The 129,419-nt window shown below is 43.0% G+C and overlaps 6 protein-coding genes and 1 pseudogene across 21 annotated transcripts in view; 2 read left to right on the top strand and 5 right to left on the bottom strand.

Annotated features, from left to right (window-relative positions):
• plg (plasminogen) overlaps window positions 1-6,788 on the bottom strand; it is a 13,245-nt gene extending 6,457 nt beyond the window's left edge. The window contains exons 1-10 of the mRNA XM_020455205.2: window positions 6,586-6,788; window positions 5,286-5,421; window positions 5,087-5,193; window positions 4,523-4,637; window positions 4,249-4,388; window positions 3,692-3,812; window positions 3,191-3,309; window positions 1,731-1,893; window positions 1,465-1,589; window positions 1,125-1,284 (exon numbers count right to left, since the gene is read on the bottom strand). Coding sequence (XP_020310794.1) covers window positions 1,125-1,284; window positions 1,465-1,589; window positions 1,731-1,893; window positions 3,191-3,309; window positions 3,692-3,812; window positions 4,249-4,388; window positions 4,523-4,637; window positions 5,087-5,193; window positions 5,286-5,421; window positions 6,586-6,631 — 1,232 coding nt within the window. The 5' untranslated portion in view covers window positions 6,632-6,788. The remainder of the gene's footprint in view (window positions 1-1,124; window positions 1,285-1,464; window positions 1,590-1,730; window positions 1,894-3,190; window positions 3,310-3,691; window positions 3,813-4,248; window positions 4,389-4,522; window positions 4,638-5,086; window positions 5,194-5,285; window positions 5,422-6,585) is intronic.
• A 991-nt stretch (window positions 6,789-7,779) lies between these two features.
• Window positions 7,780-30,776, top strand: si:ch211-140l13.3 (centromere protein J). 2 transcript variants are annotated; one of them, XM_020455547.2, is made up of 20 exons: window positions 7,780-8,019; window positions 8,500-8,880; window positions 10,031-10,127; window positions 15,135-15,326; window positions 19,616-19,763; window positions 19,952-20,051; window positions 20,199-21,483; window positions 21,652-21,757; window positions 22,013-22,148; window positions 22,947-23,162; window positions 23,412-23,546; window positions 24,067-24,198; window positions 24,864-24,924; window positions 25,005-25,090; window positions 25,201-25,305; window positions 25,977-26,081; window positions 26,261-26,401; window positions 26,696-26,780; window positions 29,612-29,732; window positions 29,858-30,776. In XM_020455547.2, the coding sequence occupies exons 2-20, from the start codon at window positions 8,584-8,586 to the stop codon at window positions 30,045-30,047; spliced, it is 3,738 nt and encodes a 1,245-aa protein (XP_020311136.1). In that variant the 5' UTR covers window positions 7,780-8,019; window positions 8,500-8,583; the 3' UTR covers window positions 30,048-30,776. The 2 variants fall into 2 exon arrangements, 1 of the variants encoding a protein (XP_020311136.1); XR_004204732.1 differs by lacking the exons at window positions 29,612-29,732; window positions 29,858-30,776 and having other exon boundaries at window positions 25,977-26,076.
• An 8-nt stretch (window positions 30,777-30,784) lies between these two features.
• ttll2 (tubulin tyrosine ligase-like family, member 2) lies at window positions 30,785-32,603 on the bottom strand. The gene has a single exon (XM_020454754.2). The coding sequence runs from the start codon at window positions 32,599-32,601 to the stop codon at window positions 30,790-30,792; it is 1,812 nt and encodes a 603-aa protein (XP_020310343.1). The 5' UTR covers window positions 32,602-32,603; the 3' UTR covers window positions 30,785-30,789.
• Window positions 32,604-33,941: 1,338 nt separating this feature from the next.
• On the bottom strand, window positions 33,942-37,484 carry LOC109866198 (protein unc-93 homolog A-like; annotated as a pseudogene).
• A 130-nt stretch (window positions 37,485-37,614) lies between these two features.
• LOC109866197 (protein unc-93 homolog A-like) lies at window positions 37,615-43,280 on the bottom strand. The gene is made up of 9 exons (XM_031800157.1): window positions 43,266-43,280; window positions 42,646-42,792; window positions 42,177-42,358; window positions 39,210-39,439; window positions 38,875-39,000; window positions 38,549-38,760; window positions 38,334-38,469; window positions 38,100-38,231; window positions 37,615-37,983 (listed from the first exon to the last, which is right to left on the bottom strand). The coding sequence occupies exons 1-9, from the start codon at window positions 43,278-43,280 to the stop codon at window positions 37,688-37,690; spliced, it is 1,476 nt and encodes a 491-aa protein (XP_031656017.1). The 3' UTR covers window positions 37,615-37,687.
• LOC109866608 (protein unc-93 homolog A) lies at window positions 43,194-51,427 on the bottom strand. Its single transcript, XM_020455361.2, has 8 exons — window positions 51,231-51,427; window positions 50,926-51,107; window positions 45,390-45,619; window positions 45,060-45,182; window positions 44,753-44,964; window positions 44,489-44,624; window positions 44,165-44,296; window positions 43,194-44,079 (listed from the first exon to the last, which is right to left on the bottom strand). Exons 1-8 carry the CDS (start codon window positions 51,318-51,320, stop codon window positions 43,802-43,804), a joined length of 1,383 nt encoding a protein of 460 aa, XP_020310950.1. The 5' UTR covers window positions 51,321-51,427; the 3' UTR covers window positions 43,194-43,801.
• Window positions 51,428-77,664: 26,237 nt separating this feature from the next.
• The window catches only part of LOC109885485 (afadin), a 125,738-nt gene continuing 73,983 nt past the window's right edge, over window positions 77,665-129,419 (top strand). For 7 of the 15 annotated variants that reach the window (XM_031800976.1, XM_031800982.1, XM_031800975.1 and 4 more), the window contains exon 1: window positions 77,666-78,040. In XM_031800976.1, the coding sequence (XP_031656836.1) occupies window positions 77,939-78,040 (102 nt within the window). In that variant the 5' untranslated portion in view covers window positions 77,666-77,938. Of the gene's footprint in view, window positions 78,041-129,419 lie in introns of all 15 variants that reach the window. The other 8 variants (XM_031800985.1, XM_031800981.1, XM_031800983.1 and 5 more) reach the window with 2 other exon arrangements.

Raw genomic sequence — 129,419 nt, 5'->3', positions numbered from 1 at the left:
GCAATGGACCTTGTGAAGATGCTGTAGGAAACAGGTACAAAAGTATCTATATCCACAGCAATATACTGTATATAGTCCTATATCGACATAACCTGAAAGGCCGCTCAGCAAGGAAGAAGCCACTGCTGCAAAACCACAATAAAAATCAGCACATCGGGACAAAGATCGTACTTTTTGGAGAAATGTCCTCTGGTCTGATAAAACAAAAATAGAACTGTTTTGCCATAATGACCTTTGTTATGTTTGGAGGAAAAAGGGGGAGGCTTGCAAGCCGAAGAACACCATCCCAACCGTGAAGCTCAAGGGTGACAGCATCTTGTTGTGGGGGTGCTTTGCTGCAGGAGGGACTGGTGCACTGCACAAAATCGATGGCATCATGAGGATAGAAAATTATGTGGATATATTGAAGCAACATCTCAAGACATCAGGAACTTAAAGCTTGGTCGCAAATGGGTCTTCCAAATAGACAATGACCCCAAGCATACTTCCAAAGTTATGGCTTAAGGACAACAAAGTCAAGGTATTGGAGTGGCCATCACAAAGCCCTGACCTCAACTCTACAGAAAATGTGTGGACAGAGCTGAAAAAGTGTATGCGAGCAAGGAGGCCTACAAACCTGACTCAGTTACACCAGCTCTGTCAGGAGGAATGTTGTGGGAAGCTTGTGGAAGGCTACCCGAAACGTTTGACCCATGTTAAACCATTTAAAGGCAATGCTACCAAATACTAATTGAGTGTATGTAAACTTCTGACCCACTGGGAATGTGATGAAATAAATAAAATCTGAAATAAATCATTCTCTACTATTATTCTGACATTTCACATTCTTGAAATAAATTGATGATCCTAACTGATCTAAGACAGGGAATTTTTAACAGGATTAAATGTCAGGAATTGTGAAAAACTGAGTTTAAATGTATTTGGCTAAGGTGTATGTAAACTTCCGACTTCAACTGTATGCACTGTGTATATATATAAATACACACTTGATACTTGGAGTCATAGAATCAATTTCATTGATCCCCCCCCACATTTCTACTTTAAATGACCAGATAGTAGAATACAGAAATAAAGTTACAGATGATCTAGATAGAGATTATATTTGACTATGCTCTAGGCCTCACGCTTTAGGGAAGTCCTGAGGTGTCTTCTTGTGACTGTGAGGTGTCATCGAGCTCCAGGACTGGCATTTCTTCCCACTGATGGTCTCTGTCACCATGCCACGATATCCACTCCCGCTGCCCACATAACAGTCTTCCTCAGCTGGAGTGGGAGCTGCGTCATCTGAACATCAAAAATATTATGAACCCTGTTAACCAAATATTAATTTTGGTGAAAAATGTAGGATGTATGGATTGATAGTGGATGATATGAGTTTCATTATGTAGTTAGTGTATAGCAATTTTAGCACCCTATATAAATCCAATGTATTATCATCATCATCACACGACAGTGTAAAGTGACCTGGTCCAGGAACGTCTCCACAGCTAGGCACCTTGCAGTACTCCCAACGTGTCTCTGGGTCTGTAGTGTAGCACCAGGGCATCCTCTCATTGTCTGGGTTCCTGCAGTAGTTCAGGTCCAGGCCTCTGACAGGAACACAAACAACCACTCATATTGGTTAAGTCACAGTCAGTCTGCATCTTCAAGACATTAAAACACTGACAAATGCAATGCTCTGCTCTTGTTTAAGTAAAAACAAGTTGCCCAATCCCGTGGGTTGATCTTACTTGCATGGGTAGTTGTCTGGAGTTCTGTTGTGCTTTTGGGGCGTCTGAGCTGCCCAGACCTGACAGGCTTTCCCAGACGTTGTCACGGCAACAGTTCCCCTGTAGGCACCGCCGTCGCCTGTGCTACAGGTGAGCTCCTCCACCACTGTGGGAGGCTCAGAAGCTAGGGGAGAGGGAGAGAGAAGGGAGAGAGAAGGGAGAGTGAAAAACTCATGTTTGAATAATTTTTATGTGAAAGAGCAGGGGTCATGGGGAGGGTCCTGCTTTTTGCTTCATAAATGAGGCACTGTGCTTTTACTGGTATTTCCAGCATTATCATGCAAGTGTTGCTGCAGGTAGAAAATCCTAGGAAATATTCTGTAATTGTCTTCAAACAATCAATCAACGTCTGGTTGTGATTGTGTGTTCGGGCGAGGTATCACCTGAGCCAGGAAAAACGTAGCTTTGCGAATCTTGATCGCACAAAACCTATTATTTGGCAAGGGAATACTATTTGTAGATCAGTCGTTCTACACCTCACTTTGCTCAAGCTGATCTTCTCCAACAGACTCGGAAGTTGTAGCTACAAATTGGTCAATTAGGTGCAGTTAAAGGGGAGAGTCAATGAAACCAAACATGGAAGTGCAGTCTATATAAAAGTACAGTACATGGAAAGACCAGAATATAGTGTGTAAAAATTCTGCTGGGACATTTGCTGCATATGACAATAATATACACTGAGTATAACAAACATTAGGAACACCTTCCTAATATTGAGACAGGGCATGGACTCTACAAGGTGTCAAAAGTATTCCACAGGGATGTTGGCCCATGTTGACTCCAATACTTCCCACAGTTATGTCAAGTTGGCTGGATGTCCTTTGGGTGGTGGACCATTCTTGATACACACGGGAAACTGTTGAGAGTGAAAAACACAGCAGCGTTGCAGCTCTTGACACAAACCGGTGCGCCTGGCACCTAATACCCTGTTCAAAGACATTTAAATATTTAGTCTTGCCAATTCACCCTCTGAATGGCACATATACACGATTCATGTCTCAAAAAGTCTACTATACTACAAACAAAAATGTGCAAAAGACCGTGTTTGAAATCAAGAAATAGAAAAGCCTCTCGATAATAACGGAGAAATTCACTGACACAAACAACCAATATGTGAACAAGTATGGTCAAATGAAATAGTGAATTTTGCTGAAAAATATTTTGGACTAATCGGATAATTAAGTGGTACACACACAACAATTTATTTACGCGTGGTGTGAGAAGGTGCTATATTGGCCTCTTGTGGTGAGATGATGAAAATGCAGAGTAGAAAAACAACTTGACCAAAAGGTAGTTGAGAGACCAATGAGAGAAAAGACTAAAAGACATTAATGGGATGACAGTCACTAGTAGGGTCATGGTAGGGTCATGGTGGGCAGAGGGGACAGGGGAGAGATAGAAAAGATAGGGTGAAAGCTCACTGCAGCGAGGGATGGAGCAGAAGTCCCAGCGTTTGGAGGGGCTGGTGGTGAAGCACCAGGGTTTGGGGTCCCCATCTGGGTTCCTACAGTAGTCCTCCTCCAGGTACTTCTCAGGAAGACTAGAGAGACAGGGAAAGGGACACAGGAAGAGGTCAAGAGGGGCAGATGAAGGAGCACATGGTAAACATATAAACTGTAGGTAGCCTAGTGGTTAGAGCGTTGGGCCAGTAACTGAAATGTCGCTGGATCAAATCCTCAAGTTGACCAGGTAAAAATCTGTCATTCTGCATCTGAGCAAGGCAGTTAACCCACTGTTCTCCAGGTGCCGAAGACTGGATGTCAATTATGGCAGCCTACCTGCACCTCTCTGATTCAGAGGGGTTGGGTTAAATGCAGAAGACACATTTCAGTTGAAGGCATTCAGTAGTACAACTGACTAGGTATCCCCCTTTCCCTATTTATCTAATATTACATAGAGAGAGAGACAGTAAAGTCTCTTACGCGCTGGGACTGTAGCCGTGGTTGTGAGGTTTCTGGGCGTCCCAGCGCTGACAGGTGTAACCATTCTCAGTGGTAGAGATCTTTCCCCTGTAGTCCTCACCACTGCAGTGCATACATTCCTCTGTGGGACAAACAACAGCACTTTAGAAATAAAACACTTCCAAATTACACCTACTGTATTAACAAAGTGATGTTGTGATGAGGAAAAGTGACTAAGAAAGCGAGTCAACTATTTGTTTAAAGATGTATACACTGCATTGTCTCTATAGCAGAGCCCTTTTTGTTTCTTGGTAGGACTCTTTTGGGTTCCATGTATAACCCTCTGTGGAAAGGGTTCTACATGGAACCTAAAAGGGATCTACCTGGAACCAAAAAAAAGGGGGTTCTTCAAAGGGTTCTCCTATGGGGACAGCCGAAGAACCCTTTTAGGTTCTAGATAGCACTTTTGTTTCTAAGAGTGTAATCTGCTTTTGGGATTTTAACTTTTTATACCAACATGACATCAGCTATATGATCATCTTATTGGCAGTGGGGAAATAACAAGATATTAAGGGTACCGCTGCAGTCCTGGACGTTGCAGGTCTCCCACCTGGTCTCAGGGTCTCTGGTGTAGCACCAAGGTCCTTTGCTGTCGCCATCTGGGTTTCTACAGAAGTCGGACTCCAGGTCGGCATTGGGGTGTGTTGCAGGGGTCATGCTGTGGGAATGATTCTGTGAATTTACTTCTGCTGCAAAGAAATCTAACCACACAAGTTGCTTGTAGTCAATAATATGTCAATAAAATACTTTATAGGAATATGAGAAATATTGTAGGTGTGTGTGTGAGCATACTTGGGGTTATGGGGGTATTTTGATGCCCATCTCTGGCATTTCTTCCCTGATTTTGTTTTGGACTTCGTTCCTCTGTAGTCCATACCGATTCCATTCACACACTCCATCAAATACACTATAAAGACATAGAATAGCATATCTCAACAGTAGTAGGTGGGTTTGATTGGTTAATAATCTTTGAGATTTTATTAGGCAAGTTCAGCAATGTACTAAACACCCCTCTTGGGTAATCAAAAAGCATCATCAGGCCTTTACTATCTGAGACGTTGTCATATATGGTCAGTATGTATTTGATATACCGTATGTACCTCCCACTGAAAGACTGATTGGACTGGGTTGTTTAGATAATCTGCATCACCTCTTCTGTTTGCTTACAGACACAGTCCAAACCTCTTACTGGACTCTCCACAGAGGTTAGCTAAATATTAACCGAAAATAATGTGGACTAATGCAATCACATGAAACTCACAGTCCTACATTTAGATCATTATGCATTAATGATGATAGGAAGCCCTTTCAGGCCTAGCTACTTATCGAGAGAATCTGAAAGGCTTTAGGACTTGCCTTTCTTTTCGTAGAGAGCTGTGCTGGTTCTTCTCAGAACTTGCTCTGTTTTGGTGTTTGCAGGTATTGTCAAACATTCTTGATCCTTTTCAATGTATATAAAGGACCTGCCAAGAAACATTCAGAATGAAATCTGACTATGTAACTCATGTGTAAATCATTATCGCTGTTCATGTAATGGCCATATGCCTTAAGTTACCTGCAAGTGAAAGCTCTTTCAGCATTACACTTGATGGCACATTCTATGACCGTGCCTACTGAGTACTCCCTCTTCAGTATAGACATAATCCGGGCGCCCTCTGTTTTTGCATATTCATCCAGGATACCCGCACTGACTGAATAGACAAACAGATAAGAAATAATTAGTAATTAGTAGAATTTGCTTACAATTGCTCTGTGATGCAAAGCTAAAGCTCAATGGTTTCAGGGCTAAAGTGCTGTTAAAGACCACTATATACCAGATTAGCCAATTGTGGAGTGGACATACACCACAGACAAAAAAAACAAGTTATTTCAAAACCATTTACAACTAAGAGAAATACATAGAAATGTTTGTGTAATGAACAGTGTTTTAACACAACATTGTTCCTATTACTCTTAAATACAGTGCAAAACTTATTGGATTTACTCATTCTTCCACAGTAGCCTACTTATTATACAGCAGTAAATCTAGCCCAATAAGGCACGAGGGGTTGTGGTATATGGCCAATATGCCACAGCTAAGGGCTGTTCTTAGGCACGACGCATCAAGGAGTGCCTGGACACAGCCCTTAGCCGTGGTATATTTGCCATAACCCACAAACCCCAGAGGTGCCTTATTGCTATTATGAACTGGTTACCAACGTAATTAGAGCAGTAAAAATAAATGTTTTGTCATACCCGTGGTATACGTCTGATATACCACGGCTGTCAGCCAATCAGCATTCAGGGGTCGAACCACCTAGTTTATGAATAGTAATTAAACTGGTTGTGGTAGAATATGGACACATAGGATATACAGTATAAATGATGAGGGTGGCAGGTAGCCTAGCGTTCACGAGGGTTGGACCAGTAATTGAAAAGCTGCTGGTTCGAATCCCTGAGCGGACGAGGTGAAAACTCTGTCGATGGGCACTTGAGCAAGGCACTTAACCTTAATTGCTCCTGTAAATCTCTCCGTATAGCCAATTAGTATTCAGGACTCGAACCCCCCAGTTTATAAAGGCTAATAATGAGTTAAAATACACTGTACAGTAGGCCTATCTGCAAGATGAATTACACAGTAAGAAGAAGAATACAGTTTTAAGGTTTGACAGAAGATAATCTTACAAAATTATTAGATTAAAGAACTAAGCACACCTGAAGTAAATTCATGAACACAGGAACCTAGCAAAACACTTCAGTGTACAGATAGGACTCATTTGTGAATAAATGCTCAATTTGCAAGTATAAACACTGTGTGGGAGTCCTTCAGTTCACTTCAATTTAAAATGTGTCAAATGATGCCAGCTGTATCTTACCTGCAGAGAAAAGGAAGCCTAGCAACACTGCTTTGTACAGGTCCATGATGCAGCACTGTCAAGCAGTGCGTACAAACTCACCAGTGGGATACGTTTTGTGTCGTTTAAACCATGTCAGTGAGACAAAATAGATAGATTTCAGTCATCAGTCAATCATTGGCCTAACAAGGACATGGAGCAGAGGTCAGGCTCTGTTTGTCAATGGCCTTTTATTCCTTTCACATACATAGTACTGTCATGATGTACAGTAGGCTACAGCTCCTTTCAGCCTAACTGATTGTGAAATCTTTCATCCATAACTAATTTTTATACTGTATGAGGGATTTGTATTCTAATCAATAATGTTGTGTCACTGTATGTACAGCCACACCTCAAACCCCCTATTAGAAATCAAAGACAGAGGTAGTGTTTAGTGACATGTTTTAGTGCAAAAATCACTAGGTTAATGCAATAAATGAAAGTAGATTTAAATGTTTCAGATGTTTTGTTTCAGAACATTTCATTTTGATAACAAATTATCTGTGTATACTAGTTTTGTGTAAAATCGATATTGGTGGTTAATTATCAGCTAATAGAGACCAATGTCCTCTTTTACAAACAGAACTTTACCAAACAACCTACTTATGTAATTGAGTAATTCACTGAATCGCCTCATTTCAGGTACTTGATACTATTTTTGCAAGAATTACTGAAACGGCTTCCCTCTCATTCATTCATTATGCCTCAGGTATGAGAGACAGGGAAGGTGAACCGAGAGGGGTAATTATAGGTATATAATGATACCATACTATTAGTTGTAGGAATTGTATTTCACATTCGGCCTACTCTCCCTCTCTCTCTCTGGCAAACCTGTTCTTCCTCGATGAGGCTTCATTTTGGGTACACGTCACCTCGGCGGGAAGTGGGAACGACATTACATGGCTGGATGACAGATAGATACATCAATATTTTTGACTGCATCTGCATGTTTAAAAAAAAAACTATTGTTGTTGGCCAATAGCCAATGTCAGATAGCCTACCTTATTTGGCCATCTTAGAAGAATTCATATCAGAAAAAAACTTCTGAAACTTTTACCGCCGAAAGTGCCATTGTTTGGCGCCATACTACACGATTCATTCAACCGCTACTCCTTAAATGTGCAATACAGTTCTTGACTATATACTTCTAGAGACAATGTATGCCTAGCCCTCCATAGCCATCAGCCTACATTTCTCACTCTACATTACTATTGTATACGACCTTTTCAACGAATGAGTAATTTGTTCATTTAATGGTAGGCTAAACAAAACAACTCATATTTTCTCTCCTTGGAGGTTGATGTTTACAGTAACAGTAACCACTGGCGACGAATAAAACATGAGTGTAGCTTACTCTTGGGAGAGACACGCCAAAGCGAAGGGAACTATGTCTTGTTATTTGATTTAAAGAAAAAGGTACGTTTTTACCTTACTATAATAAAAATGAATTGCTGTTTCATGGAATGTATACTTTTCTACTAATAATCTCTTCAAGACAACTCAACAATTTTTTTTAAAGTTAGAAACGTACTTTGCTTTTTTGTTGTTGATAAAGGTCTATCTATAATGCACATATAATGTAGGATATTGTGCAAAACCTCACATGTGAGCTATTCAAGTAAAACATTTCGGGTAATGTGGGGTAAATATCCCCCTGAATTCACCTGATCAGTCTGGGTCATGGAAAGAGCAGGTGTTCCTAATATTTAGTTCACTCTTGTAAAAAAAAGTTTGTAGCTGTAACTTAATTTGATTTATATCACGTTTTCTAAATGAAAAAACATTAGCTCAACTTAAATCAGAATCCTTTTGTTAGAATGACTTAAAAAATGTAGAGTAAGTTATCCCACATTACCCTATTACAACCTTCCCTACATTTCTCTTTCCAACTTGCAGAGACCAGACATTACTCAAAAACATGCCATTGTTAACAGAAGGTGATAATCAAGAGTATTTCATGAAGCATCTCTGAATGTAATAATGTCAGCTGAAATCCCCATGGACAACAATAGCCTGAGAACATGGTCATCAGGTGGATCGTTTGAGCCAGAGGCAGACCTGGGCCAGGTACAACGACAGGAGCCACATAACACTGGAACACATGACATGGATAACCAGAGGACCCACCTGAACCCTCATGCAGCTGAGCTAGGCTCTAGTCCCCTGTCTCCATCCCATTCACTGAGCCATGATGCTGTTCTTATAGAAACCCCACAGGAGGATGCCTCATCATTACAAACTACACGACAGCTAATGATACAGAGAGCTCTCCAGCAGGTTAGTAGTGTATTTATACCATACAGCGTAGCCTACTATTGTAGACATATTTGTTTCAAGTTTCAGTCTGAATTGCTTTTACTCACTGATTTGATGCATGCACTCTTGCTTACCAGTAGGTGGCAGTAACATACCAATTTGCAGTTGTGTTCAAAACTAATTTAATTGAGGGTATTTTACCCACTTAAACCCATTTTACTTGCTGCACTCTAGTTGAAGCAGCATTATTGATCAATGTGTACATGTAGCACAGCAAGCTTCATTCACATTGGCACTCTCATGTAAAACTGCTTCCCTGCGCTGACGGCTATCAATTTAATATAGCACTAATCATACAAATAATCACACACATACACTGTCAATGCTGCTGTACTATTCAACTGTTCAACCAAGATCACTATTTACTTTATTAACCTACTTTTAAATAACAGTCATATTTAGCAGATGCTCTTATACAGAGCGACTTACAGGAGCAAATAAGGTTAAGTGCCTTGCTCAAGTGCACATCGACAGAGTTTTCACCTCTTCGGCTCAGGGATTCAAACCAGCAACTTTTCAGTTACTGGTCCAACCCTCTTAAACGCTAGGCTACCTGACACCCTCATCATTTATACTGTATATCCTATGTGTACATATTCTACCACAACCAGTTGTATTACTATTTATAAACTGGGTGGTTCGAGCCCTGAATGCTGATTGGCTGACAGCCGCGGTATATCAGACGTATACCACGGGTATGACAAAACATTTATTTTTACTGCTCTAATTACGTTGGTAACCAGTTTATAATAGCAATAAGGCACCTCGGAGGTTTGTGGTAGGCTTCCTGACACCCTCATAATTTATACTGTATATCCTATCTGTCCATATTCTAACCACAACCAGTTGTATTACCATTTATAAACAGGGTGGTTCGAGCCCTGAATGCTGATTGGCTGACAGCCACGGTATATCAGACGTATACCACGGGTATTTTTACTGCTCTAATTACATTGGTAATGAGTTTTTAATAGCAATAAGGCACCTCGTGCTGTATCCTGTGCATGTGATGATTAAACATTAATTTATGTTGTGGTATAACATAGTGATGGTGAAGCTGTCAACAGACCCTGCTGTGTGTTGAGTGTTGTCTATGTCTGCATCGGTGCAGGGCCCAAGGCAACAGGACCAGCTAGTTCAACAGCAGGTGGACCAGCTACACAGAATTGTACAGGAGCAGAGCAGACTCCTCTCCCTCATGGGGCCAGGTGGGTACTGACTGACTGAGCTCAACGTAAAACAACCACCATCAAATAGAAAACACAAATTCATTCAGTGGAGAGGCATGAAATATGTTTACAAAGTAGTATTTTGTTAGAAAGTGCAAAGTTTTTGATGTTCTTGAAAATAGATTTAGTCCAAAGGGACATTCCGAAGTGTTGATAGTTTAGAGATTATCATTTGTTTTTGAGGTTACTAAGAAGATCATGTCAGCTCCAAGGCAGTGATTACTTAATATTTGTCCAATACACAGAGGCAATAACACAATGCTCTGTTGGGTAATTTAAGAAACTACATGGAATTTCATCTTGTAGCAGCACTAATCTTTTCAGGCTAAACAGGTTTTTCTGAACTAATGAACAGCCACAGGTGTGTATAAGGACTGTGGCATAACATGTATAAAGCACATAAAGCTGCTATCCATTCATGTCCACTTACATTTACTTTCTTCAAAAAGCTCTTTACACAAAAGACCCAATGAGGTTAAAGTGCAATGTACCATGACATTTAGCTGCGTTTTCACTTTACCTTTGTTTTCACCCTGAAAAAGCCAGTGGGAAATCTTATAGGCCTAGTGCAGTCAAAAACAGGATTTTCCTGTGTTTTATATATATTTCCACACTATGAGGTTGGGATAGTACTGTGAAATTGTGCAAATTATGATATAATGCCCTTTTAGGGAGTTTTGGCCTGCCTGGTAACAAACCTCTCTACCAATAACAGCTAGTTTTCAATTTTCCACTCCCCTCTATACGCTTCAATATGAGGTCCTAAACCTAGCATGAACGTGCATCCTTGTAGCTGTGTGGGCTAATATTGTCAGAATGTTTGTCATGGGGTAAGTTGAGTGTGTTTTCATCCCAGGTAATATAAGGCATTATCACTGGGATATGAGGTAACAACAGGGCCTGGCCTATGTTAAAAGTGTCAATAAAGGTACAAAGTGTTGAGGGCATAGCGTTAGTTGTTAAGCCTGTGTTAAAAGATGCTTAAAATATTTAAAAGACAAAAAAAAGCGATTGTGATTGTGTTAAATTGTGTTTGGGGAAATAAAGATAGACATGGTTTTAAAAAAGGTAGTGGTAACATTTCATTCAGTACAGATGTTTGTAGGTGGTTTAACTTATCCCAAAATACCACTTTGTACCACAGCAATGTTTTCAAAACGAATGTTTACATGAATTCTGATTATTTTCAGGGATACACAACATCCTGAAATATACAGTGGGGCAAAAAAGTATTTAGTCAGCCACCAATTGTGCAAGTTCTCCCACTTAAAAAGATGAGAGGCCTGTAATTTTCATCATAGGTACACTTCAACTATGACAGACAAAATGAGAAAAAAAATCCAGAAAATCACATTGTAGGATTTTTAATGAATTTATTTGCAAATGATGGTGGAAAATAAGTATTTGGTCAATAACAAAAGTTTATCTCAATACTTTGTTATATACCCTTTGTTGACAATGACAGAGGTCAAACGTTTTCTGTCTTCACAAGGTTTTCACACACTGTGTCACGCCCTGGTCTTAGTATTTTGTGTTTTCTTTATTATTTTGGTCAGGCCAGGGTGTGACATGGGTTTATTGTGGTGTGTTTTGTCTTGGGGTTTTGTTGGTATTGGGTTTGTGGCTTAGTGGGGGTATCTAGCATAGTCTATGGCTGTCTGGAGTGGTTCTCAATCAGAGGCAGGTGTTTATCGTTGTCTCTGATTGGGAACCATATTTAGGCAGCCATATTCTTTGAGTGTTTTGTGGGTGATTGTTCCTGTTGCTGTGTTACTTTGCACCAGTATAGGCTGTTTTGGTTTTACATTTCTTGTTTTTGTATTGTTTTTGTTTATTCGTTATTAAACATGTATGAAAATTACCACGCTGCATTTAGGTCCGATCCTTGCCACACCTCTTCGTCAGAGGAGGAGATGGAAGAAAACCTTGACACACTGTTGCTGGTATTTCGGCCCATTCCTCCATGCAGATCTCCTCTAGAGCAGTGATGTTTTGGGGCTGTTGCTGGGCAACACGGACTTTCAACTCCCTCCAAAGATGTTCTATGGGGTTGAGATCTGGAGACTGTCTAGGCCACTCCAGGACCTTGAAATGCTTCTTACGAAGCCACTCCTTCGTTGCCCGGGCGGTGTGTTTGGGATCATTGTCATGCTGAAAGACCCAGCTACGTTTCATCTTCAATGCTCTTGCTGATGGAAGGAGGTTTTCACTCAAAATCTCACGATACATGGCCCCATTCATTCTTTCCTTTACACGGATCAGTCGTCCTGGTCCCTTTGCAGAAAAACAGCCCCAAAGCGTGATGTTTCCACCCCCATGCTTCACAGTAGGTATGGTGTTCTTTGGATGCAACTCAGCATTCTTTGTCCTCCAAACAGGACAAGTTTAGTTTTTACCAAAAAGTTCTATTTCATCTGACCATATGACATTCTCCCAATCTTCTTCTGGATCATCCAAATGCTCTCTAGCAAACTTCAGACGGGCCTGGACATGTACTGGCTTAAGCAGGGGGACACGTCTGGCACTGCAGGATTTGAGTCCCTGGCGGCGTAGTGTGTTACTGATGTTAGGCTTTGTTACTTTGGTCCCAGCTCTCTGCAGGTCATTCACTAGGTCCCCCCGTGTGGTTCTGGGATTTTTGCTCACCGTTCTCTGATCATTTTGACCCCACGGGGTGAGATCTTGCGTGGAGCCCCAGATCGAGGGAGATTATCAGTGGTCTTGTATGTCTTCCATTTCCTAATAATTGCTCCCACAGTTGATTTCTTCAAACCAAGCTGCTTACCTATTACAGATTCAGTCTTCCCAGCCTGGTGCAGGTCTACAATTTTGTTTCTGGTGTCCTTGGTCTTGGCCATAGTGGAGTTTGGAGTGTGACTGTTTGAGGTTGTGGACAGGTGTCTTTTATACTGATAACAAGTTCAAACAGGTGCCCAAAATAGTGGAGGACAGAGGAGCCAGTTACAGGTCTGTGAGAGCCAGAAATCTTGCTTGTTTGTAGGTGACCAAATACTTATTTTCCACCATAATTTGCAAATAAATTCATAAAAAATCCTACAATGTGATTTTCTGGATTTTTTTCTCATTTTGTCTGTCATAGTTGAAGTTTACCTATGAAAATTACAGGCCTCTCATCTTTTTAAGTGGGAGAACTTGCACAATTGGTGGCTGACTAAATACTTTTTTACCCCACTGTATTTATAAAACCCTGTTCTAGCTGTGTGTGCAATTTGGTGACTCTATCACCAAAATTTACAATCCAAAAACATACTGTTACATATTACACAGAAAGCTACCATTAGTCCACTGCTATCACACATTTTACAACTCTAGGGACATAGACCTTCTAAAAAATCATTATTAAACATCAGCCCAAGTAAGTCCGACCGACCAGGAATACGACTTTCCCGAAGCGGGTCCTTTGTCTGAACCACCCAGGGCATTTGAACTGATTCCAGAGGCTGACCCAAAACAACGCCACCGGAGAAGAGGAAGACGGAGTGGTCTTCTGGTCAGACTTCGGAGGTGCGCACACCAACCATTGCTGCTATAACTTCCGCGAGGCATACAAGGCATATCTGACCACGGCTCCATTTTGCTCCTCACTTCCTATAGGCAGAGTCTCAAAGACGATGTACCCATGCTAAGGGCTATTCAACGCTGGTCTGACCAATCGGAATCCATGCTTCAAGATTGTTTTGATCACGCGGACTGGGACATGTTCCTGGTAGCCTCAGAGGGTAATATCGACGTATACGCTGATTCTGTGAGTGAGTTTATAAGGAAGTGTAAGACAAACTAAACACCTTTGCCCGCTTTGAGCATAATACAGTGCCACCAACGCAGCCCGCTACCAAGGACTGTGGGCTCTCCTTCTCCGTGGCCGACGTGAGTAAGACATTTAAATGTGTTAACTCTCGCAAGGCTGCCCGTCCAGACGGCATCCCTAGCCGCATCCTCAGAGCATGCGCAGACCAGCTGGCTGGTGTGTTTACGGACATATTCAATCTCTCCCATATCCCAGTCTGCTGTTCCCACATGCTTCAAGATGGCCACCATTGTTTCTGTACCCAAGAAGGCATAGGTATCTGAACTAAATGACTAAATGACTCACTTCTGTCATCGTTAAGTGCTTTGAGAGACTAGTCAAGGATCAACACACATGGCTGGTGGCTAAGACAAATGTCTCTTCCACACAGTCAGGAAACACACCTTATTAAGAAAATACAGGAGCTGATTACACTTTGAAGGCCGCCGTGCTGATAAACCCCTCCCACCAAATTAGGCAATACAATGAGCAATGCACTACAACAGGACATGTTTGGAGATGATAGAAGCACAGGTTATGGATTAAATAAATCAATGCAGAAAAAAAACACTGCATCACAATAATTTATAGTTTAAAATGGCAATAAATACTTTGAATACATATATTTAACAATAGTCATTTAGTCCATAGTGAAGGCTCTCCTTCACACATAGTTTCTAAGGAAACGTGATTATCCGATGAAATGACCAATGTAGATATTAAATAAAAATAGCAGATGTCAATGCCCTGCCTTAAACTGTCAAGGAACGTAACCTAAAGATTTAATTTAAGTGCATTTACTTAGAGTTAAAGGCACCGGGCCAAGTTACTAAAAATACAATTTTGTTGTGTTGTGAGATAAGTTACCTATTTCATTTCAAAGTCAAAAGCAATACAAGCAAGAATCTATTTTTATTCATAATTGTTTATTAAATTATCTTTATTTACATTATTGAAGTATTGTTTTGTAACATGTTTTCCAGTTATATTTAGTGAAAGGCCTTGACAATGAATGTTTTTTAATTATATTTTACATAAAGAAAAATTGTTGTGTTGACTAGAGGAGCGCTTGGGCAATGCTTCCTTGTAACAACAAGACCTAGTATTTTCCTCGGTCTCTTAGGAATTGAACCTTTTAAATCCTCCACCTAAAGTCCCTCTCTGTTTCTCATCGGCAGGACTGCTGTTATCCCCCTCTCTCTCTGCCCAGTGGCTGGGCCTGATGCCTGCTCTGGCTGCTGGAGTGGATACCTCTGGTCTCTCTGCCAATCCACAGAGGTCCAATCCGAGATCAAACGTTTACGCTTCACCTCCCTCAGGAGATGGATGGCTGCCTAAGACGGGTCCTGTTCTGACACATTCCCTCCATGGTAAGAAGTATGGATGACCACGTCGTGGTCTGTTTTTGTTGTAACTACTGCAGTATATGGTATGATAACAGAAGCTCATCAAATATTTTGATCAACTTCCAATAATAAAATCATAAAGGAGGGAAGAAATAATACTCTCACACTATATAAAAAAGTATAAGCATTGGCCTCATCAAGAGTAGTAGTAGTACTGTAGTAACAAATAAATAAACATAACTTAAGAGGAATATTTATTTGATCCAGACAATTAGCAACAACAGAGTCATTATGAGTGGTTTAACTTGATGACATCACTGGTTAAAGAAACCAGATGACGACATATGACGATAACAGAAGCAAGTAGTGAATCATAGTCTGGTTTAGCAAACTAACATGAATGTTTCATGATGAGAACAAACAGTCTTAATGCAGTCTTAAAACAGTCATTCATTTCCTATTTTTTATATTTTTATAAGTATTTAACCTACTATGCTGCGTTACATTGTTGCTGCGTTTTGGATTTGAGTTGTTTCCTGCCGAGTTTGTGCTTTCACCTATTTTTTAGACAGGGGCAATAAGTTGTCAGGTCGAGGCTTTTGAACTTAGTGCTGCTTAAGCAGTACACAATTGGGTCCACTAGACAATCCATGTAGGATCAAACCATGAGACCGTCAAAGACGGCTATATCTTCTGCTCTGGGTAAATTCTCAACTCTCACAATCAACAGAACCATTGTAGCTATGGTACAAGGCAGGGACCACGCAGCCGTCATACTGCTCAGGAGGGAGACGCGTTCTGTCTCCTAGAGATGAACGTACTTTGGTGCGAATACTGCGAATCAATCCCTGAACAACAGCAAAGGACCTTGTTAAGATGTTGGAGGAACAGGTACAAAAGTATCTATATCCACAGTAAAATGATTCCTACATCGACATAACCTGAAAGGCTGCTCAGCAAGTAAGAAGCCACTGCTCCAAAACCGCCATAAAACAATGCCAGACTACGGTTTGCAACTGCACATGGGGACAAAGATCATACTTTTTGGAGAAATGTCCTCTGGTCTGATGAAACAAAAATATAACTATTTGGCCATAATGATTGGAGGAAAAAGGGGGAGGCTTGCAAGCTGAAGAACACCATCCCAACTGTGATGCACGGGGGTGGCAGCATCATGTTGTGGGGGTGCTTTGCTGCAGGAGGGACTGGTGCACTTCAGAAAATAGATGGCATCATGAAGAGGAACATTATGTGGGTATATTGATGGGTCTTCCAGTGGACAATGACCCCAAGCATACTTCGAAAGTTGTGGAAAAATGGCTTAAGGATAGCAAAGTCAAGGTATTGGAGTGGCCATCACAAAGTCCTGACCTCAATCCTATAGAAAATGTGTTGGCAAAACTGAAAAAGCGTGTGCGAGCAAGGCGGCCTACAAACCTGACTCAGTTCCACCAGCTCTGTCAGGAGAAATGGGCCAAAATTCACCCAATTTATTGTGAGAAGCTTGTGGAGGCTACCTGAAACTTTTGACCCAAGTTAAACAATTTAACGACAATGCTACCAAATACTAATTGATGTATGTAAACTTCTGACCCACTGGGAATGTGATGAAAGAAATAAAAACGGAAATAATTCTCTGTCACAACCGGCTTTCTAGCCATCGCCGCTCCATTTTTCATGTATCCATTTGTTTTGTCTTGTTCCCTTCACACCTGGTTTTCATTCCCCAATCAATCCATATGTATTTATTCCTCTGTTCCCCATCATGTCTTTGTGTAAGATTGTTTGTGTTACGTGTATTTTGGAATAGTGGATATTGTTACGCGCATTACTTTTTGTCTATGTTCCGTGTTTGGGCACATTTCATGTTACTTTGTGCTGTCATTTTGGACCGGAATAAATAGTGTGCCTGTTCACTACACTCTGCTCTCCTGCACCTGACTTCGCCTCCAATACACACTCCTAACATTCTCTCTACTATTATTCTGACATTTCACATTGTTAAAATAAAGTGGTGATCCTAATTGACCTAAGACGGGGAAATTTTACTAGGATTAAATGTCAGGAATTGTGAAAAACTGAGTTTAAATGTATTTGGCTAAGGTGTATGTAAACTTCCGACTTTAACTGTATCTGTGTATGAGAAGTGGCCTTTTTTCTATGCTACATACTGTATATCCTTTTAACTCCCTGTGGAATTCCTATATGGAGTAAGTACATTAAGTGCAGGGACATGCTTCGGGTTGCAAAACACCTCCAATGTAGTTGAGGTTGTCATAAATAACATGTTTGATTGATTAAACACACAGAGAGCTGAAATGTAAAGCTACAGGCAAATTTTAGCTGGAAGTCATAGAATATCTCAGAGAAGCTGGGAATGATAAAAATGCTACAAAAGAGCTGTGATATTTTCAAGAAGCAGATTGTATTCTAGGGAGTTGGATATATTTACTAGCAGAAAAAAACAGTGCATGTTGTTTTTACCACATTTCCCCCATAAAAATATACACTACCGGTCAAAGTTAGAGTTTAGAAATGTCCTTGTTTTTGAAAGAAAATCACATTTTCTGTCCATTAAAATAACATCAAATTGATCAGAAATACAGTGTAGACATTGTTAATGTTGTAAATGACTATTGTAGCTGGAAATGGCAGATATTTTATGGATTATCTACATAGGCGTACAGAGGCCCATTATCAGCAATCATCAATCCTGTATTCCAATGGCACGTAACAAAACCCTTTTGCAATTATGTTAGTACAGCTGAAAACTGTTGTTCTGATTAAGGAAGCAATAAAACTGGCCTTCTTTAGACTAGTTGAGTATCTAGAGCATCAGCATTTGTGGGTTCGATTACAGGCTCAAAATGGCCAGAAACAAATGAATTTCTTCAGGCACAAAGAACTTTCTTCTGAAACTCGTCAGTCTATTCTTATTCTGAGAAATTAAGGCTATTCCATGTGAGAAATTGCCAAGACACTGAAGATTTCGTACAACGCTGTGTACTACTCCCTTCACAGAACGGCGCAAACGGGCTCTAACCAGAATAGAAAGAGGAGTGGGAGGCCCCGGTGCACAACTGAGCAAGAGTACAAGTACATTAGAGTGTCTAGTTTGAGAAACAGACGCCTCACAAGTCCTCAACTGGCAGCTTCATTAAATAGTACCCGCAAAACACCAGTCTCAATGTCAACAGTGAAGAGGCGACTCCGGGATGCTGGCCTTCTATGCAGAGTTCCTCTGTCCAGTGTTCGTTTACCCATCTTAATCATTTATTTTTATTGGCCAGTCTGAGATATGTATTTTTCTTTGCAACTCTGCCTAGGAGGCCAGCATCCCGGAGGCGCCTCTTCACTGTTGACGTTGAGACTGGGGTTTGCGGGTACTATTTAATGAAGCTGCCAGTTGAGAACTTGTGAGGCGTATTAATTTAATGGACAAAAAATTTGCTTTTCTTTCAAAAACAAGGACATTTCTAAGTGACCCCAAACTTTTGAGCTGTGAGCTGGAGTTTGGCATGCTATTTTTGGCGTGTTATTTTTTTATCCTCCTACACATCTGAACAGCCATTACATCTCTGTTGCTAGACAGAACCTTAGTGATATCTGTTCTTCCTCACTTGATCTGACCTGACCTCTACCCCAAAGTGCTCACTAGTCCCCAACTCACGGCTATCATGGTGACTGGTACCAGACTGTGTCTGTCCTCCTCCCATAGGATCCCTGATGGCTAATGATAACATATCCTGACAGAATGTAAATGTTATACATTCCCCTCTCTCCCTCAGTGGCATGAATAAGTACATTTCAAGAAATCAGAACCCAACAGTATCCCGTTCAGATAAGTCTGAGATGACAGACTGATTTTCCAGGGTATTTTTTTAAAAGCCAAATGAAGGACATGACCTATTTCAACCTATTCTAAGTGTTTCCGATCATATTGCAAATACATTATCAGTTGCTTTTCGATAGATCGTCATGATTATAGAACAACAGGAGTAAATTATTAACTTATTTAAATATCCAGGAGGGTTTTGTCAAAACTGGATCCAGAGATGGTTAACAGCAACTAGTCACAGAACTCCAGTATAATTATCACAACCCTTTAAAGTACGCAGGCATTTAGAATTGTTTCTTGGTTCTGTTGCTCTTCATTTTACACTGTAAAATGTATTCTGTTGAGTACATGAATCCTCATTTACGTAACAATTTTACCCAGAAGTCAGTACTGAACTTTGTCCATCTTTTCTTTTTTATTAATACAGAATATAAATTGTGTTGATATGTGATTCATCTTATCATGTGAATTATAGAGAGCATTCTTCCAAATAAAGATGGAAGAGAGCAGAGGAACCTCTCTCCTATCAAAGAGGAAGCTGCAGAGCAGGGGGAAGACAAAGAAGTCTGTACTGTCAGCCCATTTGGGACACGTAGACAGCCACCCAGAAGCCCAGAGGACAGGTACTGTAATGATATTTCTATTCAACATGTATCACCTTTCAAATCAAATCAAAAATCACATTTTATTGGTCACATACACATATTTTACTGTCAGCTAATGATAGTGAAGAATCCACAAGTGAGTTGTGGTCATTTGATATTCCATACAATTTTTTCTATATGTTATCTGACCTGTCAAACTATTGAAGACCCATTAGGCCTGCTGTCAAAGAGAGAGAGAAAACATTTCAGGAATTTGTGGAGGAACAGCTGAAAGTTGATGAATATGCACAGCAAAACAACAAGCAGGTATGGAGTGCAAAGAGGATTTGCATATGGCCTACTTTCAGAGTAGTTCATGCCCTGACCATTATACATAATCTATTCATTACACTTTGTAATCATGTCATCTAAAATAAGTTATCTACTGTATCTAAGCAGCTGGTCCCTTTTCAGGACAGCAGGGAGGCCAGGAGAGTCACAGAGAGAAGATACTTCCTGAAGAAAGGGAAGGGCGTGTCCAGGATAGAGAGGGGTAAGGACAGTGTGCAGCAGAAGACCTGGCGCAGGGCCTCCCTCTCACTCAGCCAGCAGCCCAGGAAGGTGAGTTGTGGCAGCCAGCAGAGACGCTCATCAGCCCCCTCCCTGCAGCTCAGTGACAGGACCAGACTTAGGGTCAAGCCTTTACTGATCTCCCAGAGGAGCTGCCCTGCTCTTTCTGAGTCCTGGGAAAAGACAACAGGACCTGCCACACGAGAGAGAGACAACAGAGTTAATCAAACGGCCAGACAGGAGAGGACACCAAAGCCCACAGAAAATACTCAAAGCAAGGCCACTGAAAACACTGCATCTAGTGTTGATACTAGAGACAGGAGAGATCTGTTGGGCGTTACAACATCCCATAAACGACTTGTGAGATCGCCGAGTTTAACCTCCGTGGAGCTAAGTGATGAGGTGGTGTCACAGAATCATGTGTATGCTGCTATGAGGGACCTTGTCCATAAACAACTTGAGGTGAAGGAGCCACATTTGGCATTGCAGCCTTTTGATAGTACTGCACAACCAAACAACATGGGCCAACCTAAGGTCAAAGCTCAGGCAGTAAATGTTGGCTTCAAGACAGTCAACGACCACATAGTTAGAGTCACTGACAATGGGCCGGTCTCATCAGAGACTGCGGACGGGAAAAATGTCACACACTCCAATTTCACCAATATTTCAAAATCTCTAAGCGGGTCTACAGCAGTGATGTCTCTCCTATCTCTGAGTAGTTCTAACAGTGACGAGGACAACCCTAACTCTCAGTGCCACCAGCAGCCCACCCTCCCGTCTCCCCCACGGCTCGGACACAAGGACCAGAACCTGGACCTGTCCGATGGGGACTACGCCAGCGATGCCCCCAGCGAGGCTGGGGATAGCCTGCCCTCCAGACCTTTTCCCACCCATGGACCCACTCTCCACCACCACCACCACCCATCTAGCTCCTGCTCCAGCAGTGACAGTGAAACAGAGCTCCGGGACATAAACTGGCACAAGACAGAACCACGTCCATTATACCCACAATCTGCAAGGAAAACAAGCACAGAGAGAGCCCTGCCACTGGGGAGCAGCAGCAGCAGGGGAACAGACATAAAGGCAAAACGTCCCTCCTCTGCAGAGCTCAAACCCAGCATGGTCCCTAAAGTAACACCTAGAACTAAAGAGACCGTAAAGAGCAGACATCACCAGGGGTTCAAGCTGGGTGAGTGTACTGTTTATTTTGGCTAGACTCACCTATGTAATTGAACTGCTATAATGAAGAACACAGACATGAATCATGTAATAATGTGTACCAGTTTACATGCTACATGACATATTATTCTTTGAAGAGGTCTTCTCTCTACTAACAGTCACTTTAACCTCCTTCAAGCAAATCAGACCGTGTCAAAGCCACACAGCGGAATAAAAGCAGAAGAGAATCATGATTTGTTGGACAAGATGAAAACGGAACAAGAGAGAGCAATGGAACTCCTCAGGTAAAATGTACAGGGACAGTTTGGTTAGTTTTCATAATGTGATGCCCCGGAAAATGTGTCTGTGCCGTATCTGATTGTGATGACGTGCTAGAGACATAAAACACAAACTATGTAAAAAACCACTGATGATATATGATCCACGAGATTATAAAGAATTTGAGCACTTCTGGAATTGCAATATCAGAAACCTATCATGTTCTTCATCAGAAATGTCGTTTTTTCTTTCATTTCCACTGAAATGTGGGTTTTACACAGAAAGAGAATGGACCAAATAGAGTGCTGTGACAGAGATGGCCACCACAGCAGTTATGGATCCCCATTCACCCATACAGAAGGCCAGGTGTTGAAGAATCAACCGTTTTCTGCTAAACTAGACGTTGGTGATGGTCAGGTAAAGTCATTATGTGACTGATCTTAATAGACCTTAGTAAAACAAATTTGTTCATCAGAATCTCATAAAGCCTTGAGGCTTAAAACAACCTACTGTATGTGGTATCGATATAACGTCATTTGTGAGGGAGTAATGAATGTCCGTGAGGTGCACATAAGTCGTGGAGCGTCATAGGAGTCAGGTGCATTCTGTCTCAGCGCCTATCAGTTTCCTACTGACCAACATTAACATGGAACGGAGCGATGCATTTCCTGTCTCATAAGGTGTGAATAAGTCAGTGTTACCTTTTTATGACAGAATCAAACGCATCCCCTTTGCTTGTCCTGACCTGATGATACCGTTGAAGGATCTTAATTTGATCACTCTTTCGTTGCTGCGAATTTTCCTGCGCCGCAGGAAATGCAGATGAGCTTCGTGATTTCCATAAATTCACTGAAAACCCACTCCAACGCGGGTTATATTGACAGTATTGCACTTTCATGTAGCCTACTTTTGTCCAGCTAATAGCCTAACTACCGATCAAGCAACATTATGGACTAAACATACAAAAAAAATGTAGGATTATTTTTGCTACAACAATACTGGTCAAATTAAGATCCCACATCTGTAACAGTTTATAACGTACAGCTTTATAAACAAACACCCAACAAACACCCAACATCCAAACTGTGAACATGAGTCCAATATCCACCACATTGGTTGGTTTGTCTCACTCTCATCCAGGGTGTGTGTGTGTTCATGCGTGGGTGTCTTCATGTCTGTGTGTGTCCGTGTGTGCGTGCCTGCGTGTGAACTCAGGATCTCAGGCAGCAGATTCTAGCTCTTCAGGAGCAGTTCTCTAGTCGGGAGTCCCACTGGTCCCAGGCTCATCATCTGCTGCAGAACCAGGTGGAAGCCCTGACCAGAGAGAATGTGGAGCTGCGTGACAAGCTCAGTGCTCCTGAACACAGCCACCAAGTGGCAGGGAGTAGTCCTGACACAGCCACTGCATCTCACATAGGGGCAGAGAGCGCTGTAAGAAGATATACTCTACCTAAGTAATAACCCATGAGTAACCCATGAACCCTGAGTAATAACCCATTACTAACCCATTCCATACTTTAAGTCAGTTTATACAATAACTTGTAACACTTCTCTTATCTACTAATGACGTCAATACTTTCTGACCTCATCAGTGTTCTGTGTCCAAAAAGGATCAGTCATCAGTGGTATCAAGGTGTCAGTAGAGCTCATTATCTATCAGTATATAATCCATATGTCCAGGTGTCTGAGGATATTCATAGAGCTACTAGTCAGAGGATAAGGGAGAGGAGATCTTCAAGTTGTTCCAGTCACAGTGGAAACCCAGCCAGAAGGTCAACAGTTGGCAGTTTTCCAGCTGCAAAGTCCAAGGTGCAGGTACGGTATACAGTATAGCTACAGACCATATGAAAGCCATGAGGCTCGCAGCTTTATCCTAACAGGAAATAGCTTTGGGGCTGTATTTCTAAGAGATCTAACTATATTTGGGCAGAAATCATTTGAGTTTACAGAAACCAACCGACAGCTCCCCTCTGTGCTCATAATTTTCCATTGATCAAACAGAGCTGGTTTACTTCCTGCTCAACTGATCTAAGATCAGCCCTTTCTACCTCACTCAGATCTAACTAGGATTGCACAATTCTGGGAACTTTCAATAAATGGCCTAGTTTTCCAGAAGTCCTGGTTGGATGATTCCTGATTTCATCCAACCGGGATTTCAGGGAAAACCATGGAATTTATTGAAAGTTCACAGAATTTTGCAACACTTGTCCTAACCTTTTCAATTATGAAAGAACAGCATTCCCTGAAGTAACAACACTAATACAGTAGATAGAGGGGCATCAACCAGAATAGAGGATGTTATAATATGTCTATAATATGGATATTTGTTCCTCAGATTCCTGATCAAAGAAAATTGTCACATATGGTTTCTGAACCAGCTCCTTCAGTCGTCCACAGCAGAAGTGCGACTCCTGCATTCAACAAACCACCTGTCCAGAAGAGTGCAGCTTACAGTAAAATGGACACAGTCAGTATGAATCTTATAATCAGTACTATATATTCCATGTGATTCAGATCAACTTGACATTGTATTTTCAGCTCATTTACCATTTTAGAGGTATATGTTGTATTTTATCTCAAGTTTTGTCAGAGATAGACTGCAGTCTGACTGCAGTCAACTTGTTAGGCTAAATGTAATAAGTATCAAGTATAAAATGTGTTCTGAAGTGGTCTTTAAGCACCCCACTAATAATTTATAGCGATTTACAATGGGCCGTGTCAGATTAGTGACTCTGCCCATTATTCATTATTTATACTGTGTAATGAATATACTCATTGCCAATTCTAAGAAACTTAAGTGTTAAAACCTGATTTTACTTTTCAATAGTTTTTCCTTCTTCATAATGTATGAACACTTTTGAACCAAGGTTCAATAATAGATGGAACAAACACAGTTAAAATGCAATTTAATCTAAACTGGACAAAAGGTTGTCTTTAAAACTGCATGTGACACGTTCAGGGGTCATCAAGGCCAGCTAAACATATTATATATTGCAAATGAAAATGTACAGTAGCCTAATGTCCTTTATTAACAATTTAGACTAACGGATGTTCTTTGTATCTTCCTCATAAGAAGCATGAAATGAGAAGGCTAGTGTTTATAATTATCATGTGACTTGATTCTTTCCTTAGCCTTATCACAACTATCCTACCAATGCTCAAAGCACAAGGGATTGGGGACCTGCCTCCTTAAGTAAGTACTCTAGTCTGTTCTGTATTTACTATACATTCAATCAATTGATTTGGCAATGATGTTAATTTCATTCACAACAGGCCTTTCATCAAATTCAGTCAGTTTTGAGGACACCCATCACACAAATGGCTGTCTCTTAAAGCAGCGTGAGAGCAACAGAGATCAGGTACATATGTCTGTAACATGGTACTCAGACAGCATCAGTCGATTATAATACACTGCTACATGTAACAAACAACCACTATGAAATACCCCACTAATTCTCGCTGTCCTCAGGGTTTGGGTCGGTCAGTGGAAAAGGAGACGGAGGCGAAAGGTCGACAGAACAGGAGCGCCACACCATCGGTCAGCAAATACTCCAGCTCAGAGTCAGAACACAGGGTAATGAAGCCTAGCAGAGGTTCTGATGTGTATAGTAATCAACTAAAGTTACTGAAATAACCAGTTCTACATAGGTAGATTATTATTTTGCTCACTTCAAACATTTGAGTAATTTAGCAGACGCTTTTATCCAGAGCATCTTACAGGAGCAATTGGGGTTAAGCGCCTTGCTCAAGGGCACTCTTACTACATTTGCACACACTGTACAGTACATAGATTTTTCTGCTGTGTTATTGACTGTACGTTTGTTTATCCCATGTGTAACTCTGTGTTGTAGTTTTTGTCGCATTGCTTTGCTTTATCTTGGCCAGGTAGCAGTTGTACACGAGAACTTGTTCTCAACTGGCCTACCTGGTTAAATAAAGGTGTTCTCAACTGGCCTACCTGGTTAAATAAAGGTGTTCTCAACTGGCCTACCTGGTTAAATAAAGGTGTTCTCAACTGGCCTACCTGGTTAAATAAAGGTGACATAAAAAATATAAAAATCGTAAGATTTTTCACCTTTTGTAGCCGGCTCGGGATTCGAACCAGCAACCTTTCGGTTACTATCCCAAAACTCTTAACTGCTAAGCTACCTTTTTGGATGTCTGTGTTTCTGAGATACTATAGTTCCTTGCCAAGGTCTTGGACCATCTTGGACAGCTTTAACAATCCCTCATTTGTTATTACAGGAACCACGTTTGAATCCAGTAGCGATGAGTGGTAACTCCACCCACACAACACACAAGGGCATAAACAATGACGTGTGTGAAGAAATACACTATCCAGATGGTAAGGTAGGAAAATTCCCCTATGTTGTTATTTCTTTGAAGTACTTGTATGAAGTATATAATTTTCTGCCCTTTCATTGAAGTTTCATTTCAATTCCAAAGTATCCCACTAACAGAGTTACCACTCATAGTGAAACAATAATAATAATGCGCCCTACATGCCATGATATTGCTCTGATACACAGATAGAACAACTTCTCACCAATGGCTGGCGTGTATTTACATTCCGCAATGGAACTAGAAAAGAGATCACTGCTGACCAGAAGTCCGTAACTGTCACATTCTTCAACGGAGATGTCAAACACATACTGGCAGATGGGAAAGTGGTGAGTAATATGTCGTACTGGGGACTATGCCAGTATTTAAACTGTAACTAATGCCTTAAAGCTGGAATCCTTCATTGGTGAAACTGCCATGTGCATTTGGGATATTACAACAAAAAAGAAATGACTGCAAACAACAACAAAACCCCTGGGACATCGCTGCACACGTAATAGAACAGCAGAATATGTCATGCATTGTTTTTTACTGCTTTGCCGGACGCCCGTCTTCATTTCATTAACAAAATGTAAAAAATAACAATGTTTTTTTTTTATAACTCCATTGTTTCTCTTTGATAGGTGTACTACTATGCTGATGCACAGACAACTCACACCACATACCCAACTGGTTTGGAGGTCCTGCAGTTTCCAAACAAGCAGATGGGTAATATTGTCATCAAAGCTCTAATCTGATATACACTACATGGCCAAAGGTATGTGGACAACGCTTCAAATTAGTGTATTCGGCTATTTCAGCCACACCCGTTGCTGACAGGTGTATAAAATCGAGCATGCAACCATGCAATCTCCATAGACAAACATTGACAGTAGAATGGCCCCTACTGAAGACCTCATTGATTTTCAATGTGGCACCATCATAGGATGCCACCTTTCCAGCAAGTCAGTTCGTCAAATTTCTGCCCTGCTAGAGCTGCCCAATTAACTCAGTGGTGAAGCTGTAGGTCACACAAGCTCACAGTCTAGAAGAAAAAGAAGCGCACACCTATTTAGACGAGGTGCTGGCTAGCGGAGTGGAAAACTTGAAAATAAAAGAGAGCCGCACACAGAACAGGACCGCCGAATGTTGAGGCAAGTAGCGCGCAAAAATCATCTGCCTCAGAGCAACATCAGCACGAGAACTGTTCATTGGGAGCTTCATGAAATGGGTTTCCATGGCCAAGCAGAACGCACACAAGCCTAAGATAGCCATGCGCAATGCCAAGTGTGGGCTGGAATGGTGTAAAGCTGGCCGCCATTGGACTCTGGAGGAGTGGAAACACTTTCTCTGGAGTGATGAATCACGCTTCACCATCGGGCAGTCCGATGGACGAATCTGGGTTTGGCGGATGCTAGGAAAACATTACCAGCCAGAATGCATAGTGCCAACTGTAAAGTTTGGTGGAGGAGGAATAATAGTGGCGCTGTAGGAAAATCTTAACGCTACACCATACAATGACATTCTAGACCAGGTATTCCCGAACCAGGGGTACGCGCAATGCCGTCGAGGCTACGCCACATAAAAATGTGATTCACATATTATTTATTTTAATGTTTTTATGATTTTTTATGATTTTTTTTTTCTTCAGATTTTCAAACAGTTCATTTATATTTTCCAACGGTGCTATACATTTGGGTGAGTTTTTCCTCTCGTCTGAGTAGTCTCGTTTCACTGCCAAAAATAAAATGAAACCATCTAGTGTTCAGCGAAATAACAACACAATGTCAAATACAGGTAGCCTAGTCAAATAATTAACATCCAATCACATTAACCGTTAATCTCTCGTGGGAATTCCACTAACGGTCCGTAGGTAGCCAAATGTAGCTGCTGCTCATGTTGGTATCTGTACTGATGGCGCAAAAGCCATGACAGGGAGACATTGTGGAATGGTAACGCATGTGCAAGCAGTTGCTCCCGATGCCACTTGGGTACACTGCAGCTTCACCCGAGAGGGTCTTGCTGCAAAGGGAATGCCTGACAGCTTGAAAGACATTTTGGACACTACAGTGAAAATGGTTAACTTTGTTAAAGCAAGGCCCCTGAACTCTCGTGTATTTTCTGCACTATGCAATGATATGGGCAGCGGCCATGTAACACTTTTACAACATACAGAAGTGCTGTGGTTATCAAGGGGCAAAGTGTTAACACGTTTTTTTAAATTGAGAGACGACCTTAAAGTTTTTTTTACTGCCTGGAGCATTATATTATTATTTGTGCCCTGGTCCTATAAGAGCTCTTTGTCACTTCCCACGAGCCGAGTTTTGACAAAACCTCACACTCATTCTTATGTTTAATAAATGTATTGTATAGTGTGTGTGTGGCAGGCTTACAATGATAGCAAAAAAACTACATTTGAGAGTGCGCTGACCCTGCTGCTAGAGGGGGTACGCAGCTGGAGGTTGAATGTTTAAAGATGTATGGCACTATAAAAAGTTTGGGAACCACTTTTCTAGACGATTCTGTGCTTCCAACTTTGTGGCAACTGTTTGAGGAAGGCCCTTTCCTGTTTCAGCATGACATTGCCCCCGTGCACAAAGTGAGGTCCATACAGAAATGGTTTGCCGAGATCAGTGTGGAAGAACTTGACTGGCCTGCACAGAGCCCTGACCTCAACCCCGTCGAACACCTTTGGCATTAATTGGAACACCGACTGCCAGCCAGGCCTAATAGCCCAACATCAGTGTCAGACCTCACTAATGCTTGTGTGGCTGAATGGAAGCAAGTCCCTGCAACAATTTTTTTATATTTAAAAAAATATATTTATTTAACCTTTATTTAACCAGGTAGGCAAGTTGAGAACACCTTTATTTAACCAGGTAGGCAAGTTGAGAACACCTTTATTTAACCAGGTAGGCAAGTTGAGAACACCTTTATTTAACCAGGTAGGCAAGTTGAGAACACCTTTATTTAACCAGGTAGGCAAGTTGAGAAGTTGGCCAAGATAAAGCAAAGCAGTTTGACACATACAACGACACAGAGTTACACATGGAGTAAAACAAACATACAGTCAATAATACAGTAGAAACAAGTCTATATACGATGTGAGCAAATGAGGTGAGATAAGGGAGGTAAAGGCAACAAAAAAAAGGCCATGGTTGCGAAGTAAATACAATATAGCAAGTAAAACACTGGAATGGTAGATTTGCAGTGGAAGAATGTATAAAGTAGAAATAAAAATAATGGGGTGCAGAGGAGCAAAATAAATAAAATAAATAAATACAGTAGGGAAAGAGGTAGTTGTTTGGGCTAAATTATAGGTGGACTATGTACAGGTGCAGTAATCTGTGAGCTGCTCCAACATCTAGTGGAAAGCCTTCCCAGAAGAGTGGAGGCTGTTATAGGAGCAAAGGGGGGACCAACTCCATATTAATGCCCATGATTTTGGAATGAGATGTTCAACAAGCAGGTGTCCACATACATTTGACCATGTAGTGTATATTTTCAGTGTGACCAGGCATAGACACAAATAACAAAAAATGTATTCATGTTGTCTGTAGAGAAACACCACCCTGATGGAAGGAGGGAGATCGTTTTCCCAGATCAGACGATAAAGTACCTCTATCCTGACGGCAGAGAGGAGAGCATCTTCCCAGATGGAACAGTGGTCAAGCTCTCAGAGTAAGATACACATACAGTACTTAGCTCTATTTTATGTACGGTAAAAGTCTTAACAACCGCTGCATTCTTATATTTTGTGTGTGTTTGTGTGTGTTTGTGTGTGTGTGTGTGTTCTGAAACTGTAGAAGTGGGGAGAAAACAGTGGAGTTCATCAATGGCCAAAGAGAGATCCATACGTCCCAGTACAAGCGGAGGGAATACCCTGATGGAACATCGAAGACGGTGTATTCTAATGGAAGGCAAGAGACCAAGTTCCCCTCGGGCAGAGTACGCATTAAAGACAAGGATGGCATTATCATAATAGACAAGAAATGAAGAACATATGTTTTATGTTTTTCAAGCCTTCATACCAAATTAGCAAAGCTCCATTGTGTATGTTTATTATTCATAAATCATTGTACACTAAATAAGTAATACTAATCAATACAATTTGTGTTGAAACTATTTTGTAGAGATCTTTGAATGTCTATACTGCTCTCTTGAAGGAATATATTTATTATTTTTGCATGGCAATGTCATAACCTTCTTGACCTCTTCATTTGTGTCAGCAGGATTCTTATGTTGCACAGAATTACAGATTATTCATGAGGTCCCCACATATCCCTTGCCTCTCAAACAACAAGACTGACATGTAGGGTAGGGCATGTAACTTACTGACATGTAACTTACTGACCTGGGCCCGGTTTCCTGCTGAGGAGTATTTCTGTCTGTAATAAAGCCCTTTTGTGGGGAAAAACTCATTCTGATTGGCGACTGGCTCTTCAGTGGGTGGAACCCCTGCCCAGGCATGTGAAATCCATAGATTAGGGCCTAAAGAATTCATTTAAACTGACTGATTTCCTTATATGTATGTAACTCAGTAAAATCTTTGAAATTGTTACATGATGCTTTTCTATTTTTGTATAGTATAGATACAAAATAGGTTATTTTGAAATTGTGGACAAATGAGTTGCTTTTCCATATAATGTGTGTTTGTACTGTATACTTTCGTGTTTTCACACATTAATATTTAGGCTGTGCTAATAATAAATGATTCCAAAAGTGTTCAGTTGATCAGTTAGTTTGACAAGTGGCACTCACTAAGTAGAGGAGGGTTAGTAGGTCCCCAAAACAAAGACCCAAAATCCTTTTTCTCTTTGCATCTATCCAACTCATCTTCCATCCCTCTCTTCTGTTTGTGGCTACATCCTGATGCTAGCTGGCCGATGAGCTTGTGAACCTCGTGGACTGCAGTCTTAATGTTGAGCTTGTCCCACGACGCCTTCAGTGTGACCTCATTAAAAGGAAACGTCAGTATGAAGTCTCCCACACGGAGTGGTGGGGTGCTCTTATCTTGGCTTTTAGGGTCCCATGGGAATTTAGGAGTCTTGTACTTTTGAATGTGAATGGCAGGTAGCTTACAGCAGCCCCCGGCTGGTTGCCTTGAGGCCTGCCACGGGCTAACACGTGTGGACAGGTTTCTGTCATCAAACTCTGGCTCTATGTCTGAAGCCTCAGACCACTGGATGGCCTCTGTCATCTGTGAGAGCACTGGATGTGTCTTTCTGTTTCCAGTTACAGCTGCAGTCTTTGAATGTGGGATGAGTATTGGATTCAGAGCCGAGTGCTTGGTGTTGCTTATGGAATTCCTTGTGGTGCGGATACGGTTCATCTCAACTGATGGAAAGTATCTCATACTGTCAGAAAACGTAGAATGGATGCTGTGACTTTTCTTGTTTCCTGGGTGGTGCTCACACATAGACTTGGGGAGCACTGGGGACCGCAGAGACTGGCTGCCTAGATAGCAGGGGCGTTTGTACTTCTGTTTGAGATATCCTCTCTGTCTAACGCTGTCCATGGACTTGTAGTTCATCAGATCAACCAGATCATTGAGAAGTACTTTCTTGACTGTCACGTCTACTTGGCAGTCGATGGTGAGAGCAGGGCTGTAGTTAACCTCTAGTAGCCATGGCTTATATTTGGCATCAATTAGGATGTCAAACCCAAAGAGCTCAACACTGTTGGGACTGGAAGGTACGGAAGGGGCTATGGTGAGCAAAGTTAGTGTGACAATGCTGTTGATCTTTTGCCAGAGGAACAGTTCATTGATACCTTGGCTATGAAGAAAGCAGCGGAATTTACTCATAGTCCACTTACATCCTTGTCCCACTCTCTCTTTGTCTGTTGTGTAGAAGGGGCCAAACTTATTAATGCTTGTGTTGGTCAGGTGAGAATAAAGGTTGTCCAAAGATGTCAAATTGTATTTCTCAGTCGCAAAGCGTACCATTCCCTCCTGATGCATGTAGATGATGAGGGGCTTAAAACTTTTCACACAAACATAGATCCGAAGGTCAAATTTGTACCCTGAGATGAGGAGAGGATTGCTGATGTATCTCTGAACGATCACTGAGGAGTCATACACCAAGTCTCTGATGTCCTCAAAGATAAAGATGCCCCTGCCTCTTGATAGATCCACTGGCTTGCAGATCCAATACCCCGACCTGCCTCCATTCTTCAAACGATGCTTGGTGTACTCTGCCAGAAACCTGGTGTAATCATTGGGGAGGATGAAAGTTGTCGGACTGAAGTTGTAAAGACCCGAGCCGAACGTCCCTCTCATTCTCTTCAGGTTTCTGGCCAGGCAATCCTTGCGGGTGATGCCCACAGTCTTGGGGTGATGGTTGAGTCTCTGCCATGGCAGTATGTTCTCATAGTCTGAGTTGTGGAAGGCTGAGGTGCGCCAGTAGAGGTTCCAGCCTCCCTCCTCCTGCCCCTGCTCATCATACTCCTCCCAGCCTCTCTCCAGCAGCACCTCTCTCACCAGCTCTGGGGCTCCCTCGTGTAGCCGGAACACCAGGGGTGTGGGGCCACACACACCTGCGGCGGCCATACCAGGAAAACAACCGTCTGATCCTTCAATAAAAAACAACAGTACCATTATATTGATGAGGGTACAAAATGAGTCACAGTTTATTCCTAACTTGGAAGGTAAACTGTTGTTATCAGACCACTCCCTTACAGTCCTTGCAAAATTATTTATTAGAAATTGCTCTTTGCTTATAAATTTTTAATTGAAACAATCATGGCAATTCAAATCATTTTGTTCCTATGCAATCAAACCTAGGCTGTAGGCTTCTAGTCTGGGGGCCAGTGTCTGTAACATACAACTCTTTGTAATCTGTGCTAAATACCAGTCTCTGTAACATTACACTCCTTGTACTCCGTGCTGGGTACCAGCCTCTGTAACATTACACTTCTTGTACTCTGTGCTAAATACCAGTCTCTGTAACATTACACTCCTTGTACTTCGTGCTGGGTACCAGTCTTTGTAACATTACACTCCTTGTACTCCGTGCTGGGTACCAGTCTCTGTAACATTACACTCCTTGTACTCTGTGCTGGGTACCAGTCTCTGTAACATTACACTCCTTGTACTCCGTGCTGGTTACCAGTCTCTGTAACATTACACTCCTTGTACTCCGTGCTGGTTACCAGTCTCTGTAACATTACACTCCTTGTACTCTGTGCTGGGTACCAGTCTCTATAACATTACACTCCTACTCCGTGTCATGCACCAATAGGCGACAATAGCTAAACAGAGACTGGCAGGGTCAACCAACCAGGCTAGCAGGCTTCACACATGGGCTTTAGAATTCAACATATGATTAATGAACCTCGAGTACCGTCACACATCTCACTGAAATGGTCCAATATCGTATTTACATTCTACCTACCTTGATGAGAGAGCTCTTCTTTTTAAACACAGGCACCTCTCGCCCGGTCCCGAGCTTTCTTCAGTTCTGCGAGTGTTATTAAGACCTCCGCACCGCTGCCGGTCATCCGTGTTGCTAGGAGAACCCACTGCCGCGCGAAAGATAGTGTAGCCTAGTCATGTGGTTCGAGCAGGACAGGTGGAGGTCAGTTTATTTTTATGTTTAAACCATGTAAAAATAACCATGTTGACCCCGCTAGCAACATAAGGGACCGCTATACATATAACCTATACTTGACATACTAAAAATTGCATGTATATTTCTCACAGCGTACATATCTATTTACATGAGAGTTGTATTCCACATGGTCTATTTAATACAGTCAAGATTTGTCGACTTCTACTACAGTCTTGTAGTTTCTGTGGTCAGGTCAATGTTATATCCCTCTGGGGTTTGGACTTAATCCCCCCCCCCCCCCCTGTGTAGAATTTTTTTCCTCTGTTTGAATTCCACCCCATCATGGAGTACAACTGCCACAAGTAGAACTCCAGACAGGATGAAGAGCTTGATTTCCAGAGATTACGTTTCTGAGCGCATACAACACTACAAATCCAACTGACTCCCATTGTCGATAGTTAGCAAATGCTACCTCCTTCTGGTCATAAAAAAGAACTCCATAGAATGCTGAAAAATGGAAAGAAATCTTACATTTTTTGTTCCATCTGAACAGCCGGTAAAGGTTATAACATCGGTGGCTCAGTGAACTATTGACAGGTCAGTAACCTTGTCTGAAAACTGTTAGCTTCCAGAATAAATGCACAGCACATTTGTTTGGTTTTTTTAGCTCAGAGGGCTAACAGTCTTGAGGCATGTGGGTGACCTGGATTCAATACCTAGTTGGTCACACACTAAAGGTCAGGCAATCATGACTACAGGAAAAGGGTAACTCACCCTTGATTTGTGTCTGCCATACAGCATCTGCATTGCCCCAGAGAGCAGGAAACACAAATAAAACAGGCAGCTGGTCTGGGTGAGGCCTCCAGAACAACAGACCCAGGATAAGGGCTGCGTGTCACTGAAGCTGGAAGAGAGTTACACAAATACCGTAAGTAGAAGTGGATCATCAAAGTGATTGTTGATATGTTCCAATGTATCATCTGGTGTTTACATTGTCCCCCCTTACCAAATGAAATAATGCTTCTCTTCCAATGTATTGTGACAGCTTCCCAAAAAGTATAGAGAATAGGGAAGCTGTGGCACCAAAGCAAATCATTACATAGCCAACAAAACGTATCCCCAAAGCACATGTGGCATAACTCTAAAAAACATTTTTTTTTAAAGGTACATAATGTGGTCAGATACAGGGTTTTTCTGAACAAAACAAATGTCTTAGTTTTAGTGATTTTAAAATATGTTTTAATTACTATTGTCAGCGTTAAGGAATGTGTTTCAGAAATGTGCGTAGTAACTTACACTGGTGTAGTCCCCAGTAAGGAAACCCACCTACAGATCAATGTATGAGGTCAAAAGGAGGAGAAGAACTTGTCTCTTATCTCGAAGTTGTTTGAATGTGTCAAGAAAAACAGTACATAAGGGCGCTTTGTTGCCCTTATAGTCCAGTTTATGTTTGCTGTTTATGTTTATCCAGGAATGTAGCCACCAGAATAGCTGCCAGAGGATTAACACCAGCAGAATATACAGTAGATATTTCTGCTGTGATGTTTGTATAGCGCGAGAGGAGGGGATTGTTTCAGTGATTGACATATGATTGATACGGTTACAATGGGGTGAACATAAGGTATGTCCTCCTATGATGTAATGTCTGTATGTACGGTTTACATATTTACAGGGCATCTCACATAGGCAGCAGCCTGACAGAGTGTTCACAGACTTGTCATCAGGTCTGGTGGAGTTTACAATTACTGCACTAGAGCTTCCCAGTACTGGACAGTCCACAGAGCTGAGCTTCACCTTGAGTTACATTCACTGTAAGGAGAGAGAGAGACAGGTCACGTGTCTGTGAGACACAATAAGAAAGGATATGAAGCTGAATCTCTGTTACGTTCCCTGGTTTCTGTGTTGTTGTGAGTTTGTATGTATGTGTATGTATTTCAGGAAATGGCTTCCTGGATTCCCCCAAGCAGTTGATTGGTCGGCCCCAATCCAGATTGGAACTGACCCTGACCTCTCGTCAGGGGATACAGCTGTCTGCAATTACAGACTCCTTATAAAAGCCAGTGTTCCTTTGCTCAGAAAATGAGCTTCTGGGTATGCCCCACTATTGTTTGTTGCTCGCTCAGAGAGAGCTTATTGGCAAGTTCTGTGTTGGTTGTTGCTCAGGGATAGCTTATTGGCATGTTCTGTGTTGGTTGTTGCTCAGGGATAGCTTATTGACAATGTTCTGTGTTGGTGGTTGCTCAGAGATAGCTTATTGACAATGTTCTGTGTTGGTGGTTGCTCAGAGATGGCTTAGATAGCTTAGGCACCTTGGGAGTGCTTAGGCAAGAGGCATGCGGGCATACATATACCCATAGTATGTACTCTCTCTTTGCACACTAGGTAAGACCTGGGTGGACCATCCCCCTGTATTTTGGTAAGTGCACCAGCTGGTGCTAGTTAGGTAAGTTGTGGGTAGGTAAGGTAGAATACTTTTTTTTCTTTTCTTTTTTTCTTTTTTTTTTGGTTCCGTCCAGGCCCTTTTTCCCAACATTACCGTGTGAAGGAATAAATTCCCTGTTAATGGTCAAATTCTGTCTGTCATCCTTACCTGCACCTACTGTCACATACCTCTTTCACTCCACGGGGAGTTAAGCGTAACAGGATGTTGCGTTCCCCCCTCCAAGAGGCGTGCGTAACAATCTCGTTATGGGAAGTTGATCACTTATCTATTTGAACATCTTGGCCATGTTCTGTTATAATCTCCACCCGGCACTGCCAGAAGAGGACTGGCCACCCCACATAGCCTGGTTCCTCTCTAGGTTTCTTCCTAGGTTTTGGCCTTTCTAGGGAGTTTTTCCTAGCCACCGTGCTTCTACACCTGCATTGCTTGCTGTTTGGGGTTTTAGGCTGGGTTTCTGTACAGCACTTTGAGATATCAGCTGATGTACGAAGGGCTATATAAATAAATTTGATTTGATATGTCTTCCGTTTTTAGGGTAAGCCATATAACATTTATGAACACTGCACAGGTAGTTAAAATGTTTAGATATCTGATATCTTGCCCAAATATAAGGGATGACATCAGATTTCCCCATACAGAAGACAACTGGTACAAGAGGAAAAATATCCCAAAGTAGTGATTGACTACATCCTGACTTTATGTTTTGTCTTCTGCCTACAGGTTGCCTGTAGTGGTGAGATATGTACTGGCAGCAGACCACCGTGGAGATCCTCCCAAACAAATTATCACAGACTGAGATCAGGCTCGCCCTGAAAGTAAACCTCTCAGTAAGCAGCTGCTCTTTGCAAAACAAAGCTCTTTACAGTCTTTATTAGATTTAATTGACATACTGTATGCCTGGGCTCACTGAGGGCAAGATCATCATCATACCATTCTGGAAAGAAGCTTCCAACTGTGTAGATCACATAGCTGCAACAATAGTCCATTTGCAGCCCAGGGATCGTATAAGGCTTGGTGTGAGAAACCTAGAGGACAGGATAATGCATGAATAGGCTATGCTGACTGATGCAACTCCCATTCCCTCCTTAGAGTTCAAACTATTCTGAAAAATATAACATTTGGGATTTACTAACAGAATATATGTACTTTAAATGCAATCCTATGAATAAAAAAAACAACCTATTTAGTATAGGTTTGTCTCAGTAGTTCCAGATGTACTACTGACTGACCACCTTCAAAGACTCTGACATATGATATAATTGATTATGGGATATTTACCTGCAGGCTCTAGAGACTTCCAGTTGTTGTGAACATCAGCAGTAATCCACAAGAAACACATTTTTCATATTTCTGCCCATTTTCCTCAAACGGTGGCTCAGTTAATGATAAAAACACTAGGAATCTATGAAATCCTCTATATCCAGACACATTTGCAGACATTTGAAGATTGATCCTTTGGACTGGAACAGACATATACTTAAATATCTTCTCAGTAATAAATCATGGATTTAATGAGTTACCTCAGTACAGTAAGTTCCTTATTAAACTTCATGGATGTTATGAATGGGGTTTCACATTTTTATTGTAAAAAGAATCTCACACATGCTGATAGCCATAGTGTGGCTAAGTACATTTGACAATGTTTACAACACTTTATCAGATTCTGTATCAGTATCCTCATTGAGTTCTGTGCTCTTTATCTCCAGTTTCGTATCGATAGTGTTGTCCTCACTTGGTGTAGGGCTAATGTATTCACCATATTCCACTGAAAAACAAAGTGTCACTGAGAGCAGAAGAACTCCCATAAGGATGTATAGCTTGGTATTCACACAGAGAAACCGGCTACAAGCAAATGCTATTACATATCCCACAGCCTCCCATAGGCGATAGTTGGCAAATGCTGCCTCCTTCTGGCCATGGAAGAGAACACCATAGAGTGCTGAAAAATATATAAAGAGAATTTAATCAAGCTCAAATAATTCATTGTGCTTTGCTTGTAAATGTATTATGTTTCTATGGAAGGATCTGAATGCAAAAATATAGTAACTAATTCACCATTGGTTTGTGTCTGCCACACAGCGTCTGCCAGGCCCCAGAGGGCAGGAAACACAAAGAACACTGGCAGCTGGTCTGGGTGAGGCCTCCAGAACAACAGACCCAGGATACAGGTAAACTGGGTGGTTGTGGCTGCCAGAGGAAAATTACAGTATTTATATGGCCAGTGATGAGTCTTATAGTATTGATATTGTTCGAGAGAGCTCTCACTAAAATATATAGCTTGAGTCTTACCCAAAGCGAAAAGAGCTACCCGTCCAGAATATTGTGACAGACGCCCAAATGCGTAGGAAAACAGGGAACTTGTGGCACCAAAGCAAATCATCACATATCCAACAAAATGTAGTCCCAAAGCGCAGGTCACATATTCCTACGAGAAGTCAACAGAATCACTTAGGTACCCTACAGTATCTATAAGGAATATCGGATTGTTATTAGACATACTGTACCTTGGTGTACTCCCCATTGAGAAAACCCAACTCCAGACCAATGTAGGCAGTGACTGGGATCAAAAACACCTGACGCCTATCATTTAGCTGTTTAAACGTGGCCAAGAAAGTGCTGCAGAATGGCTCCTTGTTGCTTCTAAACTCCAGTGTCATATCTCGGTCAATGTTATCCAGAAACACAGCCACTAAGAGCATGGCCAGCACACCTACACCTGCAAAAACCAAGACACAACTTGATTAAAACTGCATTATGAAACATTGTATGTTGCCTTGGCTATCGTAAGTTGTTTAGCTGATGTACTGCTGTCATTGGGAAGTAGGCTCACCAACATAGCAGCCCATCAGAGTGTGCACTAATCTCTCCGGTGGTCTGGTGGAATTGCTTGGGGCCTCGCTGATGTTGCCACAGCTACCCACTCCACAGAACTGTAGATCACTCTCACTGATGTTGACTGGAGAGAAATACAGTAGTAAACACAATGAAACACAATTTCTAGGCACAACTCATTGACACAGCATTTCAATGCAACATAGAATGTGTGAGTCAATAGTGTAAATGAGTCAATATTGTGAATTACACACAAGATGTAGCTTTGTAGATAAGGTATGCCATGCCACGTTTTGCCTCTTTACAGTGGAAATCCATTATTGTCACACTGACCTGAGGTTGAGTCTTGCCCAAAGACAATGGAGGACATTAGATTTCCCCAGACTGCTGAAGACTGGTACAGCAGAAACAAGATCCCGAAGTACTGGTTTATCACATCTTGGTTCTTCTTTTTGTCCTTCTCTGCTTGTTTTCTACCATTTATGGTAAGATAGGTGCTTGTAGCTGACCATAAAGGAGATTCCCCAAATCCAAGGATTATTGAAGTAGGGAGCAGGGTTTCCCTAAGAGAGACAAGGCAGCACAGTATAATACAGTACAGTGAGCAATCAGTACACTAGATAGAGGGGTTGTGTGTCCTATTGGGGTGCATGGGAATTTCAGTTTAGGGTCACGCAATGGACACTAAGGCATTTCAGATGAACCTTTACATGATTTCCTATGTTAGTGATATTTATTTGTAAGTACAGTACCAGTTAAAAGTTTGGACACACCTACTCATTCAAGGGTTTTTCTTTATTTTTACTATTTTCTACATTGTAGAATAATAGTGAATACTTAAAAACTATGAAATAACACACATGGAATCATGTAGTAACCAAAAATGTGATAAACAAATCAAAATGTATTTTAGATTCTTCAAAGTAGCCACCCTTTGCCTTGACAGCTGTTGGCATTCTCTCAACCAGCTTTGTGAGATAGTCACCTGGAATCCATTTCAATTAACAAGTGTGCCTTGTTAATTTGTGAAATGTATTTCCTTAATGCGTTTGAGTCAATCAGTTGTGTTATAACAAGGTAGGGGTGGTATACAGAAGATAGCCCTATTTGGTAAAAGACCAAGTCCATATTATGGCAAAAACAGCTCAAATAAGCAAAGAGAAACAACAGTTCATCATTACTTTAGGACATGAAGGCCAGTCAATCCAGAAAATGTCAAGAAGTTTGAAAGTTTCTTCAAGTGCAGATGCAAAAACCATCCAGCGCTATGATGAAACTGGCTCTCATGAGGACCTCCACAGGAAAGGAAGACCCAGAATTACCTCTGCTGCAGAGGATAAGTTCATTAGATTTACCAGCCTCAGAAATTGCAGCCCAAATAAAGGCTTCACAGAATTCAAGTCACAGACACATCTCAATAACAACTGTTCAGAGGAGACTGTGAATCAGGCTTTTATGGTCGAATTGTTGCAAAGAAACCACTAGTAAAGGACCCCAATAATAAGAGACTTGCTTGGGCCAAGAAACAAAAGCAATGGACATTAGACCGGTGGAAATCTGTTGTTTGGTCTGATGAGTCCAAATTTGAGATTTTTGGTTCCAACCGGTGTGTCTTTGTGAGGCACAGTAGGTGAACGGATGATCTCCGCATGTGTGATTCCCACCTTGATGCATGGAGGAGAAGGTGTAATGGTGTGGGGGTGCTCTCCTGGTGACACTGTCTGTGATTTATTTAGAATTCAAGGCACACTGAACCAGCATGGCTACCACAGCGATACACCATCCCATCTGGTTTGTGCTTAGTGGGACTATCATTTGTTTTTCAACAGGACAATGACCCAACACACCTCCAGGCTGTGTAAGGGCTATTTGACCAAGAAGGAGAGTGATGGAGTGCTGTATCAGATGACTGGCCTACACAATCACCTGACCTCAACCCAATTGAGATGGTTTGGGATGAGTTGGACCGCAAAGTGAAGGAAAAGCACCCAACAAGTGCTCAGCATAGGAGGCAGCTCCTTCAAGACTGTTGGAAAAGCATTCCAGATGAAGCTGCTTGAGAGAATGCCAAGAGTGTGCAAAGCTGTCAACCACGCAAAGGGTGGCTACTTTGAAGAATCTCAAATATATTTTGATTTGTTTAACACTTTTTGCTTACTACATGATTCCATATGTGTTTTATATTTTTGATGTATTCACTTTTATTCTACAATGTAGAAAATAGTAAAAATAAAGAAAAACCTTTGAATGAGTAGGTGTTCTAAAACTTTTGACAATGTACTATATGTTTTGTCTGTCACGGCCTTCGAAAGAAGTAGACCAAAGCGCAGCGTTGTGAGCGTACATATTCCTCTTTATTAGGATGACGCCGACAAAAACAATAAACCATACAAAAACAACCGTGAAGCTTAAGGGCTAAGTGCCACAATCAAAGTTAACTTCCCACACAGAAAGGAGGGAAAAGGGCCTCCCGGGTGGCACAGTGGTCTAAGGCACTGCTTCGCAGTGCATCGCAGAGTCTCTGGTGGCACAGCTAGCACTGCGATGCAGTGCCTTAGACCACTGTGCCACCAGAGACTCTGGGTTCACGCCCAGGCTCTGTCGCAGTCGGCCGCGACTGGGAGGTCCGTGAGGCGACACACAATTGGCATAGCGTTGTCCGGGTTAGGGGGGGCTTGGCCGGTAGGGATACCCTTGCCTCATCGCGCACTGGCAACTCCTGTGGCGGGCCAGCAAGCTAGCGACTCCTGTGGCGGGCCAGCACTTCCGGGTTGGATGCGCTCTGTGTTAAGAAGCAGTGCGGCTTGGTTGGGTTGTGTTTCGGAGGACGCGTGGCTTTCGACCTTCATCTCTCCCTAGCCCGTACGGGAGTTGTAGCGATGAGACAAGATAGTGACTACAAACAATTGGGGAGAAAAGGGGGTAAAATTCAAAAAATAAATAAATATTAAAATGTAAAAACATTTTAAAAAGGAGGGAATGGTTCGGGTATGGTTCTCAATCAGGGACAGCACACCCTGACCAAACCAAATAGAGGGTTAGGGCGTGACATTGTCAGTAACCATTTCTCTGTTTAATAAATCTCAGCACTGTCTTTCTAAAGATGACTGCTGAGCTCAGTTGTGTTGTGTTGTGTTGTCATGTAACTCTAGTAACATATCTTGTTATCAGGTTTTATTACAAGCCAAGAGCCTATAATTTTGTAACAAGCTAGGAATGTGTAGGTGTGGACATTTTGTCACAAAGCAAAGCCACGTCATACATAACATAGTATTACATATCTTTCAGTAATAGCTTTACCATCCTGGATAGAAGTTTCCAACTGTGTACACAACATTGCATCCCATCGCAGCAACAATGGTCCACTTGCAGCCCAGGTATTTTATAACCAAGGGGGCAACAAACATGGAGGACAGAATGATGGAGGCAAACTGCACACTTGCTGAGGCCACACCTACTCCTTCTTCAGTGTTCAAACTGCTCTGTAACGTAGTAGTAAAATACAAGGAACAAAGTCTATTCAGACAGCTTTTATGAACAACAGTCCTGGAAACCCCAGTAATAGTTCTGGCATTGACTGGGATAGACCTATTTGTTTAAACGTCTAAAGCTTTACGATGCATTTGAAGACCTTGTCTACATAAGTGAATGTCATAAGCAAGAACAAATGAGAGATTCCAACCATTACTAATAAAATAACAGATGTTGCTCAAATAATGATCTGGTTTAGCGTATATGCATGCCTCAGTGTAATTCTACCAATACTTACCTGTAGATTCAGAAGGCTTCCAGTCGCAGTAAACAACAGCAAGAATCCAAAGGACACAACCAGGACATTTTTCATACTTCGGCCCACTTTCTCTGTGGTTATGCTTGTCGAGTCAGGGGGAAAATACAGCAGTTCATGGTGTGCAATCTAATATAAGCTCAGAGTTGCTACACTTTGGCCCCGAAGTACGTCAATTAGTCATTTATGAACTTAATTGTTCTGTAATGCGCAACTAATTGAATCGTGTAGTTGATGCAATGTTTTAATTGGGTGGTTTTGTAAAACCACTTTTAAATCAGCTCTATGCCCTAATAAAGCAATGTGGTAAGTCAGACATACGATTAAAATGAGTGCCTTGTCACAGTTTGATGTTCCAAGTGGGGCTTTCATTGGAGTTGTATTAAAAAAATACCCCTACAATGAATACAGTGATAAATACAGGAGCATGTATCACTGTAAAAATAGCAGTAGTGAGAGATTCGAGAAATAATTGTACATTCATTCCCTTTTTGTATTTCCAGACACCATTATAAGCAAAGCACACCATAAGTCTTTCACTGAAAGGTAAATCAGTTGTTTTTATTCAACATTTGCTTGTGGTTGAAGAAGCACAGAGCCACCCTGAGTAGCCTCATCGTAAGCCAAAAACAATTATGTAAGAGGAAGTAGTTTCATTATTAGTGATGACCCTGCTGTGCTCTACCACTCGTATTGTTGGCACAAAGACTTGGGACTACAGAACAATTTGTTATTAAATAGTTTTAACTCCATGGTAGATTAAAGTTTGATCTGCTTTATTAGTGACTCAGTACTGTATTCCACTCTCAGTTACAGTTTAGCATAACACAATGTATTTGAATTCAACATAGCAGCCATGACCTAAAAATAACATTAAAATGTTGACGTTTAAATCTGAATTGTACAGGAATTCTGCATAAAAAGTGCAACCAGAGAAAATGAATACACATAATTCAGGGTCAAGATGGTGTGAGAATAATACATTTTATAGAGATTCACAAAACCTCTCATTTTGTCACACTAGAAAAGTCTCCCATTGGGGTTGGCAATGACAGTGGCAGAATGGTGATCTCCAGATCTCTCTCACTGGGTGTCATTCCCTTATGTACATACTGTACATAACAAATCCACGTCTTGTCTACAAGCTGGTCTGATTGAGGATGTGATTTTCCTTTGAGAAGTCTGTGTTGTATACTCCCTCCTCCACTGGAAGAGTAGGATTCTTGCGTTCTTGGTACTCCACCCACAAATAGGTTACCATGGAGAGGATCAGAACTCCCAGGAGGATGTAGAGCTTGATTTCCAAACAGATGAAGGTACTGTAGGCGAAGGCTATAACGAATCCCAGTGATTCCCACATACGGTAGTTAGCGAATGCTGCCTCTTTTTGTCTGGGGAAGAGAACCCCGTACAGTGCTGCAGACAAGAACAAAACCCTTGTTACCTCAGTCCTGGACTAAATGTACCTAACATGTAATACATAAATGATAGCTCAACTCACAGTTGGTTTGTGTCTGCCACACAGCATCTGCCAGGCCCCAGAGGGCAGGGAACACAAAGAACACTGGCAGCTGGTCTGGGTGAGGCTTCCAGAACAACAGAGCCAGGATACAGGAAAAGTTGGTCACCGCAGCTGTAAGAGAGGTGAGTAGTGAGTGAATCTGACTTTACATATGTGTTCTGCAGATGTAGGATCGAAATTATAATCCACATGTCCTGTTGCTGCAGGATTATGTTCCTGCTGTAGCAAACTGGCAGACAAAATAAGATCCACATCTGTGTACCAATGAAAATGTTAATGTCTCTATTGGAAAGCTCTTCTTACCCAAGCAAAACAGTGGGGCTCTTCCAGTGTATTCTGCCAACCTCCCAAACATAAAGGAACATAACGAATTTGCGGCTCCAAAACATATCATCGCATAGCCAACAAAATGGATTCCTAATGCACAGGTCACATAGTTCTGCAATGGAAACACACCACAGGAAGGTCACACGCATTACTCTTAGCCACTCTTACGTTGATTAAGAATTCTTCCATGTTGGATTCCTAGCGGCAGAGTATGAACCATATGTCTTGTCGTCACCTCACCTTTGTGTATTCACCAGAGAGGAAACTCTGCTCAAAGCCACTGTACATGGTCAAAGGGATGAGAATGACGAGTCTCTTGTCCTTCAGGAGTGTAAACGTGGCCAGGAAGGTGCTCCAGAATGGTTCCCTCTTTTCCCTGAACTCCCGGGCCTGATCTCTGTCTATGTTATCCAGAAATACTGCCACTATGATCATGGCCAGCACACCCACCCCTGAAACACAACAGTTACACACACTGAACATAGTCGCAGCAGAACATTTCACTAGCATCAACCTACAACACTGAGAAACAATAATACATTCTTACCAATATAGCAGCCGACTAGCGTCCAAACCAATTGTTGTGCTGGTTTTTTGGTCGTGGAGTTTGAATTGATATCAGCACACACACCTGCACCACAATATTGTAGATCTTCCATGGTGATGTTAGCTAGGAGGACATAAAGATATTATGACAGATGGTACCATAGAGGATGGTCGGGCAAGAACAAGTGTCATAAATGTAGACTACACATGATTGACTTTAGCCTACAGTTAGCCTTTAACTTATAAATGTTACTGCTTTCACAAACAAGTTGCATTTGTTCTTGTTGCGCATGTGTACGTAAGTGTGTGTATGTGTGCACTTCCTTCTTACTTCCATTTGTATCTGAACCGAATATCAACGACGACATGAGGTTTCCCCATACAGCCGAAGACTGGAATATCAGGAAGAATATGCCAAAGTACTTATTGATAACATCCGCTGCCGCCTTGTTTTCGTTAGGGGCCTGCAGGTTGCCGCTGATGGTGAGAAGGGTACACTTGGCAGACCAGAGTGGAGACCCTCCCATACCCAGGATCACAGAGGTGGGGATCAGAGTATACCTGGACGAGGACAGATTGATATGGTTAGCATCAGACTGTTTGTAAGCTTAAGTCTCTACTGACAGGCCAGGCCAGGAAGCATAGCAGACCAGGATAGGATTCATACAATGTGTGTAAACAATTTTGCCAATGGACACCACTCTCATATGATTTGTTTTATTAACTTGCATTTAAATAATAATCCCAACTCTACTTGGTAATAACAAGTTAATACACAGTCACATTCACCCTCACTCACACACACATTACTGACGCCACACACTTATACCCACATGCACACACACCCTCACTCCTACGCTGCTTCTAAAATCGATATATTACGACCATTATGCTGCTGTTCATTGATTATTCATTGTCATTACTCATTACCATTAGTATCTATCTATTTATCTTGCTACTGGTCACTATAACTCCCGTTTACATGTATATATTACCATTAGTATACTACCATAAGTATATAAATACTGAACAAAAATATAAACGCAACATGTAAAGTGTTAGTCCTATGTTTAATGAGTTGAAATAAAAGATTCCATTTGAAATTCATAGATTAGGGCCTAATTTATTTATTTCAATTGACTGATTTGCTTATATGAACTGTAACTCAGTAAAAATCATTGGAAATGTTGCTTTTAAGTTTTTGCTCAGTACTAAGAGAAAATTGTAAAACAGCTTCTATCTTAAGGCCATCAGACTGTTAAATAACCGGCCTCCACCCATTACCCTGCCCATAACATAGTCAATGTCACTAGCCAGCTACCACCCAGTTACTCATCCCTGCATCTTAGAGGCTGCTGCCCTATGTACATACAGTTGAAGTCGGAAGTTTACATACACTTAGGTTGGAGTCATTAAAAATTGTTTTTAAACCACTCCACAAATTTCTTGTTAGCAAACTATAGTTCTGGCAAGTCGGTTAGGACATGACACAAGTAATTTTTCCAACAATTGTTTACAGACAGATTATTTCACATATAATTCACTGTATCACAATTCCAGTGGGTCAGCAGTTTACATACACTAAGTTGACTGTGACTTTAAATAGCTTGGAAAATTCCAGAAAATGATGTCATGGCTTTAGAAGCTTCTGATAGGCTAATTGATATCATTTGAGTCAATTGGAGGTGTACCTGTGGATGTATTTCAAGGCCTACCTTCAAACTCAGTGCCTCATGGGAAAATCAAAATAAATCAGCCAAGAAAATGGTAGACCTCCACAAGTATGGTTCATCCTTGGGAGCAATTTCCAAATGCCTGAAGGTACCACGTTCATCTGTACAGATAATAGTACACAAGAATGAACACCATGGGACTATGTAGCCGGTATACCTCTCAGGAGGGAGACGCGTTCTGTCTCCTAGAGATGAACGTACTTTGGTGTAAAAAGTGCAAATCACCACTATAGATGCTGGAGGAAACCGGTACAAAGTATCTATATCCACAGTAAAACGAGGCCTAAATCGACATAACCTGAAAGAACGCTCAGCAAGGAAGAAGCCACTGCCCCAAAACCGCCATATAAAAGCCAGACTACGTTTTGCAACTGCACATGGGGACAAAGATCATACTTTTTGGAGAAATGTCCTCTGGTCTGATGAAAATAGTTATGTTTGGCCATAATGACCATTGTTATGTTTGGAGGAAAAAGGGGGAGGCTTGCAAGCCGAAGAACACCATCCCAACCATGAAGCACGGGGGTGGCAGCATCATGTTGTGGGGGTGCTTTGCTGCAGGAGGGACTGGTGCACTTCACAAAATAGATGGCATCATGAGGATGGAAAATTATGTGGATGAAAAATTGTGGATATATATATTGAACTAACATCTCAAGACATCAGTCAGGAAGTTAAAGCTTGGTCGCAAATGGGTCTTCCAAATGGACAATGACCCCAAGCATACTTCCAAAGTTATGGCTTAAGGACAACAAAGTCAAGGTATTGGAGTGGCCATCCCAAAGCCCTGACCTCAATCCCATAGAACATTTGTGGGAAGAACTGAAAAATTGTGTGCGAGCAAGGAGGCCTACAAACCTGACTCAGTTACACCAGCTCTGTCAGGAGGAATAGGCAAAAATTCACCCAATTTATTGTGGGAAGCTTGTGGAAGGCTGGGGAAAAAAAGAAGCTGAAATAAATCATTCTCTCTACTATTATTCTGACATTTCACATTCTTAAAATATAGTGGTGATCCTAACTGACCTAAAACAGGGAATTTTTATGAGGATTAAATGTCAGGAATTGTGAAACTGAGTTTTTAAATGTATTTGGCTAAGGTGTATGTAAACGTCCGACTTCAACTGTAGACATGGAACACTGGTCACTTTAATAATGTTTACATACTGTTCCACTTCATATGTGTATATACTGTATTCTAGTCAAGGCCATCCTATTTAACTATTGCTGTACATATACTATTATATCCACCTATTCTTCAGTTATACTACATATTCTATCCACATACTGTCAATGTCTATACAAACCATCACATATATATTGTATATACATATACAGTATATCACAAAGGTGAGTACACCCCTCACATTTTTGTAAATATTTAGGGGCCCAATTTGGACATTTTCACTAAGGGGTGTACTCACTTTTGTTGCCCGCGGTTTAGACATTAATGGCTGTGTGTTGCGTTATTTTGAGGGGACAGCAAATGTACACTGTTATACAAGCTGTACACTCACTACTTTACATTGTAGCAACGTGTCATTTCTTCAGTGTTGTCACATGAAAAGATGTACTCAAATATGGGTGTACTCACTTTTGTGATATATTGATACTCCGAACTAGTACTAATATTTCCATATTTCTTCATTCCATTATTTAACTTTTAGATTTGTGTGTGTTGTCTATTGTTAGATATTACTGCACTGTTGGAGCTAGGAACACCATAATTTCACTACATCCACAATAACATCTGCTAAGCATGTGTATGCGACCAATAACACTTGATTTGATATTCCTGCTACCAGTCACTTTTCAGCTCTGTTTACATGTACACTGAGTGTATAAAACATAAGGAACACTTTCCTAATATTGAGTTACACCCCCTTTTGCCCTCATAAAAGCCTCAACTCGTCAGGGCATGGACTCTACAAGGTATTGAAAGCGTTCCACAGGGATGCTGGCCCATGATGACTCCAATGCTTCCCACAGTTGTCAAGTTTGCTGGATGTCCTTTGGGTGGTGGACCATTCTTGATATACACAGGAAACTGTTGAGCATGAAAAACCCAGCAGCGTTGCAGTTCTTGACACACTCAAACCGGTGCAACTGGCACCTACTACCATACCCCGTTCAAAGGTACTTAAATCTTTTGTCTTGCCCATTCACCCTCTGAATGGCACACATACACTATCTTTGTCTCAATTGTCTCACGGGTGGTTAAATAAGGATTTTTAAGTCTCCTCCCCTTCATCTACACCAGGTATTCCCAAACTGGGGTACAGGGTAACATCCAATCACATTAACCGTTACTCTCTTGCGGGAATTCCACTAACGGTCCATAGGTAGCCAAATGTAGCTGCTGCTCATGTTGGTATCTGTACTGATGGCGCAAAAGCCATGACAGGGAGACATAGTGGAATGGTAACGCACGTGCAAGCAGTTGCTCCCGACGCCACTTGGGTACACTGCCACTTGGGTACACTGCCACTTGGGTACACTGCCAGATTTCTGGTTTGGGCTGCGCTCAAAGTATCCTGCCTTGGCAAATCACGCTGTTAAGACACTGTTACTCTTTGCAACCACGTACCTATGTGAGAGTGGATTCTCGGCGCTCACTAGCATGAAAACTACATACAGGCGTGTGTGTGGAGAATTTTTTTAAGACTGAGACTCTCCAATACAACCCAACATTGCAGAGTTATGTGCAAGCACACCCTTCTCATTAACCTGTGGTGAGTTATTCACACCCTTCTCATTAACCTGTGGTGAGTTATTCACACCCTTCTCATTAACCTGTGGTGAATTATTCACACCCTTATCATTAACCTGTGGTGAGTTATTCACACCCTTATCATTAACCTGTGGTGAGTTATTCACACCCTTCTCATTAACCTGTGGTGAGTTATTCACACCCTTATCATTAACCTGTGGTGAGTTATTCACACCCTTATCATTAACCTGTGGTGAGTTATTCACACCCTTATCATTAACCTGTGGTGAGTTATTCACACCCTTCTCATTAACCTGTGGTGAGTTATTCACACCCTTCTCATTAACCTGTGGTGAGTTATTCACACCCTTATCATTAACCTGTGGTGAGTTATTCACACCCTTCTCATTAACCTGTGGTGAGTTATTCACACCCTTATCATTAACCTGTGGTGAGTTATTCACACCCTTATCATTAACCTGTGGTGAGTTATTCACACCCTTCTCATTAACCTGTGGTGAGTTATTCACATCCTTCTCATTAACCTGTGGTGAGTTATTCACACCCTTCTCATTAACCTGTGGTGAGTTATTCACACCCTTCTCATTAACCTGTGGTGAGTTATTCACATCCTTCTCATTAACCTGTGGTGAATTATTCACAATTTTCGATGAACAAATAAAGTTTTATATGTAAGATGGCTAAATAAAGAGCAAAATGATTGATTATTATTATATTATTATTTGTGCCTTGGTCCTATAAGAGCTCTTTGTCACTTCCCACGAGCCGAGTTGTGACGACAACCTCACACTCATTCTTATGTTTAATAAATGTATCGTATAGTGTGTGTGTGGCAGGCTTACAATGATAGCAAAAAACAACATTTGAGAGTGCGCTGACCCTGCTGCTAGAGGGGGTACGCAGCTGGAGGTTGAATGTTTAAAGGGGTATGGGACTATAGTAAGATTGGGAACCACTGATCGACACTGATTGAAGTGGATTTAACAAGTGACATCAATAAGGAATCATAGATTTCACCTGGATTCACCTGGTAAGTCCTAATGTTTTGTACACTCAGTGTATATCTTACTACCAGTCACTTTTTCTGTATAAACGTACCCCTGCATATTGAATAAGGTACTGGCACAGTACTTCAAATTATATTGTACTTCTTGTGTGTTTTTAATTAAATTTTCTACCTCTTATTATTATTATTATAAGCGTATTGTTGGGAAAGAGCTCTCAAGTAAGAATTTCACTATACTGTTTTACACCTGCTGTACCCCTGTGCAAGAGGCTAATAAACTTTTAAACGTGAAACCAACTTTACTCTTTGGGGTACTAGGGAGGTACATGCTTCAATCATGAAGAAAGAAAGCTGTAACAGTAAAGGTCTGAAGAGGATTTAGACAGTTTTGCGTTACCATCCTGGATAGAGGTTTCCAATTGAATAGGTCACATAGCAGCCCATGCCGGCAACAATAGTCCATTTGCAGCCCAGGTTTTTGATGAGAATGGGTGGCAGGAACATGGAGGAGAGGATGATGGAGGCATAGATAACACTGAGAGATGTCACCCCCATCCCGTCCTCTGCATTCAGACTGCTCTGTAACACAGGAAAGAGATGGTGCCATCAATTTTCCAGAGCCAGATGTTCAAGTGTTGAATTTCATTGAAGCAATTCGATAGGACCAATCATCCAAGATCTATAGTATGTTGAGTTTCCTACCTGTAAACTCTGAAGTCCTCCGTATGCTGTGAACAGAGATAAAAATCCAATGGATACAACCAGAACATTTTTCATATTTCGGTCTATCATGTCTGAAACTTGGAAAACCTTAGGGTTTAGGCTCTAAGTATACTCCAGATTACCGCTTCACCAAATGGTTGTCAGGGATTGTCAAGGCAAGGTGTCATGCTAACCACTGTGGCTGATATAGTTAAGCCGGCTGAGTAAAGGACAAAGTTCATCCCAGTCTATAAAATGTTTGATATGTGGAGTGCTTTGATGACGAGCTCTTATCAATAGGCATTCTTATCAATCATTAAAGGACATTATGGGACGTTTCCTTAGTTCCTCTCTATTTTCACTATTTCCTTCACCACTTTATCAGTATCAGTAGTTTAGACCTGTTGGATCAGATATGGCAGACATTAGTAAAGCTAATGACCGCTGACTCTTTGTCCTAGCATATTAGCAACTGTGTTTTATTGGTAACAGGTTTGGGGTCAGTTGAAAATTGAACTTCAATGTTTCAATTTAAATCCCAATGTTTGTGATTGAGCCCAACTCCTGGATTTAGGGAGCCCATTATATCTTAATTCATCATTTGTCAACATGTTTTGTTTACTTTGTTCTGTTTCACTCTCAAGCACCCAGTTTAGTTCAGCTGTGTGTGAGGAATGCATTCCACTCAGAAGAGCACCCAGTTTAGTTCAGCTGTGTGTGAGGAATGCATTCCACTCAGAAGAGATACCAGGGTGCAAAGGTTTACTGCCTGTTATGAGAGAGGCTTTTTATGGTAAATGACACAGACATTGAATCCTCTTCCTTATAGTTTTTATAGCACGGAATCAAAAGTGTTCTACCTGGAACCAAAAAGGGTTCTTCAAAGGGTTCTCCTATGGGGACAGTTATTCTATGGATAACCCTTTTAGGTTCTACATAGCACGTTTTTTTTCTAAGAGTGTAGATTCAGCTGCGGGCCGATTATTTCTTGAGCTGATGGTCGGGTGGCCAGGACATAATTACAAATCATTTGTAGACAGGAAATTGACAGCAAGAAGCCCGAACAGATATAATATTTGAATAAAGCACAATAATTTCAAACCTTGATTACATTTGTATACAATCACGTCTCTCTATTATGCGTGGGAATACTTGGGTACAGATTTCCAAAATTAAAATCACTTGGAGCTGATTTCCTGGTGTTTTTACAGTTTTTTTTTTAGGTCTAGTCTTTTATGAGGAGGTACAACTCAATATTAGGAAGGTGTTGCTAATGTTTGTAATACACAGGTGATTACATCTCATTCTTGGACAATTGACTTTTTCTGTTTCATCTCCCACAAAGAAAATATGTTTTCCCTATCAAATTAGATTGAAGGGTGTTACCTTTTCTCAATGTTAGTGATACAGTTATCTGTTTGGAGAAAAGACAAAATTATAAAATGTATGGCCACATTATTTATCAGGATTTCAATCTGATCAGACATTGTGAGGTTATCACTGTGTGAAAGTACTGTCTTTTGAACACGTATACTTACTATTGTGATATTGTGTCATTCACATGATCGGACTTCTGCACAATAATATTCAGCCTGAGGCTTGGGCATATCTTCATGGATCCATCTTCTGTGAAATCAGCTTATCACTTTGATGATATAATCAGATAAGGTTTATGGTTTTATACTGAGGAAAAACATTAGTTGGTCGCTCCACCCTACAATAAAGAGATCATTGACCTTTTCTCAGCAACAAAAGAGTGATCTAATTAAGATCCTACATCTATACCCCTCCCATAACCCAGAGATAGCGAAATAATTCACTGGAAAGTCCTTTGAGACTCATGCCCACTGAGAGAGTTCATTTTAGCCCAGTCTCCTTCCAGGTTGGGGCAGTCCGACACCATAACAGGCTGTGTTGAATCTAGGTGCTTTTTGAAATACTGTAGCGAAACTCGCTATACAAACCACGTTACAATTCCCACCAAATGGGTTAATCCTATTGGCGCCATGCGTAGGGTGTTTGCCTTTCATACTAACTACCTGGGTTCGCTTCACTGCCCTGCCGTTCGCTACAATATAAAATGACCACTACATTAATTAAAGTACTATTACTGTATGTATACAAGCTGGTAAAGATGACCAACAGAGGGCACTAGACATCACATTAGGCATCCCTTGAAGTCAGTTTTATATCTGAAAAAATATGTCAGATAAAGATGAATGAGAATGATATTGAAATGTAAAATCTAGTCTAGTTATTGCTGTATCACAATATGATCAAAAAGATGAATGCCCATTTGCATGCCAGAATTCATAGAATGCGATTATCTTTTCAAATGGATGTTTCTTACAATACCTACAATCAAAATAATAATATAATGTTATTTGTCACATGCTCTTAATACAACTGATGTAGACTTGACCGTAGAATGCTTTCTTACGAGACCTTCCTAATGATGCAACATTCAAATGGAGAATGGAGCTACAGTGCCTTCGGAAAGTATTCAGAACCTTTGACTTTTTCCACATTTTTTAAATATATATTTTTTCCTTTGCAATCTACACACAATACCCCATAATGACAAAGTGAAAACAGGTTTTTAGAAATGTTGGCAAATGTATACAAAATTAAAAACAAATACCTTATTTACGCATGTATTCAGACCCTTTGCTATGAGACTTGAAATTGAGCTCCGGTGCATCCTGTTTCCATTGGTCATCCTTGAGATGTTTCTACAAATTGACTGGAGTCCACCTGTGGTAAATTCAATTGATTGGACATGATTTTGAAAGGCACACACCTGTCTATATAAGGTCCAAGAGTTGACTGTGCGTGTCAGAGCAAAAACCAAGCCATGAGGTTGAAGGAATTGTCTGTAGAGCTCCGAGACAGGATTATGTCGAGGCACAGATCTGGGGAAGGGTATCAAAACATTTCTGCAACATTGAAGGTCCCCCTTGGTCAGGGAGGTAACCAAGAACCCGATGGTCACTCTGACAGAGCTCTAGATTTCCTCTGTGGAGATGGGAGAACCTCCCAGAAGGACAACCATCTCTGCAGCACTCCACCAATCAGACTGTTATGGTAGAGTAGCCAGACGGAACCCACTCCTCAGTAAAAGGCACATGACAGCCCACTTGGAGTTTGCCAAAAGGCACCTAAAGACTCTCAGACTATGAGAAACAAGATTATCTGGTCTGATGAAACCCTGATTGAACTCTTTGGGCTGAATGCCAAGCATCACGTCTGGAGGAAACCTGGTCCCATCCCTACGGAGAAGCATGGTGGTGGCAGCATCATGCTGTCGTGGTGTTTTTCAGCGGGAGGGACTGGGAGACTAATCGGGATAGAGGCAAAGATGAACGGAAGTACAGAGAGATCCTTGATGAAACCTGCTCCAGAGCGCTCAGGACCTCAGACTGGGGCAAAGGTTCACCTTCCAATAGGACAATGACCTTAAGCACATAGCCAAGAAAACGCATTAGTGGCTTCGGGACAAGTCTCTGAATGTCAATAAGTGGCCCAGCTAGAGCCCGGACTTGAAACCAATCAAACATCTCTGGAGAGATCTGAAAATAGCTGTCCAGCAACAATCCCCATCCAACCTGACAGAGCTTGAGAGGATCTGCAGAGTATTGGGAGAAACTCCCCAAATACAGGTGTGCCAAGCTTGCAGCGTCATACCCAAGAAGACTCCAGGCTGTAATCGCTGCCAAAGGTGCTTCAACAAAGTACTGAGTAAAGGGTCTGAATATTGTATAAATTAGATTCTGATGACAATCACAATGGCCAAGATATTATAGTTTATTGACTCCTCTCAGGATACTTTCCAGAGTCATCCAATGTCAGTGGTTGTTGGTATCTGATTGGCTATAGAGTTCATTGCTGCATCTTGTCAAAAGCTATTCTCAGTCAGCAGCCACATGAACTATCCGCCTGACATTGGAATGCCAGGAGGATTTAGTTAATGTGCCTCTCTCTCATACACAGTGTAGTATATCTCCCAGACCAGAAGTGCTGTTAAATTCTGCATTCTCAGAATCCCCAAAAAAGGCTTTGGTGGAATCATAAATATCTCTCGCTCGCTCTCGCTTTCACTCTCATATTCCTATCCAGCAGGTACAGAACTGAAATCACATTAAGAAGTCTATTCAGACTGAGTTTAGTCTATAGCTCCAGGTGCTACCTTAAGCATGGATTTACCACAGACTTCTGTCATCATACTAGAATGAAGTCTGTCCTGTTTGAGTCAAAAGTAGAGATGAGAAGAGGGGAGAAGAGATGATAAGGGAGGAGAAGAGAGGAGCCAGACAGGTCTGCTTTAGAAGTATACCTGACCCAGGCCTCTCCCAGGAGTGGCAGCATGGATCATGGAGCTCAGGCTCTCACTCAGTCTGCTCTGCTGCTCTCTGGCCAGATGTTTTCTGCTCTGCAGTGCAGCCGGCATCCTCTGTCTCCTCTCTTCTCCTCCGTCCTCAGTGGGGGACACATTCTGCGGCACACGCCAGGGGACCCAGGCTCTCCCAGCACAGCCGGGCCTTCCAGCCCAAACAGCCCAGCTAACGTAGCCTCAACCCAAGCAAGGACCCCCTGACGTAGAGTTACACAGAGGTCATCGCCTCTTAGCACTGTTGTTTCGCCCCCCTCAGAGAGACAGACAGTCTGGAAGGCCGTGTTTATCCACTTCACCACGTGTTTATTGGCTGTCTGAGAGTACCCTGGGGCCTGTCTGTCTTTTCACTGGGTGTTTCATTAAAGTGGCCTAAAACGAATCTGCTACGGAGCTTCCAGCTCATTCCAGTGGAACTCCAGACCAGACACATACATACCTGTCTGCAATGTAAATGCGTTACCTCAGGGGCAGGACGTGTGCTACTCATGGCCACCACCAGGGGGCTCGGTTGGGCGGTAAAACTTGAGCCAGCAGTGCTGTGCACTGTGTCGCTCATAAACACCTGTTCCCACAGTCAGTGTCTGTAGAAAAATATTTTTTCCAAGAATCTTTATCCATGTTGCATGTGATTACTTTTGGTTGAGCTATAATTCAGTCCAGGCCTGATATACACCATATGATAAAGTATTAAGGCTATGCCAACTCCTTAGGGAGTTTTCCAAACTCTGTCCTCAGGACCCCAATCACTGCAGGATAAGACTCAGCTTTACCTCCTGGTTTACAGTAGGTGGTCATAGCAGCCTACAGGCTACAGGCTGGAGACACATGGGATAGATAAGAAACACTGGTTCAGTGAAGCTAGCTTATCTTCAAGCAACTACCTGTCTGTGGGTTATTCTCACTAGCAGAGTCAGGCAGGCTGAGCCTTTGTGGGAAACAGACCCAGTTTTCCCCTCTCTCCTACATCTTGTACTCTCCCCAAATCCCCTATGGAATCCCAGACATGCACACACTGGACTGGAGTTCTAATCTCCCTTGGGAAGCTGCAACACTTTTGCCAAACTCAGCAAACTTAGTGACTAGTGTACTCTAAGATCAATACTTCTCACTGGTGGCTCATTGTTATGAAATTTGAGTTTTTAGTAGTCTATGACTGAACGGAACACCCCCTCTTACTGTGACCTCATGTCTCAGGGCTTTGTATTTTCATTCAAACACTTCAGACCTGGTATGAGTCAGTCTATCAATGCACTACTTATTGACTCTGTCTGAGTGTTACAAATGCTTGAGACAAAATAGAAATGTTAGCCTACTGGGATTTCTCTGAATTTTGTTTCACTTATTGAGGTTTTGTAACATCTTATGAGTTATTGGCGATTTCCCCTGGATTACATGGTTAATATGTCATTTCATAAGGATGAGAAGCAGCTAACAATGACAATTGTAGTCACTGTCCTTGTTGTGGTTATGGCATGGTTACTTATGAATCACTCTAGTATTGTCTTGACATGTTTACATACTGTGGGCCTATATCACTAGGATGTAGGTCACATCCTATCTAAGACTGATGTACTATTGGGGTCTATTGATGTACTATAGCTCAGCACTATGAATGGAGTAGACTGAGAACACCTATTTTACTCTGACTTAAGGGACATGTCTGAGCTACCAGCGAGTATCAGAGAGGGTGGTCATCCCTGCAGTGCAGTGTGACATGCAACCGGTTGACATACTAACAGACGTTAGTGGATTTAAAAACCTGCATGCTTAGCCTAGCTCCCCCAGCCACCACATGGCCCTACGTTAGGTGTGTGTGTGTGTGTGTTGTGTGTGCGTGTGCACGTTCGTGCGTGTTTTGCCTGCTGTTGACTGTGACAGGCGTGAGTCACTCTCAGACTTCCATTGTTAACTGTTTGCTGATCTATGGGGCATTTTATGTTGCTGCCCCAGCACAATGCAGAATGGCAGATAGATGCTGACACCGCCTCAAAATGGCTTTATTTAGCAAAAGCGACATAGAGCCTCTGACGTGTGTGTGCCACACAACAACAGAAATTATGGAAATCGATAATAAAAGAGAGGGAGGGAGGGAGCACACAAAATGTAAACAAATAGTCTGTTGAATAGTCTAGCATCACTGGCTTTCAGTTAGTTTGTATGTTTCTATATTTGACCCTTGTACCCCTGATGCAGGTCTCCGTAGACTGTGTTTACACTGACCTGCAGCCTACTGATCTTTTTTCCACTTTGGACCAATCACATCAGATCTTTTCACAATCAATATTTTTTCAGAGCTGATCTGATTGGTCAAAGACCAAATGATGAAAAACAGAGCATAATTGGGCTGCCTGTTTAAACGCAGACATGGAGACATACCTCTGCATGTATTTCCACTATCTTGGGACATCACTAAAGGCTTGGGCTATGATAGATCTGCAACACTCTAACACATGCAAATGGGGTTGTGCTATCACATCAGAGAATACCCTGCTCACCCTTGAGCGTATATAACGGTCTTGGCCACCCAACCACTACCTTTTCCCCCCTCAGTCAAACTGTGCCAAGAGAGATACAGTGCCAACTTGCAAATCTGTAGCCCACCACCACCCCAAGCAAACAGATGAGACACCAACAACTAGGTCTGGTGGAAACTCTCCTAAGCTTTGGCCAATGGACAATCTCGGTCTGAATGCTTGCGGATTCTTGTGCAATGCAGCACTTGAACCCCCCCGGGTGGAACCGTTCATCACTGGTTGTAGTGGTGATGAGGAGAGGCTTGAGACAGCAGTTTGAAGAGTGGGGGAGCATGAGAGGAATGAGGGGGAAAATATGGGCGCCCAAGTAGGGGGTGTCAATGATAGGATTGCCTGGCTAATGCCGGGAAGAATAAGGGACGTCAAGGTCGGCCGTAAAGAGAGAAAGCGAAACTACCATGAATTATTCAGCTTCTCTTTTGTCTCCTACTCCTCTCCTCAGCGCTCTACTGGAGCGGCCCTGACAAGTTTATTCCAGCTCTGCCTCAGTCTGTGGAGTGGGTTGTGTTGCCTGCCTGTATGCCTGCCTGCCTGCCCGCCTTCCCAGCTAACAATTGTTGGGAAAGAAAATGTTTTTGTAATGTTACCTGTAATGTTCCCCTAATGTTTGAGTGTCCAATTTTCCGTTAGTTAAGGAAACATTCTATCTATGTTAGCAGAAATATTCTGAGGACCTTTTTAGCATGTTTTGGTGTTAAAGTGAGGAGAGCATTCCCTTAATGTCAAGCAGAACTAATCTAGAACGTGGTTACAATGTCCTCAGATTATGCAACATTATGTTCTAGATGTGCTTTATGGGACAATGATGTGTAGTCTTTTTAGGGTTTAGGAGACTATTCCATCAACCAAACATAGACACCATGTTCTCAGAATAGAAGATATTAATGTTCTAGACACATTCCATGAGAACACTCCTGTGCCAAGATTTCTGAGGGTTAGATCTTTTTGTCTGTTGGCAAGGTTAGGGATACTCACGCACAATGTTTTCAACTTACATATTTGACATACATGATTACATTGTGCATGTTCATTTATACAGTAATTATTATTTGAAATGTCCATACCTGGGATATGAACTCGCAACCTCTCAGTTCAAGGCAATCAGATCTTCCTGCTTTGCCACCATGTCTGTGTCAGTTATCAGTTAATGTGACTATTCTCTCATCACTGATTTGATTTGAGGGCTTTCTGTATGCCCTGAAGATATCCTTTATTGGGACAGTGGTGAGGGTGTTTGTAAATGGTGTAGGTGGCCGGGGTTCTAGACCTGCAAGGGGAGGCCCCCTAGTCTCATATTCTTAGCAATATAGTATATATTAAGGTCAACAGTTACAACACACTTATCCGATCTAATTAAAGTGTGTTTCTCATTGAAAGATGAGAATTGGTAGAATTCTAGATAGCTGAGCATCTCAAAGAGTATTTCTGAAATCCACAACACATATACCATGTAGAACAAAGATGTGCCTGTGATAAGGAATCACATCAGCTCTAGTCATTGCATTTCTATCTGTAACATTCCTAATTTGTTGTCGAAACGTGGCCCAGGTGGTAGTGTTGCTTCTGATAGAAACATACCCAGAACATGGTTGCCATATTCTTAGAATATCAGAAATGTGTATATTTGCAGTAGCATCTGTACTTTATCGCAATTGCCATTCAAGCAATGATGATGCCAGTTGTACACAACACAGATTTCCATCTCCAAGTTTTTATGTGGAAAATAGACAAATTGCAACAGAATCACTTGGGATCAATGTTATTACTTACAGCAATATAGTATAGTAATAAATTCCATTTATGAGTAATGAAGTAATATAACGAGTTATTGTCTTTAAATATTGTAATATTATTATAGTTACTTTTTCAAGTAACTTGCATTACTTTCAGGAGCAAATCTCTACGGGCCTGTTATATACATGTATATATTTTTTAAGTCTTGTCTCATACTTACGGGAATTTATGCCGTAGGCTAACCCATTTTCCAATAGGCTATCGTAAAGCCTAAAATCGAAGCAAGATGGCAGCTGTGTTACCCCTCTTAACCTTTTCCTTGGGGAAATGCTCGAACCCAGACCACCAGCACCAATAATAACCACTGTCTCAATAAGGGATATCTCTAGGGCATGTGCTTATTAGGCCAGTATAGTTAGGCCCCGTCCGGAAGAAACCCTAAACCCTCCTCCCATAGACAACCACGTTCTGTCTATGTTTGGTGGGACATTGATAGAATATTCTCCTAACTCACAGAAAACTGGACACATTAATGTTCTTGCAACGTTCCCATGAAATGTGTCTAGACTATTAACTTCTGCGAACATGATAACCACATTCTGGGTAAGTTCTATTTGATGTTAAGGGAATGGTGCAAGGAATGCTTCTGAGAGACATCACAGGAGCATTATTATGAAAATGTTAGTTCATGACCTAATAAAGTTGTGAGAACATTTGTTGTTAGCTGGGTTCACACCACTTCACACTGCTCAAAATGGCCAGTTACTTAGACTGGCAAATTACAAACCCTGACGCTTCCTTGCAGCAGACGGTGGGAATTGCATGTTCTTCAAAAGCTCTTTTATTCCAAGGACCTGGAGAAGAAGCTCTGTAGCAGCTTCGGAGACTGAGGTATTGTTGGCCTAATTATTTTCTTGCCATGTGACCTGACCAGGAACAACACTGGGCTATAGTTATATCCTATGAGAGACGACTCCCAAATATCTACCAATACAACTGTGACTTAGCCCAAAGTCAATATTTTGCCCTTGCCAAATGTTACCTGAACGACAGGTCTTACCTGTATCAGGTTCACAAAGTCAATAAGGACAGATTTAAGGTGTGTGCATTTCCTATCCACATGAGGTCATTCAGTAGTTGCATTGTGCAAATAATCATTCTCAACATTCTATCATCACCACAAAGGAATGTGCAAGTATCAATGTAAGAATAGTGTTGTGATGAATCAATGAAGGAATTAATTGGATTAATCTGCTTCCTCTGTCATTTCTATAGGAGGATGAGACACACAGTTTTTTGACACATTGTCTAGCCTTCTAATTTCTTTCTGCGTTGCAAATTAATTTGTAGCTTGGCATTGCAATGAGACAGCAGATAATGAATTACGCCCACACAACCCTCAGGCCTGTTTGTCAGACAGTATCAGACTGATCTCTTGTCTCACTCTGTATAGGTAAACATCTGAAATCTGCCGCTCGCTGCAGAGTGCAAGGGGGGGGGGGGGGGTCCCGTGCTGGATCTAAAAGGCTGGGATGGTTCATTCCTTGGCTGCCGGACAATGCCAGAGAGGAATGCCAGCATCCCCCCTGTACCTAAGGCCTAGATGGGCAGGGCTTTGTGAAGCATGGCATGGTAGGCCGCTGTGTGGGAATCCATCACCAGGCAGTCTACAGCTGTCATTATGAGACTATAAAGCTGTATACCTCTATACTATAATATTTACCTCTGATGTTTAGCTTTCCTCTCTTCACAGTTTGTCTCCTGCATCCTGAAATAAAGGTATTTCTGTATGTACAGTGGCTTGCGACAGTATTCACCCCCCTTGGCATTTTTCCTATTTTGTTGCCTTACAACCTGGAATTAAAATATATTTTTTTGTGGGGTTTGTATCATTTGATTTACACAACATGCCAGTCACTTGGAAGATGCAAAATATTTTTTATTGTGAAACAAACAAGAAATAAGGAGAAAAAAAAACGGAAAACTTCAGCGTGTATAACTCTTGGGGTATGTGTCTATAAGCTTGGTACATCTAGCCACTGGGATTTTTGCCCGTTCTTCAAGGCAAAACTGCTCCAGCTCCTTCAAGTTGGATGAGTTTCCCTGGTGTACAGCAATCTTTAAGTCATCACAGATACTAGCACCATCCATCATTCCTTCAATTCTGACCAGTTTCCCAGTCCCTGTCAATGAAAAACATCCCCACAGCATGATGCTGCCACCACCATGCATGGATGGTGTTCTCTGGGCGATGAGAGGTGTTGGGGTTTGCACCATAGCGTTTTCCTCGATGGCCAAAAAGCTACATTTTTGTCTCATCTGACCAGAGTACCTTATTCCATATGTTTGGGGAGTCTCCCATATGCCTTTTGGCGAACGCCAAACATGTTTGCTTATTTTTTTTATTTAAGCAATAGCTTTTTTCTTTTTTTAAAATAAAAACATGTAAACAAGCAATTTTTTTTCATTTCACTTCACCAATTTGGACTATTTTGTGTGTGTCCATTACATGAAATTGTAACGTTTGTCGTCGGAAGGAGACCAATGTTCCACCAAGAAATAAACAATACAACGAATGAAAAGCTTTGTTGTGCAAACTACATGCACTCAAACAAAGATCCCACACTGAAGGAGGGCAAAAGGGCTGCCTAAGTATGATCCCCAATCAGAGACAATGAAAGACAGCTGCCTCTGATTGGGAACCACACACAGCCAAACACAAAGAAATAGAGAACATAGAATGCCCACCCCAAATCACACCTTGACCTAACCAAATAGAGAAATAAAGCGGCTCTTGGGCCTGACAGAAATCCAAATAAAAATTAATTTAAATTACAGGTTGTAATGCAACAAAATAGGAAAAACGCCAAGGGGGATGAATACTTTTGCAAGACACTGTATATGGAAATATCTCTCTGCCCTCCTCCTGCCTCCTCTGCTCTGCCAACCAACCCTGAACAATCAGACATACTGTTGCTCCCAGCAAAATATGTAATTTTTGTTTGAAACATGAGACACGTCTCCTGATACACTGTCAGGGAACTGGGAAAGCTGGGATACAGCAACTGAAGAACTGGGAAAGCTGGGATACAGCAATTGAAGAACTGGGAAAGCTGGAATACAGCAACTGAAGAACTGGGAAAGCTGGGATACAGCAACTGAAGAACTGGGAAAGCTGGGATACAGCAACTGAAGAACTGGGAAAGCTGGGATACAGCAACTGAAGAACTGGGAAAGCTGGGAGACAGTAACTGAAGAACTGGGAAAGCTGGGATACAGCAACTGAAGAACTGAGAAATCAGGGATACAGCAACTGAAGAACTGGGAAAGCTGGGAGACAGCAAACCCAATGGTACAGTTACAATTGTTTTTTTTCTCATCAGTCTACACACACATACCCCATAACGACAAAGCAAAAACAGGTTTTAAGAAATGTTTGCTAATTTAAAATAAGGAAACTGAAATATTACATTTACATCAGTATTCAGACCCTTTACTCAGCACTTTGTTGAACCACCTTTGGCGGCAATTACAGCCTCGAGTCTTCTTGGGTATGACTCTACAAGCTTGGTACACCTGTATTTGTGGAGTCCCTCCCATTATTCTCTGCAGATCCTCTCAAGCTCTGTCAGGTTGGATGGGGATTGTTGGTGCACAGCTATTTTCAGGTCTCTCTAGCGATGTTCGATCAGGTTTATGCCTGGGCTCTGGCTTTAAGTCATTCCGCTACCCAAGAATAGTAAAGCCCCCTTTACTGGGTTTACTGTTACCAACCCTTAGTAAACTTCTGAAAAAAATAGTGTTTGACCAGATACAATGCTACTTTACAGTAAATAAATTGACAACAGAATTTCAGCATGCTTATAGGGAAGGACACTCAACAAGCACCGCACTTACACAAATGACTGATGAATGGCTGAGAGAAATTGATGATAAAATGATTGTGGGTGCTGTCTTGTTAGACTTCAGTGCAGCTTTTGACATTATTGTTAGTCTGCTGCTAAAAAACTTGTGTGTTATGGCTTTACATCCCCTGTTATAATGTGGATAAAGAGTTACTTATCTAACAGAACACAGAGGGTGTTATTTATTGGAAGCCTCTCAGATATAATCCAGTTAGAATCAGGAATTCCCCAGGGTAGCTGTTTAGGCACCTTGCTTTTTTCAATTTTTACTAAAGATATGCCACTGACTTTGAGTAAAGCCAGAGTGTCTATGTATGCGGATGACTCAACACTATACACGTCAGCTACAACAGCAACTGAAATGACTGCAACACTCAACAAAAAGCTGCAGTTAGTTTCAGAGTGGGTGGCAAGGAATAAGTTAGCCCTAAATATTTCTAAAACTAAAAGCGTTGTATTTGGAACAAAACACTCACTAAACCCTACATCTCAACTAAATCATGTAATAAATAATGTGGAAATTGAGCAATTTGAGATGACTAAACTACTTGGAGTAACCCTAGACTGTAAACTGTCATGGTCAAAACATATTGATGCAGTAGTAGCTATGATGGGGAGAAGTCTGTCTATAATAAAGCGATGCTCTGCCTTCTTAACAACACTATCAACAAGGCAGGTCCTACAGGCCATAGTTTTGTCGCACCTTGACTACTGTTCAGTCGTGTGGTCAGGTGCCACTAAAAAAGGACTTTTGCAAAAGGAAAATTGCAATTGGCTCAGAACAGGGCAGCACGGCTAGCCCTTGGATGTACACAGAGAGCTAAAATTAATAATATGCATGTTAATCTCTCTTGGGTGAAAGTGGAGGAGAGATTGACTTCATCACTACTTGTATTTATGAGCGGTATTGACATGTTGAATGCACCGAACTGTCTATCTAAACTACTGGCACACAGCTCGGACAGCCATGCATAACCCACAAGACATGTCACAAGAGGTCTCTTCACAGTCCCCAAGTCCAGAACAGACTATGGGAGGCACACAGTACTACATAGAGCCATGACTACATGGAACTCTATTCCACATCAAGTTACTGATGCAAGCAGTAAAATGAGATTTTAAAGACAGATTTAAAAAACACCTTACGGTACAGTGGGGACTGTGAAGCAACACAAACATTGGCACAGACACATGCATATACACACACACACAATAACAATACACAATATACATACACATAGATTTAGTACTGTAGATATGTGGTAGTGGTGGAGTAGGGGCCTGAGGGCACACAGTGTGTTGTGAAATCTGTGAATGTATTGTAATGTTTTAAAAATTGTATAAACTGTCTTAATTTTGCTTGACCCCAGGAAGAGTAGCTGCTGCTTTGGCAGCAGCTAATGGGGATCCATAATAAATACAAAAACCACTGTCAAACACGTTTCATATATGCCTTACATAAGATTTTACACTGAAAATAAGGAGTGTCCCGATAAATCACAGTGCTTAGTGTGATAATAGCTTTTGTTCTGATCATGTCAGTGGGCTATGGCTGCTCTTTGATTATCTCTGGGGCCAAATGAGGTGCAGCTTCCTCCATTTGAAGCCATTACCACGGAAACAGCATTTTGTGGCAGTGAAGCTTCTCAGGGAGGAGAGGCAGGTGGGCACTGGCTACCCATAGCCCACCACTTCTGTCTCCGTTTAATCAGCATGGAGAAAGGAGGTCTTAAAAGAATACACTTCCCCCTGAAGTCGTCCTGTGGGTCAGTGAACAAGAGAGAGAGCTGCCTGACGGATTGCCTGCCTGTAAAACCACACTAATATCAAGCCCAGCTGTGAGGGAGGAGTGTTATGAGGAGCCAAGCGTCTGCAATTTGTCGAGGTTAGGAGAGCACTGCTCCCCTTCAGAGCCCATTTGTTTGCTAGCTTAAGGGAGGATGCATAGTTTTACTGCTGTAGTGTGTTCAATGAGTGGGAAAGGTATTCAAATGAAGTCTTACCGCCCAATGGAAATGGGCTAGGACCTTATGGGAGAAATGGTGTGAGAAGAAAGTCTCACAAGATGTGCTTTATTTGGCTAATAAACCATGTTGTACACTAAAGAGGTGGGGGGTTACTAATTGCCTCTTTAGTGGGGCAGTGAACAACATTGAGCAATATGAGAGCCTATAATAACAAATGAACCAAGCAGAAATGCGAAGGTGAAGACATATTAAACATCTATTTGTCCTATTATAACCCTCCACTATTTCATGAAGAATTCATCACTCCCACTCTGTACTAGTGGTTGAGACTTGCACTTACCTACCGTTCAACGCCTTGTCTGCTACAGCCAGGCCTCTTAGAAAAATTGAATGATTTATCACATTAGTGTTCGAGGCTCTGACTGTGACTCTCCCCACATTTCACCTCTGCATCCTGACTGATGCAGATTCTGACTGACTGACTGATTCTCCATGCTGGTTTAAGAAACCAGGCAGCTGTTCTGTTTGGAGATCCTGCCAGGTCTGTTTTACATAATAACAGCATACGCTCTCTCAGGTCCGTCAGTGGAAAAGAACCAACTGGAGATCTTTAACCTCTTATTGTGGTGTGTTAAATCAGGATCATAGAGTGTTTCTTGGTAGTCTTAAACAAATCTACGTTGAAACAAAAGTATACACCTCACACACAGTTAAGGGTTTAAAAAAATAAGACACCTGTACCATGTCAGATACAGAGTTGAAATGTATTAAATTTTTTGTTTGCATCCCAATATTACACTTTATATAAAGTACCAGTCAAAAGTTTGGACACACCTTCTCATTCAACAGTTTTCCTTTATTTTTTTACTATTTCTACATTGTAGAATAACAGTGAAGACATCAAAACTATAAAATAACACATGGAATCATGTAAAAAGCAAAAAAGTGTTAAACAAATAAAAAATTGATTTGAGATTCTTCAACGGAGCCACCCTTTGCCTTGATGACAGCTTTGCACACTCTTGGCATTCTCTCAACCAGCTTCATGAGGTAATGTAATGCATTTCAATTAACAGGTGTGCCTTGTTAAAAGTTAATTTGTGGAATTGCAGTTGTGTTGTGACAAGAAAAGGGTGATATACAGAAGATAGTCCTATTTGGTAAAATACCAAGTCCATATTATGGAAAAAACTGCTAAAATAAGCAAAGAAGAACGACAGTCCATCATTACATTAAGACATCAGATCAGATCAGCAGATCAGTCAATCCAAAAACTTTGGAAGTTTCTCCAAGTGCAGTCGCAAAAACCATCAAGCGCTTTGATGAAACTGGCTCTCATGAGGATCGCCACAGGAAAGGAAGACCCAGAGTTATCTCTGCTGCAGAGGACATGTTCATTAGAGTTACCAGCCTCAGATATTGCAGGCCAAATAAATGCATCGACACATCTCAAAATCAAATGTTCAGAGGAGACTGCATGAATCAGGCCTTGATGGTCAAATTGCTGCAAAGAAACCACTACTTAAGGACACCAATAACAAGAAGAAACTTGTTTGGGTCAAGAAACACGAGCAATGGACATTAGACTGGTGGAAATCTATTGTTTGGTCTGTTGAGTCCAAATTTGTGATTTTTGGTTCCAACTGGCGTGTCTTTGTGAAATTCAGAGTAGGTGAATGGATGATCTCCGCATGTGTCGTTCCCACCGTGAAGCACGGAGGAGGAGGTGTGATGGTGTGGGGGTGCTTTTCTGGTGACATTGTCTGTGATTTATTTAGAATTCAAGGCACCCTTAACCAGCGTGGCTACCACAGCATTCTGCAGCGATACGCCATCCCGTCTGGTTTGCGCTTAGTGGGATTATCATTTGTTTTTCAACAGGACAACACTTTTTTGGTTACTACATGATTCCAAATGTGTTATTTCATAGTTGTAATGTCTTCACTGTTATTCTACAATGTAGAAAATAGTAAAAATAAAGAAAAACATTTGAATGAGTAGGTGTGTCCAAACTGGTATTGTACATCACAGAAGACGGAAATTTAAAACTGTTTGACATAGTAACACCGGATTTTTGTCTGCTTTTAAAAAATAATATTTATTAATGACAAAATGATGAAAAGTATTAATACAGGAAAGGGCTTCAAGACAAAGTCTTACCAACTTTAGAACAGCCAATCCCTGAAAGTCCTTTCAGTCCACATGAGAAATATTACAGTTTACTACAGAATACTACAGTACTATAGAATTCTGTAGTATACTGTAGAATACCATACTACACACTGTAGTATCCCTCAATCATGTGTATTACTGACTATAAATTGCTGCAGTATACCGTAGAATACTATAATAAATATTACAGTATTATACACACAAAACACTACAGTCTGCAAAAACACCATATATTTTGTTATAGAAGAGAGCAAAAACGCATAAATACGTGTTCAGACGCTAGTACTATCTACAGGTTATGGAAAACTTGCTCTTTTAGTATTTCCCCAGTAGGTTTCGTGAAGGAGAAAGCCTCCACTTCTATGTGAAAGAAAATAAAACTAAACTCTATAGTAAATACTACAGTCATGTATGCAAAAACACGACAGTAAGTATTGCAGTATACTACAGCCTGCAAAAACAATACAGTAAATCCTTCAGTATTGTACAGTCCCCAAAAACACTACATTAAATACTACAGTATACTAAAATCCACAAAAACACTACATTAATTACTATAGTATATACTACAGTTTTTTACTACAGTATTTATACTATAGTTAACTGTAAATGCTACTGTATATTACATTATACTACAGTAAAGTCAGCAAAAACACTACAGTGAATTATATAGTATATTATAATTATACCATAGTATTTTTTTATGTGGGAGTGGTCTGACATTGACTTTTATATCCTGCTTGATATCATTTAGGGATAATTATTTGTACATTTTCTCATACTGTAATAATAGGTAATTGCCTTCTTTGCCTTGTCCAGTTGTTATTGTTTCCCATCACATGTTTTAAATTGATTTCGTAGAGCTAAACAGCTCACATTCTGCTAATGGGAGCACTAATCCCCTCCATTTGCAATTTGTGGGGAGTAAGAAGTTAAAGTCAGATAAGGCTTTACTATACTGAACAACAAAAATTATGCAACATGCAACAATTTCTTACATTTTACAGAGTTAAAGTTCATATAAGGAAACTGGTAAATTGAAATAAATTCATTAGGCCCTTATCAATGGATTTCACATAACTGGGAGTACAGATATGCATCTGTTAGTCATAGATACTTTTAAAAAGGTAGGGGCGTGGATCAGTATCTGGTGTGACCACCATTTGCCCCATGCAGTGTGACAAATCTCCTTCACATAGAGTGGATCAGGCTGTTGATTGTGGCCTGTGGAATGTTGTCCCACTCCTCTTAAATGGCTGTGCGAAGTTACCGGTTATTGGCGGGAACTGGAACATGCTGTCGTACACGTCTATCCAGAGCATCCCAAACATGCTCAATGGGTGACATGTCTGCTGAGTATGCAGGCCATGGAAGAACTGGGATATTTTCAGCTTCCAGGAATTGTGTATAGATCCTTGCAACATTGGGCCGTGCATTGTGTATGTGCTTCTACACCTGCATTGCTTGCTGTTTGGGGTTTTAGGCTGGGTTTCTGTACAGCATTTTGAGATATCAGCTGATGAATGAAGGGCTATATAAATACATTTGATTTGATTTGATTTATCATGTTGAAACATGAGGTGATGGCAGCAGATGAATGGCACGACAATGGGCCCCAGGATCTCATCACGGTATCTCTGTGCATTCAAATGGCCATCTATAAAATGCAATTGTATTTGTTGTCCGTAGCTAATGCTTGCCCATGCCATAATTCCACTGCCATCATGGGCAGCACTCATTTCACAACATTGACATCAGCTAACCACTCACCCACACGACGCCATACACGTGGTCTGCAGTTGTGAGGCCGGTTAGACATACTGCCAAATTCTCAATAATGACATTAGAGGCAGCTTATGGTAGAGAAATTAACATTACAGTCTCTGGCAACAGCTCAGGTGGACATTCCTCCGTTCAGCATGGCAATTGCACTCTCTCTCAAAACTTGAGACATTTATTGCATTGTGTTCTGTGACAAAACTGCACATTTTAAAGTGGCCTTTTATTGTCCCAAGCACAAGGTGCACCTGTGTAATGATCATGATGTTTAACTTCTTGGCGCACCCATCCCATTAGCGGGATCATTTTCGTCAACATTGCAGAGCGCCAAATTCAAATTAAATTACTAAAAATATTTAATTTTCATTAAATCACAAGTGCAATATAGCAAAACACAGCTTAGCTTGTTGTTAATTCACCTGGCGTGTCAGATTTAAAAAACGCTTTACAGCAAAAGCTATCCAAGCGTTTATGTTAGGACATCTCTCCCAGCAGACAAAACATTACAAACAGCTAGCAGCAAGGTAGATTGGTCACGAAAGTCAGAAAAGCAATAAAATGAATCGCTTACCTTTGATGATCTTTGGATGTTTGCACTCACGAGACTCCCAGTTACACAATAAATGTTCCTTTTGTTCGATAAAGATTATTTTTATATCCAAAATACCTCCATTTGGTTGGTGCGTTTTGTTCAGAAATCCACAGGCTCGAGCAGTCACGACGGGGCAGACGAAAATTCCAAATAGTATCCATAAAGTTCATAGAAAAATGTCAAACTTTTTTTTACAATCAATCCTCAGGTTGTTTTTACAATGAATAATCAATAATATTTCACCCGGACCGTAGCTTTTTCAATAGGAGAGAGAGAGAAAATGTCTGCTCCAAGCATGCAAAACTCTGCTGGCACCCAACCATCCACTGACGCGATGTGATCGTTTTCGCTCATTTTTCAAAATGAAAGCCTGAAACTGTCTAAAGAATGTTCACACCATGTGGAAGCCATAGAGAAAGGAATCTGGTTTATATCCCTTTAAATGGAGGGAAGGCATGCAATGGAACAGAGAGGTTTCAGGAAAAACAGCACTTCCTGGTTGGATTTTCCTCAGGTTATCACATGCAATATCAGTTCTGTTATACTCACAGACAATATTTTGACCGTTTTGGAAACTTTAGAGTGTTTTCTATCCTAATCTGACAATTATATGCATATTCTAGATTCTGGGCCTGAGAAATAGGCAGTGTCATTTGGGTACGTTTTTCATCCAAACATCAAAATACTGCCCCCTACATTCAAGAGGTTAATCAGCTTTTTGATATGCCACACCTGTCAGGTGGATGGATTATCTTGGCAAAGGAGATATGCTCACTAACAGGGAAACAAATTTGTGCTCGAAAATGTGTAAACAAATTTGTGCTCGAAAGTTTCTGGGATGTTTTATTTCAGTTGATGAAACATGGGACCAACACTTTACATGTTGCGTTTATATTTTTGTTCAGGAAACATGAAGTGACAGAGACCCATTCCTCACATCTCTGGTCTTAACTGTACTGTACCTCCTATCTAATACCAGGCATACTGGATAGTAATGTCGCTTACAGATGACTGCCCTCCCTTACTCTACAAATGGAACAGGATGCGACAAACCACATGTGATACTCAGTCCCTCTGCTCCTCCTCTTGTAAAGAATGTGAAATGTGTGGGTAGCACTGGCAGACACTGAGGTGAAAACAGCTCACTGCTAATGAGTCTCTTTGGGTTTCTGTTCTATCGCTTACAGATGGTAAGGGTAGCTCAGCAAGACAAAACAAAGATGTTTCACTTAGTTTCTTGTTTTGTTTCCCATTTTGGAGTTATTGTGTGTGGGTGCGTGTGAGTGTGCGTGTGTGTGTGTGTACACTCCATGTTCCCTATGACCTCTCCTTGTGAGTTATGGGATCACATAGCTGTTTCAATGTCATTTTATGCAATGTAATGAATTCCATTCTTCCTCTCCCATGACAGAGTGATGTTTAGTACACTGAACTGGAACAGAGACATTGTTCTCAGCCTTTATCAGATAGTTAGCTACTTCAAAACAAACAGTACATATGTCATATTGACCAAAAACAGAGTACCCAAAATGTAATTTATCATTCAAAAGTATGAATGTGTCTTTCTAAAATGTTCTAATATTTTATCTTACTTGTTCTGGCAAATTTGGTGTAAAGAAGTGACATTTTATTTTAATTATGTGAATGTGTCTAAATACCATATAAAATACCATTGAATTTTAGGTAAGGGGTTCATTGTAACAAATGTTACAGTTAACCCCCAATTCAAATCTGAGTCTAATCTGTATAATCTGAGTCTAATCTGAGTAATCTGAGTCTAATCTGAGTAATCTAAATCTAATCTGAGTCTAATCAGTAATCTGAGTCTTATGAAGAAATACAACAATAATTATTGTCATCAACTATACCGATCAAAGGACCTCTTCGTGCTGATAAACATGATATACAGTATACTGAACAAAAATATAATCGCAACATGCAACCATTTCAAAGATTTTACTCAGGATCTCGTCACGGTATCTCTAGTACATGGGGAATGTTCTGCAGGTCAATAATGAAAAAAAATCAGAATAGTTATTCGGCCTGAACAAAAAAAAGTGTAAATAAAACCCAAAATAATGAATGGATTCAAAGATAAACTTTCTTGGCATGTAAATACATTAACTAAACATTAACACATTGAACACTTTTCTAAGTTATTTCTCATTTGAGTTATTTAGTTGTTACTTTGGGCCCGTGTTACTTTCTTCCAATTGTCCCTTAGTCACTACTCTAGGTTTATGTTTCTGCTCACAAAAACACAAACTACTGCGGAGGACAACATTTCCATTCATGAATTCTCTGTGGAAGCTCATTTGTAAAGCTCTCATAACAAATTGCTGGGGGGGGGGTTATGTTCATATGACGTCACCATGGAAATACAGATGAAAGAGTGTAGCCTCAAGCTGCTATTCTAAAGGCCATATGCAAGAGATGGCTGTGGGAATTACTGTCCTTAGGACCTTGAAGGAGATTTTATCTCAATATTATAAAGCTCAGTTATTGTACCAGCAGTAATGTCACTGAGATGTTCTGGTTGTGTCAGAGGGAAGCTGCAAAACACCCCCGCTGACATAGAAAATTAATAACCAAATAATCCATTTTACCAATCACTTTACCATTTTAGATTCTAATTTAATCTGTCATATTCAAATGATTTAATCTGAAACAACAGTACTGTGTGATGCTGTGTATCTAACTACACAATGGAGCAGGAACAGAACTGTATAGCAAGATTGCCTCTCATTGTTTGCCTTCCCTACTGGACCAATAGGAGTAATGAGGCCTGTGGGCTTCATCAATATGTACCGTCTTATCTATCTTTATTAGCAGTTTGGCTTCACCATGGATTCATTCTTTGTGGTCCTTGATTGATATCAAATTGTCAAGTGTGGTGCCAAGGACACAATCTTTATGTGGCAGTTGTGGAGACAGATCTTCCTTCCTCTGGGCTCAAAGCTTCCTTTAATGACAAGGCTAGCTTCCTGCAACATGAACCTGGCTTTAAATGTGGTGAGTCTTTCAAAGCACAAGCCTCATCTCTTAAACATTAGAAATCATTTTAGGTTTCACTTTTGAAATATCAATTATTGGGCATGTCATTTAGTAAAAGTATGAACCAAAACGCAGGCTATAATCAACAGCTGTTGATGATAAACCTACAGTAAATTCAGAAGGACTGAATACTGTATGTGCGGAAGTATATGCTAAACTGAATCAGTTTTGTCTGACACAGAACAGGAGTTAAAACCACAGCAGGAAACCATATTACCAGATAACTCATTCTCTTCCTGTCTGGGTTGATACTATTTCTACCTCAGTGGCCACAGAATACAGCACAGCGTGTTAATGCTACCGTATAGTGTTTCAACATCATTTAAAAGATGACAGTGGGAATAGGTACACCTAGAACATAAGTATTTTTGATGTTTTAAAGAGCTTCTATGTTGTTGTACCTTGAAATAGTGGTATAAAGAGTTGCTTCAACGCAAGTTTTGTTCTCCAAACTCCTCTCCTCGCTCCGTGTTTCTCACCAGTTTTTAAAACTTATTTCAATGATTTGCATTTCTCAAGGACCATGACATAATTACCTGACTCCTCCGCACAACACTTGCACCATGGCAACAATAACAAACTCCAATTGCATACCCACACTTACAGCAGGTTTATGAGGAAGTGTGGTTGACTGGAATACTCTGTATAATTACGCTGGAGTTATTTTTTCATTGCATAGTTGTGTACTTTATACATTTTCTTCGTCAAAACAACAACTCATAGGCATATATTGACCTGACTGACCTGTACCTTGCTCGAATGTTAGGCATACATGTGTTTTTTTGTACTTTACATGTACAAAGACAGCACCTCTGAAATACCACTCTGTTCCTGAGACCTATAGGGCATCAGTTGCCCTGGTGACACAGAGGTAAATACAGAGGCAGAGATTTATAGAGCCTTGTCAACAGTCACCATTTCAATCATCAAACTCCAAACTCCAAACCAAACTCTGCCAGAGCAAATGTTTATACAGCTTTGTCTGGCTGGACACTTTGCCTGGAGCCAATCCAACTGAGCCTCTTTGGTGTGTAACAGGATTGATGGCACAGGGTTGAGTGAGAGTTCCCAAAGGACACTGACACTGTAAATGCCGTTATATTGATGGTTCTGCAGCTGATGAATATATTGGCCACTCCAAGGTGGGCTTCCGAGTGGCGCAGCGGTCAAAACCACTGCATAAGGGGCGTCAGGTAGCCTAGTGGTTGAAGCGTTGCGCCAGTAACCGAAAGGTTGCTGGGTTGAATCCCCGAGCTAACAAGGTAAAAATCTCTCCTACCCCTGAACAGCACTGTTCCCCGTTAGGCCGTCATTGTAAATAAGATTTTTTATTAACTGACTTTAAATAAAAGTTCAATTGAAATGTAACAACAACAAAAAATCTCAGTGCTAGAGTTGTCACTACAGACCCTGGTTTGATTCCAGGCTGTATCACAACCGGCCTTTGGGAGTCCCATAGGGTGGTGCACAATTGGCCCAGCATCGTCCAGGTTAGGGTTTGGCCGGGGTAGGCCATCATTGTGAATAAGAATTTGTTCTTAACTGACTTTCCTAGTTAAATAAAGGTTACATTAAAATACAGTAAACAAAAAAAAGGTCACACCTTGATTGTCACCTTCCTCTTGACTCTGACTCTCAGTGTACATTTGTCTTCTAGTCATTGTATGTACAGTTGAACTCGAATAAAGTCAAGACAGCCTCGCTTGAACCTTGAGTGTGTTTGTTTGCTAGGCTGTTCTCAAATGTGAAATTCAGCATGACTGTGAGAGTTTCCTTCTCCGGAGATGCAATTCATTTTACACTGTGCTTTCAAATAACAAAAATCTTGCCACTGTTACATTTTTCCAAGACATCTGCACTACCTTTGGGAACATGGAGAAGTCACAACTCAAACAGCAGAATATGTCTCTTGTCGTGATGACACCTAATTTAGCCACTGTTCAGTACCATGGTGACATAGATAAACATGTTCTTTGCCTTTGTCAATTTCAGGTTAGCTATTCGTTTGATGATATTTTGCAGACATAACATGTCCTTTTCATCTACCGTAATAGCGGCAGTATAATTTTCCAAGTTTCCCCCCACAAATGAATCCTTCTGTTGGCCAGTCCAAGAGTTACATTTCCCTTTCCTTCTAAACAGGAAACATCTGCAGTGGTGTGAAATGTGGACGTTAGGGATAAGTCGGATTTAATTGTGAACATTTCAATTCCATTATGATGTGAACTGTCTCCCCTGATACAGAAATAAAAAGGTGGGAGGTGAAATCATACCTCTGCAAACAGAGCAATGCTAACAAAAGCAATCGTCATCTTAGTCAAATGGCACGAAGCAAAAACAGGTGAAAACAGAAATGGATAGAGATGGACCAAACCAAAGTCATCTTCATTCACAATACATGTCCAACAAAATGTTGCTGAGTGATCTTGTCTTTATTTACTATGTTGTGTCTGATGGAATGATTGGTGCAAAGACTGCAATCAGATTTTCTCTGAGTAACAATAACAAACTATCTTAGTAGACAGAAAATATCCCTTTATCCTGATTTCTACACTATCCACTGGCCCTGGTATAAGAATACTTTGTCTTTATGCTCTGTAGGATGGTCTAGAATCTACTCAGTCATATAGTGCCCAGTCCCGTATGCCCATATAGAACACAGGCAGCAACGTAGTGACGTAATGTAGTGACGCAATTGGGCTTATATTGCGCCAGTGGCCACAGTAGCCCTGCCTGCCTCATTGACTTGACTGCTGCACAGGACTGCACAGCTGCGCTCGTCAGGTTTAACGTGATGCTGTCAGACTGTGCATGGCCCTTCCATCTTTGCATGAGCACAGGAGCGAAAGCTACGCAAAATAGGCCACACAGACAGAGCCATATGAGTAAATGCTCTGTTCAGCCCTGTTTTTATGATCCCATACAACACAACATTTTTCTGTCTGACTGACAATTACAGCACACACTATTGCAAGAGGTTGTTGTTTTATATGCTGACAATTCCAAAGCATTTAGTCTTGAGTCAGAATCAAAATCTGTCGGTAGCAATAAAATGAGTATAAATGATGAGGCGATCACCGTTTGACCCTTCAGTTAGTGGCATGCCTATATCATGTCACAGTGAGTTTTTCTGAGATCCAAAACAAACCTATGTCTCAGTGGGTGTGGTTACAGAATGATGACATTGCCTTGGCAGTATGACAATCAACATTTACATTTAGCAGACGCTCTTATCAAGAACAACTTACAGTAGTGAGTGCATAAAATTTCATTTGTACTGATCCCCCATGGGAATTGAACCCACAACCCTAGTGCCATGCTCTACCAACTGAGCCACACAGGACTAATCAACACCTGCTGACTCAGATCTGTTTTGGGGACAAGGAGAGAAACAGATAACATACATAGGCCTACTGTCATGAAATATTAGATAACATACAGGTAACTGACAAACTAAATTAAACACTTGAGTAAATATGGGATACAAAGTATGTTGAAAGCAGGTGCTTCCACACAGGTGTGGTTCCTGAGTTAATTAAGCAATTAACATCCCATCATGCTTAGGGTCATGTATCAAAACGGCCAGAAGCCCATTATTTTGGCTACCGTGACTAGCAGAAAAGATCTCAGTGACTTTGAAAGAGGGGTCTTAAAAGAGCATATGGGGTTTAAAGTGTGTGTGTGTCACCAGATCTCAACCCAATTGAACACTAAAGGGAGATTCTGGACTGGCGCCTGAGACAGCGTTTTCCACCACAATCAACAAAACACCAAATGATGGAATTTCTCATGGAAGAACAGTGTCACATCCCACCAATAGAGTTCCAGACACTTATACAATCTATGCCAAGGTGCATTGAAGCTGTTCTGGTGGCTCAATGCCCTATTAAGACAGTTACCTGTGGCATTATAACTAGATGACAATTGACATGAATATGTAATAGCTTAATTATTATTTATTGAACTGTGGTTTATTTATTTAACCTTTATTTAACTAGACAAGTCAGTTAAGAACATTAAGAACAAATTGTTATTTACAATGACGGCCTTGGAACAGTGGGTTAACTGCCTTTTTCTGGGGCAGAACGACAGATTTTTACCTTGTCAGCTCAGGGATTCAATCTAGCAACCTTTCAATTATTGGCCCAACGCTCTAACCACGAGGCTACCTGCCGTCCATTGACAACGTTTTTATTTTTTTGTATCTATGTCTTGTACTAACTGGAAACTCAAATGGAAGCTGGACTGGAGTCGAAATAGTTAAGCGTGGACAGGCACAAATCACTATTGTGCTCGTGCACGGCGAATTGTAAGGATGTGAACGCGCACCAAGGTAGTCCCATTTGGTTCCCGGGGAGAGAGAACGGAGTGCGATAAACGAGAGAGAGGGACGCGGAAACAGCAGGAGCGGTCCGCGAGAGAGGTGCAGCGACCGGTGACAGCTTTTCACTCGAACCGTATAGAGACCAAATAATTGCTGCATTTGTATTTTTTTCCCCGTGAAGTTTCGGATCAGAGGCTTTTTGTAGGGACAAGGGGATCTTTCTTCTGTATAGAGAGTATCATTCGGGATTCAGAATGTCGGGGAGCAGGGAGGAGGAGCGGCGGAAACTAGCTGACATCATTAACCACTGGAACGCCAACCGGCTCGACCTGTTCGAGATCAGCCAACCCACCGAGGTGAGTCCGTGGACCTTCCCCGAGTACAGGCCGCACCAGTCGGAAAAGAGACGATAATTCCTCGGTGCAGTGGGAACTAGCTGAGGGAAACGCGCCTGATGAATTATTAAAAACTGGCAACCAAACACGTTTGTTAACAAATACCTGTAGAGTACTGTTGAAATGCAAAAATGAGTAAACAAAGTACCCAACCCACACCTTAGTTAATCGCTAACCAACCTGTCAACCAGATAGCTAGCCTAATGTTTGAACGTTAGCTAGCTAGAAAGACGTCTCGAAACGGGTTTTCTTGCGTCAGTGGGTGGTGCACTAACAGCAGCACGCTCTAGTTGTGGCGAGTGTATGCAATGCACGACGAGCTGCAACACAATTTATCCAACAGATCGCGTAAACTTGCTACAATCATGTCAGTCACACTTAACTGTATTATTAGATCGCTAACGTTACCTAGCTAGCTAACAGTAGCATCTAAACAGACGCAATCCGACCGGCGTTAGTTAGCTAGCTGGAAAACACAGACTCCGTAGCTAGTTACAGACAATTCAGTTTTGTATTTGTGCAGTTATTTAGCTTGTTTTAGCTACATTCATTCAAATTATAGTTATACCTACACGTGGAACACGCACTTAGATACCAACCCCGTCATATCGCTATATTTCCGTCTAAGCCTTCTGTATTTCACCACCGTGATGAGGGCTATCATTAGCCGGCATCAAACTAAAACCACAGAAACCTAGAAAGATAAAGCAAGGGCGATTCGCTGGCTAGCTAGCTTAGATATCAGCTAACGTTATCAATGGTTGAGATGACGATCAAGCCATTTTGTATGCCACCAGGTCGTTTGGTAGGTCCAATAAACACTGTTTTCTACTATATACGAAATACGTGTTTACTAAGATAATGTCTAGTGTTTAGGCAATACTAGTACTGTAGTGGGCAAAGTAAAATAATGATTATGGCTTATCCTACTACTACTGCATCTCTCGATATAACCAGATGGTTAGCTAGGCTAAATCCGTTTTAAAATGGTCTAAATACTGACCATCGATTATGGTTTGCTACCAGTCTCTGTTCTAATCAAACTACTAAAATTAAACTTGGGTCTCATGCCGATATTTCTGCATCCAACTTGCACGTGGTTTTTGTCTGATGGGGTTTTAGGTCTAGCTAAGATTTGGTGGACTGTGTGTGTGTGCTGTTTGCCACCCGTAGTCAAGTGTCTTTACGCGCGCAGGTAGAAGCCAGCCACCCCCACCTCTGAGTTGCAAATCAAAGCATTGGGGGTAACGGGGGACCCCTCTCATCCGATTAATTAGCTTTGGACAGCAGGACCGCTTCAGGCCTATGGCTGACGTAACTAACTTGCTGCGGTGTTCTGGGAATCCTGCAGTCCTGAGTTAGTATGCCCCCTCTTATTTCTAGGTGCATTATTTTTGCATTTGCTTGAGCAAAATGTATTTAGTGTTGGTTGGATTAACATGTCTCACATGTAATATACACACCCCTCCCCCTCTAGCCATTGCTCCCCACACCCACAAGTTCAACCATAATGCATGGCAATTTTCAGACCATTTTGAATTTTGTTTATTGCTTATGAGCTTGCCAACAAAATGTCAGGGATGTTGTCTGTTTTCGTTACCATAATGGAGGCCTTCTGAAAATGTTGTCATTTTTAGCCATGTGTGACAAGAGGCCCTTAAATCAAGATTTTTTTGGGGTATTGTTAATGACATCGTTTTATAGCATGACCCCATGGCTGGTTGTTTTAAAGCAGGTTGGCCAGTGTTTCTTTTCTTCCTCCCTCTGACTATGTCCTGTGGAATTCACTTCCTCTCATTACATTACCACACAATCATATATAGAAATTAGCAAATTGGGTTTGTTTGTAGTTTGTATGAAACTGCTGCTTTTCGGGCATACTGGTGGCTTGTGGATAGCAGGGGAAAAAACAATGTTTGTTCTCCTTACTCTTGATAAATGCTATAAGATATTCAACTGGTTGTAACTGCTGACCAAGTCTGTCTCTTTTGGAGTATGGACAAAATACCAGCAGTCTTAAGGACTTGAATGTTAAAACAATCCAAGCAGCATTTTCTTCTCCGATTTAGTATTGATCCTCATTAGCTGCGGGGCTTGAGAGAGGGTGGATGGAAACTTTTGACAGGCCCAAATCAACGCCCTGTGCATCACTGTGCCGTGTCAGACGGTTGAGTCTGTCCGTGAGTAACCAGCTTTGTTGCCGTCAGTGTTTCCATTCTTCCCTGTGGAAGCCAGTGATTTGATTGTTGGCGTCAGTGGAACGGGTGCACTGTTTAGGCCCTATCACATCCCTCCTCGGACTTGCAATGTGTGACCACTGTGATCCTGCGAAGTGTGATTGTTTAAACGGGGCCACCTGGGTTAAAGCTAGGTATGTCATCACTGGGTGGAATTAACCAGAAATGAAGCGCTATCCTCTTTTGTGTGGCACTGCTGCCAACTGAAATAAAGCACAGCTTGTTTTTTGTTATATTTTGAATGGAAAGAGGACTGAGTCAGTGATCAGAGCAACATTACGTATAACCTAACTGACCGTCTGATCCTTTGATGTTTAGTCCTAGTTTGTTTTTAACCATGCTGCTGTGAAATCCCATGTTAACATATCTACTTTCGTCATCCACCAGCAAACGGCTGTGACGTCATGTGGCCGTGTTTGTTATTGTTCCGAGTCATCATGTATGACGGTGGAGAGCTTCTGGTCCTGCAGGTCTCCTCTCCAGCATGTGACTTGCCACTTGACTCACTATTGCCATGGCAACACCATACTAGTGATGAGCACAACACAGGACTTCTTGCTTTGTGCCCTATCAGCAAATTGGACAAAGTCTATACCAACGGCGCATTATACATTCATCTCTACTGTGTCAATTCACTACAAGCTTTCATATTAACTGATACATCGGAGGTCGTGTGAAGGATTGTTTCATACAAAGCCCTACGATATGCTTCACTTTTGAGTGTATTGGATATCGTTATTCTCAGGGTTGCTTGTAATTGGAAAAGGAGAATGTGTCAACAAGATAAATACACACGGTCCACACACACTCCCCAGCTGGCATATGCTGCAGTTTGTATAGAAAATAGTTTGTCCACAAAATGTTGTCTTCACGCCATGCAGAGTAAAGTAGGCTACATAAAAAATGTAGCACAGAGGAAATGGACCTCTTTGTTACATCTGCCATTAGTGTGTTTGCATTACTGAGTGGCTCCCAGTACTTTAGTAGACCATCCATTCCACATGGGCTGACTGGTATGTGGTTTTAGGGAAATGGATCTATCACCCTAGCACAACTTCAGCAGATGGAGCCTGTCTTGCTTCATAGTCTTGAGATTAAATTAATCAAAGACGATGTGTTATTAGATTTGTCACACACCCATTTTCTTTACACTATGTCATTTCAGGTTTACAATCTCCATGGAGATTCTTTCCCTGCATTTAAATATGTGCACACACAAGCATCCTTGTGTGGGCGTTCGCTGTGTACTGTAATTACACCGTACACAGAATAGACGAGGTGATTTACAGTTCCCAACAGCTGTAATTTGTGATTTTATAATCCAGACAGTGGTAATCTGTGGGGACCTTGGAGTGGGCTGCCTGGGATTAGCACATCCTGACTGTGCATTTGGCTCAGTCATTCCCTCTGACTTTGTTTGTTGCTGCTCATACTGGCCAACACTTGGCTCCTCTTCATTGGGCCGAATTTATTATCCACTTAAAGTTGGAGACATGCATTGTAATATTTGATTACCACTGCCGGTGTTGTTGAATAGTTCACAAGATGACTAGGCTGGTATTTGCTGAGCTATTGGAGCTATTGGCTTTTGATTTGAGGGGATGCTGAGGTTTGGACTAACATGTATCGTTCATCCTACAGTGTGTGTGTGTACTACTGTGTCTTGTCTCCTCCTCCATGAACAAATCTGTTCAACTCTCTGCTACTGGGAGAATGGAGCTGTATGTGTGTTCCATGTCTTGGCTCAAGGATGTGTGTGTGTGTGTGTGTGTGTGTAGCTGAGAAAGCTCTGTAAGAGTAATGGCTCCCACCCAGTTCATTAAGAATTGGGCCAAAGATCACAACCACATCTTGTCACTTACTGGCTTCAAATGGAATTATGGCCCTTATGTCTCATCTCCACACTGGCTATTACACATCCTAATCTATCAACTACACTGCCTGCTGCTGTATTATGTTGGGTGATCTACATCAGCTGAATAACAAAAATGAGAACACATTTTCATGGATATAATTCTCAAATGGTGCTCTTTGGCGAATGGGTCACAGGATGTGGGGATGATGACCCCCCCCCCCCCCCCCCCCCCCCTTCCAGGGCACATTGAAAACACCTGGTATTATATGTGGATCTCTCTCTCACATGTACACAAGTGCCCTGATTAGTGGGCTCAGCAGAGAGGTGGTGGTGGTCTCTGCTGTAGGAGAGGCCTGGCCTTGGCTTGTCAGTCCCATTAATCCTCAGAGGCCTGACGGTCGTTCCAGTCCGCCTCTGCCCTTTCCTCACTCGACCACACAGCCCATCTAGCCCCCTGATATGGTTGTTCCTTCAGTCACTCAGAGCCAGTCTCAAGCCTGTAGGCCTTTGTGACCTCACACGATCAGATCATTTTGGGCTGATGACTTGTCTGTTTTGGTATTTACAATCAATAGAGATCTGCCCCACAACCTGGTATTTTCTTCCATTCTCTTCTGACTGGAGGAAATTTACATTTGCAGGCCCGGTGTCTGATATCAGGCTTATTGTTGCAGGACTTTTCTCATGTGAAAAAACTAAATCTGATCGTGTTGCGTTGAGTCTGCTTAGCTAGGGGTAATTGAAACCTACCTCAGCCGCCCCTTGTCCTTTAGTTACAGGGAATGTCTCCTTCCATTTGAACAAAATGTCTTCATGTTTCTGTCTGCCAAATAGTTTGTGGTCGTCTTTCATATTCCCGGAATGGTGTCTTTTTGTTTAGTACAGCCTGTCAGTGGCTGTGGTGGTGTTTTGGTGTGTGGAATGTCTCTCATGCATGTTTATGAACAACAGTCCGATGCTAGAGTAGCATGGGAGCTGCTGCCGCTGCCAATTAAGCTTTTAGAATGACCCTGGCATGAACTTAGACCTCCTACAGTAGGTGACTCCTGCCTAGCTGCTCCCTTCAATGGTGTCTGGTGATCATCGCCTTGTTGAGTGAAAACATGCATATCCCTTGTACAGGATTCTCCTTAATACTTCTGGAGAATATTGTAACATAAACAGATTAGCACAATCTTCAGGGCAAGGTGTAGCCTAATACTCCGGTCCAGTCCACACATTATCCAGATGATTACGTGGCTGCCCTCCCGTTTAGTTTGAGGGATGGACACATTAGGGACCAACCTTCTAGCTTTGAAAGCACACACAAATCCCTAGAACTGTGAAAGGTGAAGACGCATTAAACCTCAATTTTCTCCTATGATGAGGAACAGAAGGCAGGAGGAGAGAGCGATTTTAGAGACGGCAGGACTTCCTCTTCTCATTTTCAACCTGCTGGGAGAGCGCCTTCCTGGCAGAGCCAGCCTAATGCACGTGCTGTTCACTTCCTAATGTCCAAGTCGTGCTTCACTGATAAACTAGATATCCCAGTTGTATGGCCATGGTACTGTGCACAATGTAGCCTATACATTAACCTTGTTGTGGTACTTGTACGCATACATAGATTTATTTAATTTCTTTCTCAGTATGACGAGCAATGAGTTAATGTTCAGCTGGTTGTCTTTTGTCTTCCTGATTGGCTTTGAGTTTCCTCCTGAATAATGATCTATTCTCAGGTTGTTTCCCTTGGATTAGGAATGCTGCATGCCTGTGTATCTCAGAGCTTCCTGGAACTATGACATCATCCTAACCCCTTTTTGTATGCCTTATGGTACTGTATGTCCTGCTCAGACTCTTTGATGCTGCCTTTGGCAGTGCCGGCGACTCATCTCTGACCTACTCTGATCAAGCCAACTCTCGTCAAAGGCATCTATTCAAGTATGTTAATGATGGTGGGTGGCATCATATCCCAGTAGAGTTTACTTTTTTTTTATAGCAAGATATTGTAGTTTTGATCAGTCAACAAAAGCATGTTACATTCTGGAAGCGGCAGAAACTCCAGCCGTCTTGTGGAGCCCGGCTCAGAAGATGAAGGGGGGAGTAGGCGTTTGCATGTGCAGTGTCATCACATATTATACTTACACAAGTGCTTAGCCAAGCGCCGTGCTCTTTGTCATGTCTGTCTGGCCGACCCATGTCAGTGAGCATCTCTATTTTTGTATGTGGGAAAAACCTGAGCATGGCCTCTGTTGCTACTAGCCTGGGCCTAATCGCTGACACAGGAAAGTCTTCACTCTAACACATTGTTGGAAGGGGGGTTGAGCTGAGAGGGGGGTCTGCTAAGTTGGCCCTCTGTTTGCTTTGGACAGGGACGAAAAGCACAGACATCCTGTGGGGGGGGAGGGGTTAAGGGGGTGGTCAGAGGGGAACGGTGGGGGAGGTTGTGTTTGTGCCTTGTGCGGACAGCGAGCTGGGTTGGAGATAAAAGCTGGAATAAGGGTCTGCCCCCCCCCCCCATATCTCCTCTCTCCCTTGTGGCCCCTGGGTGACCAAACTAGCCCTCCTGTCCCTCTAGCTGGTAAAGGCCTGTTAGATCACAGACTGAGGTTAGGGAGGAATGAGGGGGAGGTTGGGATGAATAGCACTGTAGCATCCTGCAGACAAGTCACTCAGGATTGTTTTGTAAACATTTGGTGAACCCTAATCTAAGTCTAAATATCTTTCAGTGAGAAGTAGTTTGGATATAATAACTTACAGGCTTTTAAATGTCCATTTCACAATGTTTGGCCGGTTGATAATTGTGTGTGTGTGTGGGAATATTCTGCCTGAAGCAGCCTCGCCCTGAAACTCCAAAAATATAGACTGGGAACATCTGCTGCTTCTCATATGGGTCCCTGGCGTACCCTCTCCTCTCCTTTTTAATAATTTCAGCGCTCGGCTCGACCTGAACCCACCTTGCTGCTGCCTGTGTGGTGGGGCTGGGCTGGACAAGGAGCACGATTTGGCAGGCTGAGGGGGGCCTCTCTTGGAGTCTACTACCGGAGCACTTTCACCTTGTCCCACCTCTCCAACCCACACCCCTGTAGGCCTCAAGCAGGGGAACACCACAGACTGACCGGGCCTGGTCGACTGTAATAATAATAATACTGTTTCCAAGCAGACAATGGCTGCCTGAAGGATGACCGCTGTGGCCGAGGCTTCCCTAAACACAGCTCCACCCTCATGTTTGTTGACTTAACTGTCAGAAAAATGCCTTCAAGAGAGACTTCCTCCTTCGCACACACGTTTTCTTTCCCCCTTGTTTGAATTGTCGGGCCAATTCTGAACAGTGGAACTGGAACGCCCCTAGTTAGCAGTAGTCTGGGGCTGTGTTGTGTGCCAGGATCGGAACACAGAGGCCAGGACAAGGGGGGAGGAGAGGCCTGGTGGCGTTGAGTGACTGACCTCTCTGCCACTCCCTGACGCAGGTTGGGCCCAGATGTGTGATCTAGCTGGCCACTGTGGTGTGTGGTTATGAGGAACATGGGGGGGGTCCAGTCTGTGTAAGGATGTGGTCAGCTCCCAGACGTCTCCCCTCAGGCCCACGTGTTTGGTGGTGGGTGGCTGTGGAGACTCCCGGCACACACACACACACTAACATAGTCATCTGACAGAAAATGTGTTCCAAATGAGGCAGGCGGTCTGGCTCGCGCTTTGAGGGAGTTGATAGTATTTGGTAGGGCTGGGAATTGGGTGGACTGGGCATGCCTTCATGGTTACACTACACCTGGCTGTGGTTGCTATGGACACAGAAGCCTGCATAGGTGTCCTAAATTGGCCTGACTCTCTAAGGACTGACTGGCCTCTGACTTCATAGTGCGAGGTTCAGGTGAATTTTGTAGAGAATTGCTTTCTCCCACTCTGATAATTGGATAATGTTCGTCAGCACATTCTTACATTTTTTCCACTGTACCAAAGTCACCTCTCCAAGTGGATGGTGCTCTGTTGCATAATTCAGTGTATGCCCCTGTAAAACAACACATTTCACTGCACCTATCTGGTGTATGTGACATAAAACATCTTGTTTTTCATTGTGTGTCACATTTCTCGTCTCCACACACAGGAGGACCTTTAGAACACGCACACTAACGTCACACACACACACACACACACTGCGGAAAGCACTCACATGCAACCTGCGTGTGAGAAAATCTATACATTGTAATCATAGTGCCGTGTTGCACAACCACCCAATATTTCACAGCGAGGGTTTACATAAAGCCATTATCCAGCTTTAACCGTCTATTGATTTCCAACGGAACATTTATTTGGCTGATAAAAAACGCAACAACAGTAAGACATTGCGTTACACAAGTGGAAACCTCCATCTATAATGAACCATGGGACTGCAGTGCAGAACTACAGTTTTATTACAATAAAAATGAAGCATCTTGTTTCACTCTGGTCAAAAGGGAGTTTGTGTGCGCTAGCCCGTCAGTGTGCGAGCTGTCGAAGAAGACTGAATAACGCGCCTATGAGGAACAACCTTGAGTCCTGTCCTGGAACTCGCCAGCTATTCTCACTGGGCTCCGTTAGGAGAGTCAGGAACTTCTTTTGGCAGATACAACACTATTTATCAAGGGAGGAGAAACAAAAAAAAGAAGCCACACCTGTTTTTATTTTCTTCAACCCGTGCCATAATGGTTCATGAGCAGGACCTGTTTTGAGCTCCCAGGGATAGGATAACCCACATACCCGCTCAGCCACAACAGTCAACCATGTGACCTGCCAGGCTCAGAACCCTGTCCCCATTCATCCAAACCTAATCAATGGCTTTTTGCAAGAACTCAGTGTGTGGGAGTCCCTTTTCACCGCTTTTACGTCTGGGGTTTGCACCCACCCAACTCTGCTTAGTCAGTGGTGCCTTCAGAGAGGAGCCCTGTTTCTGTGTACCTCAGAGGGAATGCCGTTCTCCTGTCTCCTCAGCCAGGACGGGGCCATTTTAAGAGGCAGAATCTCTTCCCTAAACGGTCTGTGTTATTGAAGCGGCAGACGGGCCCATCTCCCCCTGCGATTTACTGCTGTCTCTGTACACAGTGGACACTTTACACAAGGCCACTGGGCCTGATGATAAGACCTCACAACCAGGAAGTAAATTACCCAGCCCCCTTGGAGGACAGTAAATACTGGACCCCCCCCCCCCCCCCATAACAATGCGTCCACAGTTGGGCTATCGCATAACCTTGATCTGGCTGTTTATCAATGCTGTTAAGTGTTTTCCACGATTGATTTGCAGTGTTGCCTGGCGTCAGGGGATTTATGTCATGCCCCAGGTCCTCACTCCATCCCCCTCCCACAATGCTCCAAACGGAACAGACTGGGCACACCTGGGACACAGGAGATGCACTCATCTGGAGAGTCAGAGATTTGCTATAGAGCAGTGTTCTTCAGTCTGTTTCCTGGGGACCTATGTTCCTGTCCAGCACTAACAAGGATACTGCTGCTTAATAGTAATGTGGGGATAACTCTACACAGTTACATGTCGCAATATTATTTTTGGCTGATATTACAGGGTTGCGTTAATACAGAATTCTGCGTTATTCACGCAGAAACAAAAAATATCCTAAAATATTTAGCTGTGTATTGTAAAAGTATATATCTAAAATGCTTCTTATTGTAATTGCTGCTCTGCACCTGACAATTTTGACTTTGTGGATGTGCTATTTAGTGGAAGCCATTACAATTCCCTCATTCACAAACATGCATTATATCAGCAGACAGCGCTCCACCTGATGTGTAGACACTTCTCTCTGCTAAAATGTAAGATTTAACTTCAAGCAAAACATTAGGACGTTTTCCTGTGTACTTTTCTATAATACACAGAAATATGATGGCCATACTTAGTTTTTGAAAAAAAGACCATGCCTTTTCATTGTAAGCTCATTTACTTACGTAAGGCATTCCTAGTCGATCACCAAACATTTCTGTAGAAAAGCCAACGTTAAAGGCTTGCGCTCCTTTAAAAAATAAAAAATAGGTTCTAGGTGCACTTGATTCAGAAGCTCTGCACACCGGTTAGGCAAACTGTTCTCATTTTCAACCATTTAATTGGACTGAAAAGACACTGCCTACCCAGCGGACCAGGATCCTGTGGCTAAATCGACCTTGACGCCGAGGTTGGTGGTTGGTGATCACTGCACTAATGTATTGTGTGAAGGAAAGCTACAGTTGCAACGCCCCTGATCGCTCTATTGAAGCAAAACACACTGACTTTCAATATAAAACACAAGTCAAATGTTTTATATTTTATTGTTCTGCGTCTTGAAAATGCAGATATCTGAACGCTAACCTGACCCGTGTATTACTTCGACATTTGACTCCTAAGTATGGATTTGTAGCGCTAGTCAGCTGTAACTGTGCCAAAACTCTGGTGTTTCCTTCCTTTAGCTTCTTTATCTTCTTAAATAGTGAGCCCACCTGTTTTCAGCACTTGTTTCAAAACTCTTGTTCTCTTGTCGCTCTGCAGCAGGCGGTGAGCAATATGTTTAGAACATCAAATCGCAATTACATCGCAGTATTGAGTCGCAATACATATAGAATCGTGAGAATCACAATACATATCGTATCAGCACTTGGGTTTAGTGGTAATATCTTATTGTGAATTCCCAGCCCTAATGCTGTATGTATAAAGGAGGGGCATAGATACTCTCCATAGCGGGGAAGGAGAGCAGCAGTTTACAACACACCACATCCATAAGAGATGAGAAATTGGAAATGAAGACCATTGCCTCATGTTAAGTGGGTGTGTAGGAGGGGATTGGTTCCAGTGTAAAGAAGGCTATTAAAGCTCTATGATTTAAGTGTGTATTAATAGACTGGTAGGTGTTGTCTGGGTGTGGCATTAGTTTCGACAGAGGAGAATGTGAAGAAGCCCACAAACATTAACTGCAAGTAGTGTGATGTCATTTTCCCCTCCAGTTACTCTGAAATCCCCCTTCAGGTCTTAAGTCAAAAAATATTTACTTAGAAAGGGGAATCCTAATAGGCCCGCTCCTGGCTGAGCTGTTCCAATAAGGTGGTAATGCCTCACAGCGTGTTTAATAAGGCAGGTCAGATGAATAACCCAGAGTCCTGGGGAGATGACAGAATGCTGCTGGAATCCATATTGAACAGGCACCTGTGAAAGGCCCTCTTATCAGATGGGCTGTCATCAGCCACAAAGCACTATTTAAAATACCTCCAGCTCAAGTCTCCTATCTTAATGAACCTTTCCCTCTGACGACTGAAGGGGTGACTGACATTGGTGGAACCTGCCAAGTTTGGTTGATGGGGCCAGCAGACCTCCAGACCCAGGTCTCCTTTGAGTCTTGTCCCAGGACAGAGCTTCGCTCCTAGGACTCCCTTGTGGTGGAGGTCTGAGACTTGACGCCTTACCTGCCAGAGAGCCATATCCTCAAGCTGCTGCAAAGCTCTAGTTTTTACTGACCTCTTCAAAAGCTGCAGTGTTGTCTAATGCCCAACGGAGTCCTCTCAAAACCTCAAGAGAACATGTGCTTTTTAGCTGTAGAATACATACAGCAGAGCTGTCAACAACATTGAGGTGAAAGCATTAAAGTTAATCTCACATTTAGTCTTTCCTCCATATTAAATTCAAATAAAACAAAAAGCCTGGTTTTGTGAGTTTAGGCTTCATACTTGTCTCCATGCTTTATGATGAATACTGTAGTAGTTTGAATTCCTCTTGGTAGTAAAAGTATTGGTATTTTTGCTGTTGGAACATGTCAGTCAGTCTAGCTCAGTGGGCCTCTAACTGTATAGCTAAGGGGGTAGTGTCAGTGCAGGTGTGCATATCTCAGCTGGGCCCACCCGGTACACATGGACGCTGTATTCTTAGAAATAGGCCATGGAGCTCATTTTAAAATGCATTCCAGGGGTTTTTTTATCAGCCAAGCTTGATTTGTATCTGGATGTTTACTCAATATGGCACCACACCCCGATCTAGAGATGGAATCTGTAATAAAGGCTGTTCTCGCAGTCGCTCTCTTTCTTCATTCACTCTCTCTCTGGAGAAGAGGATGTGGCTGTGTTCTGGCCTCTTGCCCTGCCGTGTGTTTTCTCCACGGCCCTTCAGGGGCGGTGGTCCAGCGCAGGCTGCAGCTGGGAATCTGTCTTTTATTACCGGAGAGGGAGAGATTCTTTGTTTAACTAAGCACTGCAGAGGGCCTAATGGCATTTCAGCCCGTCTTTTGAGTGATGTGCTATTCTCGCCTTAATGGTGACGACCTGCTCTTAACTCCGGCGGAAGTAGGTCCCCTTCAGACTTCACGGTGTTAAAGGAAAGTGGGAGTGAAGGTCGAAGGTTAAAGAGGCATAGAGTGTAACGTGGAGTCTTAACATGGACTGGGAGGGGGACTGACTGGCCGGGTGGTGTTACTTGTGGCTTACAGCTCTCCCCTCTTGGCTTTCACAACCACCACCGCAGCTGCTGTGGTTACGACCAGTTCTAGTGTCTCTAACCACCACTAGCCTCCCAGAGGAGTTGTTATTTAGTAAGACACTCCTGTCTGGCTGCGTCTGAGGCTGTAAATCCACTAGGCACGTCCAAAACGAGACCCTATTGGCTGTGGGAACAAGGCCGAGAGGACCTTTTCGAGAAGACCTGACAAGCCTATCAGTCCTCCATTATATCTTATCTTTGTCTGGACCCTGTGTGAGTTGAGGGGGAAGGTATTCAGGACACCTGGTTTGTGTTCCTAACTGGTTGTCTATAGAGCTGATAGTGGAGGGGGATGTACGGTCAGTCTAGGGAAGGTGTTGCAGGGTCTGCTCTTCTCAGACTGATAAGAGCTACTCATGACCCCTGTGTTGCTACATTATCTCCATTGAGGGTTGGTTGTAGCCTACTTTTCCCCCCCAGACCTGGACTGATAGCAGTGTGTTTTTGTCCCCAGTGTGTCTGTGTCCCCTGCCTGGAAGCTTTAATAGATCAGTTTCTGTTTATTAGATTGTAAGGTTCCAAATGGACTTGAACTGCCTTTTTAGCAATCTAATCTTCATCTCCTGATTGTGGTTCTGTCAAATGGAGGCCATGGAACGGTTTCACTGTCACCGTTTTGCTTCGGGTTTTCGGCAGCACCTCAGAATTGTGCAAGCTGGGCTGTGACAGAATCCGTTGAGTGACATTACCGCAACCTTTTGTCAGACTTCGTAGTGGGTTGTGTGACGCTGTTCTCAGACGCACGGTGACATGTTGTCGTATGGTGTCTAGTGTGTTATCTCCTTTCGTTCCAGACTTTCCCTGACTGACCCTGCAGTTATTGAGTTGTTAGCTAGCATTGGGGTGCTAGTTAGCATTAAACGTATCTTATAAAAAAACAATCTTAACATAATCACTAGTTAACTACACATGGTTGATATTACTAGTTTATCTAGCTTGTCCTGCGTTGCATATAATCGATGAGCTGACTGTTAATTTATCATTGAATCATAGCCTACTTCGCCAAACGGGTGATTTAACAAGCGCATTCGCGAATAAAGCACTGTCGTTGCACCAATGTGTACCTAATCATAAACATCAACGCCTTTCTTAAAATCAATACACAAGTATATATTTTTAAACCTGCATATTTAGTTAATATTGCCTGCTAACATGAATTTCTTTTAACGAGGGTAATTGTGTCACTTATCTTGCTTTCTGCAGAGTCCGGGTATATGCAGCAGTTTGGGCCGCCTGTCTCAATGCAAACTAATTTGCCAGAATTTTACGTAATTATGACAACATTGAAGGTTGTGCATGTAACAGCAATATTTAGACTTATGGATGCCACCCGTTAGTTAAAATACGTAACGGTTCCGTATTTCACTGAAAGAATAAACGTTTTGTTTTCGAGATGATAGTTTCCGGATTCGACCATATTAATGACCTAAGGCTTGTATTTCTATGTTATTATATTATTATTATTATTAAGTCTGATTTGATAGTGCAGTCTGACTGAGCGGTGGTAGGCAGCAGCAGGCTCGGCTCGTAAGCATTCATTCAAACAGCACTTTTGTGCGTTTTGCCAGCAGCTCTTCGCTGTGCTTCAAGCATTGCACGGTTTGACTTCAAGCCTATCAACTCCCGTGATTAGGCTGGCAATACTAAAGTACCCATTAGGACATCCAAAAGTCAAAGGAAAATGTAATACAAATGGTATAGAGAGAAATAGTCCTATAATAACTACAACCTAAAACTTCTTACCTGGGAATATTGAAGACTCGTGTTTAAAGGAGCCACCAGCTTTCATATGTTCTCATGTTCTGAGCAAGGAACTTAAACGTTAGCTTTTTTACATGGCACATATTGGACTTTTACCCTCTTCTCCAACACTTTTTGTTTTTGCATTATTTAAACCAAATTGAACATGATTCATTATTTATTTGAGACTAAATGGATTTTTATCAAATGTATTATGTTAAGTTAAAATAAAATGGTTCATTGTTTATTCAGTATTGTAATTGTCATTATTACAAATAAATATATATAAAATCGGCCCATTTTTATCGGTATCGTGTTGAAAAATCATAAACGGTCGAAATCTATTCAGGACTGTGTCTGTCAGACCAACTGCCTGATAGTGCCCATGTACAGTACATTCAGAAAGTATTAAGCTCTTGATGACTTCCACGTTTTGTTCCTTTCCAGCCTTTACCCCCCCCTTTACCCCCTGAGGTCCTGAGTGCTCTGGAGAAGGTTTTCAATAAGAATCTCCCTGTACTTTGATTCATTAATTTCCCCCTCGATCCTGAGTAGTCTCCCAGATCCTGCCACTGAAAAATATCCTCACAGTATGATGCTGACACCACCATGCTTCACCGTAGGGATGTTGCCAGGTTTCCTCCAGACGTGACGCTTGGCATTCAGGCCAAAGAGTTCAATCTTGGTTTCATCAGACCAGAGAATCTTGTTTCTCATGTTTTTCAGGTGCCTTCTGGCAAACTCTAAGCGGGCTGTCATGTACCTTTTTTTACTGAGGAGTGGATTCTGTCTGGCCAATCTACCATAAAGGCCTGATTGGTGGAGGGCAACAGAATAGTGTTGTTAGTTCCAAACTTCTTCCATTTAAGAAGGATGACCACAGTGTTATTGGGGACCTTCAATGCTACAGAAATTTGTTGGTACAATTCCCGAGATCTGTTCCTCGACACAATCCTGTCTCGGAGTTCTACGGACAATTCCTTCGACCTCATGGCTTGGTTTTTGCACTGCCTTACACTGTCAACTGTGGGACCTTATATAGACAGGTTTGTGTGCCTTTCCAAGTCATGTCCAATCAGTTGAATTTACCACAGGTGAACTCCTCCAATCAAGTTGTAGAAACATCTCAAGGATGATCAATGGAAACAGGATGCACCCAAACTCCATTTCGAGTCTCATAGCAAAGGGTCTGAATACTAATGTTAATACATTTTTAAAAACCTTTTTTGTTTTGTCATTATTGGGTATTGTGTGTAGTTGGAGAATGGGGGGGGGGGGGGTTTAAAATGTATATATATTCTAGAATAAGGCTGTAAAGTAACAATGGAAAAAGTAAAGGGGTCTGACTAGTTTCTGAATGCACTGTATTACACCCCTCTCTGTCTGTCTGGAGAATGTGGCTGCCAACTCGTTGGGTAGTTCAAAGCCCTGCTTTAGCTCAGCAATAATTACTGTTCTCAGATCAGTCTGACGTGGGAGGAGGGCTCTTCAAATACCAGAATAGCAGGGTTGGCCTGCCTTCTTGGATTTAAAGATGTATAAAATGAGCTTTATCACTTACCTTGGTGTAAATGCACTGGACTAGAAAGACAAGCTAGTTCTATGTGCTGAACTTTGGAAATGACAACAAAAAGTTATTTTGGACCCATTAATTAAATATGGTCTATTATGCCCAACTTCGGTATTTAAGTCTTCTGTTGTTAAAGTCAAAATAAGCCTCCTGAGACTCGCTAAGTGCATGATTTTATTTTATTTTTTAATTTTTATCCAGGAACACTGTCATAATCCTGAGTCAGTTTGAGTTCAGCCCCCCCCCCCCCCTCCAAAGCTTATCTCCCAATCCCCATTGTACTGTACTGCAGCGAGAGAGAGAGATCAGTGCACCTCAAACCAACTGGGCTGACTTTATAAGGTACTGCCCCAAGAGAGAGAGAGCAGCCTCACCAGGGATAGCGCATCAGGGTGAAAGGGAGACCAGAGAAAAGTAGGGAAGGAGAGCAGAGAGCAAGAGTAGGAGAGACTGAAAGAGTAGGAGATGGCTCCCAACCATCCAAGCTTGTCGGCTGTCCTGAACTCAATCATTAACCTCTCTTTCACCTCCCCCCTATGCCCTCTAACCTGTGGCCTGGGGGAGGGCTTTACTCCCCCCCCCCCCCCCCCCTCTAACCATAGGGTTTAGTCATCCATTCTCCCCCTCTTTAACCATAGGGTTTAGTCATCCATTCCACTGGCCCTGTTTCCTGGATTAAGACCGTGACTGCAAGGATATAATGAGGTATGATGTCAGAGACCCTGTCGATCCATCTCTCCCTCCTAGCATGGTTCTGATCTCTTTTGAGGCGATTGGAGAGTTAACCACTTGAAGCCCACCCCCATATGGTTAGAGGCGGTCAAGTCATAACGATTAGAAGCTTTGCTTTGACATACTTACTGTGAGGCAGCTTCGGGACTAAAATGACACGGCAACAAAACGAGATGAATGACCGTATGTCACCTGACCTGCTACTTTTCAGATCCCTTTGTAACAACCCTTAAGATGGCTCCATGTTTGAATGGGACTACAACCGTAAGTTCGTTTTGGGACTACAACCGTAAGTTCTTATCATCGTAGTGTAAATAGTTAAAGACTTCGTAGAGTGGGGATGTAGTAGGAGTGTAACTGGGTCATAGTCAGTGAGCGCTCTTATCACTGGGCCCTTCCTGGGGTAGATAATGTGTGGGGAGATGTTGACTGGATGCCCTCTGAGCTGCCTTGTTGTTCTGGCTTGTGGAATGCTGTGGAGATGTTGGGCCACATTCGGTAAGTCAACGCTATGAAACACTACGGATAGAAATGGAACTGATGTAGGCGGAGTTCTACATCAAATATTTGTCTGATCGGTGCACAACATTGTGCCCTGCTGAACACCAGGCCATTCTGGCCTCAGTTTGACTCTAGCAGACAGGTGCTAATGGAAAGGCTCATTGGGTTGATTGGGGTCATCCTGGGAGCCTGCCGTGCCACCCTGCTGGAACTCTGTTATGGTAATCACACAGCAGCAGCTTCTAATGAACCAAGACACGCTCTCACTCTGTGCTGATTGGTCACATATAGTTATTTACTCCCTTGATGTTTCTCCTTGTCAAAATGTGGTCGGCCTACCTCTTTGTCTTGAATGAGAAGGAAAAGGCACACAGACGGTTGTATGTCTGGTCATGGTTGTTGGTACTGCATGGTTCGAGTTCTGACTATTATTTACCTTTATTTAACTAGGCAAGATCAGTTAAGAACAAATTCTTATTTTCAATGACGGCCTAGGAACAGTGGGTTAACTGCCTGTTCAGGGGCAGAACGACAGATTTGTACCTTGTCAGCTCGGGGGTTTGAACTTGCAACCTTCCGGTTACTAGTCCAACGCTCTAACCACTAGGCTACCCTGCCGCCCCTATGACCCAGCAAGCTCCTCAGGCTTATGTCTTACATGTTGCTGCTGTCGTCAGTTAGACCTTCCTCCCCTCACTCATTCCTTCCCCATTTCTGTCTCCCTAATTTTCTATATCTTTCCATGATTCATTCAAGTGTTATACAAATATCAACTCAATATAGAAGGGTCTGAAAGACCATAGTCCAAACCCCATGTCTCTACCATATATGGTTCTGAAGTTAGACGATTAACTCTGAGAATTGAGCATGTTTAGTGTGACTGGAATGTCGTCACGGGCATGATCAAAAAGTGGTCACTGCTCAATAAAACCCTGGCACTGAGAACGGTGCTAACTTCCAACGTCAACTGACAAGCTAACAAGTACAAAAATAAATCAAATACTAAAAGTTTGAGTGAAAACATGGGCTTTTTCTAAGTGAAATCCGCTGAATAGAAAACACAATACTGATGTATACTCATTTATTTTAGTATTTGATTTATTTTAGTACTTTTTACCCCATTTGATCCCAGTTTCATGATATCCAATTGGTAGTTAAAGACTTGTCCCTTCGCTGCAACTCCCGTACGGAGCCGGGAGAGGCGAAGGTCGAGAGCCACGCGTCCTCCGAAACACGACCCTGCCTAACCCTCTCGTAACCCGGACGACTCTGGACTAATTGAGCTGCTTCATGGGTCTCCCGGTCACGGCCGGCTGTGAAACTACAGACCAGGGATCGAACCAGTGTCTGTAGTCATGCTTCAAGCACTGCACTGCTGCCTTAGACTGCTGCGCCACTCGCGAGGCTTGACTAAACATCTTTATTTACAAAGCTAACAGACTGATTTTCAATATCCATCCTCCATGAAGACAATCTGTTCCTGTTTTTTTTTTTTGTGTTTCTGAGTCTTTCCCTTTAAATCTCCATAGACATGTCCCCCTCAACGTTGCTTGAACACCAATATAGCCAATGAAAGCCAAAAATGTGAAAATGAAAATGACTAGGGTATCAAGTTGATTTTGATTGGTCCACAAGTAAAAAGAGCTGACAGGTAATGTCTTAAAAATAGCTTTTGGAAGTGATATTGAGTACCACCTCCCGACGCCAAATATGGAAGAGATACAAGAGTTGTGCGGTCTAAACGAGCAACGGTCACAAGAAATTAAAGTATTTATTTCATCAACACTGTCAAGTACAAGTATATTAAATTAAGGTCCCCGAACAAGCTCTGTTTTTGGTGGCATCTGGAACATTCTAATGCCTTGATTCTATCCGAAATACACAGCGAAATTATTGAAAACTTTGAATTTAGCCCCCAGATTGTGAAAATGTGTTTACAATTTAAATGACTGAAAATGTATGAATTCAGTGCATTATCGCCTAGGCTTATATGTTCGGGTCTATTTTCAAAGTAAGACAACATTCAACTTTACATTTAAACTGTCTTCTCTTGAAGATGTAGAGTAGTAAATGTAGAGTAGCCTAGTGGTTAGAGCGTTGGACTAGAAACCGAAAGGTTGCAAGTTCAAATCCCTGAGCTGTCGTTCTGCCCCTGAACAGGCAGTTAACCCACTGTTCCTAGGCTGTCATTGAAAATAAGAATTTGTTCTTAACTGACTGGCCTTGTTAAATAAAGGTAAAATAAATAAAAAAGATTAAAGTATTTTACTGCAACATTAATTGCCATAATTATGTTTGCTCAAATTATACAGTGGGGCAAAAAAGTATTTAGTCAGCCACCAATTGTGTAAGTTCTCCCACTTAAAAAGATGAGGCCTATAATTTTCATCATAGGTACACTTCAACTATGACAGACAAAATGAGGGAAAAAAATCCAGAAAATCACATTGTAGGATTTTTAATGAATTTATTTGCAAATGGTGGAAAATAAGTATTTGGTCAATAACAAAAGTTTCTCAATACTTTGTTATATTGCCTTTATTGGCAATGAAAGTCTTCACACACTGTTGCTGGTATTTTGGCCCATTCCTCCATGCAGATCTCCTCTAGAGCAGTGATGTTTTGGGGCTGTTGCTGGGCAACACGGACTTTCAACTCCCTCCAAAGATTTTCTATGGGGTTGAGATCTGGAGACTGGCTAGGCCACTCCAGGACCTTGAAATGCTTCTTACGAAGCCACTCCTTTGTTGCCCGGGCGGTGTGTTTGGGACATTGTCATGCTGAAAGACCCAGCCACATTTACTCTTCAATGTCCTTGCTGATGGAAGGAGGTTTTCACTCAATCTCACGATACATGGCCCCATTCATTCTTTCCTTTACACGGATCAGTCGTCCTGGTCCCTTTGCAGAAAAACAGCCCCAAAGCATGATGTTTCTACCCCCATGCTTCACAGTAGGTATGCTGTTCTTTGGATGCAACTCGGTATTCTTTGTCCTCCAAACACGACGAGTTGAGTTTTTACCAAAAAGTTCCATTTTGGTTTCATCTGACCATATGACATTCTCCCAATCTTCTCGATCATCCAAATGCTCTCTAGCAAACTTCAGACGGGCCTGGACATGTACTGGCTTAAGCAGGGGGACACGTCTGGCACTGCAGGATTTGAGTCCCTGGTGGCGTAGTGTGCTACTGATGGTAGGCTTTGTTACTTTGGTCCCAGCTCTCTGCAGGTCATTCACTAGGTCCCCCCGTGTGGTTCTGGGATTTTTGCTCACCGTTCTTGTGATCATTTTGACCCCACGGGGTGAGATCTTGCGTGGAGCCCCAGATCGAGGGAGATTATCAGTGGTCTTGTATGTCTTCCATTTCATAATAATTGCTCCCACAGTTGATTTCTATAAACCAAGCTGCTTACCTATTGCAGATTCAGTCTTCCCAGCCTGGTGCAGGTCTACAATTTTGTTTCTGGTGTCCTTTGACAGCTCTTTGGTCTTGGCCATAGTGGAGTTTGGAGTGTGACTGTTTTAGGTTGTGGACAGGTGTCTTTTATACTGATAACAAGTTAAAACAGGTGCCATTAATACAGGTAACGAGTGGATGACGGAGGAGCCTCTTAAAGAAGAAGTTACAGGTCTGTGAGAACCAGAAATCTTGCTTGTTTGTAGGTGACCAAATACTTATTTTCCACCATAATTTGCAAATAAATTCATTAAAAATCCTACAATGTGATCTTCTCGTTTTTTTTGTTTTTTTTTCTCCCCTCATTTTGTCTGTCATAGTTGAAGTGTACCTATGATGAAGATTACAGGCCTCATCTTTTTAAGTGGGAGAACTTGCACAATTGGTGGCTGACTAAATACTTTTTTGCCCCACTGTATATTTTTTAAAATTAAAACCGAAAAATGAGGTAAATAGCCCAAATGATCTTTTACAACTGACCAAAGTATTAATTCTTAAAAGAATAAGTCTGCTGACCTCCACAGGCTTCAAGCTTCTGTTTAAGAGGCATTTTCTCAGCTATCTGCAATCCAGGTATGATTGAAGAATGTAGCTGGTGTTAATCATGGACATTGCTGCACAGAGAACAGCAGTCGACTACTCCGTTGTCAACACTTTGATCAAATCAGCAGACCTGTTATTTTCAAATATATTGATCTAGATGTATCGTTAGCTTTTAAAACAAACCAATCCCCTTTCTTTTATCACATCTTGGACCAGAGTGAGGCTCTCTGTCCACTAGCCTGCCTGTTGTTCCTGCAGTGAGGAGGATTCACCATCTTCATCGAATGTGTTCACAATTTATCTGCAGAGAATCGCCAACAAGCCTACTCTCTCTTACTGATGCGATTTGGTAGGCTTCTGACGAGTCACTCACTTTAACGTCACTGTCTGGCAAGTCCTGATGGAGTAAATATGGAAAATGCAAAAAAAAATTGGTGTACTTGTCCCAATGTGATACTGTGGATATATACCTAAGTTGTATGATTTATGAATGGGAAGGATATATGAGATCGACTTTATTCAGTCAGTTCAACACCATTTATAAACTAGTCAAGCTTGCTGTTTGTTTGTCAATCAAATCTCACGAAGTCTACATGCCAGCATTTCGTGGCTGCATATGAAACACGCGAAAGAAAATAACTGAATTAAATGGGAAGGGCAAATCTATTCGCGTAGACGATGAAGGGCCATCATTAAATGTGACTGCAACCACAGCGTACACAACACACACACACCCAGGTACCGAGAGGCCGGACAGATGGCAGACAGTCAAACCAGCAGCCTTTACGATCAATAGATTGCTAGAAGATGCGTATCGTTCATCCTAGTGTGAGAGGGCTCGACTGGCTTTTTGTACAGTGGTTCCTCTTGGTGGTGGCAGAGAGGGTGTTTGGGGGTAACTCCTCTTATTTAAAGCGTTAATGCCGGGATGATGTTAGCACTGACGGGGAACATTATCGTCATCCTGCAGCCCACTCTGGGAGAAGGCATTACTGTCTGCCTTAAAGTGAATGTCATTCCTTTAGATTAGTTTTAATGTTTTAACTACTTCTGTGAGTAGTTTTGAGATCTAAGAGCCAAATCCTAACTTGAGATACGTGAGCAGAATCTCCATACAAATCTTCCAATGACATCAATGCATGATTTAGGTGTCTGGCTTATGCATTGCATATGTGAAGTGATGATTCTCCCCAGACTGTGCTGCTAGCTAGCTGACTGGTGTACGACATCCTTTGGGTCAGACCCCAGCAGAGGCCAAGCCTTTGTCTGAGAGGTTGTCACTTTCAGTCCCACACTGCAGACAGCCTGTCAAGTCCCAACCCGTCCCTGTCTCTTACCCTGAGTGACCCAGTGTGTGTGTTGTAAATTCCCTGGTTCTGTCTGTGTGTTTTAGTCACAGAGGTCACCTTTTCTCTCTCTACCGGCCACTCTCTCCCCAGCTGCCCCCTGGGAAAGGGAAACCGACTTCCTTTGGGCGACCAAAGGGCCGACATACCCAGCAGTATGTAGAAGTTACCCCCTAACCACAGATCTATGATCTGATTACCATAAGCATTTAGGGTTCTGAAAAATATCTGAACCTACATCTGTGGTTAGGGCAGGGGTTGCAAACTTTTTGGGGGGGGCCCACGACCCCAGACGAGCTTCAATGCCATACAACTCTCCTTTCGTGACCTCAAACTGCTCTTAAATACAAATAAAACTAAATGCATGCTCTTCAACCGATCGCTACTTGCCCGCCCGTCCAGCATCACTACTCTGAACGGTTCTAACTTAGAATATGTGGACAACTACAAATACCTAGGTTTCTGGTTAGACTGTAAACTCTCCTTCCAGACTCACATTAAGCATCTCCAATCCAAAGTTAAATCTAGAATTGGCTTCCTATTTCGCAACAAAGCATCCTTCACTCATGCTGCCAAACATACCCTCGTAAAACTGACCATCTTACCGATCCTAGACTTCGGTGATGTCATTTACAAAATAGCCTCCAATACCCTACTCAATAAATTGGATGCAGTCTATCACAGTGCCATCTGTTTTGTCACCAAAGCCCCATATTCTACCCACCACTGCGACCTGTACACTCTCGTTGGCTGGCCCTCGCTTCATACTCGTCGCCAAACCCACTGGCTCCAGGTCATCCACAAGACCCTGCTAGGTAAAGTCCTGCCTTATCTCTGCTCGCTGGTCACCATAGCAGCATCCACCCGTAGCACGCATTCCAGCAGGTATATCTCACCTGTCACCCCCAAAGCCAATTCCTCCTTTGGCTGCCTCTCCTTCCAGTTCTCTGCTGCCAATGACTGGAACGAACTACAAAAATCTCTGAAACTGGAAACACTTATGTCCCTCACTAGCTTTAAGCACCAGCTGTCAGAGCAGCTCACAGATCACTGCACCTGTACATAGCCCATTTATAAATAGCCCAAACAACTCCCTCTTCCCCTACTGTATTTATTTATTTTGCTCCTTTGCACCCCAGTATTTCTACTTTTCACACTCATCTACTGTCATATCTACCATTACAGTGTTTTAATTGCTATATTGTATTTACTTTGCCACCAAGGCCTAGTTATTGCCTTTACCTCCCTTATCTCACCTAATTTGCTCACATTGTATAAAGACTTATTTTTCTACTGTATTATTGACTGTATGTTTGTTTTACTCCATGTGTAACTCTGTTATGTGTTGAACTGCTTTGCTTTATCTTGGCCAGGTCGCAGTTGTAAATGAGAACTTGTTCTCAACTTGCCTACCTGGTTAAAAAAAAAATATATATATATATATGTATCTATATAGATATCTGAAAAATTCTCGCGACCCCAACCATGTGAAAAAAAATTATGTAATTAAAAGGTCATGTTTTACTTTTTAATGCGGGGCTATGACAGTCGATTACAAATTAGTCTGACATGATGCATCTTCTCTCACCACCACTAAGGAGATGGGTGTGCTTGATACACGTCGTGTCGGAGCTTCTCAAATTCGGGGGACGTGGTGGACAAAGTGCACCTGCTCTCTGCTGTCACATACAACCCGTATGGATATTTGGTTTTAATGCAGACGAGAGCACTGAATCCAGCTGGAGAAGGGTACCATGAGTTTTATGGTGCTTTCAAGACAACTGGGAACTCTGAAAAATACATAGTCAAATCATTACGTCCGTTATCTTTAGTTTGGAAAGTCAAAGTCCTAAAAAGAATTCTGAGTTGGCTGACCGTTCAAAAGATTTTTCCTGGTCTTGTTTTGAATGCACTGAAGTTGGAAGCCAGAGAATTCCGAGTTCCCTGTTGTTTTGAATGTGGTATTAATGTTCAGAGGGACACGGCAGGGTATTCCTTTTGAGTCAGCAACCAAAACTCCTCCTTAGTGACCCCTGAATGCATTCAGTCACATTACAGCTCAATCAGCTGTTCCATTTCACTTACCAGTATGTCAACGGAGCCTGGATCTTAGTCAAACGGATTAGGAAGTAGGTCCCAAAGTGCTCTTCCAAGCACTGGAGGTGAGCAGTCATCACTCGTGTGGGACACTTGGAGTACAGAGTCATGCCTGCCGTTACTGCCATAGATGGAGCCCCATCTGTACAGAAGTCCACCATTCGATCCCGTGGAATCAGCTTTTCATCAATATTGCCACGCAGGCACACTGCACATCCACTGTGACGATTCATGCTCGGGAATCGTGAGAAAGAATAATATGTCCTCGTGAATAACATCCCTTGAAATTTAGAGCAAGCAAAAATCAATGCATGAGCATCTCGGCCCTCACAGCTAACGTCCATTTGGAGACCATAAGATGTAGTTTTTGAGACATTCAGTCAGTTTCCTCTTGATTGTCAGCAATAGCATACATTCTTTATTCATCAGTGTTCTCTGACAGGTATTGATGTGAGTTTCTGTGCCTCTCAACACATTGTTTTCACCATATCAATTGCGGGCTGTAATATCAACGTTTCTGCAATAGTGTGTGGTTTCATAGCGTAGCGGGCTTAGCCATTCACCATGGGAATGATTCAAGTGCAGCCTTTTCTCATGATCTAAGGGTTGAATTTAATCTTTTAGATTTGAATAATTTAACATTTTGAAGGTTAGCCACATTACAATGATTTTGAGATACAAAGATTATATACTTTTTTTTTTTCTCCTGCTTTTCTGTTTTTGGATTTGTTAATTCAACCGCGACCCCATTATCATATCCGTGTGGGAAGCACTGGGTTAGGGGCTTCCAGGTAACGTGGAGGAAGATGGCGGTCAGCATTGTAGCTTATCCAGTGAGTCTCCTCTCTACCCAGTCCTCTCAGCAACAGTCACATGAACTGATGATTTGTCCATATGTGGTCATAATTCTTCCTTTGAGCAATTATCATATTTTTCCCCTCTGCTAATCCTCAAATGCTGGACTGTCAAACTGGGGAGATGAAAGCACTGCTGGTGTAGAAGGGAATCTGGGGTGCTTTTAAAGCAGCGCTGTTTTGACATCTCCTCTGTCGGGAGATTTGGAGAAGGAAAGGAGAACTCTCTGATGCCAAAGATACTGTTCTCCCCTTCTCCCTATCTTTCTCTGCTTGTGCTGCTACACGCTACGCATCACAAAAGCCCTCTTCAAAGGAGCATGGGCGTAGTGCGTGTTATTATTAACAAGAGGAACGAGCAATGTCGGGTCTCTCAGAACATTGGTACAGGTCACCAAAATGAGGCGAGATTGGGCTCCGGCAGGGCATACACACACACACACACGACCTCCCAGTCACACCCCAACTCCCCTGCAGAAATACCATGAGAGGGAGAGGTCAAGCCCACACACTGAATTTGTTTTCCACTCGATCAAAGCCCATGTCCCAGCAGCTATTGTTTTTGTCTAACTAAGCCTCCCCCTCATGTAGAGATTCCATTGGGTTTGGACGGCTGGTTCCTTTTCATTAGGGAAAGGGTTACCGCGTAAGTTGCGAAACTGAATGCATTCAACCGAAATGTCTTCTGCATTTAACCCAACCATCTGATTCAGAGAGGTACAGGGGCTGCATTAATCCACGTCCACATCATTGACGCCGGGGGGAGCAGTTGTTGTAGAGGGGTGGGGGGGGGGTTTATCTGCTCCTCCAGCCCTGTAGTTGTTCTGTTTGATGAAGATGTAAGATCTCTCTCGCTATAGTAATTAGGGTTGGGGTTTCATCAGGTCTTCAGTGGGCTGGCCTGTACATTCCTCCGGTGGTCCACTGCTGTCTTGGCCTGGAGCAGAGGGATTAACTCAGCCTTTGACACACACACACCTACCTCTCTGAAGGAGGAAAATCATTTCACTACCCTGCAGTCAGCCTTAGGTTCCGCTCAGAGAAGGATGTATATCTACCACTACGCTCTTCACTCAGCCGCTCCTCTGCCAAACTGAGCCACTGGGAATCAGCACACGAGCATTGTCACTTAATCCCAGTGTTTATCCAGCAACATTGTATACGCCCAATAATCTCAATACCCGTCAACAATGACTAATCCAGATAAGTGTTACCACGGGTGAGAAATGGTTGGCTGATAGTTGACTGAAACCTGTTCCATTGGATCCCCCCCGAGCGGCATGCCAGCAACTGATCCTCTGGTGTGGTACGAGCTCTTAGCTCAGCCTGCTGCTGCTGTGGAGAGAGACTGGCTTTACTCCGAGAGAAATCATCTCCACCAGCTCTCTATTCTAAGGCTGCAGTCATCTAGTTAGTTACTTTGCCCGGATGTCATTACAGCCTGCCTGAGCTAAGAGCTTAACTCATTGAAACCACTGGTAGATGACCGTAACTGTGTTTCTGCCAACTCCTTTGGCTACCAGGGTAAAATGTTCCTGCAGCCCTGTGAATGTGGCCTATCTACATCTAGTGTGGATCACCTCATCTTGAGTAACCAGGGCTCTCATGGTTGCTGCCGCTTGTATCAAAAGGGTGCAGTAGATGGATAGAGCTAGGGCCGTCCAGGGCCACAGCTGAGGGTCACCAGCTCTCGCTCGCTCTCTCTCTCGCTCACCGTGCTGCTGACTGTGTGGAGTTTATGGGAAAACCATTGTTCTCCTCTACCTATTGATTCTGCTGGGGTCTGGTCTCTCTCTTTGTCACTCTCCTGCAGTGACCGGTCAAAGGTGGGGTTTCCACTAGCTGATTTGGCAAAAAAAGTAAAACATTTGCTTAGGGTTAAAGACATCTGCGTTGGTTGTGCAGCATTTACGTTGATCTGGCCTCTGCAGAATTCAGGCCGTTCAGTTATACGGAGCCTTGCGCATTGTTACAAAATTTGAGGCTCACAGGGATGAGGTACGGAGCTCAATTTGTCCTCTGAGTGCCTCCAGAGGCTCCGCAATTGCGTCACACCATCCATATGGCGCCTCAGACCACGTTGTCAGATCAAGCCTAAATTGGCTCTTAGGCGTGAAGTTAGCAGTGTGGTTAGGCTTAAAATCTGATTTTAAGAAGATAAATAGTAGAAATATGCAAGGTTTATGACTTTGTTGCTGTGCCAGCTAGTGACGACCCAAAGGCAGAGCCCATAATGGAGCAGAGAGAGGGCGGAGGAGCTTCCTGCTGCAGGCAGACCTATAGCACTGCATTACACTCAGATTCAGCTGCTCGGTTGTCTGAACGCTGTGTCAAATAAAGCTTCTTTACCCAGCCACAGTCACTGAAAACAATCTTGACTTGTACAAAAGTGGCTTTTGGTCTCCGGAGTGCACTGCCCCAGTGTATTTATTCACTTACAACAACTCTCCACTATTTTGCAGAAGAGTTTCTAACCAAAGCAAGCTTGCCGTGGACAGCCTCTTCTGGTCTGTGGTGGGGAGGCTGCCAGGGATTTCCAGTGACAACCGTTGTTAGTCGTTAGATATTGTGAAGGCATTGCCACATTCCTGTCATGCCATTGGTGAAGAGCTAGCGGTGGGGTCAGAGTCCATAGTGTGATGTAAGCTGACAGAGCTAACGGTCAACTGTTCGCTGTCCCTAACACACTGAAACAGGGAAAGGGTTTGTCTGTACCGTGTGTTTTCTCCTGTGTGTGTGTATCAAGTTAGCGCATAACCGGTTTTAATCACGCCTGACTGCTTTATTTCCTCATTAATTATTGTGATTGAGGGAAGCCAAATGATGTTATGCTTTGATGGGCTCGCTGATTACCTGAACCCTGATATGACTGGAGTCATGTGCTTAGTGCATACCCTCACAATCTGCGCTCGCTCTATCCCTGCCTCTCTTCGCTCCCAATCTCCCCCTCTCCTCTTCCAGTCTCCCCCTGTCTCTAATCTTCCTCCTCCCCTTCTCCTCTCTACAGGAGCCTGATTGAAAGTGGTGTCAGTTTTACCCAAGGGGCCAGGGTTCCGGTCTAGAAGCACGGTTTCGACTGCTCCTGCAGGTTTTCTTCTGTACTGCAGAGGCCCAGCCCAGAAAGACATTTTCCATACAGGGCCACATAGAGAAGTCAGATTAGAAAATTCCTAATAAGACACTTTAGTCGTCACCTTTATGCACAAAACGTCTGAATTATTCCTATAATTGTCGCTGAGGCAGATTAAAAAATCTTTTTTTCATTGCTCTCTCAGCCAAAGATGTTTACATTTTATATTCATCCAATGTCTGCCATGTTTTCGGGTTGATGTCGTCGCTACTCGCACTGACGACTGTGCATTCCGGGTGATGTTGGTCCGTATAAACCGGATGCAACCCGGATATAGACGGTCCATGAATCGGCATATGCTAATGTGAGTAGATTACCTTGAAGACAACGGTCAGACATCATCTAAAATTGTTATACCTCATACCTCACTACTTATTTCCCCCCGTCTTTATTAGACAGGAACAATCCGGCCCATTATCCCTGGTAATAGTGAGCTTATCCCAGATGACTTCATGCTTGGCTTGCTCTCCGGAGGTTTCTGGATGGGTCAGGTGTTTTGGGGGATTGGAAGCAGGAAAGGAAATGATTTTGTCATCCTAGCGTAGCCGCCACTGCTAGCTGTTTGAAGCGAAGTGTTTCCAGGTGCTGGCTAGCGGTGGAGGATGCTGGTTAATGGTGTAGAATGGCCTGTTAGCATGGCCTGGGGGGGGGGGGGGGGTCTGCTTGGGCATAGTGCTCTCCCCTCCCTGTGTCAGTACAGGGGTCAAATGGTCACTGTGGGTTTGGAACCGAAAGTATCATTCTAATCCTTCTGAGTGAATGTTTGCTTGATGCTCTGCAGTAGATTGAAGGTTAAAGGCAGGTTTACGTGTCTGGTGTTTTCAAAGTAAAAAAAAAACAATTTTATTCCCAAGAGAACCTCATATCGCTCTGTGAAACTAGTGAGTTGTGCGCGTGACTGGCTCTGCGTATCTCTGTGTGCACGTGACTGGCTCTGCGTATCTCTGTGTGCACGTGACTGGCTCTGCGTATCTCTGTGTGCGCGTGTCGGAGAGTGAATGAAAGAGTTCCTCTCTTTTGATTCTGTGGTTCATAACACAACGCACACCATGGCTTCTTCTCCAGGCCCAGTAGCTCATGTAATGGAATACTGATGTGCCGTGCAGGACAGCTTCTAACGTTGCTGCTGCTGAATAGCAGCACTCAGGCCTTTGGTCCAGCGCTTTCTTTCTCTCTTGATCTCTCCCTTTCTGTCTCTTTTTCTCTCCCACTCCCTGATCAATGAGCTAGCCTGCAGCTGACTGACAGCCATCACCCATCCATCCATGCAACCTGATAGATACACACTGTGTCTCGACCCATCTCCTCCTATTGGCTTTCGAGGTAGATGAAGAACGCTCAACTCCTTTCTCTTATATCGATGCGGAGTTGAGTTAGCAATTTGCTAGCAACAACATTGATTCTTGTAAAAATGTGAATTTGGGAAAAACTTGTCCTGTACAACAGTGCTCCTTCAGCGGGGTGTTGAAATTCATATACAACAGACCTTTTCCTCATTGCTCGTACTATGTTAGCTCCTTGGGATGTCCCTACCCCCATTGAAGTAGACATTTTAAAGGGTTGGCGTTAAAGTTAGGGCTGTTCCAAGAATCCCGGATAGCACTGACCGATTTTCAATTGGCACATTCTAGCCGAGTTTCAAACACAAATTGGTAAAAAGTATTTTTTTAAATTAAAAGTATGAATTTCAGCACAACGCAGAAGGACCGTAGTTGTACAGGATAACCAGAGGTACAGGTAAGCGTTTTCAGAGTTGACATTTTTACAAGAATCGACTGACGGTGACTGAATGTTGTTGCCAACAAATCCTGCATCCACATCAAAACTCAACTCCGCCTCGATATAAGAGAACGAGCGTTCCTCAGCTACCTTTTCGGGGACTCTGCGGTTGCAGTGGTGCTGTTGCTATACTAACCGGGTCTATATTTGGCTTCCGTTTGGAACTGTAGATGGGAATAAGACAGACAGCGGCACGGAGATGGCTACAGACTTGTTTTTCCAATGTGAGAAAGTGATTGAGTTGTGCGGGGCCCTAGAGGTAGATGAATAATTAAATGGTCTGGCTGGTCTACTCATTTTATCAGGGGACAGTATCTCTCCACAGTAAGGTAAGAAACTTAAAAATGAGTTATAGGCTTGGTGGGATCTGTGACAATGTAATACAACTGATTTGCTTATAGCAGGGCACTCTGAGCCCATTGCCCCACCTCACAGAGTTAGATTCCTCCATGCCTGTGCTGGAAGGATGCTCCTCTCTCCTCTGCGGAAGTATTGATTTCCTATTGTCGTTGACTGGGCAGCTCTGATGTAAAGGCCTGTCGACTCGTTTAGCTTAACGATCCTCCCTGTGTTACACCTTTTTGACAGACCAACTATTTACTGCGTAGTGGTTGAGTGGTCTGTTCGTCTGCCTTTTTGCTTTGCAAGGAAATTGCATTGGATATATTTACCATATCATATGGAGACAAACATAAACCTTTTAACTTTTCATAAGTAGACGTAATTGCAAATGATTAAATCCTTCCAATAGAAAAAAATATATTGTTACGAATTAATTAAATGAGTTGACTCTTCATATGGGATGATTTCACTGAACAACAAAAGGGAATATTGAATGATCCATCGCATCTCTCAAAAACCTTTTCAAAATACATCTGTAAAATGATAGTCCAGAAACTAAAGCTTTGGTTGTCTTCCTCTCAGGCTTCCATGTCTTCTCCCTGGACCTCCTCAATGTCTGCCTCTTAAACATCAGACTCTGAGGCCTCATCTTCACTGTCACTTTCCAACCTAGTTGAGGATAGTTTGTCAGGCTCAAAAAGCCTCAAATTTGCCCAGGTGGCCACTGTTTTTTTCAACCCTTGTATTGGTCAGCCTGTTGCATGCTTTGACGTGTGTATGTTCCCAAACAAGGACCAGTTGCGCTCTGAGGCGGCTGATGTTGGTGGGATTTGGAGGATGATGGAGGCAACATGGGGAAGAGCCTCAGATCCACAAAGTCTCTTTCACCAGGTGGCTGATGAGATATGTTGGCACGACTGACATTTTGCATCTCCATCCCAAAGCCCTTGCTTGGAAGTGTACTTTGCCAGGCTGCCAAGAAACTTTCTCTCATCTAGGACAAGGTGGCGAAACACGGTAGTGATGACACCATAAGCCGTGTTGATCTCTGCACCAGACAGGATGCTCTAGCCAGCATATTTGGGGTCCAACATGTGCGCGTATGGGCTTCAGGCAGAAGTCTTTACGTTTTATTTGATGTATTTCAGAACTGCATTTTCCTCTGCTTGGTGCAACAGTGAAGTGGGCAAGGCAGTACGGATTTATTCTCTTATATCTGCAAGCAGTCTGAACATGAGACATCAGACTCCTACCCCTCCAGGTGACTGTCAAACATGACGACACCACCCCACCAGGTGTTGCTGGGCAGCTTCAATGTGGTGCTCTTATTCTTCTCACTTTGCTTGGTGAAGTAGATTGCTGTTGTAACTTGATGACCCTTCACATACCTAACCATTTCCTTGGCTCTCTTGTAGAGTGTATCCATTGTTTTCAGTGCATGATGTCCTTGAGGAGCAGATTCAATGCATGAGCAGCACAGCCAATGGGTGTGATGTGAGGGTAGGACTCTTCCACTTTAGACCAAGCAGCCTTCATGTTCGCAGCATTGTCTGTCACCTGTGCAAACACCTTCTGTGGTCCAAGTCATTGACTGCCTTCAGCTCATCTGCAATGTAGAGACCGGTGTGTCTGTTGTCCCTTGTGTCTGTGCTCTTTTAGAATACTGGTTGAGGGGTGGAGATGATGTAGTTAATTATTCCTTGCCCATGAACATTCAACCACCCATCAGAAATGATTGCAATACAGTCTGCTTCCTCTATGATTTGCTTGACCTTTACTTAAGCTCTGAACTCTGCATCCAGCAAATGAGTAGATAAAGCATGTCTGGTTGGAGGGGTATATGTTGGGCAAAGAAAATTCAGAAACCTCTTCCAATACACATTGCCTGTGAGCAACAGAGGTGAACCAGTTGCATACACTACTCGAGCAAGACATTCATCAGCGTTTCTCTGACTACGTTCCTCCATTGAGTCAAAAAAACTTCTGATCCCAGGAGGACCATGAGCTGTTGCTATCAATAACGTGTCTGATTAATCATTTTCACCTGGAATAGAAGTAGAGTGACTTGTCAGAGGTTGCTTGTTGTGAGCTCTGAGGGAACTTGGCCAGATGATTCTGCATCTGTTGCATCCTTCACATGATTTGGCACATTATTTGCAAATGTACACCGCTTTTCTTTTCACATTAGCTGCAGTGAAATGTCTCCACACATCAGATATGAATGCCCATGGCATTTTCCTGTAAAGATTAGGAAACATTTTGTAAAAAAACAACATACAATTCCACATACAGATAAATAGTTAAACAGTTAGATTAAAAAACTCATTTTTGTAAGATAAATGTTTTAAAATGAAACATGTATGGAAACAGGTGAATTAACACTCCTCAGTTAGCAGGCTCAAGCAAGCTAAAACCCACATGGCAGCAGAAATGGTTAACTAGTTAGACATGTTTTAAACACTGTTCTGTAGGCTACTACTTACGAGTTAACAAAAATCATGTCATATAAAATATATTCACCCCACCCAGTATTGTAATCAACTTACCAGAATGCATGTAGTCCTTGGCTCAGACAGTTTAGTAGTGTGGCCTCAATAGCATCCCATTCGTGTGGAAGATCTTGAGAATCAGCTGTACATGTGATGGAAGACTGCGCTGTGCATGCAGAGGGTTGCAATTCCAATGAATTGGGGAGTTTAACCAAAATATACCACAAGACCTAGAATTGCATTGTGTATCCCACAAAAAAAGGTTCCCTGTCATAACCTAACTTTATTTTTAAAAATTTTAAGCAAAAATCCCCAAATCAAAATTCAGGATTTACCTGACAGTTTCGGACCCTTTGCAACCCAATCAGAAACTTGTCCACAGGAAGAAGAACCCCTTTTGTAGAGAAATATTACCTTTCCCTACAAAACAGTGCCGAGACAGCTGTGTTTATCTAACTTTCTGTGTTGCTTCCTCTCTCTCTCATCATTAACCTTGTTTGACTCCACATATTTTACTCCCGGTGCAACCTGTTGCTTAGTCAATAGCAGGAAGACAACTCACACACCACCCAGAACCAGCCAAACCAGAATGACACTTACCTCAAAGCACAGGTCTCGCTCTCTCTCGCTCTCTCAAACCTGGCCTTGTTTCCCTAGCCATTGGCTCTCTCTCTGACATCAGGGGGCTATGGGCTGGAGATGATGATGTCAGTGCTGTAGGACTATGGATGAGCTGAGTGACGTGTGTGTTTTCGTATTACATGTCTGCTCTTCCCTCGCAATTCAACGGCTCAGACACGAGGGATGTGGCAGGGTCTACAGTCAATCACAGATTATAAAAAGAAAACCAGCCCCGTCGTGGACCAGGACGTCTTGCTCCCAGACAGACTAAACAACTTCTTTGCTCGCTTTGAAGGCAATACAGTGCTACTGACATGGCCCGCTACCAAAACCTGCAGACTCTCCTTCACTACAGCCGACGTGAGTAAAACATTTAAAGTTGTTAACCCTCGCAAGGCTGTAGGCCCAGACGGCATCCCCAGCCGCGTCCTCAGAGCATGCGCAGACCAGCTGGCTGGTGTGTTTACAGACATATTCATGCAATCAATCCTTATCCCAGTCTGCTGTTCCCACATGCTTCAAGAGGGCCACCATTGTTCCTGTTCCCAAGAAAGCTAAGGTAACTGAGCTAAACGACTACCGCCCAGTAGCACTCACTTCATGAAGTGCTTTGAGAGACTAGTCAAGGACCATATCACCTCCACCCTACCTGACACCCTAGACCCACTCCAATTTGCAGCATTTAACACCATGGTATCCTCTAAACTCGTCATCAAGCTCGAGACCCGCCTGGACTTCCTGACGGGCCGCCCCCAGGTGGTGAGGGTAGGTAACATCTCTACCCCGCAGATCCTCAACACTGGGGCCCCACAAGGGTGCGTTCTAAGCCCTCTCCTGTACTCCCTGTGGCCATGCACGCCTCCAACTCGATCATCAAATTTGCGGACGACACTACAGTGGTAGGCTTGATTACCAACAACAAGGTGAGGGCCCTCGGGCCCTAAAACGGAGGTGAGGGCCCTCGGAGTGTGGTGTCAGGAAAATAACCTCACACTCAATGTCAACAAAACAAAGGAGATGATCGTGGACTTCAGAAAAGGGAGCACCCCCCCCATCAACATCGATGGGACAGTAGTGGAGAGGGTAGTAAGTTTTAAGTTCCTCGGCGTACACATCACAGGCAAACTGAATAGGTCCACCCACACAGACAGCGTGGTGAAGAAGGCGCTCCTCAACCTTAGGAGGCTGAAGAAATTCGTCTTGTCACCAAAAGCACTCACAAACTTTTACTTATGCACAATTGAGAGCATCCTGTTGGGCTGTATCACCGCCTGGTACGGCAACTGCTCCGCCCACAACCGTAAGGCTCTCCAGAGGGTAGTGAGGTCTGCACAACGCATCACCGGGGGCAAACTACCTGCCCTCCAGGACACCTACACCACCCGATGTCATAGGAAGATCATCAAGGACAACAACCACCAGAGCCACTGCCTGTTCACCCCGCTATCATCCAGAAGGCGAGGTCAGTACAGGTGCATCAAAGCGGGGACCGAGAGACTGAAAAACAGCTTCTATCTCAAGGCCATCAGACTGTTAAACAGCCATCACTAACATTGAGTGGCTGCTGCCAACATACTAACTCCAGCCACTTTAATAATGGAAATGTTACTTTAAACAATGCTACTTAATATAATGTTTACATACCCTACATTACTCTTCTCATAAGTATATTGTACTCTATACCATCTACTGCATCTTACCTATGCCGTTCTGTACCATCACTCATTCATATATTTTTATGTACATATTCTTCATCCCTTTACACTTGTTTGTATAAGGTAGTTGTTGTGAAATTGTTAGATTACTCGTTGGTTATTACTGCATTGTCGGAACTAGAAGCACAAGCATTTCGCTACACTCACATTAACATCTGCTAACCATGTGTATGTGACAAATATAATTTGATTTGTGTGTGCACGATGCACTCCATGAGTCCTGGTGTCTGTAGGGTCAGGAGGAAATGCACACTGCAGCTGCAAGAGGAGAGGGGCTGCGGTCAAGAGCTACAGCTCAGGTTACTGTACAGAGTTGATTCTCACTCTGAACTCACTACCTCTTCGTATAGTTCCAGAGCCATTTTTTTGTTGTCTACGTTGGCTTGTGACTGCGAAGCCTAACCCACATCAACACTTGCCAATAGCAGTTGTGTGTCAGTGTGCTAAAGCAAGATGTGGTCCCTCTCAGATTTGTCATTTTAATCATTGCATTAGGGCCATTCCATGTGGATGTTTTCAAGTGAATGTCTGTAAGTGCTAGCTAGGATGTGATATTACATCATCTGTGAAGCAGGGTTAACATTTCTACCCAGCGAGGTTGACTGACAGCTTCATAATGAAACGGCACAGCCACATTCCCCATGGAAGTGTTACCCCTACTTCTCACTAGGTGGGAAAATACCACAGGCCTGGCTGACTGACAACTCTGGGCCACTTAGGAGTCCCAGGCCTGGCCAGCCAGCAGCTAAATAATAATCACAATGTGCCTCCATGTTCCTTCCTGCAGTACACACGGACACCGAAACAACACCCACGACACATTGCAACCCACCATGCCGGGCTCCTGTTCCAATCTGTTGTTTATGCAGTGTTTGTTTTTGACCGATGAAGGCTGGGCTGTACTTCAGGACTTTTGTTTGGCTGACAGGGGTGGAAACGGAACCTGACGGTGTTCCTGGCTAACCTACAGTAGCTCACGTTGCACAACGGGGTATTTGTGTTGGAAATGAGATGGTGGTATTTTAAGGGGCTGGTTTCCCTCAGGTTAGGTATGTCTCTGTGGTCAGGGTCTTGATGGGCCTGTGTTTGTATTAGCTTTGGCTGTGTGAGGTTCTAAGTGTGGGGCTGGGTGTTGCTCTGTAGCCAGACTCCTCCAAGGTGGTGAGTTAGGTCAAGGTATTCTCAACCTCGGGAAGATTGGCTCTGAGGGAGCCCTTGGGGTTAGGAAGGGGGGACGCTGTGAGGGAGTGAGAGGGTGATATGGGTGGTTTCTCTTTCCCGCTACTCCCATTTTTAACGAGCTGCAGAGGAAGTAGTAGTTTCCCGTCCGGTAATCATTTAGGTCAAGAAACCTTCGCTCCTGGACCTTCTACAGACCTCGACATCGCCATCTCTTCCTCTGTACCATACCTGTACTACTACACAACACCCTGAGGCCAGATGAAGCCCTGTGAGACTCTGGAGCATCCTACTAATAAAGCTTAGCGTCCGTTACTCCAGTCCGTACATGACCTATTGAAATGGCTGGTAGTTGGTTTTTCTATCATGTCATGTGGAAAATGTGTTTGTGGCTAGACTTCACGTTAAGCGGTAGACTCTGTATGTGCTGAGGCAAGTTGTGTGTCATCCATGTAGGCTTATGTTCTGAGCTCCTGCTCCTAGGGCAGTGTGCTTCCAGGGCCCTCATCCACTGTAAATTCCCCTCGAGTGATGCTACTGAAGGACAACGGGCCCCTGGGGCAGAGAGAGTCCTGTAAGAATGCTGACGCCAGCCATACACACGCGCGCACGCAACCCTGAATGATGGAGAGACCCCGGGAGAGATGGCCTCACTTTTTCCTCCCTTCCTCTCCTCCGCTGTTCTTCTTATGATGGATGGAGGGTGGAGGAGAGGAAAGACCAATCGAATAACAGCAGGCCAACTGACAGTCTGGCGGATGAGGCTCGGTAGAAGCAGCAGACCCAGCGGTCTGATCTGTGTCAGGGGGTTCGGGTGAGGTTGTTTGATGATTAGGGGGGAGGAGACGGGTCAAGTTGCCCCCCCCCCTCTAGAAAAGGGCATCATGGGATGGGTTGCGAGAGGGCACCCATCTATCAAGATATCAGCTCGGTAGGATTGGACTGGGACAGGGTTGTGACGGTGACCAGGGAGCTAGCTGCTGGCTATGCTGTGTTGTCTGATCTCTCATAAAACGTGCCAGACTGAGATTTTATTTGGTCATTGTGTTGTGGTTTTGCTGCCTCTCCAGCTGTGCATTGTATGTAGGGTCCTGGGCAGGTCTACCATTGTTTAGGTGGTGTTGAATGAGGGGAAGTGGGAGTACTACAGGAAGTGACTGTGGTCAGTGTTAACTACTTCTCTGCGTTATCTCTGCTTACTGTAGAGGACTGGAATCACTTTAGTCATGGATTTCACTGTTCTGCTTTTCAGCTTCAAGTATGAGCGAGAGGGAGCTGCAGTTGTAAAAAGAGATGGTTTTACGTTCTCAAACCTGCAGACCAAAAGCTTTCTAAATAAAGCTGTCTTTCCCTTTCTCCGCTAGTGAACAGTAGTGTTGTCACGATAGCAGGTTTTCCTTGGCAAAAAAAGAAACCACGAAGCAGACAGTTCAGTCTGGTCTTTTTAAAAACCTACTTTTGGAAGATATTGTGTGCTATAGCTTGGAAAATAAACCCTAACCCTACAACATCAGGCTATTTTCCTCAAGAAATTCAGTCCGCTTCGTGATTGGGTTTCCTTTCCTTCATTCCTTAGTATCGCGATACTGGTATCGTGACATCTCTAGTGAACACTTACAGGAGCGGGAACTGGGAGGCAGGCTTTATCTGAAGCACTTCTCTTTGTGTGGGAAACGCTGCCATTAGCATATTTTATCACCGGCATATGAAGCTGTAGTCTCTCTGTGTTAACCCTGGCCATGAATGAAAGGGAGACTTTGGCTTCTGCTTTAGGGGATTATAGCAACAGTATGGAGACTGGAGAATGTAGCACTGGGGGAGAGGGGGGACAACGTGCTCTCACTCCCTGTCAGCCTGTCTCTTTGTTGCTTTTCCAAATGGATATATTACCAGAAACGCATCATAAGTCATGGAATGGACAGGAAATGGAAGAGAGCTGAGGAGGAAATGAGATCTCAGAGGGAGTGATGTCCAGTCTGCAGTGCTTACCAAGGCCCAGGTGTGTGTGTCCAGGAGAACAGGGTGGAGAGAACAGCCCCTCCAACCAGGAAACAGAGGTGGTGAGCTGTCATCTCCATTAACCTCCATGCCCCGTCTGTCATGTATGAGGAATGAGCTGCTACACAATCACTCCTCACTCACACACGTTTCAGTCCTGTTTTCCCTGCAGGACTGGTTTGATTTGATAAAGGTCTACAGGGCGAATTCAACACCACACTGCTGTCTTTGTCATGTCCCGTCCGTGTTGGTTTGGACTTTTTGTTTGGCCATAGCTGTGCTTGTCTCCTAGGATACGGTTGCTGCAGCGATCAGACAGATCTGACTGCTCTATGACAGCCCTTAGTGACCCACATTCCAGCAGTAAATCAGCCTGCAGTGCTGTAAATCCCCCCTTCCTACCGCTATAGTGTGAAACTTGCTGCTAATAATGCACCACTGTGCAGACTGTATTCAGTAGGTCCTGTTTGTTCTCCCATTCACCACCCATGTCCCCAGAGAGAACTGTTCGAAACTGCTCAACATCTCATGAGTCGGGGGGGAGGGCGGCGGCAAGTATTCAGTGAAAAGGGGCTTTGTTCTCTCCCCCCTCCCCAGGTCAGATCCAGTCAGCTCAGTAGACCAGCAGGGACGTCTCTATTCACAGCCACAAACTGATCCCCAGTCAGTCTGCAGGGTTCGCTCAAGGTGCTTAAAGTACTTGAAATTTGGCACTTTGAAATTCAAGTACTGGAATATCTTGAAAATCAGACATTTTCTCAAGTTGGTACATGAAAATGACATGAATTAAAGTGACGGGAGAGCAGAAAATGATGTGTTAAAATGAAAAAAGTATTGGTTTTGCAAATTAATTTCCAGGCATACTACAGAGTTATTTCCTTGTGTTTCGTGCTCTGGTTGCCAGACGAGCTTGCTCATTCCACTCACGCTGCCACTCATCCAGGCAGGTACAGAACTGACTACTTAGGTGCCGCCAAACGTTACACAGATAGCCAAAATGCCCGGCAAATGTAGATTCCATCCTGCCTGGCAGGATATTGATGTTTATGAATGGGTTTTGCCAGACCCAACCAGGGATGTAGTGGAGGATACACGCAGGTAAACAAACCTTTTTATTTGTGAAATAGCATTTACTCACCTTTTTATGATTTTGTTATTTATTATTATTGCGTTCCCAGTGTTGATCAGCGCTCCGAAGGCTTCTTGATCCGAGTTCTAATTGCGCCTACCTCTGTAAACAAGTGCAATTGTGAATGATTTGTGTATGCTCGTTATGTTCACCTGCTCCCACGGATTTGGCTTGTTAGCAGTGCATTCACTGACCACTCTGTCCAACGGGTGCCTCCGCCCACGACGTAGGCGACACGAATTGACTCAGCCCAGGCCTACAGTGGCAAGAGACGCCGCTGACAGTGGGAATTATTTTAACATCCCTCGACTCCTGCCGTGTCAACAGACATCCCCCCCCCCCCCCCCCCCGACTCTCAGAATGAGTGTACAACTGGTAAATAGTCACTGATATTTTTAGCTAGCTCAATGGCTCTGGCTATTTGCCAGGTAGCTAGCTTCTAACAGCCTTCTAGCCAGCTAGTTATAGCTAACGTTGAACGGAGCCTGACCTCAGCTTGAGCAGTTGACTGAAATTAAGCTAGCAATTATCAAAAGATGGGCTACTCTTAAGTTCTCATAACAAAATACCCTTTCTTTAGTGAGACAGTGGTGAGTCGTGCTGCAAAGGAGATGCACAGAGAAAGAATTGAAGCAAGCAGGGAGAGCGGTTAGTAGTACAGTGGTTCCAAACCCAAAAATATAAACGCAACATGCAACAATTTCAAAGATTTGTTACAGTTCATAAAACGTCAACATCATCAGTACTGACTTACCGCTCATGTATGTAGTGAAACACGTATTATTGAGAGGAACTTGTAAGGCAATGATGAATAAATAGTAAGTTAGTTCATTTTGAGGTTGTGGCCATATACTGCCACCTGGTGGCGACTAGAAACAATTGCATAATAGGAACTATTACAAACTGATGGCCCTTGATCATAAATATTAGCGTTTGAGAATGTACTTGAAAGTTCTTGAATTTGACTTGCCACTGTTTTGTACGAACCCCGAGTCTGATAAACACCGCTGATAATAACGGGCCTGTGGGAAGTAGCCAGGGCTGTGAGAGATACAGGTGGTCTGTACCGTGTGGTTGGGTGTATAATCCTATGGAATTGTGAGCCACTGACTTGTTTTGTGTCTCTGGTAGCTGTGTCATGCTTTGGGATGACTGAGCATGTCTTTGTGGTTTCGACTGTAACAAAGCACGTTGTTTTCCCAGTTAGCGAGCCTGTTAGGATATGTGATGTGTTATTCCATGGAGTCTGGCAGCTCTCATAACTTCTGCTCCTTAGGGGGACTCTTGTCTGATGGCTCCATGAACTAGGCAGAGCCTATTACAAACCATTAGACTAGTGTCATGCTCTGGGAGGAAGTGCAAACATAAGGCGATCTAGAATCCTTGACTCCTGAATTCCTTGACTCAATATGTGGATTTTTAAAATTCAAACGTATGTAGACTGTAGAGTGTTGTGTTTTAAGGAAAATAAAGGGTGTGTGAGGCAGAGGAAGTCCAGCCATCCGGCCTGCTGTATCTTTCCATCCTGTCTGCTGTATCTTTCCATCCTGTCTGCTCCAGAGCATGTCCACACCCAGCGTCGCTAATGCCACACTGGTCTCTGGGCCCCAGCACTGTGTTAGCTGTGTGTGTTAGCTGTTTGTGTGTGTGTGTGTTGTGTTGGCTATTTGTGTGTGTTCGTGGTTACCAAGCCTAGCCTGTTGAGAACACTGGGCCTCTCTCTCTCTGGTGCCTGTCTCTCCTTAGCCCCTCAACACAGACTTTAATGGCAGGGTGATGACAACCACAGTCCACTACAGCCTTGTCATATGGAGGGGCTGCTGTGCTGTGTCTCTCCTATTCTCCCCTTTTCTGCCAGTGTCTTTCTACGTCGCCACCACTTCACCTCTACCGTCTCTTTTCCACCTTCCTGTATGTGTGTGTGTGTGTTAGTTCTCCAGGCGTTGTTAATGAGGCCTGGGTTCAGGGCCAACGGCTCCTGTTGTGTATGTTCTGTGCTCCTGTAGCTTTAGTGCTGTGCAAGCGCTGCTCTTGTATCCAACATGAGGGCACAGGGCCATTATTGGATTCCTGTCCTCCCACCTCCCTCCAAGAATCGACTCCTCAAAGTCCATAAAGCCACCGATTTGAAGATGCTGTCCTGGGGGCCTCTCTCTCGCTCTCTCTGTGTTCTTTTATTTTATCTATTTCTCTCGCTCTTTATTTTTCACGTTCTCTTGCTGTCTCTCTCCCTCTCTCTGACTCCTGACTGTAAAAGGCCACCTTTGCTATTTTGGGGGTGCAGTGTGCAGAGATGAGGGTGTGTGAGGGGAAAGTTGTATCCTAACAAGCACTGAGCAGCACAGTGGAGAGAATGTACTTACTGAACACAACTCCTCGTCTGGCACCTTCCCTGAGAGAGATGGAGAAAGAGACGAGAGTGAGATGAAGGGAGAGCGAGACGCGGAAAATGAAAAACAGGGAGTGAGGTGGAGGCTCTCTTTCGCTCGCTCGGGTGGTGAGCCAGTAGTAACTTCGAACACCGAAGAAACACAGGCCAGCCTGACTCCAAGAACTCTAATCTGTGCGGGTACACAAACAGAACAGGCCCGCTCATTAGATTGTGATTTCCACTAGCCAGTGCCCTTCCCGCTACAGGTCACACGAGTAGGACAACAGTCGGCTCAAAGCTGCCTTGATTCCCAACTTCACAGTCCTAATACTAGCTAGTTTCTCCTCAAGAGCTTGACCCTTCATTTAAGTGGTGCTTCTGGATTGGTCCCCTTGTCTGTGGTTGTATTTGATTAGCTGCTTCCTCTGATTTAGTGACAGGGGCCAAGCTGCATGTGAGAACTGTGGTTTTGACAGCTGGGGACCCCAGATGTGGTAGCCGTGGTAACACATTTTTACAGCTGTACATGCCTCATCTGCCCAGAGAAAATGGAGAGACAGACTACGGAGAAACACACACTCCGAGCCACATTTGGATGGATCATAGGACACCTGCTAGTGTCATATAAGGCCGGGGGGTTTCAATGGATGAGTTGCCATTGAAGGGATGATTTGATAGTTAAGAGGCTCTGAGATTAAGTCAAATGAGTTAGGCCATACACACGGCTGGAGATAACAACCCTGCTTATTACGTAGTGTGTTTGAGTTGGGGCCAGCCTGGGGTATTGAACTACAGAGAGGGAGAGCTCCCTCCCTCTCCTGCGAACTCCAGCTCAGACATGAGGATTCTCCTCATTCCCATCCCAGTGTGGCTCTGCTGCTAGGCTAGTCCTCTCTTCAGTCCCGTCCCAGTGTGGCTCTGCTGCTAGGCTAGTCCTCTCTTCAGTCCCGTCCCAGTGTGGCTCTGCTGCTAGGCTAGTCCTCTCTTCAGTCCCGTCCCAGTGTGGCTCTGCTGCTAGGCTAGCCCTCTCTTCAGTCCCGTCCCAGTGTGGCTCTGCTGCTAGGCTAGCCCTCTCTTCAGTCCCGTCCCAGTGTGGCTCTGCTGCTAGGCTAGTCCTCTCTTCAGTCCCGTCCCAGTGTGGCTCTGCTGCTAGGCTAGCCGTCTCTTCAGTCGCGTCCCAGTGTGGCTCTGCTGCTAGGTTAGCCCTCTCTTCAGTCCTGTCCCAGGTGGACTCTGATGCCAGGCAGACATATCTCCCTCCTGTGTGACTCCTCATCAGCTACCTCTGCTCTGGCCTATTTACCACTACCACAGACAAAAGGGGAAACCCAGACACATCACAGGGGGTATACATCTTCCACTCACCACCAAGGACAGAACATTGCACAAAATGGCTAAGCCTCAAAAAGATTACTTGACCCCTTTTCTCACCTGCTAGTGTCCTCTGTGTCAAAGTGCAGTGTTTGGAGACTAGGCTGAGCCCAGGGATGTGCTACCAAGCCATGTGTGTGAGGCAGACTGACTTTCTAGAGGTCTCCAACCCTGTGCTAACAGCTGCTGACAGGCCAGGGCTACAGATGCTGGGCTCGGCTGCCATGCTATTCTGGTCTGTCTGTCAGAGGGAGACGGTCTATTCTGAATGCCTGGCTGTCACCACACCAGTCCATCATCCAGAGTGTCAGGGCTGTTTGATGTATATTTACACCCTTAGTTGTCCTATGCTCTGCCACGTAATTTTTATCCACGCCAAACTTGGTGCAAAACCACGACCGCGAGTAACCTAGCAACAGTTAAAAGGCGAGCTGATTACGTCGTCACGGACATTCCCTGTGACGAAGAAAATGTGCCAAAGAGGGTTCGTGCCTGCAGCGTTCGCTCGTGCCTGCCATGCCACGAACCGCGGGAGATGCGCAGTTTTGCGGGCTCGTTTGAAATTAGCTAAACGAAAGGCAAGCAGCAAGTGACTGTAGATGGCTAACATTATTACATATTTGTCAGTAATAGTGAATCAATGGAGCTAGCTTTTCCCATTTCAGCTAGAGCTAGCTATGCAGCGTCTAGTTTAGTTGCCAACGGGCACAAATGTCATGTAGCTTAGATGACCACACTAAGCTAATGCTAGATGATGCACGCTACTTCAGCTCGATCAGCATTGTAAGCTAGCGATAACGCTTGATAGAATTTATATTCAGTGGTGTAAAGTACTACGTAAGTAGTTTTTTTTGCGGTGTCTGTACTTTACTTGACTATATTTTGGACTACTTTTACTCCACTACATTCCTAATGAAAATGATGTACTTTTTACTCCATACATTTTCCCTGACACCCAAAAGTACTAGTTACAATTTGAATGCTTAGCAGTACTGGAAAAAGGTGAATACAGTTGTCATCAAGACAACGTCCCTGGTCATCCCTACTGCCTTTGATCTGGTGGACTCACGAAACCCACATGCTTCCTTTGTAAATTATGTCTGAGTGTTGGAGTGTGCCCCTGGCTGTCTGTAAATGATGTCTGAGTGTGCCCCTGGCTGTCTGTAAATGATGTCTGAGTGTGCCCCTGGCTGTCTGTAAATGATGTTGGAGTGTGCCCCTGGCTGTCCAAAAAAAAGAAGGAAATTGTGCCGTCTGGTTTGCTAAATATAAGGAATCTGATGTATAGCTTTTACTTTGTACTTTTACTCAAGTATGACAATTGAGTACTTTTCCCACCATTTTAAAATCGGATACTTTTAGACTTGAGTAGCATTTTACTGGGCTACTTTTACTTGAGTAATTTTATATTAAGGTATCTTTTACTTTTACTCAAGTATGACGATTTAGTACTTTTCCCATCTCTGTTTCCAGCTTACTTACCTCCAAAAACAATGCAACTATCTAGGATGTCAATGCTATCTGTCTGGTCGGTCAGGCTGGCTGCAATCACTCACCAAAAATCTACATAGCTTAATGCAACTTCATATCCTAATTTGGGAAAATGCAAGTTATGGATGGCAAAGTTTTGTTTTGGTGAGGATTCCGTCTCTAGCGTTTGTTCTTTCTTAAAACGCAGGGATCAACTGACCAATCAGTGCGGGTTTGAATGTTGCTAGGTTTCTTGTGGTTTGGCGAGGCCAATAAAGGATGCTGCCCTGCCTCCTCAAATGTGATGACTAGTTTGTTCCTCACTGCTGTTAATATGCTGGATGAACAATACTGTAGTTCAATTCTGTCAAAATGACAGTTGGTGTTGAAGTGGGATCCGGTGGGGTCTTAACAGCTGCTGGGTCTGCATACAGCAGCAACTGTGTCGGATGTTAAATCACCGGTCCTATAGCTCATCTTCTGGTCAAGGGGACTGACTGTCCATCCATGCCTGACCCAGTAGCCCCATGTCCACAGTCCCTCAGAGGCCTCGTCATCCTCGATCACTATCCCCTAGCCCTTCTCCCCCTCGTGGGCATGGGACTGTGTCTGAGTGTCACACTGTGAATTCTGCTCCGAGTGAAGTGTTACTACTGCCCCAAGCATAATGTGCTCCTCCCCTCGGTCCCAGAGGACACATGAGGGAAGAAGTGCTTTCATAACCAGATTAAACTAGCTTGTAGTTATATGGATCCCAATTGAATGGAACTTTAGTGATTATCTGGCCTTTTATTAAATGAGATGATGAGTTACATGGAACATGCTTTGATGGCTTCTGAGCGAGACCGGTTTTTTAAGGCTTTGGAATAGGTGACGTTAGATTGTAAGTTCACTACAACAGTGTGTTGTCAGTATTCAACGAGCACATCTGGAGCAGTTTGAACAACTCTGACTGCTATTTTACGTCAGTGGTGGGAGTTGGAGCAGAGAAAAGCCTCCACTCCTGCTGAATCGGGTTCAACCAGAGTCCCAATTGCTCAGTAACAGTGCAGAATGTGTGGGGGGTGGATTGACGGCATGCTAGCTAAGCGGTTCATACAGGGAGAGGTTCTGACTGCTGATGGACTGACGGGAGAGGCCTGTGTGTTTCTGAGGTATGTGTGTGTCCGCTCCACCACACTGTCCTTCTGCAGCCTCAGCCTGTCCTGTTATCACGTTTACTGTATGGCTGTAATAAACACAAGCTCACTCGTGTGAGTGCGTGTGCGTCCAGGCTGCTCCCTCCATCACACACTTCCGTCTCCACAGCTAAAAGAGGGTTGACTGTTTATTTGTGGACCAGATGCTTTGCTCCTGCTGCAGCTGTACTTCCTTCTCTCTGCACCTCTGGACAAGACAACGCTGTCTATACTTGATCCACTACAGGATTATGGTCAGGTACACTAGACATACAAAAGTATGTGGACACCCCTTATAATTTGTGGATTTGGCTATTTCAGCCAACCACTGTTGCTGACAGGTGTATAAAATCGAGCACACAGCCATAGACAAGCATTGGCAGTAGAAGGGCCTTACTGAAGAGCTCACTCTTCACCATCTGGCAGTCAGACAGACGAATCTGGGTTTGCCGGATACCATGAGAATGCTACCTGCCCCAATGCGTCGTGCCAACTGTAAAGTTTGGTGGAGGAGGAATAATGGTCGGGGCTGTTTATCATGGCGCAGGCTAGGCCCCTTAGTTCCAGTGAAGGAAAATCTTAACGCTACACCATACAATGGCATTCTAGACAATTCTGTGCTTCTAGCTTAGTAGAAACAGTTTGGGGAAGGTGCTTTCCTGTTACAGCATGACAATACCCTGTGCACAAAGTGAGGTCCATACAGGAAATGGTTTATCCAGATTGGTGTGTAAGAACTTGACTGGTCGGCACAGAGCCCTGATCTCACCCCCATCCAACACCTTTGACATAAATTAGAACACCGACTGCAAGCCAATCCTAATTGCCCAACCTCATTAATGCTCTTGTGGCTGAATGGAAGCAAGTCCCCGCAGCAATGTTCCAACATCTAGTGGAAAGCCTTCCTAGAAGAGTGGAGGCTGTTATAGCAGCAAAGGGGGGACCAACTCCACATTAATGCCCATGGTTTTGGAATGACATGTTCAATGAGCAGGTGTCCATATACTTTAGGTCATGTCATGTATTAGCCTCGTTTTTCCCCTTTAGGTTTTTAAAAAGCACACGTTTTAACACCAAGGGCAAGGCCAGTGGTTTAACATTAGAGACAAATATAGATTTCTCTCTGCTTCCTCTGCCTTTTTACTATATTGAAGGGAATTGAAAGTGCTCTAGTGCTGGAATTGAAAATTGTTGTACGACATTACCAAGCTTTTATGACTTTCCCCCCTAGGCCCCAGGCCTGTTTAAACATTTTTTTTTATAAGGAATTCATTCATGATGACTACATCGTTGTTCGTTCTCTCACCTCATGAGATCATGTGTTTTGCATGTCCCTCCCATGGCCTCATCTGTGTTTCCCTGTTATGACTGGCAACTATTATGACAGATGGCCTGTATCTCTGTATAGAGACGGGAGGAGGAGCTGCATGGCTCGTAGCTAGATAACTCTTCCTTGGTGTGGAGAGGCCTGGCATATTGAAACGTTGCAAAAACGCACTCGGGAGTGTACAGGTTGCTTAGATCTATACACATAATTGCACATCCTATAGGTATGTTTCTGACTGGGTCACTGCCCGGTCTCTCTCCACCCGGTGTACTGGCTTTAAGAGCTGTGTTTATACAGAGCATTTCTCTGGTACCTCTGCTATGTAAACTCTGCCCTAAATTCCATTTCACAGGGACTTCTCTACCCTCTCTCCTCTGTCACTATCTGATGGAGAACACCTGGGAAATGCCTAATCTGGCCTCGCTGCAGAGATGACACAGAGGGATCTTCCTTCTCCTCTCCTTTAAACCTCAGCCAGCTCACTGACTGACTGAGCATCGGCCCTTTCATGTGCTGGACTCAGTTAAGACCCAATCTAGTCTCTCATTGCTAGAGTGAAATATGCTGCGGCATATCGCTCTCATTCTCAACCAAGTCACAGCAGGACTATTAGCGTTAGAAGCAGCACTGTCTGTGTTGAATGTACAGTAGTATATTTCTCCATGTGGGTCCCTGGCCCTACAGTAGCTGTGACCATGTGTATATCCTCCAGTCTGTCCAGTTAGAGCCTTGGGGAGCTTGATGAAATGCTTTCCGTGTCATGCAAAGCAGAGAGATTGATGTAATGCTTGATTTTCCCAGCCAATCCCCTGCCTGCTCTCCTCCCAGCTAGCTAATCCCCTCCCTGCTCTCCTCCCAGCTAGCCAATCCCCTGCCTGCTCTCCTCGCAGCCAGCCACTTGGCAGAAATCGTCATGTCTCTCACGAGAAAGGGAGAGGAGTGGAGGAGAGAGAGAAAGGAGGCTAGAGGAAGAGTGACAGCCTCCATCTAGAGTTACCAGTGGTCATGATATGTGTGCAGGGAGCTGGGTGGGGCTTGCTGGGTGGCTGTGGTGATGGTGGATGATGTGTCTATGTGATGATTACAGCAGTAGATGGATCAGGTTGCCTCAGCTGATTCTAGGTCTGTGGTAAGGTGGCTTTCTCGAACCCCTCCATTACTCTGCTGACAAGGTCAGGCTGTTCTGTGTGTATGTTCTAGGTTTGGCTCATGCTGACACCCACACAGTCTGTGCTGTTAATCCTAGACACTGACCTGACTGCTAGAGGAGAGACTTTGATTTCTCCTGGCATGCTTCAGGCTGAGGAAGAGGATAGAGGAAGAAAGGTGCTGCTGAGAATGGATGACTGTGTATGTCTGTCTCCAGGGTCTGAATCTTGGTCTTGACAAAGGTCAACCTGACCGCAGTTACTATGCCAAATACAGGTTTAGCAGGTGTGTTGGTTTAACCATGTTACCATGGCAACCACTCCCTCCCCTGTCTGTTTCTCTCTTTCTCTCCACTTTCTCCCCTGTGGCCCTCCGTGGTCTGGTCATGTGACCAGGGTTAGTGATAGCCTAGGCAGGCAGAGCGTGGTTTCGTTTGCCCATCAGTTAGCCAGTTAGGCAGGCTGTTGTTTGCCAATCAGTTAGCCTACTATGGCGCCTTCCTCCATCCCTCTCCCCCACTGGCCCAGTGCAGTTCTGACTGGAGCCAGTCAGATTAGGATACTAATGCTGACACAGGCAGGATGCTGTCGGGCCCCTCTGTGTATCAGACATGTCAGTCCCATGCTGTAGTCCAGCGCGCGCACACACGCTCACTCTCACACAACCCTCTCCTCGTCCCCTGCTTCTCTCCCCACCGCTGGGGAAAAGTGGAATGAGGATATATATTAAATGGAGTTAATCCATATAGGTCCGTATTACCTGTCTATTTGCTGAAGGTTTCTCATGTCAGATGCATCGGGTCAATGCAAGTCGTGTTAACCTAGCATTACTTTAGATAGTAAAGCTACACTGGGCTTTATCGGGCGGTGGGTTTATCGTCTGACTAGGATTGCAATCATTCAGATCATGTAGGATTTAAAAAAGGCCACATCTGGCATCGAACAGATTCTATTGTGGTCATATACACTGAGTGTACAAAACATTAGGAACACCTGCTCTTTCCATGACAGACTGACCAGGTTGAGTTGAAGTGAAAGCTATGATCCCTTATTGATCCACTTCAATCGGTGGAGATGAAGGGTAGCAGACTGGTTAAAGGATTTCTAAACCTTGACAATTGAGACATGGATTGTATGTGTGCCATTCAGAGGGGGATTTTTATTTTTAAATGTGTATTTTTTTTAACCTTTATTTAACCAGGCAAGTCAGTTAAGAACACATTCTTATTTTCAATGACGGCCTAGGAACAGTGGGTTAACTGCCTGTTCAGGGGCAGAACGACAGATTTTGTACCATGTCAGCTCGGGGATTTGAACTTGCAACCTTTCGGTTACTAGTCCAATGCTCCAATGCTCTAACCACTAGGCTACCCTGCCGAAAAATATTGTAAGTGCCTTTTGAAGAGGGTATGGCAGTAAGTGCCAGGTGCAAAAGAATGCCCAACTCATCGTACCTTGACCTTAGTGCCATTTCTTCCTGCAAAAATCAAGCAACTTCGGTTGCAGTGAGCTAAGGAACGAAAACACTAGACACTGGGGAATTGCCTTGTCCAATGAATCCCAGTTCCTGATGTTAAAAAAAAAATATATATATATTCTTCCTTAATTCAACCAGGTAGGCCAGTTGAGAATAAGTTCTCATTTACAATTGCGATATGGCCAAGATCGAGCAAAGCACTGTGACCAAAAACAACAGAGTTACACATAAACAAACGTACAGTCAGTAACACAATAGAAGAAAACAATTGTACAGTGTGCAAATGTAGAAGATTAGGGAGGTAAGGCAATGAATAGGCCATAAAGGGGAAATACAATTTAGCAGAGTAGAGATACTGGGGTGCAATATAGCAAGGAGATGAATAACAATATGGAATTGAGGTAGTTGGGTGTGCTATTTACAGATGGGCTGTGTACAGCTGTAGCAATCGCTATGCTGCTCTGACAGCTGATGCTTAAAGTTAGAGAAGGAGATATAAAAGGAAGTGTTGGCCAAAGGAAGTGTTGGCTTTGGGGATGACCAGTGAAATATACCTGCTGGAGCGTGTGCTAAGGGTGGGTGTTGCCAACGAGAGCATACATGTCGCAGTGGTGGGTAGTATATGGGGCTTTGGTGACAAAATGAATGCCGCTGTGATGGACTACATGCAGTTTGCTGAGTAGAGTGTTTGGGGGCTATTTTGAAAATGACATCGCCAAAGTCAAGGATTGGTAGGATAGTAAGTTTTACGAGGGTATGTTTGGCAGCATGAGTGAAGGAGGCTTTGTTGCGAAATAGGAAGCAATTCTAGATTTAATATTGGATTGGAGATGCTTAATGTGAGTCTGGAAGGAGAGTTTACAGTCTAGCCAGACACCTAGGTATTTGTAGTTGTCCACATATTCTAAGTCAGAACCGTCCAGAGTAGTGATGCTAGTCGGGTGGGCGGGTGCAGGCATCAATCAGTTGAAGAGCATGCATTTAGTTTTTACTAGCATTTAAAAGCAGTTTGAGGCCACGGAAGGAGAGTTGTATGTTTCATGCGGATGGGATGCATGCAGGCTGGTCAACATTGCAGGCTGGTGGTGGTGTGGGGTGTGTTATTCATGGCACACATTGGGCCCCTTGATAAAAGTGCAGCAACGTTTGAACGCCACAGGATATCTGAACATCGCCAATCAGGTTCATCCCTTCATGGCAGCAGTGTATCCATCTGCAAATAGTTT

This window comes from Oncorhynchus kisutch, linkage group LG21 (genome assembly GCF_002021735.2).
Source record: "Oncorhynchus kisutch isolate 150728-3 linkage group LG21, Okis_V2, whole genome shotgun sequence".
In the NCBI taxonomy this organism is placed as follows: Eukaryota; Metazoa; Chordata; class Actinopteri; order Salmoniformes; family Salmonidae; genus Oncorhynchus; species Oncorhynchus kisutch.
This window is presented reverse-complemented; position numbering and strand designations above follow the sequence as displayed.

Bases quoted from the DNA above. Each gene is read 5' to 3' on its own strand.
- si:ch211-140l13.3 (XM_020455547.2), top strand. From the start codon at position 8,584: ATGTCAGCTGAAATCCCCATGGACAACAATAGCCTGAGAACATGGTCA. The intron at 21,484-21,651 runs GTGAGTGTACTG...ACCTCCTTCAAG, and splicing joins TCACCAGGGGTTCAAGCTGG to CAAATCAGACCGTGTCAAAG. The intron at 22,149-22,946 runs GTAAAGTCATTA...GTGTGAACTCAG, and splicing joins TAGACGTTGGTGATGGTCAG to GATCTCAGGCAGCAGATTCT.
- ttll2 (XM_020454754.2), bottom strand. From the start codon at position 32,601: ATGGCCGCCGCAGGTGTGTGTGGCCCCACACCCCTGGTGTTCCGGCTA.
- LOC109866197 (XM_031800157.1), bottom strand. The intron at 38,761-38,874 runs GTGAGCCTACTT...TGGTTTTTGCAG, and splicing joins TCTGATGGGCTGCTATGTTG to GTGTAGGTGTGCTGGCCATG. The intron at 38,470-38,548 runs GTACAGTATGTC...GACTTCTCGTAG, and splicing joins TCAATGGGGAGTACACCAAG to GAATATGTGACCTGCGCTTT.
- LOC109866608 (XM_020455361.2), bottom strand. From the start codon at position 51,320: ATGATAGACCGAAATATGAAAAATGTTCTGGTTGTATCCATTGGATTT. The intron at 51,108-51,230 runs GTAGGAAACTCA...CCTGTGTTACAG, and splicing joins GAGGACTTCAGAGTTTACAG to AGCAGTCTGAATGCAGAGGA. The intron at 44,080-44,164 runs GTGAGTTGAGCT...TCTTGTCTGCAG, and splicing joins GTGGCAGACACAAACCAACT to CACTGTACGGGGTTCTCTTC.